This window comes from Caretta caretta, chromosome 7, assembly GCF_965140235.1.
Source record: "Caretta caretta isolate rCarCar2 chromosome 7, rCarCar1.hap1, whole genome shotgun sequence".
NCBI classification, from domain to species: domain Eukaryota; kingdom Metazoa; phylum Chordata; order Testudines; family Cheloniidae; genus Caretta; species Caretta caretta.
In genome coordinates this window covers 49,358,206-49,499,319 of record NC_134212.1, presented here as the reverse complement: position 1 = coordinate 49,499,319, position 141,114 = coordinate 49,358,206, and the positions used below count along the sequence as shown (strand labels likewise).

Below are 141,114 nucleotides of genomic sequence, written 5' to 3'. Positions count from 1 at the left end.
TCAGCTTTGCAAGGAGCCAGACACTGGTGGGCTGGAATTTAAAGGGGCAGGCACTCTCGCAGGGCGTAGGTTAACAAAGCAAGGTAGAAAAAAATATCCCATTAAGGACCTCATGCCAGTGACACATGGGGCTTGGAACTGGTGCTGAGCTACTCCTGGTCACTGCCCCCTCTTTAGAGGAGAGAAATTTGCCCTGTTTCCCTTTTCACCCTCTCTCTCTATCATGTGTGTTTTTCTTTCGCTATGAATAATGGCTAAGTTTATACTTGTTCTTGGATTAAATATTAAACTGATAAGACTTTTCAAGAGTTCTCCAGTGCTGAAAACGATCCAGAGGGTTGTTTGTTTTGTTTTTGTATCCCAACAGCTGGGCTGAGAGCCCATAAATAGCTCAAATGAGTCTCCACTAGAGCTAAATATTGACACAAGGCATCATCAATTGCATTCTTCATGGCCAGCCAGGAGAGAGATGGTGTCAGGACTGAATCCCCACTCTGGCACTTCGAGTGCAGAAGGTGGAGGCCTGCAAGGATTTTAAAAATTAATACTTGCCACTCCAGGCTTGTATTACACTCCCAAGGTTACTGCTTTTCTCTGACCTTGGCTTGGTAAATGCTGCCACCACCCAAATGCAAAAAACCCCTTTGACCACAGGAAGGAGCACTTGGGAATTCCTTCCAGTGGGGTACCCTCAAACCTTTCACCCCCTCCAGGGAAGAGCTGAGAAAGGAAACAAAGGAAATTAGCTGTTGCTACCAGCTAATCAAACAACATTCACAAACCTCTTAGGACACCTAAAATCCAATCCTGTTCTTAAAAAAGGTAAATTTTATTAGAAACAAAAAGGAAGAAAATACATCTGGAACATAGGTTTTTGCTAGATTTTAAAAGAGCAATTCCAAAAATCAAGTATGAATAATAGCTTTCTTGGGGTCCAACTTAAAAGTTACAAGCAAACGAAAGCACCTGGGGTTAGCACAGGGGAGATCCACAAGCCAAAATAAAGAAATAAACCTGATGGAGCCTAATTAAACATTCCCTATCTAATGATTTTTTCTAGGTATGGAAGATGAATTTTCATACCTGGTTTAAGCTTTACATAGCATTCCTGCTTATAGCATTGCTGTTCCCTGTCTGCTTCTCCGGAGAACAACAGAAAAAAGGGAAGTTTTTTTTTCCATTTTAAAAAGTTCTAGCCTTCCCATGGGCTCTTTTGGTCAGGTGCGCACTCCTTTTCTTTTACCTGTGGGCTTGTTAACCCTTTACAGGTAAAGGAAGCAGAGAACAGACACCAAGATTTTACAAAAAGAAAAGGAGTACCTGTGGCACCTTAGAGACTAACCAATTTATTTGAGCATAAGCTTTCGTGAGCTACAGCTCACTTCATCTAACTGGGTGGCTGAGTGTCCACAAAAAGGAGCTACCCCTACCCCCACTTCATTTATCACAGATGGAGTTACATTCTTTGGACTCTCCATCGCAGATGTTCTACTCTCCACCACCCCCATTGGCCACTTGGCCACTTTCCTTCCAGATTGGCCGAGACAAGCCCAAAATCCCAAGGTGAGCCAATGAAAAAGCTGTTTCCCTGGGGGGAAATTCTCCGGTGTTTTGCTTTTTTTTCTTTTGGCAAGGTGGAAACAAAACATTCAGATATTGGCTGGGAGATGCCTAACTGAGTCCACCGCTCCCCTTTCCCCACCCCACGACCACTGGGTGTAGAGTGCACCTCCGCCCCACCACGGGAAACTCCAGCAAGAGGGAGCCAGATGCTTGCAATTAGCCACCTTTCCTCCTGATGGCTGTTTCCCAGCCCTCCTGCTATGCCACTTTCCACAAACGGCTAGCGTGTGGCTCTGAAGTTCAGGTTCCTGGCTGGAGAGAGGAAGCAATGCAGAGGGGTTGCCCTCAGGGCCGTCCCTACCCTTACGCAAAGTACGCAGCTGCATAGGGCACCAGGAAATTTTGGGCACCACATTTCCTGGTGCCCAGCACAGCTGCTTGCTGCTCCAGCCCCTGCCCCGCCTCTTCGCCAGGGCCCCTGCCCCTGCTCCGCCCCAGCCCCGCCCCCACTCCGCCCCTTCCTCAAAGCCCCCAACCTGCTCTGCCCCTGCCCCGCCCTTTCCCACCCCTGCTCCGCCCCAGCCCCGCAGGACTGCAGCAGGGCCGGGACTTGCACTCACCAGAGGCGGGAAGTGCAGCAACCCGGCCCCAGCCATGCTGCCGGTGAGTGCTGGGGGGTGGTTCCCCCATGCCCCCCCCCAAGCTAGCCCTCCCCACGGAGGCCTGCCACCCCCTGCCCCGTGGAGGGGCTGCGTAGGGCCCCAGAATAGCTAGGGACAGCCCTGGTTGCCCTGCCATCACTCCGGAGAAGAAGAAGGCCCGCCAATGCTTGGGATTGCACCTAGGGTGACCAGATGAAACAGACAAAATATCAGGACACATGGGGGAAGCAAAAAAAAAAAAGCGTCCGGAGCGGAGTTGCTGAAGCAAAAAAAAAAAACCCACCAGAGCGGCCAAAGCCGCAATATCAGGAGACAAATGGCGTCCCGACCTTTCATCGGTTGGGACGCAGGACAAAGAACTAAAAATCGGGACGTCTGGTCACCTTAATTGCACCACTCCGCACTTGGTAATAGAAACCTCTGCTCAAACCTCTGGGAGAAGAACCTCCATAGCAAATGTATCCCACTGATCGGTGTATGTCATGTGTCCTGCACTGTGCCTGGGAGTCTCTTACAGCCCCACCTAAGGAGCCTTGACTCTAGCTGCAGCAGGTCAGGCTGTTAGCTCTGGCGGTCCCTGATTCAGTGCCTGGTGCGGAGGCCAAGATGGCAGCTGTTATGCAGCTACACCAGGCAGGAGAGATCCCTCAACAGAAGGAAATCCACCCCTGCCCTTAACAAGTGGAGGAACCAAATGAGAATAATATAGACGCTTGGAACCAGTGGCCATGAGCTCTTTGCCTGTAGCATAGCAAGGAGCAGAAGCATTGCATGCAGCAGTACAAGAATGTTAGGAGTTGGTACAGCCAGCCTGGGGAAATTAAGGAATTTAGGATTAAGGGACAATGGGAGGAAGTGAAAAAACCCATCTGGAGGCCATGGATGGGAGATGCTCTCCAGATGGAGGTCCTCCTACTAAGGCTACTTCAAGCAATGAGAGCTGGCCAGGAAGACTCGCAAGCATATTTAGGAAAGGCCTTCTGGCCTTGGAATGGTTTTATTAGCACAGTTAGCAAAACCACAACCATTCCAAGCCGGCAAAGTAGACAAAAACAATACAAAATGGTCCAGGGGTCTGGCATCTGAGTGCTTGTCTACGTAGTCACACCGTCTCCTGGAGACATCTAGAATTGATGAGCCCCCAGTGGGCCGATCTCTGGCATGCCAAGAAGATCCCAAAGGCATAAGCCGTAGTTAGCTCTCTGACTGGGACATGCGGCAGGCGTGAATATTCCGAAAGCTGTCTTGCCTCCTCTGTCCATATCTAAACTCCCTCACCCTAATACTTTTGGAGTGCTCTCTTCCTAAAGGTTAATACATCAATTACCTCAAGCTCATTATTTTATATGCCAGTAAGTGACCATAGCTGGTTGAACATCTGCTGATGTTCATATCCTAGAATATCCCAAACTAGCATAAACTGGAATTCTGGCCCATTGGCAGCTCAGGTGCACTTGGTTATTAAGCCATCTGTCTCGTGATATCTTATGCCCCACGATTACTCCTGGTTAGCTGCTTCTGCTGAGACTTCTGGGTGTTATGCTTCAACCTGGCTAGACTCTTGCCTGATGCCTGTCAGCTTCTTGCTCTTATGCCTTGCCGAGCAAACACCTACAGGCTGCAGATCGAAAAGTCAATGACAGTTTGTTTTGGATGGAACGTTTTGTCCAAACTGAAACATTTGTTTCGATCTCGAGCATTCAGTTTCAGGTTTGTTTTTAATAAAACTGCAGGACCAAACACAAAGTTGTCAAAACAGAAAGTTGGTTCAAACTGAAAACTTGAAACACTGTTTTTTTGGAGGACTTATTTTGTAATAGGTTTATTTCCCCCCCCCCACCGAAACAATTTGGTGAATTTGGTGAATTCACACCATGCTTTGGGCTCAACAAATGTTGCAGTTTTTTTGCTGGCAACAGTTTTGGATGAAAAATTTCCCCAGCTCTGGTCAGAATTGGAGTAGGTAGTGGGGAGTGGGCTGGAGTGCTCAGCTCTGTCAGAACAATGTTTGGGAAGAAAAGGGCTTTCCCTGCAACTCTCGTCATCATCCTCAAAGCACCCTCTTGCCTCTCCCTCTTTCCCCTCTCCGAGTCACTTGTTACCCTCTGTCCCCTACCCAGTCACCCCTCTGAACTTGTCTCCCCTGCCCCAAAATCTGAGCCCCCCATCTCCTCCTTTATTCTCCCCCTGTGCCCTGCCTTTCCTCCAATCTCTGCCCCACTTTGTCCCCAATTTCCGGCTCCTCCCATGTCTCCAGCATGACCCACCCCCTGCCCTTTTGCTGGGGACCCCCACCCCGCTCTGTCTGACTCAAAGGAGGCTGGGGGCTTGGCTGTGCAATGGTTCCCCAGAGAGTGGCTCCAGCAGGGGGTTCCATCGCCAGGTCAGACAGGGCCCCTTGTCCATGACCTTTCTTCAGCCCCCCTTGGTGCAGGGAAGAGGCTGCTCAGTGCCTGATGATGGGAGAGGAGGAGACGTGGGGGAAGGGCAGGCTGGGGGCAGCAGGGCAAGCACTGCGCCCCCGGCCGGCAGCTGCTCGGGGGAGGAAGGCGGGTTTGGAAGTCAACCTGTCTGTGCCCCAGCCACAGGCCCCTTTCCCCTCTGTTCCCAGCCTTCTCTCCGCAGGGCTCCCTGAGCTAGTGCTGGGCCTCAGCTCTGGAGAGCGCTGGTCCTTGGGGGACACTTCCACCACTGGCTGCTCCCGCTAGTCTGTGTGGCTATGGTGGGCTCTGCTGAGTTCAGCTGAAGGCCGCCCTGGGACCTGACGTCAGCAATGGGGCCAGGCAGAGGGTTCCCTAAGCAGGCTGGACTAGGGGGAACGTCCTGCCCGCTGGGTCCCCTGAGTCCACTCTCTATACGGGGCCTGGTGCCTTCCTTCCCCGGTGGGGAGGGGCCGGTGTCGCGCTGGGGTTCAGTTTCCCACACGGCAAACCCCATCAGGCAACGGTTACATGTGGGTACATTGCTGCTGGCTGGACAGCCTGGCCGGGAGAGCCACACTTCCCTGGTGGGTCACAAGTGAGTCCGTCAGCACAACCACAGAACACTCACTTCTTTTTTAAACTCAGACAGGTGTGAAAGGGGTAGGAAGGGACATTTTCTACTGAATTATTGGAATTGGGATGTTTTTTCATTTTCAAAACTTGTGAAAATTGGCTGGTTTTCTTGTGAAACACATGCTCCCTGGCCTGAGGCCAACTGCTCCTTTTTTTACCTTTTTTTTTTAGTCATAGAGGAGCCATTTTAAAACTTCAGACACCTTCTCATGCTGCCCAGGCAGGTGCCGTGGGTCCCCATAGCGCAGCTCAGTGCTCAGGGACGGCAGCCGCGCTAACTGGCCATTTGCACAGCTTTCTGGGATCTCTCCTGCCAGCAGTGGTGAGTGCAGGGGGAGGGGGCTCAGCACCAAGCTGGGGCCATGGCCTGGATGGAGGCAGCAAGCGCTCAGCACCGGGCTGGGGCCATGGCCTGGATGGGGACAGCGAGTGCTCAGAACCGGGCTGGGGCCATGGTTCAGCTCTGGGTACCTGGCTGGAGACCGGCGCCGCTGATCATAGAATCATAGAATATCAGGGTTGGAAGGGACCTCAGGAGGTCATCTAGTCCAACCCCCTGCTCAAAGCAGGACCAAACCCCAACTAAATCATCCCAGCCAGGGCTTTGTCAAGCCTGATCTTAAAAACTTCTAAGGAAGGAGATTCCACCACCTCCCTAGGTAACGCATTCCAGTGTTTCACCACCCTCCTAGTGAAAAAGTTTTTCCTAATATCCAACCTAAACCTCCCCCACTGCAACTTGAGACCATTACTCCTCCTCGTTCTGTCATCTGCTACCACTGAGAACAGTCTAGATCCATCCTCTTTGGAACCCCCTTTCAAGTAGTTGAAAGCAGCTATCAAATCATTCTTCTCTTCTGCAGACTAAACAATCCCAGTTCCCTCACCCTCTCCTCATAAGTCATGTGTTCCAGTCCCCTAATCATTTTTGTTGCCCTCCACTGGACGTTTTCCAGTTTTTCCACATCCTTCTTGTAGTGTGGGGCCCAAAACTGGACTCTGTACTCCAGATGAGGCCTCACCAATGTCTAATTGAGGGGAACGATCATGTCCCTTGATCTGCTGGTAATGCCCCTACTTATACATCCCAAAATGCCATTGGCCTTCTTGGCAACAAGGGCACACTGTTGACTCATATCCAGCTTCTCGTCCACTGTCACCCCTAGGTCCTTTTCTGCAGAACTGCTGCCGAGCCATTCGGTCCCTAGTCTGTAGTGGTGCATGGGATTCTTCCGTCCTAAGTGCAGGACTCTGCACTTCTCCTTGTTGAACCTCATCAGATTTCTTTTGGCCCAATCCTCTAATTTGTCTAGGGCCCTCTATTTCCTATCCCTACCCTTCAGCGTATCTACCTCTCCTCCCAGTTTAGTGTCATCTGCAAACTCGCTGAGGGTGCAATCCACACCATCTTCCAGATCATTCATTAAGATATTGAACAAAACTGGCCCGAGGACCGACCCTTGGGGCACTCCACTTGATACTGGCTGCCAACTAGACATGGTGCCATTGAGCACTACCCGTTGAGACCGACAGTCTAGCAACTTTCTATCCACCTTATAGACCATTCATCCAGCCCATACTTCTTTAACTTGCTGGCAAGAATACTGTGGGAGACCATGTCAAAAGCTTTGCTAAAATCAAGGAATAACACGTCCACTGCTTTCCCCTCATCCACAGGGCCAGTTATCTCGTCATAGAAGGCAATTAGATTAGTCAGGCATGACTTGCCCTTGGTGAATCCATGCTGACTGTTCCTGATCACTTTCTTCTCCTCTAAGTGCTTCAGAATTGATTCCTTGAGGACCGACCTGCTCCATGATTTTTCCAGGGACTGAGGTGAGGCTGGCTGGCCTGTAGTTCCCAGGATCCTCCTTCTTCCCTTCTTTAAAGTTGGGCACTACATTAGCCTTTCTCCATTTGTCCGGGACTTCCCCCGATCGCCATGAGTTTTCAAAGATAATGGCCAATGGCTCTGCAATCACAGCCGCCAACTCCTTTAGCACTCTTGGATGCAGCGCATCCGGCCCCATGGACTTGTGCTTGTCCAGTTTTTCTAAATAGTCCCGAACTACTTCTTTCTCCACAGAGGGCTGGTCACCTCCTCCCCATGCTGTGCTGCCCAGTGCAGCAGTCTGGGAGCTGACCTTGCTCGTGAAGATAGAGGCAAAAAAAAGCATTAAGTACATTAGCTTTTTCCACCTCTGTCTCTAGGTTGCCTCCCTCATTCAGTAAGGGGCCCACACTTCCCTTGACTTTCTTCTTGTTGCTAACATACCTGAAGAAACCCTTCTTGTTACTCTTAACACCTCTTGCTAGCTGCAACTCCAGGTGTGATTTGGCCTTCCTGATTTCACTCCTGCATGCCTGAGCAATATTTTTATACTCCTCCCTGGTCAGTTGTCCAATCTTCCACTTCTTGTAAGCTTCTTTTTTGTGTTTAAGATCAGCAAGGATTTCACTGTTAAGCCAAGCTGGTCGCCTGCCATATTTACTATTCTTTCTACACATCAGGACGGTTTGTCCCTGTAACCTCAATAAGAATTCTTTAAAATACAGCCAGCTCTCCTGGACTCCTTTCCCCCTCATGTCATTCTCTCAGGGGATCCTTCTCATCTGTTCCCTGAGGGAGTCAAAGTCTGCTTTTCTGAAGTCCAGGGATGTGCTGGGGGGTGCTGGAATGTGCTGTTCCCCCGTGTCGAGGAAGGGGCATAGTGGGGAACCTGCTGCCATGGGGCACACGGGGTCCCCCAGGCCCAGGGGAAGCTGCTCCACATTGCAATACTGTGAGCGACAGCCCTGGAAGTGCTGCCCTGTGGCTTTCCTGGAGCTCTGCTCCCAGCTCCTGCTACCCAAGCTACCCAGGCTAGGCTCCTGCTACTCAGGCTGGCTCGGCCCCACCGGGTGTCTGGGTGTCTTGTCTGTCAGGCCTAGGAGCTCAGTTAGGAGGCAGCTGATTAGTTATGGGACCTGACCCTGCTCCTTCTTAAAGGGCTAGTATCACCGATGCAGCCGAGGAGCAGGGACTGGGGGAGGATGGGCAAGAGCTGGAGGTTGGCGAGGGACCGGACAGGAGGAGCAATGCAGGGGCTGGGCTGGAGCTGGGGGCTCATAGCAGGTGAGGGGACAGGCCAGATCTGCGGGGATGGGGAGGGAGAAGAAGAGGACAGGAGAGGCTGGGGGGCAGGGACAGACAGGTCTGTGACCACTAAAGCACATTCCCCTCCAGAGCCTGTCTTTGCTCTAACCCCGTATAATGAGCCAGCATCCCACCCTGCATCGCCCAGCAGGGCCCAGGACAGACGGACACCGGGGAGATGCACAGACACATCGGCAGGTCCTGAGTTGTAACAGGTTCCAATAGAGGCTAGGAGAGGGAAGATGAAGAAGGTGGGAAATTGGGGGCAGAGGAGAAGGGATGAGGGAGTCCAACGGGAACAGGAAATCTCCTTTGCAGTTTGAAAGTCCCATTCCCTGGCAGCTGTGGGAAGGTTTTCCCAGCTCTCGGTAAGGCCGGGCGAGCCATGACCTTGTCACTGTGTCTGTGCAGAGCAGAGGACACAGCACAGTTAAACAACCTTCAGGGCCAGGGGGTGGGATGGGGCGGAAGGGATCGGGTTTGGTTAATAATCAGAGATTAATTCTAAAGGTTGAACAAAATTCTGCTGATGGCCCGCTGCCCCCTCCCCCAGCTCTGCTGGTGCCCCTCAGTCTTGACTCACAGCCCCCTGCTATCCCATCCCCACCAGCTCTGCTGATGCCCTCAGTCCTGGCCCGCAGCCCCCTGCTATCCCAGCCCTGGTGTCCCTCCTGCCCCGCTCTGCCGATGGCCCTCAATGCTGCCCTCTACCCCGCTGGCATTCCAGGCCTGGCATCCCACCTTTCAGAGACGGATAAAGGCCCAGTTACAAGCCATTGTCTAGACAGGGTAAACACAGCCAAAGGCTCTCAGGCAAAGGGCAGGCACGCGGCAAGAGGCGGCCAGGGGATAAAAAGCAGGAACGTTTCCAGCCCAGCGGGACACCAAAGGAAATTCCTGCAAACCAGCGGGGAACCCAAATCTTCTTATGCTGCTGCTCATAGGAGGCTCGTCCGGCACAGCCGTCGGGCAGACGCGTTCTCAGCAGAGCCGCGGGAGCCCAGCCAGATGCGATGCCCTCTTCTGAATGCTGAGTCAGCACCTCATGCTGCATGGGCAGGGTGGATCTGTTTGCTGCCACACCAAGCCATGGGGCCACACGCAGGTGGAGGGGCTGGGTGTGCCCACCCCTGGCGTGCCTGCTGGGCTTGAGTGGGACACACGTGATTCCAAGGCTTCTGCCCCGGGTGAATCCCCGCTGCTGAGAGGGCCTAGGAACCACAAGGAGAGTAAAGCATGGAGGCAGCAGCCCCTGTACAGGATCTGGCCACTAGAGGGGGATAGAGAACTGCACCGGGTTGGCCCGTGTGATCAGTTCCCCACTCCTCCAGGGAGTCTCTCATGCACAACAGCACAGATGGGGACTGAATTTCCTCAGTTTCTCCCTCCCCTTTCAAAGCAAAGCAGTCAGGCCTTTGGTTTTCTATACCCGGATCCCTCCCTCTAAATTCCCCTCACAGGTCACCTTGGGTGGAATGCGGCCTGAGTGGGATAAGCCCATTAGCTGGAGGTTTCTGTGATGAGCATCGACAGCAAGATAATTAACACTTGGAGCACATTGAAATAGCACATTAAGTTAGGCTCCCGCATTAGTCCCCCGCGGGGATGAATGGGGGTGGGGAATTTCACCGTCTCTGCATTGCTTGCTCTCAGCGTGCTGGCTCGGCAGCACCGCACAGCGCTGGGACTGCGTTATGGGGGTTTCTGCCGGAGCCAGAAATGTTCTGCTCCTGGAGCTCGGGCAGTGGGGAGAGCCAGCAGGGTAATGCACGGTGACTGAATTTCTACTGCCCCAGCTTGCTACCCACCTGGCTGGATGGGCAGGGAGCTGCCCCCCAGACCTCTCCTCGCTCTCCCCACTGCGTGTGCCTGAAAGGAAAAGGGAGGGCCGAAGGGCTGCCAGGTTGGAGACCAGACCAGAAATGCGCTCAAGGGCTTTGCTGAGATGAACTCCAGAGCCAGCCAGTCCAGTTGTTTCTCCATGTAGGGGCGTATGAAGTCCTCCTGCCAGTTCCAGTAGCCACAGAGCAGCTAGCGGTAGTGGGAGGCCCGGCAGAGCCCGGTCCATGGAGATTTGCACTCACAGCTCACTTGAGGCAAGGCCTTTCTGGGCAGCAGGGTCCAAATCCAAGGATCTGTCGAAGCTGAGTGGTGTAAGTGCTGCCTAGGAAAGGCTGAAGGAGGGCTGCGTGTCGGGAGTGAAAGGTATCAGCAGAGCTGTGTGCGGGGGGAGCCCAGGGCTGGGATAGTGGGGGGCTGCAGGTCAGGAGTGAGGGGCATCAGTAGAACTGGGTCAAGAAATGTACCCAGTCTTATCACCTGGCTTTCCGAGCACTAAATCCACATAAATAACCCCGCAAGCCCATCTCTGCATGCAATCAACCACACTGCTGCTCCGTGGCGCAGGAAGGGTTAATCCCGACGGCCCTGTGCTGCCAGAGTGGTCCCTAATTCCCAGAGACCGAGCAGTGACCTTGCCATCACCTCTGCGCTGACTGTGCCTAGCGCTCCTGGCTGGGCAGGGGAGCATGGCTGAGCACTGAGAGTGTCCAGGGAGGGGAAATGGGAGGAGACTTTCCGACTCCTACCGGAGCAGGCCAAGAGCGTGACACTGAGCACAGCCCCACCGCGGCATGCCAGCCCTGAGTTACAGCACTGCTGGTCTTGCAGGGGACAAGCAAGTCAGGCCAATGTCCCCCTGGTTTGCTGGTGCCTGGGGACGGGGCCAGCTCCATGCTCCTTGGCACTGGGCTTCCCCTGGGCACTGTGTCCAGATCGCCCCATGGCTGTGACTTCTGCACCCGCTCCAGGCCCTGTCTGCACGACAGCCCAGAACTGAGTTTAGAGCCAGAGACGCAGACGGCCCCAAGCCTGGCTCCGGCCTGTTGGGCCATTAGTGACTGTGGCAGCTAACAGGGCTTTGACCTGGCCAGAGGCCAGGCTGGGATGTAGAGGGACGGGTACCTGGCGGGGGGGGGGGGGGTCAGAGACTGGCCTGGGATTCAGGAGACAGGTTCAATTCCTAGATCTGCTGCTGAACCCCACCCCAGCCCTGTGATCATGGGCACGTCATTGAATGTCCCTGTTCCCCAGCTGGAAAACAGAGCCAGCCTGTCCCTCCCTCACCAGGGAGGGTGAGGGCTAATGTGGGGATCAGAAGCCATGGTGAGGGGCCCAGATGACACCCGAAAGCAGGTCATTGTACTGTAGACAGAACCTCCTAACTGTGTCTGCACCGTCAGTCTGCCTGCTCCCAAGCCACACAACCACAATGGAAAACAACATGGCACAGATGGACCCATCACCCCAGACACAGCACTGAGCCACATGAGTGAGGGACACTTTGTCACCACAACGTGAGTTGGAGTAAAAGAAATTTGATTGCAGAGCCATTGGTCATTGGCCATTATCTCTGAAAATTCATGGTGATCAGGAGAGGTCCCGGACGATTGGAAAAAGGCAAATATAGTGCCCATCTTTAAAAAAGGGAAAAAAGAGAAACCGGAGAACTACAGCCTCACTTCAGTCCCCAGCAAAATCATGGAGCAGGTCCTCTAGGAATCCATTTTGAAGCACTTGGAGGAGAGGAAGGTGATCAGAAACACGTCAACATGGATTCACCAAGAGCAAGTCATGCCTGACCAACCTGATTGCCTTCTGTGATGAGGCTCTGTGGATAAGGGGAAGGCGGTGGATGTGATATATCTTGACTTTAGCAAAGCTTTTGATATGGTATCCCACAGTATTCTTGCCAGCAAGTTAAAAAGGTATGGATTGGATGAATGGACTATAAGGTGGGTAGAAAGCTGGCTAGATTGTCAGGCTCAACAGGTAGTGATCAACGGCTTGATGTCTAGTTGGCAGCCGGTATCAAGCGGAGTGCCCCAGGGGTTGGTCCTGGGGCCGGTTTTGTTCAACATCTTTATTAATGATCTGGATGATGGAATTAATTGCACCCTCAGCAAATTCGCAGATGACACTAAACTGGGGGGAGAGGTAGATATGCTGGAGTGTAGGGATAGGGTCCAGAGTGACCTAGACAAATTGGAGATTGGGCCAAAAGAAATCTGATGAGGTTCAACAAGGATAAGTGAAGAGTCCTGCACTTAGGAAGGAAGAATCCCATGCACCGCTACAGGCTGGGGACCGACTGGGTCAGCATCAGTTCTGCAGAAAAGGACCTGGGGATTACAGTGGACAAGAAGCTGGACATGAGTCAGCAGTGTGCCCTTGTTGCCAAGAAGGCTAGATTTCAGTAAGGCGTTTGATACTGTGCCACATGGAGAATTATTAGTTAAATTGGAAAAGATGGGGATCAATATGAAAATTGAAAGGTGGATAAGGAATTGGTTAACAGGGAGACTACAGCGGGTCATACTGAAAGGTGAACTGTCAGGCTGGAGGGAGGTTACCAGTGGAGTTCCTCAGGGATTGGTTTTGGGACAAACCTTATTTAATCTTTTTATTACTGACCTCGGCACAAAAAGTGGGAGTGTGCTAATAAAGTTTGCGGATGATACAAAGCTGGAAGGTGTTGCCAATTTAGAGAGAGACCGGGATATCATACAGGAAGATCTGAATGACCTTCCAAATTGGAGTGATAGTAATAGGATGAAATTTAATAGTGAGAAGTGTAAGGTCATGCATTTAGGGATTAATAACAAGAATTTTAGTTATAAACTGGGGACGCATCAATTAGAAGTAACGGAGGAGGAGAAGGACCTTGGAGTATTGGTTGATCACAGGATGACTATGAGCTGCCAGTGTGATATGGCTGTGAAAAAAGCTAACGCGGTTTTCGGATGAATCAGGCAAGGTATTTCCAGTAGAGATAAGGAGGTGTTAGTACCATTATACAAGGCACTGGTGAGACCTCACCTGAAATACTGTGTGCAGTTCTGGTCTCCCATGTTTAAGAAGGATGAATTCAAACTGCAACAGGTACAGAGAAGGGCTACTAGGATGATCCGAGGAATGGAAAACCTGTCTTATGAAAGGAGACTCAGGGAGCTTGGCTTGTTTAGCCTAACCAAAAGAGGGTTGAGGGGAGATATGATTGCTCTCTATAAATATATCAGAGGGATAAATACCGAAATTATTTAAGCTCAGTACCAATGTGGACACAAGAACAAATGGATATAAACTGGGCATCGGGAAGTTTAGACTTAAAATTAGATTAAGGTTTCTAACCATCAAACGAGTGAAGTTCTGAAATAGCCTTCCAAGGGAAGCAGTGGAGGAAAAAGACCTATCTGGCTTTTAGATTAAACTCGATAAGTTTATGGAGGAGATGGTATGATGGGATATGATTTTGGCAATTAATTGATCTTTAAATATTCATGGTAAATAGGCCCAATGGCCTGTGATGGGATGTTAGATGGGGTGGAATCTGAGTTACTGCAGAGAATTCTTTCCTGGGTATCTGGCTGGTGAATCTTGCCCACATGCTCAGGGTTTAGCTGATCGCCATATTTGGGGTCGGGAAGGAATTTTCCTCCAGGGCAGACTGGAAGAGGCACTGGAGGTTTTTCACCTTCCTCTGTAGCATGGGGCACGGGTCACTTGCTGGAGGATTCTCTGCACCTTGAAGTCTTTAAACCATGATTTGAGGACTTCAATGGCTCAGATATATTTGGGAGGTTTATTGCAGGACTGGGTGGGTGAGATTCTGTGGCCTGCATTGTGAAGGAGGTCAGACTAGATGATCATAATGGTCCCTTCTGACCTTAATATCTATGAATCTATGAATCTATATTGGGCTGTATTAGTAGGAGCATTGCCAGCAGATCGAGGGAAGTGATCATTCCCCTCTATTCAGCATTGGTGAGGCCACACCTGGAGTATTGTGTCCAGTTTTGGTCCTCCCACTACAGAAGGGATGTGCACAAATTGGAGAGAGTCCAGCGGAGGGCAACGAAAATGATTGGGGGCTGGAGCACATGGCCTAAGAGGAGAGGCTGAGGGAACTGGAATTATTTAGTCTGCAGAAGAGAAGAGTGAGGGGGGATTTGATAGCAGCCTTCAACTACATGAAGGGGGGTTCCAAAGAGGATGGAGCTCAGCTGTTCTCAGTGGTGGCAGATGACAGAACAAGAAGCAATGGTCTCAAGTTGCAGTGGGAGAGGTCTCGGTTGGATATTAAGATACACTATTTCACTAGGAGGCTGGTGAAGCACTGGAATGGGTTACCTAGGGAGGTGGTGGAATCTCCATCCTTAGAGGTTTTTAAGGCCCAGCCTGACAAAGCCCTGGCTGGGGTGATTTAGTTGGTGTTGGTCCTGCTTTGAGCAGGGGATTGGAGTAGATGACCTCCTGAGGTCTCTTCCAACCCTAATATTCTATGATCCTATGAAAACAAAAAAAAAATTCTGGCAAACTAAGAATTCTTGGGGCTAGTTTCCATTTTGGTCAAAATTTTTGGCCAAAATCCAGCAACTCAAACACAGCTTCTGGGCAAAAACCTTCCCCTTGGGGAGTTTGAAAACCAAAACTCTTCCCCAAAAGTAAACGTTTATACAGAGCTATTGAATGAAAATGGTTTTCAAACCCAGATTTTTTTTTTTTTTTTGGTTAAAAAAAAAATAAAATGGAAAAATCCATAGGGAAAATTTCAAAAAGGAAACAAGATTTAAAAAGAAATGTACACGGAGAAATAATTGGCGTTTTCCAACTGGCCCCTGCCATCAGAACTGTGAGGGGGTAATAAGGTAGAAGGGTGGACTCAGGGCGAGTGTGCCCCCTTGTGTCTGGGTATGGCAGAGAAGCACGCCCTGCTGATGGAACTCCTGTCCCACAGTGCTCTGCCTCATCTGTAGGGCCCTACCAAATTCACGGCCAGGAAAAACTCATCACGGACTGTGAAATCTGGTCTCCCCCGGTGAAATCTGGTCTTTTGTGTGTTTTTACCCCATGCTATACAGCTTTCCTGGGGGAGAGCAGCATTTCGCACATTGGGGAGTTGCAGGCGGAGTTGCAAGGTTATTTTAGAGGAGTTGCAGTATTGCCACCCTTACTTCTGCCTTCAGAGCTGGGCAGGCAGAGAGAGGCGGCTCTTGGCCGAGCGCCCCGCTCCGAAGGCAGCGCCCCACCAGCAGTAGTGCAGGAGTAAGAGTGGCAATACCACACCATGCCACCCTTACTCATGCACTGCTGCTTTCAGGGACAGCTGGAGAGTGGTGGCTAGTGACTGAGGGCCAAGCAGTGCAGAAGTAAGGGGGGCAATACCATACCAGGCCACCCTTACTTCTGCGCTGCTGCTGGTGGTGGCTCTGCCTGCAGAGCTGGGCTCCTGGCCAGCCGCTGCCCTCTCCAGCTGCCCAGCTCTTTGAAGGCAGCGCCGCCAGCAGCACCACCAGCAGCAGCAGAGCAGAAGTAAGGGTAGCAGTACCGCAACCCGCCCCCCCCCACGCCCGCACACAATAACCTTGTGACATCCCACAACTCCTTTTCGGGTCAGGACCCCTACAATTCCAGCACCATCAAATTTCAGATTGAAATAGCTGAAATCATGAAATTTATGGTTTTTAAATTCCTATGACCGTGAAATTGACCAAAATGGACCATGAATTTGGTAGGGCCCTACTCATCTAACAGCTCAGCCCTCTGGCTGGGTGACGTTTTGGTCCCATCCCTTCCAGGGTACCAGAAAGGCCAACAAATAACAGTCCTTACATCAGGTCTGTGGTCCCACCGCATCCCCCCTTTGCTCAGGGCTTCCTGGTGTCCTTATCCCTTTCCCACGTCCCTTTATTTCCCCAGTGGCTAGCAGAAAAACCCAGTTGCAGCAGCTCTGTGAATAGTTCCCTTAATAAAGGCTTGGAGCCCGCTCCTGCCACTGTCCAACCCATGGGGCAAGAAACGAGTAGGGCAGGTAACAGCTGGGATGAGGGAGGGGCCCTGGCACCCACAGCACCGCAGACATGTGGGGTGAAAGCAGCGTTCCCTGGTGCCTGCTGGGCACGCTGGCCTCTGAGGCTGGGGAGGAGCAGCAGGAAATGGGTGCTTTGGAAAGCAGGAAGGTTTCTCTGGGAGCTGCTGGGACATTCGCCTGAAAGGACCCGGGTGCCCCCTGTTCCTCTCTCCCAGCCATGCTCCCCAGGGCTGTCTGGTGGGCACACTGTTCACCAGCCCATCAGGCAGGGAAGCCCCTCTCCTCTGCCCCCCATTTCACTCTGACCTAGTACAGGCCGCTCCCTGATCAGCTTCCCGGCTTCTAGGCTCCCTGGCTTAGTCCTGGCTCTGCCTGTGTGTGGCACAGGGAGCCCAGGCACCTCACTGGGGCTAAGGATTCCCCTGGGCTGCTAGCCTACCGGGTGAGGCATTTCACTGCTGAGCCATGGAACCTGTAATGTAGACAGGGATCAGGCCCTCACATCCTCTGCCCCTGCTCCACACCCCAGTCCTGTCCCCACATTGGCCCTGTGACTGGAGCAGCCTGTGGGGGAAGTCTTGAGTTCTCCCCAGGGCTCTCAGCCTGTGGGGTGAGACCAGGGCAGAGCAGCATAGGGCTGGATAGTGAGGGCAGGCTTTAGGCCTCCGAACAGCTGGCCCAGAGGCACCGGGGCTGAGCTATTTGCCTGGGGAGGGTCCAAGCGCTCTGGGCCCAATTCTCCAAGATCAGCCCACCCCCACTGCCCATCAAAGGCCAGTCCTCTGCGCACCCCAGATCCCAGGCATTCACACACACTGGCTCTTCATGACAACATTGGCCTGAGTGATTTTCCTGCAGCCACGGGGCACAGTGGGGCCAAGTCGCAGCTAGTGCCTGGCCCCCAGCCCCTGGCTTCTAGCCCATGCTTCCCTCCTCTAGCCCAGGGCTGCAGGACTCGCCAGTTCCCCTTTCGCTGGAGCAGGGCCATCCAGCCTGGCTGAGGGTGGTTGACAGGAGCCCTCTGGCTAATGGACATTGTGCTCTGCTGGTCCTTGGCTACCACGGTAACTCTCCAGCCCCCAGCACAGCCCACCTGGCAGGGCAGGGGCAGGGTAGGGTGACCTTACCTTACTTACCTTACCTTCCTTCAGCTAGGGGACCCCATGGCGTAACATAGAGCAGCCTGGCTGCGGCTCTCATGCTCACTGGCACCGGGATCAGCGCAGGCCTAGAGTAGAGGGTGCCGCAGGCACTCCCCAGCGCCCCTTTCTCTCCCGTCTGAGTGGATCTCGCTCACAGGGAAGACCCGGCACACTGACCCGGCCTGGGTGGCAAATTCACAACCCTGAGGAGCCATCCCAGAGCTCCCCCTGCAGGCAGGGCGTGCAGCCATCTCCCCATGGCCAACCAGGCTCTGCCCTCCCTCCCCCCACCGCGCCACTGCCAGTTCACATTCAGGTGACACACGCCCCTGCCCCCCATGCTCCTAGCCAGAGGCTGTGAGAGGGTGGGGCAAGGAATGGCTCACTGCTGGGGGGGCGGGGGGGGTTGGAGGGGGAGGGGGGGCAGGGAGGGCCTTGTGAGTTAGTTCTGCCTCCCCTCCCCTCCCCAATGCACTGCAACTGACCTGGCAATTTACAGGGCTGTTATCCAGGAATGCTCAGGAACAGGTAACTACTTAATGATTACATTAGATTAACCCTCTGAATCTTACCTGCCTTTGCAGGACTCTTTCCCGCAGGTGCTCTCAGCATCTTTGAGCCCCAGCGGGCCAGAGACAAAACAGCAGAGTTTAAAGCCGACCCGTCGGATTTAAGCCTGGTCTAAGCTATGAAATCCAAGGGCCTCTGCAATCATGCCAGCTGACTGGGATTTGCTTATTATTAGTCAGGACCCCCTTGCACTCGGTGCTGTATGGACACAGAGCTCTGCCCCGATGAGCTCACATCTGCCAATGAGACAGGAGACAACCAGGAGCCCAGCAAAGAGCCAGGGCGCCCCACACTGCTATTACAACCAGTGTGATGAGGGCCTGACACAGCTCACCAGCTGCCTAACCACTACCGAGTTCTTTGCAGCCCACAAGGCAGAGGCTGTGGGAGGGGGGTGTCAGGGGGGTTGGGAAGAGGACAATGAGGCAGCTGTTGGGGGGTTTACTGGGGGACTCCTCTGTGCACAGGCTGGTGTGGAAGAGCACACAAAGGGGCTGGTGGGGATGAAGAATGGGAATGTCATTGGAGTGGAGCTGCTGTTTGATCCCACAAGATGGTCCCATCTAGTCTTGGGATCTAGGAATCTCAATAGCTTATACTCCATCCCACGAACAGCCAACCGTCTGCAGCCACCACTGCACTGGGGATGAAAGGAAGGAGGCAGAAAGGGAGAGGTGGGTGTGCAGGGGGTTAGGAGAGGAAGTGTAGCCTTACGGTTACAGCACTAGGAGTCAGCAAATCCAACTTTGATTCCTGGCTCCACCACAGACAGCTTGGGCTGCTTTGGCCCACTCCCTGTGCCTCAGTTCCCCCCATGATGGGGGAGAATGATCCTTCTTTTCTTCCATCTTCTGGCTGCGGAAACCCTCTTCTCTTTGGGGAAGGGACTGCCTCTCACCGATCCTGCCCTGATCTTGATTGGCACAACAGTTATAATCCCACATATGTTCTTATACCATGCCTAGCACTGTGGCATCTGGGCACCAAAGAGAAGATAGGTAGATAGATAGATAGATAGATATTACAGTGGTAATATGAGGCTGGATCCAACATTAGCGAGGGTGAGTCACTCCAACAGCCGAAACCCAATGTGTAATAATCCTCGCAATCGGCGCGTATGTTTCGCAAGTTGACGCAGTATAAAACTATGTATAGATTTCAGGAGCCAGCAATGAGGTCGTCACTTCCTCTCCAGCTGTAATAATACCACAGCGGAAGACAGGGAGGGGGAGCGGCCCAGAGCCTGCAAAGGTATTTTCTGTGCAACCCCTTTGAATTGCACGAGAGAGAGATTGGAAGAGGCCGAGCAGAGGAGCTGGTTAATGATTTTTGGCTCTGGAGGGTAGGAGCTAAATGCTGGTTGATTTTACTTTAACCTTGAATAGCGGTGGGCAATTGATCGAGTGCCTCCATCTGGTTCCATTCTGGAGGCAGGCTGGGGCAGAGACATCCCAACTGGCTCACACCAAGAGATTCATGAAGTCCTGCTTCTCCTTCTAAACCCAGCTCCAGACTGGGATATTCCTACCAGACAGATGCAGCTGCCCATTTCCAGAGGGAAGGTCCTGACCCGGGACACCCTACCTATTCCTGAAAGGGTGCTACAAAGAATGGCTAAAGAAGCATTTGGGGTTAGGAGCATGGCACCAGATTTTGTCCCAGTGCTGGCTCCCCCGGACAAACACCTCCTCTGCCCCTCGTGCATTTCCTAGCATGAGCATGGAAGATCCTTTGGGGGAAAGCCCCAGAAACAGCTTCTTCACTCTTCCCGGGGAAGATCCCAGCAGCCCAGGTAACCCCATCCACACTGAAGGTCAGGCCTTAGGAACCATAGCTGAGACCTAGGAATAATAAGGCCTAGTGGAACAATCATCTGAGGAGGGAGACAAGAGAAGTTTCCATCAGAGACCTCAGGGGTGTTATAAAGATGCCAGGGACCAGTTAATCTCATTAGTGAATTAGGACAGGAAACAGTGGGTTTAAGCTACAGCAGGGGAAATGTAGGTTAAATAGGAGGATGATTTATAGCGATCTACACTTGGGAACAAACCATTCCAGTCGGATACCACCAAACCCTAGGCTAGCCGTGTGGCCGAAGCCCGAAGAGCAATCTGGCTAATAAGACCTGCCAGACAATTTGCCTTGTCTCAGCCCTCACGTTTAAACAAAGTTAGGGGTTCAGTGGGATGCCATTAATTCTGCAACCCACCCTAACACACTAAAGCAGTCTAAGAGCTGGGGAATGTAAGCTCTTTAGCTGCTGCAGGGAGTTACAGTGGTTTAAAGTTTAAGTCAGTTTAATGCCCTGTTGCAGTTCAAGAGTTTAAGCCACTCGGGATTTAAGGTGGTTTAAGGCGGTTCTTGACTTAACGTGGTTTAAAAGCTTATGGAGCAAAGCCATTTTAAGGAATTATGATCCATTAAGCCTTTCACGATCAATCGATTTGTAAAGATCCATTCAACAAAGCAGTGAATGGGGAGCCCTGAGATCTGGGTTTGAGTCTTGGCTCTGCTACTGATTTTCTGGCTAACCCTGTGCAAGTCACATTGACCACAGCGTGCCATAGTCTCCCCATCTAGACTGTGGCACTTGCCTATCACAGTACAGCTGCAGCATGGGATTGTGGATGATGGAATCATCTGAAATCACTGAAGGGAAGCGGGACAGAAGTGACTCAAGAGGGCATCATGGACTTCAAAGTAGGATCACTTAATCTTAAAGCCCACATACAATAAATCAGGTTGACTTACAAAGAGTTGAAATAGAAAAATTCAGGCAAGATTTGTACAGATCCTTCCTCCTTCTAAAGGTCAGCTGCCCAAGTCTAGAGCACTCTCACCTGTATCTCAGGCCAAGTTTGAGATCAAACCAGAATCAAGGTGTGACATATATTAACTTCCCCTCCGCATTGAATTTATAGTCCTTTGGCTCCTCCCAATTTTGATTTCAGCCAATCAGAGCTTCGCTGGAGGGAAGGGGGGGTTTCAGAAGTTCCCCTCCACTTTTTTTTTTAAATGTCATTTGGTGCATAGATTGTAAATCTCCTTGAGCCAAAGCTATTCGCCTGTCAGAAGGTGTACGCTACATGGGGTCGGCAGAACTCCGACAATCCTTTGTAGCCATAGCCTGCAAGCCAGAGTCCTGCACCACCACTGTCTAATCTGTAGAGTTTACAGACTCCGCAGTTCGTATGTGCAGGCTTTATAAACACTGCAACACCTACTGAGAGAGCAACAAACTCGGCATTCCGAAATGCAAATATTCATAACTCTCGAGTTAATGAGCCAGCCATCTGAAACCAATAAGAATCCTGTGCATTAACGTGCTGTTGAGAGCACATGAATTAAACAACATTTGGAATTTCAATACCAGGCTCCTCTGCGGGGGATGACGATCCTCTAAGGTTTGGTGTTTAGATAAGGTTTTCGGGGCTTTGGTTCAAAAGGGAAACATCTCTATGTAAAGTCTTGTATCTCAGGAAGCCCCTACATTTCACACAGCTTATTTTCACTCATGATTAGAAGATTACAGGTGTGGGAGTTAATTGGCACAACAATTAGAAATTTCAACTGATAAAAGGAAAGGGCTTTTTCACGCAACACAGTTAACCTGTGGGACTCCCAGCTACACGGTGTCATTGAGGTCTAGAGTTTAGCAGGACTCAAAAGAGGACTGGAAAAACAAAAGCTTCCAGAGTTGCAACAGTAAGGATTTAACACAAAACAAAATGTGCCTTTTAGATGGGCTTTCTATGACCGCATGCATGAGGGCCTAAGCCAATCATAGAATCATAGAATCATAGAATATCAGGGTTGGAAGGGACCTCAGGAGGTCATCTAGTCCAACCCCCTGCTCAAAGCAGGACCAATCCCCAATTAAATCATCCCAGCCAGGGCTTTGTCAAGCCTGACCTTAAAAACTTCTAAGGAAGGAGATTCTACCACCTCCCTAGGTAACACATTCCAGTGTTTCACCACCCTCCTAGTGAAAAAGTTTTTCCTAATATCCAACCTAAACCTCCCCCACTGCAACTTAAGACCATTACTCCTTGTCCTGTCCTCTTCTACCACTGAGAATAGTCTAGAACCATCTTCTCTGGAACCACCTCTCAGGTAGTTGAAAGCAGCTATCAAATCTCCCCTCAGTCTTCTCTTCTGCAGACTAAACAATCCCAGTTCCCTCAGCCTCTCCTCATAAGTCATGTGTTCCAGACCCCTAATCATTTTTGTTGCCCTTCGCTGGACTCTCTCCAATTTATCCACATCCTTCTTGTAGTGTGGGGCCCAAAACTGGACAAAGTACTCCAGATGAGGCCTCACCAATGTCGAATAGAGGGGGACGATCACGTCCCTTGATCTGCTCTCTATGCCCCTACTTATACATCCCAAAATGCCATTGGCCTTCTTGGCAACAAGGGCACACTGCTGACTCATATCCAGCTTCTCGTCCACTGTCACCCCTAGGTCCATCAATACAACTGTGATAATAGCCCTGCCCCACCTCATGGAGCTGTGAGGATAAATACAGTAAAGATTCAGAGAGGGTCAGCTGCTCTGGTTCTGGGGTCATGGAAGCACCAGACAGAGAGAGAACCTCTGACTAATGTGGGATAGGAGGAAAATTTCCCTAGGGTCAGGTTACTCCATAGCTGCCTCCTGCAGAGTTTCTTGCATCTGGCACTGGCTGTGGTCAGAGACAGAACGTCTAATGGGATGGATTTCAGGTCTGATCCAGTCTAGCAATTCCTATGTTCTTAATAAGAAAAGGAGTACTTGTGGCACCTTAGAGACTAACCAATTTATTTGAGCATGAGCTTTCGTGCCACAAGTACTCCTTTTCTTTTTGCGAATACAGACTAACACGGCTGTTACTCTGAAATATGTTCTTAATAATCAGTCTCCTGAATGGAACTATGACTACTGAGTGCATCTTCTCTACCATCCCCTGGATGACACTGGGCCAGGGATTGCCTTTGTCCTGTGTTTGTAAGGCACCTGGCATGCCGGGGTCCTGCTTAGGGACTGGGGCTCCTAGGAGCTGCAAGTGACCAGGGCAAAGGCGGTCTGGCCTAGTGGTTGTTGGCTGGAGCTGGGATCAAGAGGCAAAAGTCAGGGTCCGAGCCAGGTCAGGGTTGGAGACCAGAGATCAGAAAGAGTCCCAAGCTGGGTTGGACCAGAAAACAAGATGACACCTGGAGTTCACAGCAGTCCAGGACAATTTCCTGGCCCATTTTCCAGGGTTAAATAGTGAGCATTGGCCAATCAGAGGGCTGCAGGGTGCTGGTCCCGTTGGGCAGTACTTCTTGTGGTGCCTAATCTCCACAGTGCTGCTTGGAGGTGGCTCTGCCTGGCCTCCCAGTGGCGATGTGGCAGCCCCAGCTGTCCCAGGCTCCACAGCCCCACTTCTAGCTCTGCAGCTCCTCACAACAACACAGCTATTTCATGTCCATGGCATGGGGGCTGACTTTTAGTTTTCCCCAAGGGGTGCTCCACCCTGCTCTGCCCCAAGGCCCCGCTCCCACTCTGCCCCTTGCCCCGATGCCCGACCCTCGCTCTGCCCCCTCCCCCGAGGCCCTGCCCTGACTCTTCCCGCTACGCCCCCTCCCCGATGCCCTCACCCTCCACTGGCTGCTCTCCGCCCTTCCCCAAGCCGCCAAACAGCTGTGACTGGGGGGTGCTGGAGCACCCATGGAGTCGGCGCCTATGCAGCCCCAGGGCAGCATTCTAAGGCAGTACTGTCCCAGAGGTGACATAAAAGTTACCAGTCCTCCCCGAATCACACCAGCAGCTGATTCAATATGAAGACCCGGAACACCCGGTGAAGGCTGCCTTTTAGGGATGGCAAGATATATCATTTCCCTCTGCCACTGTTATCACGTAAGCTTCTCCGAGCCATGCACGTTCTGATCCTTCTCTTTCGTTTAATCAGCCAGACTGCAGATGCGCGTAGCTCAGCTCCCCTGGTTATAATCCTCACCTCTGTGCCGCGCTGCCTGTGAAACATGGGCCACAATTTCTACAAGGGCTAATTGGTATTCTCTCCAGCTTTTCCTTTTCTTTAGGAAAGTCACCTGCTGGGGACGTCCTGATGTGAGGGAGAAAGGTAAACAGGAGAGACGACTGGCTCTCTTTAGCTCATTGATCATTTCATATTCCTTGCTCATATCTCCTCCTAGGCCTAGCCTCTTTCATCTCTCCTTCTGCAGAATGTTTTCGTGTCACCGATCGTCTCTCTCACCCTATTACATATTTCTGCAGTCTCTTCTTTCGGGACAAAGTGAACGTACTAACAAAGGGGAAGATATATTGCTGATTTCGTGCATCGAGGTTACGGTATTTTCCAGATTGCCCTCTCTGTACAGCACAATTTGATCTGGTCCATGACTGAAGAGGACAGCTCTATGGAAAAACCAGCTGGTGTAGAAGCAGCCTGGTGATTCGGTAGGTGACACACTTCTCTGTGAAGATGTACACCCTGCACTCTGCGAGAGGGCATGGGCTAGCTTGCAGACAAAATGTAAGCCTAATACTCTGCCCCCCTCATGGTCATTAAAAGATTCAGTGGCAACATAATTAGCCCCAGTGTCCCGCTCCAATTCCAATGCAGGTAATTCCATTCTTCTACAACCTAACGTTCCTCCTGGAATTTCCACTTGAGAAGTTATTCTTCACTTAGTGATGCAGCAAGGGGCAGAGTGGTGGGGATGTTCTACCTTAGAGGTGGCTATGTTTTAGCCGGTGGATGGAATCAGTGTCAAGTGGTCTGAGCTCCTCCAGGATGAAGGGACTCTGTCTTGTGGGGCTTGCTGGAAAATGGGAAGTATTTGCTGGAGGAAATTCCAAATAAGTGAAAAAACTATTGTGTTTCCACTTCCTTTTGTAGAGACTTTCCAGGTGTGTGTGTGGGTTCTTTTGTCTGTAAAACCCCCTCATTTTGGCAAAAGAGACCCCTTTTTCACTGAAAAAAATTCAGCCCCCTGTAATAAAGGGATCCTGCAAAGTTCTGTGGCTAGCCATGTGCTCCATGCACGTAACAGGGTGAGTACAGAACTGCTGGACTCTTCTCTTTCATTGGCCTCTCCTCATTCCACTGACCTAGGCCAGTTACTCTCTCTGCATATGAAAAATTGCGGTCTCACCTAGGAGCCCCAGTCCCAGATCAGGACCCAATAGTGCCAGGTGATGTACAAAGAGAACAAAGAACCGGCAACCTATGTTCTGGCTTTCCTGCACTGGCGTTGGTTTGGTGCTTTGACCCGCATCACATACTCAGCTTTGCTTCCCATTTGTCCTATGAGCCTAAATTCCCCTTCCACAGGGACTAAGTGACTGTTGATGGTCTGTGACCACGAGATGAGGTCCCCCCACCACAAGCTCTGCTGTGGCCTGCGGTTCCATGGGGCCATGCTGGTATCAACCCATTCGTAAGGCGCTCATTTGCAATAGCCCCCTTGGTGCAGGGAGACCATCTCTGGTGCGCTGAGCAACCACAGCTCCAGCTGATGGCCCAGGGAGCCACAGATCAGAGCAGCGTTGTTTAAAAATGCGTTTCCTAGGAGACGGGGTGGTAGCTTCCTTCCTTCTTGTTTCGTTTCCCGTTGTGCTGGAGCCAAGCCATCTCCCTATTGCCCAGACCCTGTTCATGGGGGGTTCAGACTGAGCAATGCATCCAGTCAGCTGGAACCTATCCTGTGGGTATGAGCACCCCACACACAACTGCCCCCTGCTGGTGTGCCCCTCAGCTGGCAAGACCATCTCCAGGGGAAGAGAGGAGCTGTGACCGTGGTGAGCCAGATTATGAAATGAGTCTGGGTGAGTTTAAATTGTGATGACTAGCACCATCTCCCAGCACCCTTGATGTGCTACCCCAGCTGAGGTTCCTTTCCTTAGACTCACACCCACTTACCAGTATGTATACCCCTCCCTCCCAGTCCATATCACAGCCCAGGGTTTGGAGACAGCCACTACGCACCTACCCCCCATGCCATCAGGTCTCTGAACCTACTGGCTTGTTCTCCAGAACCTCAGCTTTCCTGTAGAATAAAAAGTCTTGTTTTTAGTTGTTCTGGCTGCAAAGAAAACATTAAAAATGAGACCCGGGCGTACTTGCTGCAGCAAGGGTCTGCAGAGCCCGGAACAGTCACTTGGAGAGATGTGAACTTCCTGGTCAGCAAGGACTGACCACCAGAGCTGATCATTTCAGTGCCCCATGGCTCACAGCAGAGAGGAGAGGGCAGGTCCCAGATCTGCGCCCTCCGAGAGACATCTCGTTTGCATGTGGGTGGTGTTTGGAAGATACTGTTTTCCTCCCTGAGCCCAGATTTTAAAATCCCCATGATCTACTGTGCGCAGCGTCTTATTGGGGCATCCCACATGGGCAGAGCTCACTGTGTGACTGGAGCTTGGAAGAGTCCCACGGCCTTTCAACCCTGGGCAGGCCTAATCATGTCTGAGCTTCAGCTCCGCTATGGTAGTTAACCAGCTCTACTGCTCACCTTCATATTGCAGGAGACTGGCAGCAACTCACCAGGGAGGGCTGCATCTGAGATTGGTCTCCAAATTCCTATTTTTCCTCTAAATGTAGGCAGCCGCTGGGTGGGAAATGTCACCCAGGGTTCATTTTCATGCCTTTGAATATCCTCCATCATTTTTGCTTGGGTTTTCTTCATAGACATTTTTCATAGGAAGGGTTTGAATTTGGGCTCGGGGTGAAATTTTTCCTCGGCAGCCCTACTTTTTATTTATCTCTCTTTTAAAACTTCACCTGTCTGCACAAAATGGAGCAGGGAGGCCAAGCCCAGCGAGATCTGATGCAAGACGGAGAGATTTGTTAAAGAAAACATTGGCTCTTGAGTCATTTTCAGCCACTGTTCATGTTCTGTGCACACAAACCTGGCTGATAGAAAACCAGGCACATAGAAAAATCTTCTCCATGAGGAGCTACAACTGCCGGTCAGGTTTTGTCAGGCAACATCCCATGGGTCACGTGCAGTTGCTGATACACAAGGACTCATGCATGGCTGCTGGCAGACAAAGCATTCTCTTTCAACCACTGCACGTCTAACCCCAGAAGTCCACCCTCATGAAAACACTGAGAAAAAGCCCAAAGAATTAATAGAGAACAATCTCTGTTGTAAAGTAGTCAGGATTAACACACGCACAGCACAGACCCACAAAAGCAAGGCAATGAAAAGTGAACTTACTCCCCTACACCTCCATCACAAACACACATTGCCACAGCTACTGGCAGCACCACTCATCACAACCTTAACTCTGCCCTGCTTCATCACAACCTTAACTCTGCCCTAGTAGACACACCAGCCTTCCATTGCCTCCTTGACTACCCTTCTGCACCCACCCCTTTACTAAGCCCTCTCTCACTACAGCAGCAAGCCGGGGGCTAACTCGCCAGCTCAGGGAGGGTCAACGTCACATCAGAGTCTGTGTCAGGGCCTTGCCTCATACGACACAATTTAGGGGTTAAACCAAATTCTTAGGCAAACTGCCAAAATAAAGCAGCTCCTCTGCCCCATCTGGCTACAGTTTCTGGAGGCTTTTCTCTCCACTCTTTCAGCCCTTTGCCCTAAACCCTCAGGGACACCCGCAGGAAACTTTCTACTCCTTGCACTTCCCAACTCCCCAGGCCCCATGTCAGGTGCCAGCTAAGAGCTGGATCCTTTCCCCTGATACAGGATCTGACCTGCTGTCTGCAGGCCACCTGAGAGGCTGATACATGAACTGGGTTCTTTCCCAGGATTCAGGCGCTCCCTGCAGCTCTCCAGCTCAGCTGAGCTCATGCTGATTCTTCTGGGAATCATCCAGCTCTCACCTGCTCCTTGGCCTCACTGGGAGCCAGCCTGCTAGTCACTGGTGGGGGCCAAGCTGGATTCCCATAAAGGGCCAGCCTAGTCTGTGGCCACAACCAACAACTGCACCAAACACCAGCCACAGCTAGCGAATTGGGCTCTTCTCTTGGTTACCATGGGGGACTGAATCACAGACATCTAGAGTGAATCACTAAAGCAGCACATCCCCTAGCCGACAGCTATACTAGACCCATGTCCTCTGTGGGTCCAGCACACTAACACACACCGAGCGCTGGGCCATGCATCGATTTGCTTTGGAAGCGTACCTTTGCTTGTTTGCTTTAGTTCTTTCCTGGGGAAATGACGGCCCAGGGTTGTCCTGCCCCCCAGGACAGCCGTTGCAAGTGATTTGGACATTGCCTTCACAACAGTGGTACCTCGCTCCCTGGATCATCTCAGGAATGAGCCACATGTTTGCAGCACAGACTCACCCAAAGCACAGGCCGGGAGAGAGCAGGGAAAAGACGCAACCAGACCTGAGCCTGGCTTTGGGATCATATGGGATAACTCCAAGGGGAATGTCTGTGACAACCCAGGCTTCCAGCTCTCCGCATTAATCACAAGAATCTCTTGTGTCTCATCCTGACTGCAGGTTGCTCAGTTTTACTGTGCAGAGAACAATCCTGGGCATTTGCAGAACACCTTTTGCCCCATATGATCCCCAGGTGCCCTGGTGGCCACACAAATCACCCAACCCACCACTGACATGCAGCCGCCTCTGGGGAGGAAGAGATCAGCAGCCACAGTTTGACACCTCATCGGAAAGACGTGGCTTCGAGTAGCGCAGAGTCTGCCAAAAAATGTGGATCAGCATCGGGCTTGCTCAGAGGAAAGAACACCACCTGCTGAATTTTGAGGCAGGGCAGGGCCCCGGAAATTTGCTGGAGATCCCTAGCACCGATTCCACTGATGCCTTGAAGCCTTGCCACTCCAAACAACTTCCCCAGCCCCACATTGGGGTTCACCCTGCATCTCCCTGGGAGCTTGCCTTCTGTCTTGTGTAGGTGACAACTCCGAACCTCCTCCCACAAAGGGTTAACCTGTCTTGTCTTGGGGAACTGATGCAAGGAAGGAGGGGGGTCGGGAGCTGAGATAATGACGGGAACACGCTTGGTGCTGCTGTCAGTTATGCCTGAGTTTTTCTTTGTTGTAGGATATTTGGCTGGCTGGATTCTGCAATATCACAAAGGCCCCTTCCTCCCCCCCCCTTCCCTCCCTCTCTCTCTCTCTCTCTCTCTCTCTCTGTCTCTGTCACTCACACTCCTCTTCCTCCTCTCTCTCTCCCCCACCCACCCCAGGGAGCCAGGAGGCTCCAGTGCAATAGGCTGCAGAACTAAGCCAGACAAAGGACTAGCTTTATTTATTTAGATTTCCTAGGTGACACCCCCCCCCCCGCCCTTTTCTGGGCACTCCCCCTAGAAAACAGGCACCAAAGAATGGGTGGGAAGTGAAGAAAGGTACCAAGGGTTTGTAAGGAGCCGCACTAGCCAACCCGGGCCCCAAGGCTGGAGCAGGGGAGCCGAGCAGGGCTGGGAGGGTGGAGGGAGTGAGGCTGGAGGTGAGCTGGGCAGGGCTGCGGGGGCATGTAAACTGATCCGGGGGTGGGGAGGAGACCAAACCAATCCCCTTCCAAGCATTCCTCTGCAATGCTCCCTGTGCCAAGCCCTCCTGAGGCTCTGGCACCAGCGACTTCAGCGGGGAGGGGCGGTACAGGTGGAAAGGGGTGGGAGTGGGGGTGAAAGAGAAGCCAATCAATCCAGCCCCTCGCCCCGGGCGGGGGAGGGCGGGGCTATGCAAATCGCAGGCAGCAGAAGCCAATGGGCTGCGGCGGGGCCGCGGGCTCAGTGCGAGTTGTGGAGCCGGGCGGGCCGGGGGGCGCACGGGGCCGGAGTCTGCCATCGCAGCGCGCAGTTCTGCTCGCCTCGCCAGCAGCCAGCGCTCTGCGCACCGAGCCGCCGGGGGGGGGAAGGCAGCGCAGCCCGGCCCGGCCCGGGGAGCCTATGGCTCGAGGGGCAGAGCCGGCTTGCCCCTGATCGCCGGCACCCCGCAGCGGGGCTTCTGGGGGCGCCCGGGGATGGCGCGGGGACTGTGCCGCCGGGCACCCTGCTGAGATGCGCTTGGGCTGGCGCTAGGGTCCCGCTCCCCTCCGGGCTGGGGCTGCGCCTGGATCGGTGCCGGCTCCACGCCCGCAGCTCGCCGCGGCTGGGAGCCCCGCGCGTCCTTGCTGCCCCGTCGGGGGGCTCGGGCCCCGGAGCGGTCCGAAGAGGTACGTATCCGGCGCGGAGCAGGGTGCGGGTATGGCTGCGTCGGGCGAGTGGGGACCCAGTCCCTGGGGCTCGGGCCCCTGCCCCGCGGGCCCCCCAACTTCGCCAAGGCTTTGGCGCCGGCTGTGGCTGCAGAACATCCTCCCCTGTTGCGAGGCGAGGGCCCGGGGAAGCCCGTTGGGCTGCACCTCCGGAGGGTCGGCAGGGATCAGGCCCTGGCAGGGACCTCCCGTCCCGATGGGGCTGAGGGGGGCTGGGAAGGCAGAGATCCAGGCGAGCGCTGCTCCCTACAAACTTCGGGCTGGTTTGAACTCCCCAGGACAGCGCAAGTCGTCTGGTCGTTCTGTCCTGCACCCGCGGGGGCAGAGGAGGGGAAAGGGGTCCTGACTTCCTAGGGGCTAGCAGGGCTCAGGGAAGCTCCAGCAGCCGAAAAAGCCGTGGGGGAAGCTAGACGTGCCGAGTCCGCCGGCTCCCCGGGGAAGCTCAGCGGCTCTGTGCGGCTGGCTAGAGGGAGCTGCCTTGGCCGGGGAGGGAGTCGAGTAGGACGGCAGATCCGCGTGGGAAAAGGAAAGGGATGGCGTGCCAGGGCTGGCCTGGCTCCCCGCAGCGCCCTGGTGGGGCAGGGCTCTGGATAGCCACCCACAGCCCCTGCAGCTCAGAAAAGTCTGTCTCCCTTTCCGAAGTCTCCTGCTGGTGCGAGGAAGGGGCTACCTCCAAACCCCAGGCTGGCTTGCACCTTTAGGGGGTTTGTTTCTCTGTCCCCTTCCCAGGCCGCTTTGCCCAGCCCCCTTGGCGCTGCCCCAGGGGGAGGTTCTGCTCTCAGCCACTCCAGGGCCTTTGCTTTGGGCCTGGAGTGACCCAGCACAGAGGTGGGCGAAACCCCTGGGTCTGAGCGATCTTGCGGGCTCTTTCACCTTTATCAGCTCTTGAATTCCCTGCATTTGTCGTCCATTCTCCCTTCTCTCCTCCCCCTGCTCCCTCCTCGCCCCCTTGTTTGAATTCTTCTCCCAAGTTCTGGGCCTAGGGGCAGCGGTGTGTTCCCTTCTCTGCCCTGCCCCTGGTGGGCGGTAGGGGAGGGTTAACCTGTCCCCCACCTCCATCATCTCTCTACAGCCTGCATTGTCAGACGGGGAGGAGAGGAGCTCTTCCAGGTTCTGCTGCCAGCCTCACTCCCACATCAGCCTGTTTGTTTTCCCTTTGGCTTTCATTTCCCCAATGAAAACACAACTGCTGGGTAATTAGTGGGAGACATTGCCATGCCTGGGGAGCTGCGGCCGCCCTGGCTAATTGAGTCAATTTGTTAGACAGGGCAAAAACCCCAACCCCTTGTTCTCCTTTGCTGCAGCTCAGATCTCTCAGTGCAGCTGGAGACGTCCCTGCCAACAGCTGGCACGGGTTGCTTGGGCTGGGGCCCTTGGGCCAGAGCATCAGGTGTCTGTGTGGACACTGTGGAGCCAAGCCCTGGAATGGGGGATGTCTCTTGTTTGGGTTAGTAACAGCTGCTGGCATTTATTTCAGCATCCCCCAATTCCTGTCCCCTTCCTTTCTTTGTGCAGCCTCAGTCGAAACCTGTTTTGCCTTCTCCCGTGCAGGGACCTCTCTCCTCGTCCATCTCTGGATGGCCTGTGGTCCAGTTGTCCCTGAGTTGTGGGGCTCATAGAGAATGGATGTTAGGTAGGGAGGCTCCTGAATCCATGGGAGAGATGGATCTGCCTGGGGGGAGGCGTGGAGCGAGGGGAGAGTCAGAGGGCTGAAAGATGGAAAGAAGGGACCCTGAGAGGAAAGAGGGACCTGCCAATGGGGAACGGAGGGGCACAGATATGCCAGGCCCTTGGCAGTCTCACCCTGGAGGAGCCAGTGTGCCCAGACCCAGAGCACCGGGAGACTGTTAATGAGCAGGGGGGAGGTAGGGAGGGCAGCTTGGCTGTGTCCTGCTGGAGGGCCAAGGGGTTGGCTGCGGTGACGACTCACATTTGGATGGGCAGAACACCAGGGCAGGGGATGGTGTATTGGGGAGAAAGCAGTGCTTGACCCTGGGGTATGCTGGATGCCCCAAGATGGCTGGTTTGGGAATGTGGCAGGAGTAGCCCTGGAGACGGGCAGAGTGCTCCCACGGGTCCGGGCTTGGGGACCTGCCTGGCTCACTGCCATGTCTGCTCATTGTTGGGCCCTGGCTCATCCTGGCAGGTTTTCAACACCAGTCCCCTCCGCCTCCCCTTCACTCTGCTTTCTCCCTCTGCAATGAGGGGGTGTGTCTCTCCTCCCCACCAGGCCGGGAGGGAGGCCGATCTCACCTTGGGGAAATAGTCAGGAGTCACATGGCAGCCCCAGCTCCTGCCAGTGCCACTGTGCAGGGCATGGAGTGCCGTGGACTCCCTGGGAGCATGGCTGTGGTGGGGAGTGGCAGAGGGTGGGGCAGTGGGGTCGCAGATCAGAGTGCTAGTGGGGAGCCTCCAACCGTCCCCCCGTTGTTCAGGCTCAGGGCGCTTCCTCTTCAGAAATACAGGCCCCCACACACTGCCAGCCCATGCTGTTAGGATGCTGGGGGCCATCAGCAGAGGGGGCCACATGCAGCTTGCCTGCTCTGTTCCTCTCCGCTGGGAGCAAAGGGTCCTGGGACAGCAAATGTCTCAGGTATAAGGGCACAGCATCAAACCCAGGACAAGTGCCTTAGTCAGGTGACCCCGCTGACCCACCCAACCTATGATGCCCACCTGGCCTGGTCTCCTAAGTGCCCCCAGGCTGTCAGCCCTTGGAAATGATCTAACGCAGTGGCAGCCCTTCTTCTACCTGACTGATCCAAGCTCCATGCACATGGGGCTAGAATGGTGCTGCTCTCCTGGGTGGGTGGGGGGGGGGGTACTAAGAGGATGTTTTGTTCTCCCAACCTTCTCCCAGCCCTGACCCACTGTCAGACTCCAAGACTCCCTCCCACCACAGGTCAGACAGCTGAAAAGAGAGAGGAATATCCCATAGCCTGACCCCAAGGACCAGAGCCACACCGAGAGACCTCTCTTGGGAGAGGACGGGGCGTGAGGAGGCAACGGAGGGTTAAATGTGGCTGTGGAGGAGTTATGTAGGGGGAAGTTATCTGTCCAGTCCGAGGGGCTGTGGCGTTTTGCTGATGTCATTGTGTGCGTGTCTTAGTTACGGAGTTCTTAAGAAGTCCCTTTTGACTCCTGAGCCTGCGGCTTTCTTTTTCTCCCGGAACACTTCCTGCTCTCGGAGCCCCTTTCTTGGACACACGCACACCAAGAGCCAGGCACGGCGCAGGCCAGCCGCTCCCACCCCCTCCGAATGGGCATTTCAGCAGCAGAGCTGAGATCTTTCCCTTTCCGCCCAATTGCCTCGGCTCCCAAACATTTTGGCTAATCTTTATTTGATTTATTTTGGGGATGGGGAAAATAGCTATGCTGTTTATAATGAAATAAAAACAATCTAGAATGCCCAGTCTCTGAATTTCGCCTTGCCTGCCCGTGCCAGGAGAGGAGGGTGGCTGATTCTTGTTGAGAAACAAATCTGTCCAGAGCAGTTGAGTTTCCACATTTGAGTGTGAGCGACATTGGAGAGAAGAATCGCAGCACTAAGATGCACTTGGAGATCGGTCTATTCCCCCTGCTCTCTCTGGACATTTGTTTTCCTCCCAGCTTTGGACCCTGTTTTCATTTCTCATTCCTTTTCCCAATCCCTCTTTCTTTCCTCCTCCTCCCCCTTCTTTCCATTCTCGTCTTTCTCCTCCTTTTCTCCTCTTCCCCCTTTTCCTTTGTTTGCCATTTCACTCCCTCTCTGACGCGCACACAGCTCCATCCAAATGAAATAGCAGGATCTGCCAGAACTATTTCCCAAAGCCGGCAGGGGGGTTTATTTAACTGCAGCCGACTGTAGCTTTTATATCGCAGGGTAATTTGGTTTTTAGACGTCCCGGCTCCAAAACACATGGCATTGTGCTAAGTGCAGAATCTCAGCCGGGAGACGCTGACATGGAAATGAGCGAGAGTACAATAGACTCCAGAGAGAGCTGTGTGTGCGGGAGAGGGGAAACAGATCGATGAGACAAATATTTACGAACTCCAAAGGCAATAGCAATGCAGTAGTGACTGGGAGCGGGGAGCTGCAATTCCTGTGATGGTGGGGCCCACAGTTGAAAGAAGCTCTGTACTCCCAGGGGCTCAGCCTGTACCGCTAACATCCTTCCAGCCATTCGTCTGACTAATTTGTGGGATTTTCCTATCAAATCCCCAAAGTTAGTTTCCACCATTTAGACAGTCTCCTCCTGTCAGCTCCCTGTAGTTTGCTCCTTGGGCACAGGGGGCAGCACTGAAGGCCCCTCTGTTCCCCGCTGCTCCAGAAGCAGTGTCAGGGCATGTTCTGCCCCTCTCAGCCAGCTCACCTGCCATCTCCCTGCCCTGCTACCCTCAGCACCTGCCCCAGACATCAGGGCCTCAGACGAATAGTGCAATGGCCACATCCTAGGGCTTGAACCTCCAGAGCGCAATGTGGGACCTGCTGCAGAGCCAGAGCTCCTGAGCAGGGCTGTGCCAGCCTCTGGACTGGCAGAAAGGGGGACCTGTGGCTGCCCAGTGGGGGACGAGCACCAGCTCATGTGATTTCCCCCCTCCCCGGCCCAGGAGGGTTTCGTGCAGGCACATGTGATGATTTGTGGTACTCTGCCTCCCCCATGCACACTTGCTGGCCTCATCCATCTGGCTCAGCTGGGCTGATTGACCAACAAATACCCCAGTGGAGACAAGGCCCTTGGGCAAATGTCTGAGACCCCCCCCATCTCTCCACCCATACCCCTGTCAACGGTGCTTTGCCACCATCTATTTCCTTGGTGCGACATGTGGCCTTGGGATCTGTGGTGGGAAGGAGATGGCTGGATCTATCTCTGAGCCAGGAAGAATTAATAACCTGGTGCCTGCAGAGCACAGAGCTGTGAAACGAACCCGCTTTCCCTCCCCCTTGGCAAAGCAGATATACCCAGACACCGGCAGTGTCGCCACCTCCTCTGCATTTACGGCAAATGTCCTGGAATTTGGGGTCCGTAAAGCCCCAGCGCCTGGATTCATGTGAGCATTTGAGAGCCTCCCTCTTAAATTGGGAAGAAGGAAGTTTCTGGCCCTGCTGGTTGCAGAGAAAAGTTGGAAAACATGACCTGCGGGTGACCGTAACAGCTCAGAAATCAGAAGGCAAAGGGGAAGAACCTCGTTTTCTTATTGGCTTAAATCTCATGAGATTTAAGCCAATATCTCCTGATTGGTTGGGGCCTGACTCCTGACTGAGCACGGGGTCTTGGCCAGACTGCAATGAGGAGCCTGCCAAGTGATCAGTCAGTTCCAAACTAGTCCTCTCAGGCCTACTGTGGATGCGCCAGCTGGAGGATTTGGGGGCGGGCCAATGCGCTCACTCTCGGGGCAGCTCTGATCCAACCCAACTCGTTCAGTGCCCACAGGCTGTTCCTTTTCGTTGTTGCTTATCCCAGATGAGACCAGATCCACCCTGCTTGTCCAGGGCACCTTGCCAAGCACCTCTCCCACCAGCTGACCCCGTTCAGCAGGGATCCATCCACAAGACGTTGGATCCAGCTGGTCCTTGAAGGGGCAGTGGGTCTCGGCCCAGTTGTGCCATTATGCCCCCCCGGGGGTGAAGGGGAGATGAAGATGGTCATGTGACCCGGTCATGTGACCCAGTCAGACCCCCTGGACTAGATGCGGGACTGGGCTGGCTACTGGGGAGATGGAGAGCAAGAGGGGAGAATGGGAAGAAGGCCGGAGGGCAGCTGCTGAAGAAAGGGCAGGAGGCAGCCCAAAGGGTTGAGGGTAGAGATGGAGGGGAGCCTGGCAAGACTCTGTGTTTTGCGTTTGGTTTTGGACTCACACCCTGGAAGAGGTGGGCTTAGCTGAAGGCCTGAGTCACTAAGGGGAAACTGAAGCAGCGATGTTTCAGGAACCTCCCCTCCCCCTGGCATGAGGGGTGCTCTGGAGGCAGTGTCCCTGTTAGAGAGCCCCTCCCATCTCCTTCCAGACACTTGCTGAAGCAGGGAGGCCTAATGGGTAGGGCACTAGCATAGGACTTGGGAGACCTGGGTTCAAATCCCTGCACTGTGGCAGACTCCCTGTGTGACCATGGGTGAGTCACCTGGTCTCTCTGTACCTCGGTTCCCCACCTGCCCAATGGGGGTAACAGCTTGGTCCCTGAGGGGTGTGTGAGAAGAAATACACTACAGAAGGGGAAACTGAGGCAAAGCATGACCCACCCAGCAGGTGCATGGCAGAGCCAGGACTAGAGTTCTGATTGCCCAGCCTGTGCTCTGCTCACCGGACTGCACTGCCTCCTTTCTAGCAGATGGGTTGCCATGTTCAGGGGCCGTGAGTGAGGGTTGGGGTATGGCCCACGTTTACAGGTCGAACTAGAAGGGGAAGACTGAGCACGGGCTGTGAGTACTGCACTGGGGAGGTCTCTGGTAGCAGGCAGCTCTCCTCGAGCACAGGTAGCCAGCGCTGGCAGGTGACGTTCGACCAATTCCCAGTGGCAGTAAGTGGCATTGCTGACAGTGAGGATAATTAGCCAGTGGACTGAGGAGTGTGGGGGAGTCTCCCTCATTGCTGGCTCAGCACAGGGCTAACGGGGGAGGAGCCCTGGTCGGTCACTAGGGTCCCATCTGGATTTAAAATGCTCTCCCTGCCGCATTAAGATAGATCAGCTTCAATTCCCGGCACACCCCCTGGGAGCTACGTCCCTTGTGAGCCTGGTGGTTCGTGCATGGCCCCCAGCTCTCCCCTTCGTGGTGTTGCCGGATCCCCACAGTGCCCAGCCAACCTGGCACATACAGATCTTTTTTTTTTCTCCAAAGTGCCTTTTGTCTCTTTTTGTTCTGTAAATAATGAAGCCCAGATTTCCCCTCCGCTCCCTGGGTCCTGCGCTTCTTTGCTCGGTGGGGGGCGTGAAGGGGAGGGAACAGTCATGATCTGGGCCAGCAGCTGGTAGCTGGAGGGTCAGCCAGGTCCTTCCATGACTGCCGTGGGGTCGGGCCAGGAGGGGGCTGTTCAGTCCTGAACCAGCCGCTTGGATTACTGCCCCTCAGTCAAACCCCATTTGCTTTGGCAAATGAGGCCAGCCTGTGAACTGGTTATTACGGCAGTGCTGGGGACGCTGGCTTGCTTGGCAGAGTCCACTGTCCTGCGGGGACTGGGGACCCCTTCCTGAAAAGCGTCTGGTCATGGGGCGAGCGTTTGGACCTGCCCCATCACCTGCCTCCCCTTAGTTCCACGTTCAATGAGCGGCGGGTGAAGAGTTTGCAAACAAAAATAGTTTGCACCCCTCCCACCAGATGGCTAGGGACAGACTGGTCAGAGAAGAGCTGGGTTTGAAGGCCGCTTTTATAAACGGGGACCTGGCAAAATGACGGGAAAGATACGAAGGAGCCAGCTGCCTGGGCTCCTCTGTATGGGCCAGACAGCAAGAGATGTGGAAAGGAATGACCAACCATCCTGTCTGGTCTGCTCAAGCCCTCATGGGGGGCTGCCCCACCTCCCCAAAAGCTGTCTCCCCAGCTTCTAGCCCTTCCCCCGAACACTGGTGCAAGGGGAAGGGAAGCTGAGCTGTGGTTAACCCCTTGTTCACCAGGTAGTGCCCCCTTCGTCTAACAGGTCAGCCCAGATCAGTGCACCCTGGGAGCTGGGCAGGGGCTGGGGAATTACTCCAGTGGTGGCCCTAAGACTTGGGGCCCCATCTCCCCACTGCAGGGTCTGAGGAACAGTCAATAGGGCTTGTGCCGACCGTCAGACCCCTTATGGACTCCTAGACTGGCTCCCTTCCCCCCCACCCCCACCCCCAGTTCTCGTCCATCTTCTGATGCGAGGGGGACTACGTGGGAAGGAGCCTGGGAGGTATGTGTGAGCTGGGTGTGGCCCTGGCAGTGGTCTGGGGTCTGTCTGTGGATGGTGCTCCCCACAGGAGAGGCGGATGGGGTGAGAACCACGTCCCCTCAGTGGGCGGGCTGCTCCGTTCTCCGCCCCCCAAGTAACGCTGCTTTCTCCTGCCCGCTAGGCTTCCCAAGGACTCTGCCTGGACTTAGATCCACCCCACCATGCCCCTCCTTGGCGTCGTCCTCTGGGTCACCCTGCTGACGCTGGGCTGGCGGGTGGCCCACGCCAAGGACTACGTCTTTGCCACCCCGAGGGTGCAGCTCTCCCTCAAAGGTAAGACACTGTCTCCTTCCTTCTCGAACCTAAAGCTGGGGGTCCTGTGTCTTGTGCTTTGGGGTCGCTGTAGCAGCTGGGTCCAGAGTCCATTCCAGGGGCATGGGAATCCAGGTCTGGTTCTTCCCCTCCCAGGGGCTACACCAGAGTCCATTCCAGGGGCTCAGCAATCCAGGTCTGGTCCTTCCCCTCTTTAACCTCCGGGCCATTAGCACATCCATCAATCCCTTCTGTGTCCACTCTCTTTCTGAGCCAACATGTGCCCTTGGGGCACAGGAAAATCCTGGCCAGGAGCATTGGATCTTGCTGGAATGGATTCTAGTCAGTTCCTCTGGTGCCAATCAGATCCGCTTGGTGCTGTGGGCGGTGTGGGGGAATTGCATTGTGGCACAGGGAACTTTCCCACCATTCCTCAAGTCGAGCGTTGTGACTGTTGGACCAGACAGCAGGTGGAAATGCGGTGAGCCCAGGCTGGTCCTGGCACCTAGGATCTGGTGATGCCCAAGAGTGGGCTCCCTCGGAAAGGGGGAGGGGTGACGCCGTTCTTCTGGCTAGTCCCCCCTCTGCCCATGCGGTGGGGCAAGGCTGTTGGACTCCTCCGTGCCAGGCGGCTAGGGTTTGGAGCACGCAGCTAGTGGCATCTGTGGGCCGCAGCTGAGATAGTCCTAGAGGGGAGCCCTGTGTCCAGTCCCACAGCACCCTGTGGAAGGGAGCACAGGCCTGGTTCCCAGCTGACGTAGTTGAAAGGTGAACTGGCAGGACGTGCCGGCTGCTGTCACAACACAGGGTGTGCAGTGAGCACTTCTGCTCCCCTGCCCTTCCTTCCCATCCCTGCAACACAGAACGGCTTGGGCCTTGGGGGAGCCGGCAGGGTGGATTTATCTGCAAGCCCCAGCCAGGGCGAATGCAGAAAGCACGAGTGAAGGATCGGAGCTGGCAAAGGAGGGGGCAGGTGCAGAGCCCTGGAGCAGGGCTCGCTAGCCTGTTGGAAATTAAGCCACCTGCTGGTGTTGGTGCCTGTATGGGCTGGGACCTGCTCTCCCCCATCACCCCCGGGTCCATTTGTGGGATCTGCTCACTGGCTCTGCACTTGCTCAGATACCTGGACGCTTTCCAGATGTACATTGCCTTTTGCGATCGCCCCAGGGGTGTTGGACCCCAGGCCAGGAGGCCTGCTGCCAGGGTGGGGGTTGAGCTGGAAAGAGGAGGGATGTGAGTGGATGCAACAAGTTTCGGCAGGGTCAGGATTTGCACAAGCAATTTGTGATCATCGTGGGCGCCTCTGACCAGTCGCTGGGTGAACACTGCATGGCGCCTGTGTCCTGGGTGTCTTTGTCACTTGCCAGCTGGGGAGAATCCGCAGGCTGGCAACATGGCCTAACGGGCAGGACACCACACTGGAACTCATTGAGACCTGGCTTCTGTTCCCACCTCTGCAACCTTTGCCGAGTCCCTGCCCGTTCTGTGCCTCAGTTTCCCCTCTTGCTCCTCAGCTCTTGAGACTGTGAGGTCTTCAGGGCAGAGTGTCTCTCACTGTGTTAGACAGGGCGTGGCCCAACAGGACTCCGACTTGGGTTGGTGCTGCTAGGTGCTACTGTAGACGATAGGATGCAACCCAGGGAGAGTCCCATGCCTCTTCAGCCCCTGCCTCTTCTCTCCTCTGGAGGGGTTTGCCCTTTGGGCTCCTCCCATCCTGGTACTGGAAGCCACTTAGGACTCAGCTGGGCCTGAGCAGAGTGGGTAGGTGCTGTGTGGACAAGAAGCAGGTGGATGGCTGGGGCAGGAGTCCTGGAGGGTTGTGGGAAGGCTTTGAGGGTTTGCAGCCTTCAACAGTTGTGCCATGGCGCTAGCCTGCATCCACACTAGAGGGAGCAGGAGGGACGGTTGCTGTACCCCGGTCATGCCAGCGCAGTCCTGGGATTGCCGCCACTCCGCCCGTGTGGGGTTTGTGCATGTGGACAGGGTTGGAGTTAATGGGAACACTCAAGTGATAACTCGCGTTCACTCGCTCGTGGAGGCCAGCCCACAGCCCCATTGCAAACGAGGTCCCGTAATGATGCCCGCATGCCCCTGCATGCCTGCTGGCTCAGCCAGGCCCTTCGCCACTTGGTACCACTGGGCAGGTGTGCAAATCTGTGCAAATGGCTGCGATCCGTACAGCCGTGGCTCCTCGTTGCCCCCACCCTGTGCTGCTAGGGCCTAGAGCTTTGTTTCCTGCCTGGGCCGTTAGCCAAGGAAGCAGGACACTGCATGCCCCCGTTTGTGGTACTGCTGTTGTGCTAGCATGGTGCAGACAGGGTAAGAGCCCCCCTCGCCAGGCCTGGGTGGCACCGGTGTCCCTGTTTTGCTGATTTTGGTGTCCAACGGGGCGTGTGCCGGCCCTCAGTGAATTTCATTTCACGCTGTATGTACCTGATCCTGCGTTGCCCTGCTGACTCTAGCGGTGTTCCTGCTGGCTTATGCTGGGGTACCCGAGTGCAGAGCCCAGCCCTTTATTTCTCAGGAAAACGTGAATGGAAACATTAATTCAGATGGTCTCAGGGTGGGGGTGGGGCGCTGTCAGGTGGGCTGGAAAGTGGGTCGACCACCGTCCCAGACCAGCCCCGTGTTGTCTGGGAGATGAGTGGCCATGGCGATGGGCTTAGCCTGGCCTCGAATAACATCTCTGCTAATGGTCTGGGAGTGACCCACACGCCCATCAAGGCGAGCTGGGAGGAGGCGAGGAGAATGAAACCACACAAAGGCGCACGGCAGGGTTAGGCGTGCGGGCAGAAAATGGAGGCTGATTTCAAGGGGAGCGTGGCGGTGGGGCCGCCTGGGGAGCTGGGAAAGGAGCCGAGTCTTGGGACAGATCTAGCCGGCAAAATGAGAAGTTCAGCTCCACAGACTCTTTGCAAAAGGCCACTGCTCTCTGCCGTGCGTAAACCGCGGGGGAGGAGTTATTTCACACGGTACTTGTGGGTATAACTTGGAGGACGCTCAGGGGAGCTGGGCTGGGGACAGTCCAGCCCTTGGGACTTCGAGTGTGTTTTGTGCACAGGCTGGGAAGTGGACTCAGCTACTAAGGTTTTTGCAGGCCTGTGGTTCTGTGATACGCTGCAACAGGGCTGCATCGCAATGTGCGGTGTTCCCAGCTGGTCTGGGCTCCAGCATGGAGCGAGAGCCAAGTCGGAGTAAAATTCAGGCTTTAGTCCTTCCTTCCACCTACGCTGCCCACTCCCGGCAAGCCCTCACTGAATGGAGAGGCCTCGCTGCCCCGCTAGGTAATCACCCAACAGCGCCCCCTATTGGGAAGCTGGCCATCACAACACCCAGGTGTCTGTGCTGAGCGAAGGATGCAACGTTGCAGGATTGAGAAATGGGAGGTGGGGGAAATTGCAGCCACCTGCTTCTCACTTCGGAGACTAGACCAGGCAGCATGTAACCGCACGGGGCATGCCGGGGGCAGCAGCTCTAGCACAGTCCGGACAAGCATTGTTAAGCGTGGTGTGCGGCGGGAGTGTCCACATGCAGTCGCTTCCATGGGAGCTGGGCGTTGCTTGTACGTCTCTGGTATAACGGCCAGATCGGGCAGTTGTCAGGTGGGATTCCCTTGACTTAGGAGCCCAAATCCTGTCACCTGAGGGATTTAGGAGCACAGGTCTTATTGACTTTCACTTTCCTCTGGAAATCCCACCGGTTTGGGACTCAGGGTGGTGTTTCCAATTTTCACTCCTCTACTTGCCTCTGCTGCCCCCATCAGCCGCTCCGCCTCCAGGCGGTACCCGCTGGGGATCTGTCTGGCTGCGCTGGCTGACAGCTGCGCACCTGCCTCTGCAGCCATTGGAGAGCTGTTAATGAGGGGCACTGAGGGAATTGCTGCTTCCTTTTATCCCCTCCCCGAAAGCCACCCACCCTAGGTGCTGGTGGGCACAGATGTGATGGGCAAGGAGGGTGCAGTTTACACGTCGTTGAACTGGAGTAATTTTTGGAGCGTCTTTTTGCCTTACTCCGAATGAGCAGGTCACCTGCCCCCTGTCCATTAGGGGTTCTCTCTGCCCTGCTGCTGCGCTCTTTCAGTGTCTCCAGTCAATGAGAATTAACCTCTCGCCTTCCTTAAGAGCCAGCTGGGATGCTGGAGCTGTAAACTGAGCTGGCTTTAATCGGCTTTTACGAGTCGATAATTTCTCTGTGTGTCTCTCTGCACTGAGGCTGCAGGGCGAGTTGGGGAGGGCGGCTGCAGGGAGACCTGCTAAGCAGCTCAGGCCCTCATAGCCAGCTCTGTGCATGAAAACAACTCCAGGGCTGGGGGAAAGGTGAGGGATTCACTGGGCCAGCTCTCTCCTCCCCCTTGGCCCAAATCCCACCGCGGATTAGCCGGCAGGAACAGGCCCTACCTCCACAGGCAGGAAAGGAAAGCAAGTGAGCAAAGATAAGCCCTGTTGGGGTCGTGCAGATGGCGCAGGCCCAGCAGGCAGTGAAATGGGAGCCTGGACTGCGCCTCTGCCGAGCTGTCAGGGCTAATGGCATGCCAGCTTTGTGGGACAGGGATCCAGCCCTGCTTTTATGTCACCAATGGAATGAGTTTGGCGGTTTCAGCCATGGGCCCATTAGGGGGAACTGGTCATGCGATGAAAGCCGTTGTCCAATATGGCACAAGTTGTTGGGTTTTGTTCAAGAGAAAATTATTGGAATTGAGGCAGCACTGCAGGTCAGGAGCGAGGGGCACCAGCAGAGCTGTGGGGGGAGTCCAGGACTGGGATAGCAGGAACTGTGGGTTGGGACTGAGGGGCACTGGCAGAGCTGTGGGGGGGAGCCCAGGACTGGGATAGCAGAGGCTGTGGGACGGGAGTGAGGGGCACTGGCAGAGCTGTGGGAGGAGCCCAGGGCTGGGCTAGTGGGGGAGTGTTAAAGGTTCAGGAAGATGCCCAGAGCTGGGGGAGGGGGACTCAGTTCTGTGGGGTGGCTGCAGGTGGGAACTGAAGGGCACCTGTCAAAGGGGTGTCTGGGTGTTCAGCAGGACTGCAGGTGCCAGGAATGCCAGGAGCCTCAGACAGCTGGACTGGCCAAGCCCTGCGGGGGTCCCAGATCTGGCTACTAACTCTGTGCCCAGCCAGCCAGGTCCATCCCTTGTGCTGCCCAGTCTGGCAGGGCAGAACAGTGCTCTCCAAGGCCAGGGGGTGTCCAACTGGGAGAGCAGCGGAGGGTGGGTGGGAGCTAAGCTGTGATGGGAGGGGGCTGGTGGATCAGGTTTGGGAGGCTTGGTCACCCCACAATGACCTGGAGAAAGGGGCTTGCTTGGGGTGGGGTGGAGCAGGGGCCATGGCAGCACCCGGTGGCTCCGACGGTAGCAGAAAGAAAAGCATTTTGCCCCCAGAGCAGATAAGGGGAGGTCAGGAGGAGAGGTGAGGATGGTCACCTGCTGGGCCTCTCCCATGGGCCTGCAGTTTGATTCCATGTTTAAAATCCCCAGGCCCAGCTCCCCACCCGGCTGCAGACCACGGTGGCAGCCAGTTACCCTGTTGGGATCTGCCTGTAGAAGGAGGCTGATAGACAGCCCAGGGCAGTTGGCACCTGGTTTTCATCCCTAGATTCCACAGCTGGAAGGGACCACTGGGATCTGACCCCCTGTCTATCCAGTCTTGCTTTAAAAATGGGCAGGGACAGTGTGAATTTGTTGAGATTCAACTTGCCGACATTGGGTTGTGTTAGACCTTCCTCTGCTAGTCTGAATAGCCCATTGTTAAATACTTGTTCTCCACATAGATACTTATAGGCTGTGATCAGGTCACCCCTTAACCTTCTCTTTGTTACACTAAATAGATTGAGTCTCTCACTATCAGGCAGGATTTCTAATCCTTTCATCATCCTCGCAGCTCTTCTCTGGATACACTCCTATTTATCAACGTCCTTCTTGAACTGTGGGCACCAGAACTGGATGCTGGATTCCAGCAGCAGCTGCACCAGTGCCAAATACAGATGTAAAATCACCTCTCTGCTCCTACTAGGGATTCCCCTGTTTATACACCCCAGGATCGCATTAGCTCTTTTGACCACAGCACCACACTGGGAGCTCACATTCAGCTGATTATCCACCACAACCCCCCAAACATCTTTCAGAGTTGCTGCGTCCCAGGGCAGAGCCCGCAGCCTGTAGGTACAGCCTGCGTTCTTTGTTCCTCAAGGTTTACATATCCATTCAGTTTGTCTGGAGAATCTCCTGTGACCAGGCAATTATCATCTATGTCCTCTTAGTCCAGCCAGTTAATCTGGGACAGCCTCCTTTTACCTTTCGTATTACCTGGCATTACAGGGCCAAGATCTGGTCTCACGTGTGCGTGCCCCTGGTATAAACCAGGACTGAAAGCCATTGAAATCCAGGGACCCACTCAGGTGTATGCAAGGTTCAGGCCCACGGAGGCAGAATGTCCTTTACTCCGGTGTTGATCCAGAGCAGCTGTCTGATGCATTATGCACACACAGGAGGTGGGACTGCCTGGAGAGAGCATGCGGATGAGTGTGTTGTCAGGTCTGGATGGATGGATGCTCTCCTGTGCAGGAGGCAGACAGAGAGCCAGGAAACTCTGGGTCTGAGCCAACCCCTTTGGCAGGTGGAGACTCACAGGAGAGATTCCCACCGAAGGGGAGAGAGACCACAGGCTTATGACCTGCACAAAGGGACCAGTGACGCTGGGGGTGGCGGAGGTCCCCAGGGCGAGGCTGCCAAAGCCACAGCTCTGGAGTTGCCCGTGCACCAAATGGCTGGTGCTGTGCCAGACGCCCAGAGGGAGGCACCGGCCCTGCTGTGCCGCAACAGCCAAGGGAAAGCCGAGGGTCTGGATCCAGGCGAGGGTTTGGCTGAAACCCTGGTGATGGGAATTGCTGCCTCGGCTCTAGCTTCAGGGGCTCCCCACTGAGCTCTCTCATTGGACACGTGCACTCTCAGTCTGGCTGCAGCGAGTCCTGCTCTTACTCGGGAGGGTGCCAGTCAGGCCCCAGTGCTGGCCAAGGGGCGGCTGTCACCCCTGCGCTGAGACCTACTGGCCCACACTCTAGAGTCAAGGTGCAGTTTTGCTTTCCACGACTGCTCAGTTTTGCTCCTAAATTCCCCAAGGAGTCTCTCGGCCGGGCATGTTTGGCTTGTAGCCAGTGGGCTTTGTTCACAGCAAACTCGGGGTGATCCGTGCGAGCCCCTTTAGAGATGTGGGATATAGGAGAACAGGTGAAGTGGCCTGAATTGAACTTGGCTCTGAGCTGCCTGGCTTTGCATTGCTAGGATCTTCTCCTCTGCAATGTCCTTGGCAGGATTTCACCCCTGGGGTCTCTGATGGGGACTTTCAACCTGATCTCCAGCTTGACAACAGTTTTTGCTGGGTCACTGACGTGCCTGGGCCGGAGTGTGCTTCACCCCTTTGCTTCAGAGCAGTTAGTTACTTCCAGTGTACCTGAGACCAGAACCAGACCCATAGCACCCATTGTGATCCTTACCCTCCCAAGCCTTCCCATCAGCGCTGGGGGGCGCCTCCATCTCATCTCGGGCCTGCTTTGGGGCAGCACAGGCGGTGGCGTGGGCCAGCTGCCCAAGTCCTACCTAGGCTCTCAGGTGGGGCTGTGCCAGGCAGCTGGCCGATGCTGTCTGTGCCGCTGTTAAAGCACTGGCTCCGAGCAAAGCATAGACGGCCCGTGTGTGTGGACGTGGCCCAGGTGGGGGGGATGAGCAGCGATGGAAAACAGCCCTGATCCAGAATGCTGCTGTTGGAGGAAAAGGGCTAGGCCACGGGGAGGGTCTGTGCCTCCTGCTGTGCTGACAGGAAGGCTAGGTTCTGATGGGAACCCCCCAGGGGCAAGGCCGATTTCCCAGCCTCCTCTGTGTTGGGCAAAACCAGGGCGGATATTTTTAATCAGCTTCTTGTTACCCAGATTCCATTTCCTAGCCTGCTGTTGTCCCTTCTCTCCCGCCACCATGCGCGGGAGGCTGGCTTAGGGCCCCAGGAGCATTTGCAGGCCGCTCCATGCACTCTCCTCGCTCCTTTAAACTGGGGCTTTCCCAGCAGTTACGGGGAGTTAGGGAGCCGGAGAATTAGGAGGTGACTCCCGCTGAGTTTCATTCCCTTAGGTCCCTGGGGAATCCCAGCCTGAGATCTGTGCATCTCACCTGTTGACTGAACTTAGCAGCAGCCCCCAGGGCTACTGTCAGATAAAAGGAAACACTTGTTTTTACACAGCATGCCGTTAGCTCTTGGAACTCCTTGCCACAGGAAGTGGTTGAGGCCATGCTTGAAAGAGGGGCTGGCCATTGATATGGATCACAAGACTGTCTCGAGTTAGAATAGTTACTGCTGACAAGTTCTGGCAGGGGCCTTGAACCTCCAGCTGCGGGACTAAAGCTGATCGCTTGCCGTTAGAGAGCTCACGGGGGGAGGTTATCTCACATCTGCTACTTCTGACACCACCTTTGGCAGCATGCCGCAGCCAGAGATGGGGTCTGGGCTGGATGGAGCTTGGTTCTCATCCAGCCTGGCAGTGCCCGTATTCTTACGAGGCCATGGGGCTCCGTGGCACCTGCTGCTGGAATCCGGGTGAATTCTCTGGTCTGGGTTATGCAGACCAGCCATCAGAATGGCTCTGTCTGGCCTTACGATCCAGGAATCTCTCTCCTCTCTGAACCTCCCTCTTTCCTGTATTGCACTTGCTCCCCCGCCGACCAGGCTCACAGTGGCTGCATTGCAAGCGGCTCTGGAGGAATTCTGCCCATCCGTACTGCATGACCTCATGGGAGGCACGGGGGCCAGCAGGGAGCTGGGCCCAGCAATATCTAAGCCACAGAGATAAGTGCTGGTAAGAATCAATTGTCGTCTTAGTGGAAACCAGCCGCTACGCTAAGTGGGAATTCGTTTACTTCCCAGTGAGAGAGACAAGGTGGGGGAGGTGATAGCTTTCACTGGGCCGACTTCCGTTGGCAGAAGGGACAAGTTCTGAGCCATACAGAGCTCTGCCTCCAGTCCGGGACAGCACTGCAGCTAAATGCCAGGTGGAACCGATTAGGAAGCGTAAGGAGTTGACACATGTTGCAAGGAAGTGGGCAGTCACAGCACACAGGAGGGATAGGGGGTATGTCATAGTGACGCATAGAACCAGCATTGTAACTGAGGCCTGGTCTGTGCTACAAAGCAAAGGCGACCCCTCCTGCTAGCGTAGGGTGCAGTGGTGCCACTGAGTCCAGGATTTCAGTGTCTTGCTGAGGGAGGAACAGGAGCCCCTTTTTGGAAGGGGCTGGGTCAGTTTCCCGAAGGAGCGGGGCTGAGAGCCCGGGCTGGAGTGATGGCTTTGGGAGAAGTGTTCGACCGGGGCTGAGGGGGAGGTTTTGTCATTTTTTGGGGCCAGCTCATTTGGCAGCATGGGGATGGGCCGCTTTCACCCTGCTGCTGGTGGGGAATTGGGTGCCCTGGATGGGGTCCATCGCCTGTTGTGATAAGTGTGGGTAGAGCTTCCAGGGTCAATTGTGCCCCCCTCTGGCCCGGTGCTTACGCTGAGCCCTAGTGGTATTGTAGGGCCACCAGGGCAGAGCAGCGATGGGCAGTGGGCATTGGACCGTTGGCCTCAAGGCCTGCAGCTCTGGTTTGGCCCCGCAGCTAGCAGAGGGCTGGCTTTGGATGAAGGACAGTTCCGTGGTGGGCTTAGCTTGGCTTCTCATGCAGAGCGGTCTGTACCCCCATCCCTCCTCCCTCGCTGGCAGGATGGCCTGGCCAGGGAGACCATATACCTCTTGCGTCCATCACGCCGTGGCAGCCTACCTGGCCTTGGGTGTTTGTAGAGACTCCTGGCCCCAGGTCTGTGTATGTAGCACCCTGGACCGTGAGGAGAACAAAGGCGATAAACGTCTCCATGGATTGCAAGGCCCAAAGGGACCTTTGTGACCCTCTGGGAGCCACGTGAGTAGCCGCGGGGCAGGATGCGACGTCTCGGCTGTGCCTCCATTAGGGGAATTCCCCCTTGGCTGGACCCTGGGCTCCTGGGGACCCTTTATGCCACTGGCTCTGGTACTTTGACCTGACATAAAGTAGCTAGAGTGGGGGTGAGGATCCCACCCTAGGTTTCTGTTCTCAGCTCTGCCACTGGCCAAGTCACTTCCCGTGCCTCAGTTTCCCCTCCCAGCACTTGTCTGTGTGATCGATTTTGTTTGGAAGCTCTTCAGGGCCAGAGCGGCTCTTGCTGTGTGACTGTACAGCACCTAGTGCTGTGGGGCTGTGATCTCCGTGAACCACCTGCCAGGGACACCTTTGCCTGCTTTACACACAACACGTTGACCTAGCCATTAGCAGAATGGAGCTGCGTCAAGGAGCAGGGAATTTGGGACTGTGTGTGGAAGGAGATTCCTTAAGCCACAGCTGGAGCTACATTGCTAGGGATTGCCTGGGGACTGCATAGTCAAATAAACATGGCAGGGCCTGGGGAATCTCGGGGGGCGGGGATCGCTGGCCAAGGTCTGGAGAGAGACCGGAGCGTCAAGGCCTGCCGACTTAGAGTATCTAGTCACACCTGGGGAGCTGCACGCCACTGCAGGGCGTTGGAGAACAGCAGCCCGCGCACCCAGAACACAGTGAGCCGTGGCCTGCTCTCAGCCACAGCCATGACCCTCCTGCAGTCAAAGGAACCTCAAGGACTGCTTCAGTGTTTTTAAATGCCTGTACCGTTACAGGGGCTGGACAGCTGGCGCTTGTTCCACGGAGGACGGACTCCAGGACCGGCTAGGAATTGTGACTGGTTTTACGCTGTTTGTGTGCATAAGAATGCAGCTCCCCCAGGTCCTTGCTGATGGACGGCATCCAGGCCTGGTCTCCCTCCCATGTGACTCCTCAACACTCACAAGGGATTTCCCGTGGCCATGTCCAGTTCTGGGCTGGGAACAAAGAACTGTCGGCCTACAGGGACATTTGCTCCAGAAGCACCTGAGAACAGGTTGCTGAGGAAAAGCCCTGTACAGCTTACCAGGGCTCCTTTCTGAACATGCCTGTAAGACATAACAACAAATGACCTTATCTTGAAATCAGAGGTGAATTTGAGCGCTGGAGAAAAGATCAACAGCCCTGGAGACTAAGACCTGTCCAGCACAGGCTGTGCCAACCAATGTCCTTTAATCCTAACCTCGAGGGACCCCTGCTAGAGTTCAGGGGATGATACTCCAAGGGTCTGTCCTGCCACCCGCCCCAGGGGTTGGGCCAGGGGTGCAGCCTGCTCACCTGGCCTGTAACGAGCCCAGCCAGCCACTCATCACTGACCTGGCTTGGACTGAAATTGGTGATCTGGAGCTGAAAGACTCTGTAATCTTGTTGCCAGTCTGCTAAATGCCTGACTAAAGTCAAGATATAGTAAGTCCCCTCTCCTCCCTTTGTCTACTAAGCCTGTTATCCTATCAACGTAATAAATAAAGTTAGTTTGGCTTAGTTTGTTTCTGAGTAACTCCTGTTGCTTACCACTCATGGCTTGCATTGCTCTATGTGCTTGCTTCCAAAGGGACAACTTTGGTCACTACCTCAGCCCTTCCTAAAGCAGTCGACTTCCTTTGAGGGTTCTTGTTTCTCCTCTTGTCTTCCCCTCGCTGCTGTCTTTAACTCTTTCCATTCCTTTGGATCAGCTGTGCCCAGGAGTTCTCTAAAACTATCCCTGATGCTTTAAACTATTGTAGAGGATGCAAGAAGGAAAGTCCCAGAATGGAAGCTGGCTTGAAAGTGTTCAGGTTCGCCCTGCATTCAGCGTATCTGTAGCCATGTCGGTCCCAGGATATTAGAGGCAGGTTAGCCAAGTATTCTCGTAAGTGTTGACTAATGGGGGCCATTGGAACTCCCTGCTCCCGGAAATGCCTGTTGTGAACGCCATTCATCGTACCAACCTGCTTCTCTTTAAATCCACTGCCTCTTTGCAAGGGCTGGCTGCATGTCATGGCAAAAGTCTGAATTTTAGCTTAAAAAAGAATCCTGGCACACAACAGCTGATATTACTAAGTTTGTTTTCCATTGGAACTAGCTGTCACGCAAAGTGTAAAAGCACCGCACCACAATCCTCATGCTGCTGACTAGATCTACAAATCTTCTAAAACATGTGCTGGTGTGTCTTGTTTGGATAAAGCATGTTCTACGTTCTGAAATTATATGCTTGAAAAACCAAAGTTTCTCTTCCAAACCCCACTAGGTTGGACATGGACAGAGCCAGATGTGTAAACCAGTTTGTGGAGTGTTGCTCAGTCGCACGCTGACTGGGATGACAGACGAATTTTTTTTTTTTTTAAATATGGGTTTTACCCCAAAATGATGCGGACAAACAGGCTTACTCGTAACTCCTCACCAGGGCCTGATCCTGATACCCTTTCTCCAGTGAATTTGCTCCATCAATGAGACTTCTCACAGACTAATCAAAGTATGGAAATGTACCACAATCTTTTCCTAATACGTTTATGGGTTGTTTCTTTGGACTTTTAGGCACGTTGCATGGCTGATCAGTTAGGTCACATGCACGTTTCCTCTCCCTAATTGGACAAGGGGAACCGTTTTAAAGGGAGACCGTTTTAATTAGGAAAAACTTTTTCACTAGGAGGGTGGTGAAACACTGGAATGCGTTACCTAGGGAGGTGGTAGAATCTCCTTCCTTAGAAGTTTTTAAGGTCAGGCTTGACAAAGCCCTGGCTGGGATGATTTAGTTGGGGACTGGTCCTGCTTTGAGCAGGGGGTTGGACTAGATGACCTTCTGGGGTCCCTTCCAACCCTGATATTCTATGATTCTATAGAGAAATAGGCTATAGCATGCTTTGGGGATGAATTAGCGCTTGGGCCTAACATTGTGCAGCTTGCTGGAGGGGTAGCTGGATTCACCAAGGCCAGGGGGTGTGCCTAAATCCTGGGGAGACTAACAAGCAGTGATGAGCTGGAGCCGGTTCGCACTGGTTCGCGCGAACTGGTTGTTAAATTTTGAAGCAGTTTTAGAACCGGTTGTTAACCCTCTTCCCTGCAGGGGGTGCTGAGGCTTTGATGGGCTCCTGCTCGGAAGTGATGTAATTCCTTCTCCAGCCGCCGGGGGCGCTGCACTGCAGGAGCCATGTGGGCTGCCGCCTGGCCCTGGGCCCAAGCCCTGTTGCTGCTGCTGCTCCCCTGGCCCTGGGGCTCCCGCTGCTGCCTGGTGGGTCCCCGGCTGCTCTGCCGGGCCTGGGCTGCGTCCTGCTGCTTGGGCTGCTCCGAGCCGCTCTCCCCGTGAGCACCCACCACCCTGCCCGCAGCCACCCCCTGCCTCCAGCCACCCCCGCGCGCCCTGCCCGCAGCCAGCCCCTGCCTCCAGCCACCCCCTGCCCTGCCTCCAGCCACCCGTCTCCAGCCACCCCCGCACCCCCTGCCTCCAGCCAGCCCCTGCCTCATCCCCTGCCCTGCCTGCAGCCAGCCCCTGTCTCCATCCAGCCCCACACCCTCCTGTCTCCAGACAGCCCCACACCCCATGCCCTGCCCGCAGCCAGCCCTGCACCCTTTGCCTCCAGCTAGCCCTGCCCCATGCCCTGTCTGCAGCTGGCCCCGCGTTCCCTGGTGCCCTGCAGTTCCTAGGGCAGTAACCCTGCACACCTGCTTCAATGAGGGGGGCAGGGAGCAGCTGGGACCCACACATGTGCACACCCTAGGGTGACCAGACAGCAAGTGTGAAAAATCTGGACGGGGGTAGGGGGGGTAATAGGAGCCTATATAAGAAAAAGACCCCAAAATCGGGACTGTCCCTATAAAATCGGGACATCTGGTCACCCTAGCACAACCCCAGGGAGGGGTGGGGACCCACACATGGGAAACGGAGCTCATTTCTAGTTCAGGCCCATCTTTTTTAAAAAAGAACTTTAGCCCGGGTTAACATACATCCGTATTTTCCCGGACAGGTCAGGCTTTTTGGTTCTTAAATCGCCGTCCGGGAAAAAAAATTCCTCCCAGGAAAAGTATGGTAACCCTGTTGGTACAAAAAATACATACTGGGGCACATCCCTTAAATCAGAACTTTTTATAGGGAACTGATGGTTAAGATTTTGGCAGCTCATCACTGCTAACAAGTAAACCTGGCCTCCAGAGTTAGCCCTTTTATTCACCACAGTAAAGCCCCAGTCGTTTTACTGTTTGGGCCTTGTTTCTTCTAGAGCCCATCAATCGATACAGTCTGAATGGGTGTCTAGGGTTGAGGAGTGTTTCCTCCGGGTGCACATGTTTCTCCATCTCTTGCGCTCTTTAAATCAAGCATGGGTCTTTCTAAAAGCTCCGTGCCAGCTCGGCCACCCGTTACGGTGCTCGACACACGAATCGCTAGGGGTGCAAGGTCGGACTTGATGATCCCAATGGGCCCTTCTGGGCTTGGAACCTGTGGGTGGAATCTGGCCCTGGGAGAAGGTGATGGGAGTTTTGCTGCGGGGGCCAGGATTTTGACTCACATAGCTTTGAAAAATGAATATTCGTGGCAGCAGCCTTTCAAAACCAAACCAAATTGGGCAGTGAAGTAGCTTGTAAATGTTTAATCAGAGCGTATCTGTTCAAATAAGTAACCACAAGGGCGGCCTGTGGCCAAAGTCCATTAGTGCTACTTCAGCAACGCTGGCTGACGGCATGGTCTGCGCGGCTGACTCCTAGCCAGTTTGTTCGGTTTGGCCATGAGGGCAGGCACTCAGACCTCTGTTAGTCCTGGTGATGTGAGTCTAGGTGCCATTTGTGCATGCACTGCAGATGTTAACCTGCGGAACGCCCTGCCGTAGGATAGCTGTTGAGGGAAATAGCTTGGGGGGGGTCGGGGGAGGATTTGAGATTTATATGCGTTAGCAGTTGCAGTGCCTGGCGCTGTTAGGAGCAGGAGGGTGGGTCTCTTCCAGGCCTGCAGGTTCTGTGTCCTGCACAGAGCTATGCAATTCTCTGAGGAGAAGCTGCGCTATCCCACCTCTGGAAACGCCACTTGAGGCCTCACCCTCATCATGGAGGGCTGTCCCCTTACCACCCCCTCTGTTCCCCCTTGCCTCTTGAGTGCTTCCCCGACATACCAGCTGCTCTGCCCCACCAGCAGGAGTGTTCTTGGGAACTGCAGCTAGAGGCCAGCTGGAGTCTAGGGACGGGCCCGGCGGCGAAATGCTCCCGCCAGCCCCAGCTCCACGGATGAGAAGTGGTGGGCTGCATGGCCACGGTGGGGAAAATTCCTCCTGCTGCCATGGCTGTTCTCTGCATTTACAGCAGTGCCGGGGGAGCAGAATTTGGCCCTTGAGCAGCTGAGGTGCCAACCCACTGGCCAGTGGAGTACAGAGTTAAATAACAAGTAGCCCAGGCCTTGCCTCCTAGGATCCCAGCCAAATCCCACGGCAGGACCAGCTTTCTCCTGTCATAGGATATCAGGGTTGGAAGGAACCTCAGGAGGTCATCTAGTCCAACCCCCTGCTCAAAGCAGGACCTATCCCCAGTTTTTACCCCAGATCCCTAAATGGCCCCCTCAAGCATTGAACTCACAACCCTGGGTTTAGGAGGCCAATGCTCAAACCATTGAGCTATCCCTCCCCCCCATCCCGATGGCTGAAGGGCTGTGAGGATGCTGCCACTCTCTGAGCACCTGGCCTCTTCCCTGCGAGAGGGGAGAGGCAAACCTGGGGCGGGGAGGGGGCTGGGTCACTGGGAACCAGTGGAAAATGCTCCCTGTGAAGGAGTGATTTATTGATCTCAATTAGCCGTGGAGAGTTTGTTTCCGTTAGGCAGGATAATGGGGTTGAGCCTGGGGGTGGGGTGCTCTGCCCAAGCTACCGTGTGTTGCTACCGGGGCTCAGCTGGCTTCAAGAAGAGCACGCCCCGCACACACACCCCCTGTGAAAACTCACCCGGGTTCCCAAAGTGCTTTCCAAGCAGCGAGATCCAGACGCCTCATGCGGGAGCAGAGGGCCCCGCGAGCGCTGCTCCCCTGGCCTTGTTATTCCTCATGCCCTCCTCTTTTACTCTCCATGCCTGTCTTCCTTCCTTCCTTTCCATCCAGCAACCTGAGTGCCTTCCTTGCTTGGACAGTGGGCAGCTACCCTTCTTCTCCAGCCGCAGGGTGGATGGCTTCTCGGCTTGCTGTTGGCGGTGGGGGGGCAGACTGGCGCCCCACAGCTGTGTCTAACCCCTTCCGAGATGGCCGCTCCCAAGGCCTCTGCCTCCTGCCCCCATGAGGCTGGAGGGGCCCTGACCCCAGCCTCGCTGCTTCTGGAATGTCACCGTCATTCACAGACACATGGTCTTCCAGGTGCTATGTGCCAGTCCCACAAGGGGCTTTACAGTTGAGGTCTCCCCCAGTATTCGGTAGGAAGGGGAGCGTCACGGGACCTGCTTGTGGGGCCCTGTATTTTCATTCTGGGTAGCTGAGGCAGTCGAGAGCGCCCCCTCCTGGCAGCTCTGCTCTTTCCCCTCCCTGCCCGTCTCCAGTCCTGATTCCCCCCTGGAGGCACTGTGCGAGTTTTGAGGCAGGTGTTAGGTGATCATGCAGGGCAGAGCAGCCCTCTGGGAGGCCGGAGCCACTCGCAATCAAAGCAGGCGGGCACCAGTAGCACAAATGCTCAGCAGAGCCACAAAGAAGCCAGTCGTTTCATCTCCAAGGCATCGTCAGCGTTCCTCCGTTCCCTCCCACCTGTGAAGTGGTTAAATAGGAAAAACGCTTGGCTCAGGGCCATGGAGACGCTCGCATTACATGTAATTAGCTTAATTACATCATAAATAACCCATCAAGGGGGAGCGACGCTCAAACAAATCAGCAGTGCCACGGTTAGAATGCAGTCCGCGCTGCTTTCTGATCAGTTCAATGGCAACAAACCATTTCAGGGCACGAGGGGACGACACCATGGCAGTGGCCTCCACCTCGCCAGCAGCCCAGCAAACTCCTGGAGCCACTGTCCGACCTGGGGAGCTCTGATGTCAAGGATCCAAAGGGATTTAGGTGCCTAAAGCAACTGCTAGGCACCTGTGAAGCGCCTAACCAGGGTAGGCACCTAACTCCAAGTGGAGTCAGTGAGAATTAGGCACTTTTTGGAAATCCTGCAGGCTGTGTATCTGTGTCTTTAGGCCCCTAAATACCTTTGTCAGTCTGGCCCTGGGCCCCAGTGGAAGGCTGGAGGCTTGGGCTCTGTTCCTGAGCTGCTGGGTGATGTGCCTCAGTTTCTGCAGATGTACAATAGAGAAAACTCTTGTTACCCTCATACCTTTGGGCACACAGCACATTACAAGAGGGTAAGGCCCAGACCCACAATGTAATTATCAATGTTCCTAACTTCCATTGTGTCTAACTCTTTATTATTAGGCATGCCCCTAGCTCAGTGACATGACCCCCTTTAAAAGCAGCTCAGACAGTGCGATGACAATTTTCTGAACTGTGCCCCAGAGGCATGGCCGGGTGCTGCTGGGCCGCTGGGCTCCCCTGCCGTCACGCACACACAGCAGCTGAAAATGGCTCAGGGCAGTGTGGAGAGGGCTGCAGTGGGTTTGCTGGGGCCCCTTCCCCTCCCACGAGCTGAGGCCAGCGCCCCTGGGGTAAAGCAAACACAGAGTGTGAGTGTGATCAGAGGCTCAGACAAACTGGCCATCCTCAAGCAGTTGGGAACCATTTGGAGCTGTGTAAAGAAACCCAGCCGCACGCCCTCAGCGTCGCCGGCCCAAACAGTCCCCAACTCCAGGGCTGGGCCCCCCCGACTTGGCACGCCATAAAAGGGAGTATGGGTGGGATTGTTGTTCTCCTCCTAGGGGTGCTGGCACCTTTCCAGCTTTGCGATGCAGCCCCAAGAGCTAGATATGGTGGTGGTTAAATTGAAGCTGCAGGTCTGTCATCACCTGCCTCCCAGAGCTGTGGCTTGAATAGTGTAAGATGCGGAGTCCAGTTGCGGTTGGTTGCAGCCCCATGTGCCCATTGCCCAGCAAGCTGTGCTGCTGATCTGATGCTCTGGCTCGTGGCAAAGCATTGAGTCAGCAGGAAAAGATGACGGGCTCTGAAGCAGGGCAGGGGGGGCCTCCCCGGAAAGGCCACGCCCGGGTGCATTCCAGGCCCGCCTCTCCCACCTTACTGCCTTGGTTCAGCACCGCAGAGTCAGCGTGGGGCAGGCTGGCTGTCAGCTACCCAGTCAGCCCTGAAAGCTCCATGCCCCCTGTGACAGGGATGGGGGAAGGGGGCGGGGGGAATGGACCTTTTATCCCAGGGGGCCCACAGGGGGCGGCATGTTTACTGAGAGGGGTTGGATGTTCAGCCATGTGTGAATTCCCTCTGCACCTGTGTTTGTGCTCCACGTCCCAGGAGAACCCCACGCTGGCTCTGCTTCCCGTGGATTGGCCTTCCTGTGGCCGCTCGCCTCATCCAGCGAGAGGCAGGATGGGCACATGACTAAGTCACAAGGGCTGGGTTCTGATGCTACACTGCCTCGGTTATGTCCCCTCCCTGGGCCTCAGTTTCCCCATTTGTTGAATGCTGACTGCACAGCAGGGAACCTGCATCCTGTGAGGCGCCAGGTCTGGCAGCAGGTGGCTGAGGGATGATGCCTGTAAATAACTAAGCCCAGGGATGGCTGCACGGCCGTGTTAGCCCCAGGTTACGGGTCTGGTGTCCAGCTGGCAGGCTGTCCTGGGATGTATTTAATGGCTGAGCCCAGTGTTTCCCAGCTGTAGGGGTTGGACTGGAGCAGGGCAGGGGAAGGTTGCTGCATGGCTGAGCAGCGTGTCTCTTTCCCAGAGCTGGCAGCTGTGGGTGTGGCTCTCCTTGCAGCACCAAGGGGCAGGAGATGTTAGCAGAGGGCCTGTGTTGCTGTGTTATGGACTGTGGGTCAGAGAGCATGTGCCCCCCACTGTGCTGAGTAGTGGGGCTGTGGCTGGGCACAGGTGGTAAGCCTGGTTCCAGCAATGGCGCTATGCCTGCAGCAGCTGGGAGTCCTGTGTCTCTGGTGCCCTCTAGGGATGAGCAGGCCATTCCCTCTCTCAGAGGCTCCCTACAGGTTCTTGCCATTGTCCCACTCTGTGCAAAGGGTTCAGAGTGCACTTCCTCCTCCCCTCGAGCCCCACAGCTTCCCAGCTGGAGGGGGCATCATGGCTGCGAAGGTGCCCTGGGGGCTTAAACCAGGCCTCAAAATCCACCGCAGGAGCCTTGTCTCTGAGCATCCTGAGTCTGGGCATGGAGGGGGAGTTAATGTGTGTCTGGCTACAGCTTCTACCCCATACCCAGTGCCGTCCCTGGGACTGTGGGTGGCTGGGAGGACAGTATGTGATTCTGTTCATGTCTGGGGGCACTGCAATACCAGTGTCACATCCCATAGGGGTGCTATTACGTGGGGCAGGAGTGACAGCTGTAATCTTGGCTGACGCTCTGGGGAATTGAATCAGGGCTAAGAGCCTGAGCTGCTACCATTTGAGCTACAGAGCCAACTTCCCTCCCTTGCCCAGGGTTGTAACACTCCTAACCTCTGTGGCTCGGGCCCTGAGGGGGCCCATCCTGCCCTGGCCAGCGGGGTGCACACTCGCTCCGCACCCTGCTGTTGTGCAGAGGGGTACAGATTGGAGCCCATGCTGTGTGCCCACATGCAGGCTAGGAGCCGGAGGCTTTTCTGAGAAGCCAGCTGGGGCCAGGGGGATGGACGGCTGCGTGGGAACAGGGAGCAGACGCTGGCAGCAGGAACTGGGCTTTGCAGCCCGGGCCTTCAGCTGTCCTGTTCCTGCTTCCAAACCCTCCCCAGCTCAGCTGGGTGCCCTCCCCGCCCATCTCCCAGGCTGCCGGAGAGCCAGCCGGGTTCATTAGAAAGCACCCGCTCAGCTGAAATCTCAGCTTGGTTTGCTGCAGGGACGGATGGTCCCCGTGTTTGTTTCCCAGCTGTGCATCTGAGCGATTATTGGGCAGATCCCGTCTCTGAGGGGAGGAGGTGGGGCAGGCCTGGGGAGTCCCTCATTCCAAGCAGGATTTCAACCCCCTTTCAGTGATCTCTGAGAGCTGGGTGTTCCCTGCTGGTGCCCACCCACCCCCTATCAGGGCTGCCTGGTGCCCGCCCCCCACCCCCATGCCCTCCCTTCTCCAGGGATGTTTTCTGTGGGAGCCATGTGCCATGCCTCTGGCTGCCCACAACCACTGAGTGAGAGCCGGGGGCCTGGGGAGGGTTAATATATGGAGCTCCCTGCCCTTGGGGCCAGTTCCACCCACGCCCAGCTCCCACTAAGAGTACCGAGTTCTGCCCCGGGCTACGAACCGGAGCTGAATCAAACCTGCCATGCAGGAAATGGGCCTGTGCAATTCCCAGTGCAGGTGCAGACAAGCTCGCCTGAGTGAGACAGCCCTAGGTTAGCGCTAATGCCGGGGCCAGAACCTCTCTGCTGAGGACGTAACCTCCCTGCCAAGCCGCAGCCAAGATCTCCCAGGCTACGGCCTCCCCTCCAAGGACATGGTTACCAATGAATGCCCTGCACTCTAGGAATCTGGCCCAATGCAGATCCGAGGCTTGATTCTTAGATACACCTCGGCCCCTCTGGGTGTAAATGACACTGCCTGAGTGGTGCCTGAGACTCACACGGCATCCTGGCCCAGACCCTGCACCGCCCAGCTCGGGATATTTTGCCATCAACCTTTGCAGAGGCAGGATCAGCCCTTTCTGTGAGCGCTTTCCCACTCTGTCTGTGCAGGCTTGTGCTCTTCCCTGCTTTCCCCTTCTCTTTCCTCTCCTCCCCTCTGTCTGGCTCCTTTCCCATCCCTCGCTCCTTGCCTGCCTCCTAGCTCTTTTCTTCACTCCTTTGTCTCTTTCCCCCACCCATCTCCTCTCACCTCCACACATTGCTCTGCTCCCTTCGCTTGGAAGCAGATTGCTCTTTGCCTTTTCCCAGCTGTGACTTCCCCTTTCTCACTCTGCCTTCCTTGTGTGTGGGTGCACACGAGTGTGTGTGTGGTTGTGGGCCTGTGAATGTGTGTGCACGTATGCATGTGTCTGCGTACGTGTGTGTGCGTGTGTGTGTGTGCACGCGAATCCTGCTGAGAGACACATGCAAGGTGTGAATGATCCCTGCGTACCAGCAGTCATTATGGTGTGTGCCTTATAGCTAGGGAAATACGGTATCGTCTACTCTGTTGGCATTTAAATTAAATTCAGTCACCCAGATTAAAATAAAGCAAAGCCCCCTCCCGAAAGGCAGCACCGTCCCTGCAGCCGGGAACACTGGGAAGTAGTTATTGAATATAAACATGCCGTGTAATTTACATGTTAATTACGTTGAATGCACTACAAGGCCGTAATTAGAAACTAATTGGGTGAGAGCGCATGTAATTGGTTTTGCGGGCGCAGCGGATGGGTTAATGGTGCACCTGGGGAAAGAGCTGCCTCACACCCCAACCGGAATTAACCCTTGATGCCCGCCATGCCAGCTCCCAGTAGGGGCCCTGTGTAGGTACCAAGGGAGGCGGGCAGCCGGTGGAAAAGCCTCATGGGGGAGTGGGAGCGGGTAGAACTGCCCTGGGCAGTCAGTGATTCTGGGTTCCCTGGGAGCATGGTTCTTTGTCCACAAACCAATCCTGGCCTCTGCCATCATATCTATAAACAGACCCTGGAAACACATTCCAGCCTGTGGGGCATTCGCCTGCTGGGTCGGTAGCGTTTCTCTCTTCCTGTTTGGTGATTGGTCACTATTATCCCGATCCTGGATTCGATGCTTGAAAGTTTGAAAATGGGAGAGTATCCAGTGGCACCCTTCCAGTGTGAATTTTTGGGATCCCTCACATTCACAAAACCTTTGGAGTCATTAGGCAGGTTGGTGGCTAACCAAGCACTGGAATACGCAAGATCAAGGAACCACACAGCCCGTGGCTAACGGTGAAGCAAAACCACCTTGGCTATCCATGAAACCACATGCCAATTGCTTTCTTGCACGTCTGGCCTGCCTCGGGGCTGGGTTCTTCTCTCTCCACCTGGACAGGGTTTTTGTATGTAATTAGAGACCCAGATCCTCAGTGGAGGGCATCCTCCTGATTTATACCAGCTGAGGATCTGGCCTCCAATGCGAGTAAGATGCTTGGGAGGTATTAAAAAAGGGGGCAGGGATAGAAAATAACACAGAACATGCTATTGATAGGGCCAGAAGATTGAGGCTCAAGGACTTGGAGCAGTTGTGAGTGGGCCATGCAAACTCCAGGAAATGCCTGTTTTCAGGTGGAAAATGACCATCTGCGCATAGGCGTCCACTTTCATAGAATCATAGAATCATAGAATATCAGGGTTGGAAGGGACCCCAGAAGGTCATCTAGTCCAACCCCCTGCTCGAAGCAGGACCAATTCCCAGTTAAATCATCCCAGCCAGGGCTTTGTCAAGCCTGACCTTAAAAACCTCTAAGGAAGGAGATTCTACCACCTCCCTAGGTAACGCATTCCAGTGTTTCACCACCCTCTTAGTGAAAAAGTTTTTCCTAATATCCAATCTAAACCTCCCCAACTGCAACTTGAGACCATTACTCCTCGTTCTGTCATCTGCTACCATTGAGAACAGTCTAGAGCCATCCTCTTTGGAACCCCCTTTCAGGTAGTTGAAAGCAGCTATCAAATCCCCCCTCATTCTTCTCTTCTGCAGGCTAAACAATCCCAGCTCCCTCAGCCTCTCCTCATAAGTCATGTGTTCCAGACCCCTAATAATTTTTGTTGCCCTTCGCTGGACTCTCTCCAATTTATCCACATCCTTCTTGTAGTGTGGGGCCCAAAACTGGACACAGTACTCCAGATGAGGCCTCACCAATGTCGAATAGAGGGGAACGATCACGTCCCTCGATCTGCTCGCTATGCCCCTACTTATACATCCCAAAATGCCATTGGCCTTCTTGGCAACAAGGGCACACTGCTGACTCATATCCAGCTTCTCGTCCACTGTCACCCCTAGGTCCTTTTCCGCAGAACTGCTGCCTAGCCATTCGGTAGCCTTTCTGACCATCCTACCCACCGTGGCATCATCTCAAACATGGCTGGAAAGTGAGGGGCAGGGGGGGAATCCAGTCTGGGTCAGCTGTCCGCAGGAAGGAAACTGGCTTGATTGGAATGCACCAGAGAATGACAGTGGAGATGGCTGTGGGTATGAGGAAGCTTCTCTCTGCCAAAAACTGGCAAGAACTGCTTTGCCCAGCCAGGAGAAGACTTAGACAGGACAGGACTGAGGGTGGAGTGAAAACTGATGGGCAAGTTCTTTCTTTGCTGCCCCACAGTGGGGAGTGGCTGGATGAAGTGACGAGGCTGGAAATGTAGAACAAGTCCAGGGGAATTCTGCTTGATGGAACATCTCATCAGCCGGCACGATTCACTGCCGGGAGGGCACATTGAGTCCCGGGGGCTGGGAGATTGATTCTTTAAAGGTCTGGATAATTTCACGATCACCAGCGTCATTTGTAGCTGTTCAAGAGATGATGACTCGGGTAATTAAAGCTAATGCCTGAGGGTGGAAAATGTTCTCCTGGATTTCCCCACTGCCCATGTTCAGCATGGCACACAAGCTGCATCCTGGGCAGGGTGAGGTGGGTACCAGGTATTGGCTCCTACCAGGCTCTGGATTGGCTAGACCAGGGGTCTGATCTAGTGTATGAGGCAGGATACCGGACAAAGGGTCTGCTGCAGGGGAAGGACACAGGCTTGGATGGGTCACTGCATTGTCTGGTGGAACTGGAGGCAGGATCGTGGATTAGATGGGCCAATGGTCTGATCCAGTCAGGGAACTTCTGTGTCCACATGCCATGGGATGTTGGTTTGGTGGGATGGGAGAGAATGGATCTTGTACCAAGGAGGAAGAAATTGCTGAGGCTGGAAGGCTGTGATCTGTGGCTGCAACAAAACCAGGCTGGAACGCCCTTCACAGCACAGCCAAAGAAGCAAAGCAGTGTGGCCAATGCCAAGAGTTCAAAACCCCTGAGCCAGCCCCCTCTCCCCCACCCTGCACAAAAAAATCCTGAGATTATCTTTAAAATCCTGAGATTGTTTTAAAAAACAATGTTGGGGGGTTCTTATTTCTTGCTGGTTTCTGAGAATTAGGGGCTCATGTTTTCATGCCGCAACCAGAAGGGCTAGAAACTTCCTGGGGTTTTTTGCCCCTGAAAGTGGTCATTCCCCCATAATGATGGGACTCCAGGAGCTGGAGCCTTCTCAGCCCCAGATATTGCGAGAGGGGAAAGAAAATCCCAACACTGCTTGACATTTGGGATGTCCTGTTGTTTGAGTGGGGGAAGCGGGGCTTTAATAGCAAGCACCCCAACACGGAGGCCCCCTACATCAGAGGCCACTCTCACAAGTTGGGGTGGCACTGTTTGCTGCTTGACCTCTGGGAGGGTGTCTGCCCAGCAGCTTGACAGCGCCCATTGTCCCCCATACGCTCTTCCCGTCCGCGAGGAGCCTGGCCCAGGACTCCGCGCCGCTGGCTAATTGGCTAGCCGGGCAGAAGACGTTTGGGAGTTCCGGGATTTTCCTCTGGTGGCAGCCAATTAAAAGGGGATTAGGCTGCTGGCCAGCCGTGGAAATGGGCTGCTTTGTTGGTCTCCCTTGGTGCAAGGCAGGGCTCTGGGATGCAAGAGAAGATATGTTGTCAGGAAAGCGACTCCACTAATTAGCTGTTTTCTTTGGCATGCCTGTGTTTCGTTTGGTTACATGGGTGCTGGGGAGACCCCAGCAACGCTGCCTCCGTCCTGTGGCCAGGGCTGCGGCATTTCCCAAGCTCTGGGAGCGGAACCACACCAGGGACGCCGACTTTCCCAGGCTGGGAAAATGCTGTCTCTGCTTGGGAGCGCATCCGGAGAGACAGGACAATGGCTCAGCAAACTCTGCTCTCAGCCGTGCCCTGTCAAACCCCTGGGGCAAGGGAGTTACGCTGGATTTATGCACCCACTGAATTTGGCCCACAATGTCTCAAAATCCTTGTATGATCTTAAAATCCAAGGTCCAGCTCCTCAGCTGGTGTAAATTGGCACAGCTCCATTGGCTACAATAGAGTGACACTGACTTACCCCAGTGGGGGGCCTGGCCCCACTGACTCCAATGGGGGTGCTGGTGATTCCCCGCAGTGTGGGAGCTGGCCCTACCATGGGACGTTGGGTTGCAGAGCCAGAGGCAGGTGCTTTGCTGGGGTGGAGAAGGGCAGGACTAAGATGGGCTGGCAGGACTCTGGCTCTGTGACACAGGTCGAAGGGCTGCCAGGCTCAGTGCCTGGGGGCTGCTTGTGCCCAGCCGGGCGTTCAGTGCCTGGCCGCCCTGGGGGGCTGGGCCTGGCCACTGTGCATATGGGAAATGGCATGTGCTGAAAACTAAACATGGAGCATTCCATAGCGAGGGGCAAGAGAGGCCTCCTCTGCCAGAGCAGCCTGAGCCCAGACACACCCCAGGGCCTCACATACACCCCCACAGCCTACCCCCTGAGCCCAGACACATGCCAGGGGCCTCCATACCTCCTAGCCAGCCCCCCAAGCCCAGACACACCTTGCCCCCCAAAGCCTGTCCCCTGAGCCCAGACTCACTCAGGGCCCCCCATGTCCCCTCAGGACTCTCACAGCCTGCCCCGCCCAAGCTTGGACACACCCGGGGGCCCCACATGTCCCCTCAGGAGTCACACAGCCTCCCCCCCAGAGCACAGCCACCCCCTTGAACTCCCTCACATCCCCCAGAACTCATACAGCCTGCCCCCCAGAGCCCAGATATACCCTGGGCACTCCCCACATACCCCCAGGACACTCCCAGCCTGCCCCGCCGCAGAGCCCAGATATGCCTTGGGGAACCCCCCATCACACACTTATTATCTGCACCGCTTCCTCAGCGCACCCCAGATGGGCATCCCTGTGACCCACACACACAGCCTGATAGGTCAGATCCCAGACCCCCGCATGTATTCCTGGGGCGCCTTAGCCACTCACACTGTAGACCAGACCCACACTCCAAGCACCCACCCAGCTTCGCAGCCCGGTGGCGAGAGGGTGGGTCTGTCTGGCAGGTCGGGGGGCACGGGGTTTCCCTGCCTGTGGGATGGCATTTCAAGGCAATGATTTAGCGAGGCACAGGGCAGCAGTACCCCCCCGCACACACACCTTGAAGAAGCAGCGTCCTGGCTCGGGGTGTTGCCACGGGATCTGGGTCAGGTCATATTCCACCCTCCCTTTATTTCCCACTCATCTGCCCCATGCTGAGTCTGCCTTCTAGAGCTGAGTGCCCAGGAAGCTCTCAGAGCGGCATCTAGCTCCTGCTCCCCTCAGGCTCAGCACTCCAACCAGAGCCCTGGACCAGGCCTGGCCGAGCTACTGGGATCCATACAGGCCCTGGGATCGCAGAGTAGAATCGCCCTGCCCGGCCACCAGTGCCACACTCCCTCTCCCAGCACCTTGCTACAAACCCAACTCTGGACTGGGTCTTGAACCTCCAACCTTCCCAGTGAGCCGCAGACTGGTGTGCCTGGCAAAACACTGCCTTGTGAGTATGGGGCACTGCTGGAAGGAGGCCCAGCCCCTGGTATGAGCCCACTCTTGGGGAGCCCATTAGATTCCCAGAGTCTAAGGCTGGAAGGATGTGACCGTGTAGCCTGACCTAGCTAACCAGGCCAGAGAACGCCCCCACAATCATTCCTGGAGCAGATCTGTTAGCCAGCCAGCCAGTCTGGATTTAAACAGTGCCAGTGATGGAGAACCCACCGTGCCCCTTGTGGTCCCAGTGGTTAGTTACCCTCCCTGCTAAAAATATATACCTCATTCCCAGTGTGAATGTGTCTAGCTTCAACTTCCAGCCATGGATTGTGTTAGACTTTCCTCCACTCAGTTAAATATCTGTTCCCCACGTAGGTTCTTATAGACTGGGCTCAAGTCACCCCTACGCCTTCTCTTTGTTAACCTAAATAGATCAAGCTCCTTGAGACTACCACTATAAGGAGGTTTTCTAATCTTTTCATCATCCTTGCGGCTCTTCTCTGAAGCCCCTCCATTTCATCACCATCCTTCTTGAACTGGGAGCACCAGAACTGGACCCAGGGTTCCAGCAGCGGTTACATCAGGCCAAAATAGAGGTAAAATCACCTCCCTGCTCCTACTGGAGAGTCCCCTGTTTATGCATCTGAGCATGGCACTGGAAGCTCCTGTTTAGCCGATTAGCCCCCCCACCCCACTCCAGATCTTTTTCAGACACCGTGAGGGAGGGGAATTGGTCTGTCCCCCTGGTGGGAGCCGCTCAGGCATGGCCTGACCTGAGTGTGTTTAAAATCTGTGACGAGCTGCTGAGATCTCTGCTGTGGGTGACCCAGGCCCTGAGCCCCCCTTCCCATAGAGCTATCTGAAAGGCAGGGATTAAGCAGCAAGGGGCCCGCCCACCTTAGTTGCGCTTGTCAGCAGGTTCCTGGGGATTTAGGGTTGGGGGGGTCAGAGGTCAGTGCGTGGGCGCGGCTGGCTGTCCATCACCTTTACAGAGCTCAGATCAGTGATTGCTGAGCTGTCACCGGGCGTCAAGCGAGCAGACAGGGGAGTGACAAGTGTCCATCAGGACCACGGCCCCCTTTGTGGGCACTTTAACTGAATGGGTGTGTCCGCCCACTGCTGAGCACTCAGCCGTGGGGCTGTTTTGTCTTGGTAGCCAACGTTTGACTGGTGGGGCGGGAGGGTGAATGGAGAGCTTAGCTTCTGAATGGGCTGAGCAGTGGGGTCTGGAGCCCCACAGAGCCCTTTGTACCCAGCCTGTCCCATTCTGTTTGCAGGGATACACTGAACAGAACCCAGGAAAGCCCTTAGAGACAAACCTCTGATTCACAGCAGGGTCCAGGGAGAGCGGGCGGCTAGGTCGGATGATTCCCAGCTCCCAGCATGGACCTTCTCTGGGAGAGTCCAGCACAGATCCCAACAGGGATGGGGCGCCCATGGCTCTGCGATGCATTCAAGATCCATAGGAGAGGGGAGGCTGCTTCCCCTTCGGAGCAGGGTAAACCAGAGAGTTTGCTGGGTGTGGGGACCAGGGGGAGCCCAGCCTCATAGAACAACTTAGAGAGATGGGAGGAGAGATGTAATCTATCTATCTGGTGCAGCGTGGCCCCTGGGGAGCTTTTGGGTCCGGAGGGGGATCCCGTGTGATCAGCCAGCTCTGGGTGGGTGTCAGGGCGATGTCAGGCACATCCCCGGGGAGTTCCGTTTGACCCTGAGGCCTCAGCACTGGCACTAGAGAGCAAATGGGTCATGGCGAAAACAGTGACCCCTTGCCCCGCCAGCAGAGACCGCTGTCTGCACCCCACGCTCGGGGGCATGGCCTTTGCAGCGCTGGGGCCAGCAAAAGGGGTTGGGGATGCTGATTGGCTAGAAGGTGTTGATGGCTGGACAATGCTGATTGGCTGCAGGCCTCTCATGGATAAAGAGCACTGGTTGGCTGGTCCAGGAGCACTGGTCGGTGGGAACATGCTGAGCAGTCAGAGTGTGTCGACCAGCCAGGTGCCAACAGGTGGCGCCATTACACATCATCCACCAGTTCTTTCTCCTAGCGTGCGAGCAAGTTTTGACGCTTGGGAAGACAGTCTGCCTTGTGATTAGTTTGGGATTACGCCAGGTTTTGTGTAGAGGCATCTTTGGGGAACTGTATAAGCAGCAGAAGAGTTTGCTCCGAATAGGCAATTCTTGAGGCAGAGTCACTGGTTGGAAGCCAGGAATTTGGGTTGAGCTGATATCCCTGAGACAGCATTGCACTGGCTGCTGTTTGACTACTGCTGTTCCACACCTGGTGTATCTGTAAATAAAACCTCTTACATTTAGCATTCACCCAGACTAATCATTAACTTCTCCTCCACTGGGAAGACAACTTGCAGGGCCCTGCTCAGCAGAGAGGCAACAGAACAGGATGTCAGCTGGTGTCAGGAGAAGGGGCAACACTTGCATGATCAGATCATCAACTTACAGTAGATATTGTACCTGTGAGTTGTAGCAAGGGGCTGACTTTGGGGACACCTCCAGTGGAGGTGGTAGGTGATCGATGGACTCCTTGAAAAGCATTGAGCTGTGGCTACTTTCCCTGTTTAAGTCCCCTGCCTTGCTTGAAGGACTCTGCTTGCACAGTGTTTCTTTTTATCCTGTGGCTGATGATTGGTGGATTGATGGTTTTAATGATGTCGTAAGCTTTTCCATTGATCCCATTCTGTAGCAATTTAAGGAACCTTCTAAAAGTCTATAAAAGCAGACAAGTATCTCCCACCGCCTGGTTTGTTTGTCTCTTGTTTGTTAATGAACATCTATGTGGTCAGAGATGTGCGTAGTGGTTTGTTTGTCTCAGTGGAATCCAATTTACCTTCCCGGTATAATGGTATTACCTATCGGGTATTATGTGTGTCTTTTTTTGAGGATTCTGCAGAACAGTTTGCTGACATTAACACAGATACCTCTGCCTGTGTTTGGGGTGAAAACATATCAGTTTGGGTGGACTGGGGTAATGTGGCCACCTGACAGCATCTCTAGGAAGTCTCAAAATTGAAGAGTTGGTGAACTTTAACAAGGCTTCCTGCTGTGTTTTAGCACCTCGCTTGATCTATTGCAGAGGTGGGCAAACTATGGCCTGCAGGCCACATCCGAGCTGCGGGACCATCCTGCCCTGCCCTTGAGCTCCCAGCCCCTCCCCTGCTCTCCCCCCTCCCCCACAGCTATGCCGCCGCGCGGGCAGAGCTCTAGGTAGCGGGGCTGCGTGCTCCTGTCCTGCTGCTCTGAGCAGCATCGTAAGGGGGCCGGGGCCAAGGGGTTGGATAAGGGGCAGGGGATCCCAGGGGGCAGTCAGGGGATGGGGAGCAGGGGGCAGTTGGATGGGGTGGAGGTTCTGGGCCGGCAGTCAGCGGACGGGGAACAGCAGGGGTTAGATAAGCGTGGGGTCCTGGGGGGCCTGTCAGGGGGCGGGGGTGTGGATAGGCCATCAGGGGACAGGGAGCGGGGGGGTGGATAGGGAGTGGGGTCCTGGGGCGCAGTTAGGGGCAGGTGGTCCCAGGATGGGTCGTTTAGGGGACAAGGGGACAAGGAGCAGGGGAGTTGGATGGGTCAGAGGTTCTGAGGGGGGCAGTCAGGGGACGGGAAGTGGGAGGGGTCAAATAGGGGGCGGGGGCCAAGCTGTTTCGGGAGGCACAGCCTTCCCTACCTGGCCCTCCATACAGTTTTGCAACCCCAATGTGGCCCTCGGGCCAAAAAGTTTGCCCACCCCTGGTCTATTGTCTGGGCCATAAAACTCCCTGAAGCGGGATATCTGGTGGTAGTATGGGCATTTTCAGGTGTAACTGGCTCTTCCGCGATGCCGTTTTGTTCTCTAATACGTTGTTGGGGTTGGATTGACTAGAGAGTGGCCCCATTCTCTCTAGGTTTCACCGGGCTGGGATCAGATACCTTTCCCTGGGTTTAGCTTCTTCTCAGCTTGGCTGGCAGAAGAAGTTGCACCTTCGGTTTGTGCTAACTTTCCTTTCCCGGGCTCTGTCTGATTCCTGTTGATTTGGGGCACTGCAGGGAGCACAGATAAGTCAGCCTCAAGTGGCTCTCGGAGGTTTCAGCTGGAGAGCTCCTACAGTTTCTCCCATGATTTTTGGCTGTTTGTATAAACCATTTCCCTTCTTTCTTTGCCAGTCGCAGGGCTTGTTCTCTGGCTGTGCGGTTGGGGGCTGCTTTGCCCTGTGCAGATCTACCCACAGCACTGCTGTGATCTTGGCCAAGTCCTTTCACCTCTCCATTTCCCCTCCCCCCATTTGTTTCTTTTGATTGTAAACTCATTGGGATGGAGGCTGTTACTATGTGTCTGTGCAGCACCAGCACAAGGAGGCCCTGACCTCGCTCCGGTCCTCTCGGTTCTAGTGCAATACAAATATTAAGGAAGTAGGTAGCTCAGGCATGCCGCGGGGCACCAGCCAGCACAGGCGCAGCACCGCCAAAATGTCCGGCGGACCGCATCTGTGCAGACACGGCACGTGATCCAGCTCCGCACCCACGTGGCGATGCCACACCAGGCCAGCAGCAGCGTGGGGCCCGGCTCCAGCCCGCCCCGCACGATGCGCAGTGGCAGCGGCTCCCCGCCCCAGCGACCCACCCATTGACTGTTCTGCCCTGGGGCCCGGAATTGCTGTCAGTGAGCCTGAGGTAGCTAGAGCCAATGTATTTACTTACTTAGTGGCTAGGCTGGTATCACTAACCAGCTGGCATTAGGGCTTATTCAGCAGCCTAGCAATTTGCTCTTTTGATGATGGTCATTTTCACAGCACCTCGGTCACTTTTCTTGGAGTCCCGACCCCAGGCGAGTTCTTTGGACAGAGGTTTTATGGGGCCTGCTCCCAGCTTGAAAGGTATTTCAGACTATGGGTTTCCACTTGAATTAATTAGCTATAACTGTTCAGAAACGGTACCGGCATGCTGTATTATTACGCTGCTTCCATTCTGAAGCGCTGCTCTCACCCCCGGCTGCACATTGTCCTAAATAACCTCTGGCATTCTGGGCAGACTTCCCATGGTGCAGCGCTCTATGGCTCCGGGGATTTCTCTGGCGGTGCATTGTGGGATGCCACTGGCATACGTGGGTGGTGACGGGCTGCTGTGTCCGGTGGCATCTGTCTCACTGTCAGTAGGGCTTGGTGCCCCACAGCACATTTTTTCCGGGGAGATGTAAAGTGAGACTCTCATTGGAGGATGGGGCGGATGCAGTGCGAGTAGGTTGGCCCTGGGCTCCATGCAGCTGCTGCAGTCCATTCAACCTGAGAAGGAACCCAGGTATCCCTGGAGCAGCTGCTCGCTCCTTCTCTCCATGTTGCCCCCCACAGACATCATATTCTCAGCCCGGAGCTAGTCAATGTCTTTATCAGTGATCTAGAAGATTATATAAAATCATTGCAGGTGAATCAAACATTGGTGGAGCAGTAAATAGTGACGGGGGGCAACAGGTCAGCTAGACAGAGCGAGCCAGGTCGCTTGGTCAGGTGGACTCAGTCGAACAACAGGGTTTTGAGTGTGTCAAGTGCAATCCCATCCATCTAGGACCAAATAGTGCAGGTTGCCCTTACAAGATGGGGGACTGTGCTCTGGAACACAGTGACATTGCAAAGGACTTAGGGGGCATGCTCAGGAAACAATTGAACACGAGCTCCCAGTGGGATGCTGTAGCTAAGAGGCAAACACAGTCCTTGGCTGTATAAGTCACAGAACATCAAGCAGAAGTTGAGAGGTGGTGTTACCTCTGTACATAGCATTAGTGGGTACTGTGTCTAGGTTATACACTTGGAAAAGGACATTGAAGAATTGGGGATGGGTCAGAGAAGAGTCACGAGAATGACTGAAGGGTTGGGAAACCTGCCTAAGAGTGAGACACTTAAAGAGCTCAAGCTGGGTAGTTTATCCAAGAAGTGACTTGAGCATGGTGTACAAAAACCTACATGATATTAGATGGTGCCATAATCTAGTAGGCAAAGGCATAACAGGATCCAAGGTCTGGCAACTGAAGCGAGACAACTTCAGATTAGAAATAAGGCACCCATGTGCAACAGTGGAGGTAATTATCCCTGGGAATGCTAGAGCCAGGGGCATGGTGGGTTCTCCCTCTGAATCTTTAAATCAACCCTGGTGGTCTCTTTAAAACCCATGTTCTAGCTCAAGCTGTTGTTAGAAGCTGGAGGAAGGGATCCCTGAGTGAGACCCTCTGGGTTGGGTTGGGTTGGGCAGGTCAGGCTGGATGATCAGAAAGGTCCCTTCTGGCTGTACAATCTGTGAATCCTGCTACTTCAGTGCAACTGCACAGGAAGACTACTTTCTTTCTTTCTTTCTTTCTTTCTTTCTTTCTTTCTCCCCATCCACCCCCTCTATCTGTCTGTCTGTCTATCTCCTGCCCGGTGCAGTCTCTTTGCTGTCACATTGTATCTGTTTACACAGAGCGCTCCCTGGAGGTTGCAGTCTCTGGAGAAGAGAGTCATTTTGCTGTAACTGTTCTGCACCCAGCCCCATGACTCCCCTTCCCTCCCCGCACAGAGCTGAGCCCGCCTGAGCCTCCTGGGCAGGTTTGGATGTCCTCCGTCTTCCCCTCGCAACCTACTCCACACCAGGGGAAGGATTTTCACAAGGGCTAACTGCCACCAAGAACAAGGGACACTCCTCCCCTCTCCCACCCCATTGAAAACAATGGAGACCCCCACCTTCTCCCTCCCAACAAGAGCAACGGACACTCCCCCTTCCCAACGAGAACAATGGAGTCCCCACCACCACATTGAGAACAGTGGAGACCCCCCTCAGGTGTAATGGGAGCTGCTCAGTGCTGAGCTCATGAGAATTGGACCCGGTGTGAGGTGGGCAGCTTGGCATGGGATGGGCTGGCACTTCACAGCCAGTCTGTGGCTGGGTTATCAGTGGGGAGGATGGACCCACCTAGTAAGTTCAGAGCCAGGTATTCGGGGTGGGGGGCACTGAGGAAGGAGGAGTCCCTACCCTGCTCCCTGGGAGGGTGCTGGCAAAGGAGGGGGTCCATGCCCTTGGAAGGAGCAGTGGCTGCTGTCATGGGCCAGCCCCACTGCAAGGGGGTGGCAGGACAGAGGCTGCTGTGCCTCTCTGGCCTGGCGGAGGTAGCTGATGGAGGTTGCTTTCCTTGGTAGAAAGGCTCTGCAGGGCTCCCAGCTGAAAGATGTTGGCACACCAACCGCAGGGGCCGCACTGCTCATGTGGCGACCCCTGGCCCTAGGCGGTGGGACTGCGCTGGCTCCATTGGCACAGGCTGGTGCAGGGCGAGCCCCTTGGGGCAGCAAGCTAGACGCAAGGTGGCTCAGTGGGATTTGGATCAGAGTGGAAATATAGACGGAGGAGCCGGGCATGCGATCAGATGCAGAATACATGGCCAGTGCGTTTACTGATTTGTCCAAAGTGGTGCTGCACCCCACACCACTCCAACCTCTCTCTCCCTTCGCCCCACTGCCAGCCCCCTGGCAGGACACTGTTCCGGCCCCACAGATGCTGGTTCCAGGGTGAGCTTTTTGGCTCAGCCAGCTGCTCGGGGGATGAGCCCAGAGATGAGTATGGGGCATGGCTCCCCCTTCCCAGGGCAGCGCAGGGCAGGACTGTCTGAGGCTGGGGGAAGGCAGGGGGACCAAACGCGCAGAGAAGGAGGTTGTTCATGGGAGGGGGGCCATGAGAGAACTGAGGCGATTGGAGCAGTTCGTGGCAGGGTAAGGGGTTCAAATCCAGCCCCAGAGCAGAAGCAACCAGCAGCCTGTGAGCTCAGGTCCATACCCAGGTGGACAGCCATCCACTGGCACCCAGCGCCCATTCGCTGGTGGGCTCAGCTGCTTGGGCAAGTGGCGTAGGTTCCTCTCTGTCTGTGGGGAGAAACATGCTACGCTGGTGCCTATGCTGTGACTGCCCGGAGCATCTTTCATGGAGTCTGCACAGCCGCGGCTGGGCGAGCATGCTGGGAAGCAGGGCTGGACATACACTGGCCTGTCTCTCGGACAGGGGGCTAGTGGAACGCCCAGCCCTAGAGAGAGAGTGGGGCTGCTTCCCAGCCCCCGCTTGTGGCCCCGGTGGGTGTGCTGCACAGGCGGGAGAGCATTCCCAGCCCAGGCACAGGCTGTGACGTGTTTGGGAAGGGCAAGGAGCCCTCAGCCAGGCAGCGCTGGGTGACATCAGTTTCATTGGTACCCAGCCCCCCGCACACTGCGCCCCCAGCACATCGGAGACATGGCCCTTGGCTGGCATCTAGCAAGTGGACTCCTAGCGCTTCCATCTCCGCTCCCACGCTGGCATACAGAGCCACTGCCACCCTGGTGCACAGTGACTCCATGGCTGGCAACACCCAGCCTGCCTGACCACCACCCTCCTCCCCCCGATTTACCCCAGCCTGCTGGTCCTCAGAACCTGCATACAGCCCTCCCCCAATCTACCCCAGCCTGCCTGACCTCATACCCCCCCGTATACCCCTCCCCAATCTACCCCAGCCTGCCTGACCTCAAAGCCCCCATAGAGCCCTCAGCCAATCTACCCCAGCCTGCCTGACCTCAAAGCTCCCATACAGCCCTCCCCTGAGCTACCCCAGCTACCCTGACCTCAGACCCCCCATACACCCTGTCATGGAGTGTGGGGGAGTCAGGGCCCTGCACCCCCCACTTCCTGCAGTTCACTGTGACTCTCAGCCAGCTAGTAAAACAGAAGGTTTATTAGATGATAGGAACAAAGTCTAAAACAGAGCTTGTAGGTACATCAACCTGCATTAACACCACGCCCAGCCCCATGTCTGAGGTGTCGGTGAACACCATAAAGGGCTTGTCAAAGTCTGAGTTTATCAGAACTGGGTCACTGATCAGAGCCTCATTCAGCACACAGAGAGCCTTCTGGCACTGCTCAGTCCAGACCACCTTGTCTGGCTTACCCTTCTTGCATAGCTCAGTGATGGAGGCGGCTATAGAGCTAAAGTGTGGCACAAATCTTCGATAATACCCCGCCATCCCAATAAAGGCCTGGACCTGCTTTTTGGTTTGGGGAGTGGGCCAGTCCCTGATCGCCTCCACTTTGGTTGGTTCTGGCTTTAGGCAGCCGCTCCCCACCCAGTGGCCCAGGTAAGATACTTCAGCCATCCCCACCTTGCACTTCTCAGCTTTTATGGTCAGCCCAGCCTCCTGGAGTCGGTCGAGCACTTTTTTAACCTGGGACACATGGTCCTCCCAGGTCTGGCTAAAGACACAGATGTCATCAATGTACGCCACGGCAAAACTCTCCATTCCCCTCAGTAGCTGATCCACCAAGTGCGGGAAGGTAGCAGGTGCCCCCTTGAGGCCGAAAGGCAGGACCAGGAACTCATAGAGCCCCAGAGGGGTGATAAAGGCAGGTTTCAGCCTGGCATCTGCATCCAGCGGCACTTGCCAGTAGCCCTTTGTAAGATCCATAGTGGTAAGGTAGCGAGCTCCTCCCAGCTTGTCTAGGAGCTCGTCAGTCCTGGGCATGGGGTAGGCATCAGACACAGTGATGGCATTAAGCTTCCGATAGTCTACACAGAACCGGATCGACCCATCCTTTTTGGGGACCAACACCACAGGAGAGGCCCAAGGGCTGGAAGATGGCTGGATCACCCCCAAAGCCAGCTTGTCACTGACCTCTCTTTCCAGGTCCTGAGCAGTTTCCCCTGTGACTTGGAAGAGGGACCATCTTATAGGAGGATGTGATCCTGTCTCCACCCGGTGGACAGTCAGATTAGTGAGTCCAGGCTGGCTGGAAAGCAGCCGTCGGTACAAATGCAGCACCCCTCTGATCTCAGCTTGCTGGGCTGGTGTTAGCTGATCAGAGAGGGGAATTGTTTCCAGGGAGGAGCCAGCCCCTGTCTCAGGGACTAGATCTACTAAAGGGTCATCTCCCTGCTCCTCTCAATGCCTACACATGGCCAACACCACATTCCCCCTGTCATAATCTTGCTTTATCATATTAACATGGTACACCCAGTGTCGGCGTGTCCATTTAAACAGTTCCACCACATAATTTACCTCATTTAGTTGCTTGACAACCTTGAAAGGACCTTCCCAGGTGGATTGTAGTTTGTTTTTTCTCATGGGGATGAGAACCATCACCTGGTCCCCGGTGGTGTAGGCGCGGGCCCACGCTGTGCGGTCATACCAGACCTTCTGCTTCTTTTGGGCTCTGGCCAGATTCTCCTTGGCCAAGCCCAGGAGCTCAGCAAGTCTTTCTCGGAAGGTGAAGACATATTCCACTGCTGATTCTCCATCGGGAGTGGCCTTCCCCTCCCATTCGTCTCTCATCAGGTCCAGGGGCCCCCTTATCCTTCTTCCATATAACAGTTCAAAAGGCGAAAACCGGGTAGACTCCTTGGGCACTTCCCTGTACGCGAACAGCAGATGAGGTTAATACTTGTCCCAATCCTGCAGATGCTGGTTCATAAAGGTTTTCAGCATCATCTTTAGGGTTCCATTGAACCTCTCCACCAGCCCACTGGACTGGGGGTGATATGCTGAGGTCCAGATATGCTGGACCCCACATTTCTCCCACAAGCACCGAAGCAGGGCTGACATGAAGTTGGATCCCTAGTCTGTCAAGACTTCCTTGGGGAACCCCACTCGGCTGAAAATGGTCAGCAGCACATCTGCCACTGTGTCTGCTTCGATAGAAGACAAGGCCACTGCCTAGGGGTAACAGGTAGTGAAATCTACCGCCACCAGAATGTATTTCTTCCCCGACCTGGTCATGTTGCTGAGAGGCCCCACTATGTCCACAGCCACCTTCTGAAAAGGCTCCTCTATGATGGGCAAATGTCTCAAAGCCGCTTTCCCCTTGTCCCAGCCTTCCTCACCCTCTGACAGGGGTCACAGGATCTTCAATACTGTTGGACAGTATTAAAGACTCCAGGCCAGTAAACATTCTGTAGCAGCCTCTGCCTGGTATGCCAGATTCCCTGGTGTCCTGAGAGAGAGATGTCATGGGCCAGATACAGTAGCTTGAGGCAGTACTTCTGGGGGACCACCAGCTGTCTGTGGATTCCCCATGACTCCACTTCCCCTCGAGGAGCCCATTCTCGGTACAGGAATCCCTTCTCCCACAGGAACCTCTCCTGGCAGCCTTTTCCCATGGTCTGTGCTGCACTGAGGCCAGCCAGGTCCTTAGCTTCTTCAAGGAGGGATCTTTCTGCAACTTGGCTGGAACTCAGTGGTTGGGGAAGGGATGGGGGCCTGCTCCCTCTCGCTGGCTGGGTCTGAAGCCGCAGCCCCTCTGAGCCTTGTCCTTGGGCACTCCCTCCCCACGAGGGTAAGGTCTTGTGCCTCCGGAGTGGTACTCTCCCCGATGTCAGGGCATAGTGCCCCTCGCCGGCTCTGGCTACGGGTCACAAGTAGGGCATTCTGGGGGTTGCCTGGCCAATCCTCTAGGTCACTCCCCATCAACACTTCAGTGGGTAAATGATGGTGCACCCCCATGTCCTTGGGGCCCTCCTTGGCCCCCCATTTCAGATGTACCCTCGCCATGGGCACCTGGAATGGGGTCCCGCTCATGCCCATCAGGGTCAAGTAGGTATCAGGCACCACCCGATCTGGGGCCACCACCTCAGGCCGGGCCAGCGTCACCTTGTCCCAGTATCCATTGACCTTCCTCCCATCCACCTCCAGGGGAACAAGGCAGTCTCTCTACAGGGACAGCCCTGCGCCCACCCGTTAAACTGAGAACCTTGAGTCCAGAGCATCAAGCCCCGCAGAGGTGCTGGTCTGGGAAACTCCTCCCTCCTGAGCAGTTGGTAAGCTGCCAGTCCCTCCTGCCTGGGAAGCCTGCCCCTCCTCCGGCTGGGTCCCTACCCAGTTAACCCTGTGAGAGTTTGATTTGCTCAGTTTGTCCTTGAGCATGGGGCAATGGGTCTGTTTGTGGCCTCTCTGCCCAAAATAATAACAATTCACATTCCGTTGGTCGCCTCAAGCTGGTCGGTTGGTCCTGGTGCCGGTTGTTCCCCTGGAGAGGGGGCTCTCCACATTCCCCCTTTTGGGGATCCCAGGGTGACTCTCTCTCTGCACCTTGGTGGGCTTATTCTTCTGGGACTCCTCTGTTCCATCCCCTGACTGGTTGTCCACAAATTCGTCAGCCAGCTGCCCTGCGCTCTGCAGGTCCTCTGGCTTTTTGTCCACCAACCATATCCTCAAGTTGGATGGGCAATGTTCATACAGGTGCTCCAGTACAACCAGTTTAACCATGTCCTCCTTAGTCTGGACCCCATCTGCCCACTTGACATATCCCTCCATTCAGAGGATCAGTTCCAGATATGTGTCCTCAGGGGTTTTACGCTGACTTCAGAACTTTTTCCAGTATGCCTCGGGAGTCATCCCAAACTTGCATAACAGGGTCTTTTTGAACAGTTCATAGTCCCCTGCCTCCACCCCTTCCATTCGGCTGTACATTCCTATGGCTTTGGGGTCCAGTAAGGGGGTGAGAAACCGGAGCCTGTCTGCAGGGTCAACTCTGTGCAGCCCGCAGGTCTTCTCAAAGGCCATCAGGCATTCATCTATGTCCTCCCCTTCCTTAAACTGGGACAGGATGTGCTTATCAAAGTTCCATGTAGTCCTGGGTCTACCCAACTCACCGCAGCAGGGATCAGCTCCTCCAACTGATCCTCCTCCTCCAGCTGGGCAATCAGCTGTGCTTTGGTGGCCTTCCCTCTGCGAAGCCCCCTCTCCTTGCACAGCTCTACAAGGTCCCTCTTGAGGAGATGGTTATAGATCTCCCCGCTGTTCCCAAGGTGTTGTGGACTCGCAGGCCTGTGTGCTCTCAGCTCCCCACGGTTTCCAGGAAGAACCCCTACTGTGCCAGCCCTTCTCTATGACAGCACCTCTCTCCCAGGGTCAAGCCGCAGACTCCTCTGCCCCTGGAACTGCTCACTGCAGTCCCCAGGGGGACCCTATTACTGCAACAATCCTTCTCGCTGGTCCCACACTCCCAGGGATTACATGTAGCTCCTCCATCTCCTGAAACTGCTCCACTCTGAGCCTTCAGCACTCCTGGTTCTCGTTAATCCCCCTTCGTTTTACTGCTCCCCAGTCATTTACTTCAGGAAGCGCCATCCATGCAGTGCAGTACATCCCACCGCTGCCAGCAGTTGTCACAGAGTGTGGGGGAGTCAGGGCCCTGCACCCTCCACTTCCTGCAATTCACTGTGACTCTCAGCCAGCCAGTAAAACAGAAGGTTTATTAGACGACAGGAACACAGTCTAAAACAGAGCTTGTAGGTACAGAAAACAGGACCCTTCAGTCAGGTCCCTCTTGGGGGGTCGGGAGCCCAGATCCAGGTTCTGGGCCTCCCCCCCGTCTCCCCAGCCAGCTCCAAACTGAAACCTCTTCCTACTGCCTCACCCAGCCACACCCCCGGCCCATCCTCCAGCCTTTGTCCAGTTTCCTGGGCAGGTGGTGTCACCTGGCCCCAACCCCATCCTGGGCTCAGGTTACGAAGGTCAAGTATCATCCCTCAGTGAAGTCCCACCCTTATTTCCCATCACCATCTAGTATTGGTGCAGTACCCCAGGGAAACGGAGGCACACCCCGCGTTAGCAGAAGACAGTAAACTAGTAAAACTCCCAAGCAACATTACCAGGTTAATACTCCCTACTCCATCACACACCCCTCCCCAATCTACCCCAGCCTGTCTGACCACCACCCTCCTCCCCCTGATCTACCCCAGCCTGGATGACCTCACACACACCCTGTACACCCCTTCCCCTGATCTACCCCAGCCTGCCTGTCCTCAGACCCCCTTACCTGCTCACCACGGCCCCTTCTGTCCTCACCCCACCTGTCTCTGCCCACACACCCCTTCATCCACTTGTTCTCTTCTCCAATCCCAGCCTCCCTGGCCCTCTCCCACCTCGCAGAGGGTAACTGTGCCCTGCCCCCCCGGGAGTTGCTGAGTTGCCCCTCACTGGCTCTCGACCCTTGGCTCCAGATGCTGGTTGTGATGCCAGGGATGGTGCTGTCACATGGACAGGCCGTGCATCGGAGGGCACCCATGGACAAGCAGCAGCAGCAGTGCCTGGCTGCAGAACTATGGGGGAGCGGGCGGCCTACTGGGTCCTGGCATGTTCTGCATCTGCAGGCATGGCAAGAGGTGCCAGCGGGCAGAGCTGAGCAGTGGCAGCAGAGACCAGGTTGGCTCAGGGATGGCTGGTCAGTCTAGGCTCTGGGGTGGCCCTGGAGGTTGTGTCCTCACAGCACCATGCTCTTATCCCCATTGCATCAAGGGAAACGGAGGCCCAGCGAGACTGAGGGTCCATCTGCACTGCAACTGGGAGCCGTGACTGCAGCCTACGTAGCCATGCCTGAGCGAGCTCACATGACAACAGCAGCGAAGGCATGGCAGCACTGGCTAGCCTCCCTCACCCAGGGCCCTGGGCACACACACCAGGGGCCCCCCGCCCAGCTGCAACGGCTTCACTGCTATTGTTACTCAAGAGAGCTTTGATCTCACTAGAGCAGGGCTTGGTTGGGTGTGTCTACCCGGGCTGCAGCCAAACGTCCAGGGCACAGTGCAGGCAGACCTTCAGTCTCACAGGGCCTCAGTTTCCCTCTGAGTTCAAGGATGGGTATTAGCCTGGACTAGCCCATGGCCCTTCAGGAGGCTTCATGCAGCTCCCACAGCTTGGATGGAGGCTCCGCCAGCTACCTGTCTAGCCTCCCCTGAGCATCAGAAGCATCTGCCCTATGCTGTGGCATGGTACCCACAAGCACAGAGAGGATGCAGCCGAGCTGCTGACACTCGTCATCCTCTGGGCAGGGCAGTGGGTTGGGGAAAGCAGGGAAGCCCGTGAGTCCATGAAAAGCCGTGGGGGTGTTTGCACCATAGTGCTGTGTGGCTACGCGGTCTTGTGATGCAGTGCCAGGGCGTCTCTTTGTGGCTCCCTGCTAGGGACCCAGGGTTTGCAGTCTCCTGGCTGGACTCCCCCGGTACTGGGATTTGCTGGCTGGTGTGGATGCAAATCTGCAGGGCCAGGTTCAGTGCTCTGGAGTTTACCCACTAGCCAGCATCTTCTCTCTGAAAAGCAAAGCAGTGTGAGAAGCTGCGGCAGAGCCCATCCCGGTCCCTCCTGCCAGCCTCTCTCCTGGCCCAAGGCTGCAGGAAATGCTCAGCTGGCAGCGTCCCCGAGACTGGGAGCACCGTGTTCGCTCACCGCGGGGCCAGGAGGCTAAATTTAGCTCTTGAGGAGAGACCTTGGGCAGGGTGGCCCCGGTTCCCTTTCCTGCCCTGCAGGACGTGGGAGAGAGTGGCCCAGCCATGCCTGGAACAAGAGGGGATTTCGGCCTCATCTGTCCTGGAGCAACCCTACCTCTGCTGGCCTGAGCCAGGGGACGCCCCTCGGCTGCCATCTTGTTTTGCAGGGATGCGATGGGCCTGGCCGGGCCAACAACATTTCCTCCTTTACCAGGCTCGGTGGCCACGGACGGGCATTTCCATCCCGGGTGGAGAGAGCAGCCCAGTTTGCATCTGGTGTGCTGTGGTACACAGCGGGCAGGACATTCCACACAGCGCTGTTTTGGCACCCAGAGCAGGTCTGTGTTCCGGGGCCATTCAGGGGCCCCTGAGTCGGGGTAGGGGTCCCGGCGCTGGGGGAGCCAGAGTCCGCGGGGGGAGGACTGAGCCCCCACTTTTACAGCCCTGGTGCCTCATGGCAGTCCATAGGTGGGTGTCTGTGCCCACATGAAACCAGCCCCAGAGTGCCCCTGCCAGAGGGGTATGGCCCAGCCTTCATCGGGCTGCTGGATGCCCGTCTGCACAAGCGAGGCTACGGAGGAGAAACGCTCCCTGACAGTTCAGTTGGGTGCGTGCTGCCCCCTGTCACCCACTGGCATCGGGGCTGGTGGTGTCCTACAGATGAGCTGTTTGACTTGGGGTATGGGTCTGAGTGTGTGTAGCCCCCAGCTCCTTGGGCCGTCCCAGAGCACCACTCAGGGGTGAGAGATCCCCAACAGGCAGGACTGGCACACACATAGCTGGCCCCGCCCCGCCAGCCCCACACACAGAGGGCACACTGTGGACAGAGAGGATCACCCTGGGGGAGAGGAGGGGCAGATGCAAACTCTGATGTTCCTCACACTTCTGCTGCCAAAGGCGAAATGCCAGGGAGCCAGGCCCAGGCCAAAGATTTTAAAATGCCTCTGGTTGGAGTCCAGACTCCAGGCCTTGGGATAGAGGGACCCTGTCCTCTGGTGGCCCCTCCTGCTGGATCCCCCTCTCCAGGCAGTGGGGAACAGCACCTTCCAGAGCCCGAGCACAGCTGCCTTGGGCCCCCTGCTTTTCCCTGCCCTCCCAGGGAGGATCCCGTGAGCTCCAAAACAATGTCAACAAACCTGCCACCCACAAACAATCCATCACCCCAGGGCTGCAGCTTATTGAAAACAGATCCGACAGCCATAAACAATCCAGGCCCCGGCCCTGTCTTTGCTGTGCTTTTGTTTGCTGTCACAGGTTGGGTTTCCTTGGCCAGCTGTATTGAATAAACCCAACTCGAGTTCATCAATTATCCAGACATGCATCTGCGGGTCCCCCGGGGAGCATACCAGCCCCACGAGCCGGCCTGCCAGAGGTCAGGAAAGGCACTCGTCCGCCTGAGCCCTTGGGAAAGCAAACAGGGAAGCCAACCGTCACGGCCAAAGGAGGCTGGTGAGCTCACATCCTGTGCCCGTGTTTCCTGCAGCGGAGGTGACCGTGGCACGGCCCAGAGAGGAAACGGCTGATGACTGCCCGAATCACAAAGGGAAGCGGCCAGCTGCTCCCCTGACTGTTCCTACCCATTTTCCAGCTCGCAGTGACTCACTTGGGCATGCATGTCAGCCAAAGAGGCAAAAATCTGCCACTCCCTGCTTTGGGCGGACTATGGTCCCTGGGCTCCACATCACCCACCCGATCCTGCCTGCCCTTTGCTGGAGGAAGAAGGGATGAGTCATTGGGAAGACGATGGACATGCTGCCAGCTGCTGTGTCTCCCTGGGCTGCACTCGGATGCTGAGCAGTGTCCAGGCTGGGCTGGGAGACGCCCAAGGAGACCCAGGGGCTTCAGGAAGTGGTGTTGGCAGTTCAGTTGGGTGCGTGCTGCCCCCTGCCACCCACTGGCATCGGGGCTGATGGTGTCTTACAGATGAGCCGTTTGACTTGGGGCAGGGGTCTGAGTGTGTGTAGCCCCCAGCTCCTTGGGCTGTTAGGCACTCCGGGAGTAGGCACAAGAAATAATGATTGTTAATTACAAACCGCCTGGCACTTTTCAGCAGTGCCACTGGCTTTCCTGGTAACCACACTCTGACTCCCGAAATTTCCCCCACGATTGCAGCTACATTCGATCCTCTCCCTGCCTTTATGTCCCAAAACGGGTTGCTGGGATACGTGTGTACCCCTTTGAGTCCAAACCAGACTGGACCGTGCGCGGTCACACCCTCAGAACCTGCTTGGCACCCCCTCGGCATACCCCCGTTGTCTCCCTCAGCGTCGGGTCCACTGGAGCACCAGGTGGGGGTTCTTTTACGCCCCTCCCGTGGCAGCATTAGCTCCTGGCCCCACATGCCTAGCTTTAAGGGCAGGGAACTGGACATTGAGAGCTGTAGATTTCCTTCCCAGACTCCACAAAGGCTGAGCTCAGTGGGGAGTGCCTAGAGCAGGTTGCTGCCCCAGCACAGTGCAGCCAGAGAGCAAGGAGGGTAGAATTTGGGCCCCAGGGAGGGCTGGGTAGGCTGGTCAGAGGGGCAGGAGAGCTGCCTTGGCCTCCCGCCAAGGGGAGACCTCAACCCCTCATAGTGGTGCGGGTCTTTGGGAACCTCCGCCTGGAGGCCTCGGGGGGAGCCATTTTGAACCCTGGCACTTGGGTATGGACACGGTCTTCTGGCCATGGGGTGCAGGACCCTGGGGGAGCTGTCACTGTTGGCTCCCTCAGTCATCTCCTCCTCATCTCCTGCCCCTGTCCTGTGGGGGAGGTCACAGGAACTGGGGGGAGTCTCTGGATTCAGAACCTCTTCCTCTCCTGGCAGCAGGAAGAGCAACAGGAGCAGGTCTGAGAAGGCGGTGAGGGGCTCTCCAGGGGATTGGTGGAGAGACCAGCAGTAGCTGGAGCATCAGTGGGGATTTAGTGGGTGGTTATGAGTGGGTCAGGCTTGGCCGGCCGAGCAGGTACATCCCCGAGCTGCTCCACGCCAACCCTGACTGCCAGCCTCAGTCGGGGCACCACCAGCTGGACCTACCGCTGGCCCCAGCCACCTGTAATTGGCTCCCAGCAGGACACTGGAGGGGCTGCAGCCCCGCAGCCCTTCCCCAGGCCCCAGGGAAAACTGCCTTTTGGCTCTGTGGTTGGCGCAAATCCCATGGGCATCTGGAGAGGGGGTGCGCAGGCTGACAGCCCAGGGAGCAGGCCCTGTGTCAGGATGGCATGTTTGTGGGGGCTGAGGGACGTCCGGTGATTCTGTGCGACCTTGGAGGGGTCACCTGAAGCGGCTGGGGTGCAGCTTCCTCCAGACAGGGCTGATAGTCCTGCGCTGCCCCGCCCCGGGGTGTGTGGGGAAAGGGCCTGGCATCACAGTCCCTATGCTGGCTCTGAGGCTCTTGCCTTGGGATCAACAGGCAGCGGGTTTCTATCCCAGTCCCGGGTGGGGACACCATGCCCGGGGCTGGCCCTGCGGGATAGCATGTGGCCAGCTAAGGGGCAGCACTAACCCCAGGCTCCTGGCCAAGGCGCCCCCAGTGGAAGGTCACAGGCTGTGTGTGGGGCGCTGTGAATGCAGACGGCATTGCAGGCTAGCCCAGGAAACCAGACTCCAGCCCGAGCATGAGCAGCGCCGGCACCTGTGTGGGTCAAACAAGCCTGTTCGCGAGGTGTGCTGTGAGTTCTGAGCCCAGCCTAGTCCTCAGCCTGGCACCCCACTGCGGCGTGGGCCCAGTGATGCTGGGTCCGCAGGGGAGAGGCTAAGGAACCTGGGTGCAGTGGGGGGTCACTGGCAGGTCAGCGCCTGTCCCAGGGCAGGGAGGGAGCGAGGGGGGCTGGGCCGGGACAATAGCTTTGGTGGCAGGCGGTTCTCTGCCGGTGTGCAGAACTCTGGCCATCCCGCTTGGCTGAGTGGGCCAGGGACTGGCAGAGCCAGCGGGTCAGGCTCACAGGCCCCATGGCTTGTGTTGGCAGCAACGCACTGGGTGCGCAAGTGCCTTGCAGTGAATCCCCCTGCGATTTGTCCCATTTCTGTTTGGTTTTGTTGTCGAAAGCTTGGAAAGTTGCTGTCTGTTGAATGAACGTAATGATGCAATAATTTCAGCCAGCTCTGGTGTGTGGGTAGGTCCCTGATCGAGGTCGTGGAAAGGGAAGCAGAGAGGGAGGAAGAGCAGGTGCTCAGAGGTGAGGACAGGTCTCCACAAACCACACTAGCGAGGGGCATTTTGCACCCCTCTGACATTGGTGTGGGAAAATTTGCAAGTGCTCACAGAAAAAGGGTCACAAATACTCTTGCGTCTCCCCCATCGGCCAGGAGCCCCGGATCCCGCCCTGTGAGCCAGCACAGATCCATCCCACCCACACGTGGATTATCCCCAGGACCCCGCCATGGGTCTGCCAGCCCGCTGAGAGCCGAAAGCACTGGCTAGCCTGGAAGGCTTGGCGCGGCTTCTGTCTCTGCCTGTTGCTAACCACAGACATGATTGCAGGTGGGACATCTCCACACATTCCTCACCCAGGTCTCCAGAGCTGCCCTGCTCCCTAGGGCGAGCTGTGCCCCTCGTCTGCTGACACAGCACCGTCCTGCCTGCCTGTGCCCAGTTCACACGCATCACCCAGCTGGGACACCCAAGTTAATGAAAACCTGCCGCAGCCTTTGCCTAGGCCATTAGCACAGTGATAGGGGTGGCCCCCCATGCCTGTTACTTTCACGATGGCTTTGCTAATTTAAAGGGACAGTGCCCCTCATTTGAGCTGTCAGCCCTGGTGCCTGGGGAGAGTATCGCCAGGGCTACCCGGATGAGGTGGAACAGGCTAATTCACTCTAATTGGTTCTCGTCTAGAGCTAAGAGGTGGTTGCAGGGCGGGTGCCCCGGCCTCACGGAGTCAAATGGACACTTGAGTATTTCCTTGTAGCTTTGATTATTGTTTATGTGCAAGCTGATTGCACCAGTCTGGTCTCGGTCCAGGACCCCACTGTGCCAGGCGCTGGACAGACACAGAGCAGAGCAGTCCCTGCCCTGGGGCGGGGGGGGGGGTTAAATCACCTCTTGGAAGGTCCTTTTCTGTTTGACTCACAAACATACACAGTCTCTGTTCCTGCAAACACAAAACCACACATTTTCCCTACACACGCACACTCTGTTCCTACATACACAAACACACACACACTGTTCCTGCACACACACAAACACACTGTTCCTATGCGCGCACACACACACATTGTTCTTACACACACACACACACACACCCCCACTGTTTCTATGCGTCTCAAGCTTTGGTGTCAACCATCTACTGGGAGAAGGATGTCAGCCCGGCTTCCCCTCAGCCCTTCCCCAGGCTGCCCCAGTGTGAGAATCGCCCTTTGCAGACCCAGTGGGAGTTTTGCCCTGTGCCAGAAATGCTGCGGAAAGAGTTAATTGGTAAGCTACGCCCTGTTGCCTGTACTGTCTGAGGCCCAGGGGAGCAGTTCCCAACCTGGCCTGGGGGGCACCACCGAGGTATGGTAGCTGGGAGAGCGGAGCTAGCTGCAGAGAGCACAACAGGCTGGACTCAGCAAAGCTGCTCGTTCTTCACCTTAGTACCCAGTCCCACGGTCAGACCATCCAAGGCATTCTGGTGCCTAGCTGCCCTAGGAATCAGCTCCTTTGCAGACCTGGCCTTAGTACGTTCAGTGGCCCCAGAAGGAGCTGGGTGGCAGCATGGGTCAGGTCCTGCTGTGCCCTGTGTGGCAGAGAAGGGCCAGGGCCAGGCTGCAGAGGGGAAAAGCAGAATTCGTTTTATGGCTGCGGGACACAGACAGACCCTGTGGTTCCCTCTGGTTTTTCAGCTCGCAGACTGGGGGCCCAGGGCTCCCCATGGACTAGCCTGGACTTGGCAGTCACGGAAGGGACAGTGCACTAGGACAGGGCAGAGGGCATGCCTTCTGGGAGCCAAGGGTGGCGGTGAGCGACTGATTGAGGAGTCACTCACTTCCCCTAACCACTGTCATTTGTGAGCACACCGGAGAATTGCTTTGCTTCCTTTCCTGCGGCTGGGGGAAGAGCAAAATAGACACATCCCTGGGCTGGTTTGACTTCCCATATGCGTGAGTGTATATGTGTGCATGTCTGCACATGTGCACATCTTTGAGTGCATTTGTATTTGTGAGTGTTCACGTATGTGCATGCGTGTGCACAGTGACCCTGCTCTCAAACACTGTACCACAAGAGCAGGTTTCAGACACTCCCTAGGGCAGAAGATCTCGAAACAGAGGGTGTCTGGTCTGTTATGCCCAGCTACGGAGCTGGGCCCCACATCCCGTCTCAGGGGACGGCTAAGCTGAGAGTGTCTTTTATAGGCTGACTTTTCTAGAGTCTTGTACAGTCTGTGTTGTCTGGGCTGTGGAAGGGTGCAGGGTGCTGGGGCTGGCAGAGAGAGGGAGATGGAGGGATGGTACCAGAAAATATGTCCCAACTCCTACGACATTAGTGCACTGTGCTTTTAAGAGATCTGGAGGTGGTGCATGCATGTACACATACACACACACGCACGCACTGGGAACACACGCACACAGAGGGTGGGAACGCACATACACATGCACCCACACTAAGGCTGGGAACACACACGCGCACACACACAGAGAGTGGGAACGCTCATGCGCGTGCGCACTGAGACTGGAAACATGCTTGTGCACATGCGCACACGCACACAGAGGGTGGGAACGTGTGCACACACGCACGCACACCGAGGCTGGGAACACACAAGCACCCACATGTGGGCACACAGGCTGGGCGGGTGAGAGGCTGCCTGGAAGTGGGGTGTGGGCAGAGTGGCTCCGAGAGGCTGCAATGTGCTTTGAACCATCCTGGTCTCCAGGCCCAGGGATGTTAGTTGTGCTGAAGGCTCTGCTCTGCCTTGCCGCCCAGCCCCAGTGGGTCTCTGGATCCTCATGGGATGTCGCTGCTCAGGGCCCCCTTCCAATCCTGTGCCATGCACCTAGTCTGCACCGAATTCTGGGGAGCGGCTCTGACAGGTGGTGCCGTGCCAGGCTCTGGATATCCCAGGCCCGCCATGAAGCTGCGAGCCGTGGGGCTGTGGCGGAGGGCACTGCTTGGACAATGGGGAACGCAGACAGGGCTGGGAGCAGGGGGCGCTGCAGGAGCGTGCTGGGGCAGCCGGGCCCCGTTCGCCTGTGGGGTAGCAGCAGCTGGGGAGGATGTTGGAGCAGCAAGCGCCATGCAACATAAACAGAGCTGGCCAAGGCCACCGGCCCCCCTTCCCGCGTCTCCTACTTGGGCGATCGCTCAGCCCAGCTGGGAACCAGATGTGGGAGCCACCCACCAGCTCCCCTGCCAGATGTTTGTTTGGGAAGAGTGAGGGCAAAGGCATCTGCTCCCAGCAAGGGACGTGCTGGGATATCGCAGCGGGCAGGGTGCCAGGCCCCTGCCATAGCCCCCTGCCATGCCCCCCCCACACCCATCCCACCAGGCATGGCCTGCTGTGGCAGCTGGGCAGGCAGCTCCCTGCAGCTCCCAGGTAGTGCACGAGGGCACCAGGGTCAGTGTGGGGGCCCCTCCGGAGAGCTGGGGTCATAGCACAGGGCTCCCAAGGTGCAGCTAGGCCTGGGGGCTGGGGCTGGGGCTGGGCCTGGAACAGAGATGAACTGGGAGTCTGGTGGGGAGAGCCCCCGATACAGATTTGTTGCTCTCCTTAGGTTCTGCTACCCACCCCAACTCCCCCAGTCCCCTACCCCTCCCAACTCCCCTCAGCCCCCCTGCCCCTCCCAACTCCCCCTCCCAATGCCCCCACCCCTACCTACTGCCCCCAGCCCCACTGCCCCCTCCCAACTCCCCCCAGCTCTCCCTTCCCCATCCCAACTCCCTCCTGCCCCCACCCCTTCCAACTCCCCCAGCTCCCCGGCCCTTCCCAACTCCCCCCTTCCCCCTCCCAACTTCCCCCAGCCCCCCTGCCCCTTCCCAACTCCCCTCTGCCCCCTCCCTATTCACCACAGCTCCCCAACTCTCCCACCCAAGTCCTCCACCCCCTCCCAACTCCTCCTGCCCCCTTTGCCCCCCCCCACATTAGACAGGGCAGGGATCTATTCCCCCCACCACCACCATTACATGTCTGCCATTCCCAGGGACTCATGCCACTGACTTCCCCCTCCAGCCCCCGAAACCTTTGCCACCCCACCAGACCCTCCCCAAATTTCTCCCCCCTTCCCCCCTCCCCGGTCTGTGTCTAACATCCATTGGCACAGGCCCACCCTGGATTTCCCGAGGGGTCTGGGGTGAATGGCCTTAGGGCTGGTCCGGAGCCCGTTGCCCTCCTACATCCCCCTTGTGCCCTTTCACAGCTCAGCCTGTGTAGCTATATAGGTATAGTCAGTGCATTCATCAACCACTTAAGGATCTCCTGCCCCGCTCCCCACAGCGCCCCCTGCTGAGAGAGGCTGGGGCCGGCGTAGCTAGGAGTTGCCCCCACAACCAGTGCTCCTGTACTACTCCCCACAGCGCCCTCTGCTGGGAGAGGCTGGGACCAGAGTAGAGAAGATATCTGTCAAAAGAGTTTCCCTTTCTGGAGAGGCTTCGGAGGCATCCCTTGCACGTGGACATCCTTGGATGATCTTGAAAGGATTTGTTATTTCAGCCGTATCTGGCAGAGCTGGGATTGCAGCGACGCGGAGGAGAAATCCAAAGGGCGCAGCTGGTCGTAGGCCTGCGACTGTGCTCCTGGATTCAGTGTTTGCAGGGAAGAGGGGACCTGGCTGGGAGGCAGGGGATCGAATCAAAACTCTTGGGATGCCTTTCCCACTTGTGTGAGGCCAGTGCAGGGACCTGGGGGATTTCAGTGAGTGACGCAAAGAGCTGGCTGGGATGGGAGCCGAGCGGGTGCCTGGCAGTGCCGTACGCCATCCCAGAACAGTCCCAGGAGCTGGGTTACTAAGACCTTGCAGAAGATGCACTCTGGTCAGTGCATAAAGGGAACCGAGGTCCAGACCCTGTGCGAGCCCCATGCTATTTTGGGATATGGGCGGAGCCGGGTTTGTGGTGGGGCGTCAGGGCTGGGACTTGGCAGAACCAAGCAGTGACAGAGCAGAACGAAGCACAAGTGTCCCTGTGACACAGGTTGGGTGTCCAACACTGACTCTGCCCTTCATGCCATGGGCACTGCCAGGGTATGGCTGTGTGGGACCTTGCATGCCCAAATCCTGGCTGGGACTGGAGGGGCACTGCCAGAAGGAATTAGAGTAGCCAGGAGCTCCCCCACAGCCAGGGCTCCTGCCCCCTCCCCATAGCACCCCCTGCTGGGCGAGGCTGGGGCTGGAGGGAGGGAGCTCACTCCATTCGCATCTTGGTTAGTGTTGATGAGGCACTGCTGGGAGGAATCCCCCATCTCCTGTGGAGTGTCAGGTGCCCTTGGTGAGTGGAAGCATACGCCTTGTACTGATGAGCCAGCTGCAGTCTGCTCATGCTGCCCGGCTCCTGATGGGCATCCTGGGACATGTTCTGAGAGGTGGCATCACTCTGTGCCCCCAGCCAACGATCCAGGTGGCATCATTTCAGTGCCTGTCTAAGCACACCTCGCATGCAGGTCTTTCCTAGCCCGGTGCTGTTGCTTTTGGCCCATGGATGTAATCTGGCCTGGGACTCTGCCATTCCCAGCTGCTCCCTCCTGGGTGTGCCATGGCAGGAAGGGTGGGCTGGCTGGCTGGAAGGGAAAGAAGATAGGAAAGTCTGAGGGATGGACAAGAGGATGAACGGGCCTGTGGACAGACAGCTAGCTGACCGACTGACTGGATGGATGGACGGAGGGATGGATGGAGGGACAGACGGATGGAGGGAGGGATGGACAGATGGACAGAAGGAGGGATGGACAGAGGGACAGATAATGTAACCAGACTGAGTCCTGCTGTAGCGCCAGTGACACTGTGTGCTTACAAAAACCTGGCTCTTGCCCAAAGCATCTGTAGCACTCCTGACTTCCATCTGTCTGCCTCATTTAGCACGTGAATATTCATGACCCTCATTATACTCTCAGTCGTTTCTCCCACACTCAGGCTAAAAATAATTTCCCAAGGGGGAATATTTCCTTCCTAGAATATACAGCGCCTGCGCCCCTGGTTCACCGGTTCACAACATTGCATGCGGGGCCCATTAGACGCCAAGAGAAGCTCCCAGAATGAGAGACCACCTACCCCATGGGGACATTACAGACCTACCCAGGTCGGCTCTTTGTCCTTTCAACCACTCACTCTCTTCTCATCCTTCTGGGCTTTCCTTCGCCTGGACCGGTTCCAGGTCCCCCCCGCAGAGCTCAGTGCCAGGTGGATCAAGAGAGTTCGTCAGTTTCAAGAGCCTGTGATTTCAGTGTGTTGGTGCTGATCAGCGATAAAAGGGCGTGAGGGTCATTGCTGGGTCCCTCGGGGAAACCATCTCCAGAGAGAGAGGGAAAGAAAGAAAAAGAAAGAACAAATGAACTAGCAAGCAGCATTCAGCCTAAATGGCCAAGGGTTGGAGCCATCTCTGGTGTCACTCCATTGAGGACAGGAGATCTCAGGTGTGGCCTGGCTTTGGGAAGAGCTCTCTGCCTATGAGGCACCTGAGTAAGGGCCAGATTTCCTCACACACTCCACACCTAGTAGCTCCTGCCAAGGCACCTCAGGGCAGGTTCTCAGGGTGCACCCAGCATGCTGAGCTCTCGGTCAGATCTGGTCAGATCTGGTCCCTCTGTGCAGTTTGGACCCAGTACCTCCTTCCGGGTCACTGCATTCCTGGCATTCGTCCTAGAAGGCCCTGCTCAGGTGGGGGGGAAGTACAGAGGTGTGCACCTGGGAAGCTTCTGAACTATGAGGAGGAAGTGAGAATGGCAGGATGGATGGGGTTTGCCAGCTCAGGCATTGGAGCAATTCTTGGCATGCAGCTTGTGGGACGACTGTGGGGGGCTCTTCCCAGGGACCCTCCATCCTGAGTGCAGTCAGCCAGCACCCAGGGAGGGGGTCTCCCAGGCACTGATCGGCTGGGAAGGTAGCATCACTGCTGCATTTAGAATTGCCCATCCCCAGCAGCCAGCCGGGTAGGACTGGCACTCGTGCATGGTGCTCAGCCCCTGGAGCGAGGAGTCCAGCTTAGTCCTGGCCAGCACCCATTGGCATGGAGCCATGGTTGCTGGCCCAGCAGGCCTGGGGGGTTGATCTGCTGGCTGACGTATGAGTACACCTTGGCAAGATGCCTGGGGTATGGCCCACTAAGCGTTGTGTGGGTGGCATTGCTGGGGGATGGAGCTCTAGGAGGAGTGCCGTGACGGTCAGGAGGCAGAGGAGTGCAAATCCCCTGTTAATATCTGTGCTGGCTCAATACGGGGAAGGGCAGCGCGTGGTGGCCATGTGGGAGCTGGTGCCAGCAGGGCTTGGGGGTGACACGTGGCTCCAGGGTGCAGGCGTCATTAAAGAGCCCATCAAGCCACACCCCATAGGGGGTTTAATGCCTCTGTGGGGAAGGAGGGGGCGGGGGGCTCGGTGCTGCTCGTCCAGGGTAAGCGGAGGTGGCTGCCTTGGTGTGAGGGTTTGCAGCCCTGGTGCCCACATGGAGCAGGCAGGTGGGTGCTCTGGTGTCTGGGCAGTGGGTGTAACCCTGGTGCCAGGCTCTGGGGCTTGTTTCCCTTGCAGGGTAGTTGGGGCAGCTCCTGGCAGAATGCAGAGTCCTGCTGCAGCCAATGGTGCACCTGGGCCTGCCTGGCACGGGAGCCCAGCTGGAGGGGGCCTTGGGTCTGGTCTGACCTGGAAAGTGGGCACAGATCTGCCCTTTGGGGGAATCCTGCACCAGTAGACTGGGCAGGAGCTAGCTGATTCCCTTGCATCCAGCGAGGCAGGTGTTGGGCAACCCTCCCACCCCCCACAGCACGAGCAGCTTGGCTATTAACATGGCAAAAATAGCTGTGTCCTTTGCAGTGCTAGGGCATGGGGGAGGGAGGTGTTCAGCGGCAAACCAGGGGCTCCCAACAGTCCCCACTCCTGCACTCCCTGGGGGACACCTGCTGCAGACAGTGTCCTGAGCTGTGGTTCTTCAATGAGTTTTTGCTGTGCCATCCAGCCCTGCCCCCTTGTGCCACCCAGCCCTATGCCACCCAGCCCTGCCCCTTCGTGCCACCCAGGCCTATGCCACCCAGCCCTGCCTCACTGTGTCACCCAGGCTCTGCCATCACTGGTGGATGGATGGATGGGTGGGTGTGTATGTACAGGGAGGGAGGGATGGATGGATGCATGCATGAGAGGTGGGTGGATGGATGATAATATTCTACATTTCCACGGGGCTGACCACAGTACTTGACTGCTTTGCTTTCTGGCATGAGGGGCCGGAGCCTTATTCTGAGCCCAGGGCCTCACTGTGCCGGGCGCTACACGTACACATGGCGAGAGAGTCCCTACCCCCATGGGCTGCCAGTCTTAAATACTCACAGGCTGGGAGGCGGCACAGAGGGGGAAGGCAATTGCTGACGGTGCCAGGCACAGTTGGGCATAGACCCTGATTCTCGGTCCGCTCTGCCTTACGACCCAGCTCCCCAGGGGGCACAGAATCCGCTTTCCCTGCATCCCCCCTTCACTGACTGGCAGCTGTGGGCACAAATGCCCGTTGCATGCCCACTTCCTGGCACAGCTCAGCCAGCCTGTCGTGATGGGATCTCCAGTATGACTGGACTCCCAAAGTGATGACGCGACCTGGGCTGGATGGACCTTTGGTCTGACCCAGTATGGTCATTCTTATGACCTGGGTGTCTATAAGCATGACCGAAAGGGCTGTGATCTCTTGATGTGAAAGGCGCCATCAGCGTGTCCAGTGTTAGCCTTCAGGAGAGCGAACAGAGGTGGGGGAAGGGGGGATGGAGGTGCAAAGAGGGATGGGACAGGGAAGGGGTGGGGGTGTCCAGATCTGTCCTCTAGGATGGTGGCCAGCCTGAGTTTAAGGATGGTCGGACTGAGGAGCGTGTTAAACACAGGCCACATGATGCCATGGCCTAGGTCATTGTAATCCCCTGCCAACCCCATCCCTGCCCAGCCCATGGGTACCTGGGCCTGGGTCATTGTAATCCCCTGCCAGCCCCGTCCCTGCCAGACGCAGGGGTACCCAGGCCTGGGTCATTGTTATCCCCTGCCAGCCCTGTCCCAATGATATCTGGGCTTGGGTCATTGTAACCCACTGCCAGCCCTCTCCTTGCCTGACCTAGGGGTGCCCGGGCCTGAGTAGAAGGGCTGCTTCATGCCCCTGGGTTGATTGGTGGAAGATCAGTCCAGGCGTGAGGAGGGAATGCTGGAGGGTCCTGGCGTGTGGGTCAGGTGCTCACAGCCTGGCAGGGCCCTGGCCTGTGGGTCAGGCGCTCAGAGGCATGTAGATATTAATATTGTCCATAGTATAGAAATCTTGGCATTTAGCCATGAAAGCAATATGGTAGTGTGCCTCAGTCTTCCTTTTTATACAGCACATTATGTTTGGAATGTCTTTTCCCCTGTGAAAAGTTCCAGTATTGTTTACAGGCACTAACTGTGCAACATCCATATAACAAGGCCTTTTAACATAAAGTGTGTTCTCATGTAATCCTTTTAACATGTTCAAGGGTTTTTCCAAAAGATTAGGCACATTGTACATTTTTACAATTCTTGGTAACAGCAACACATTCGTTACAAAAATCACCATTCGCAATAACAACAAATTCATTGCAAGTGTCCATCTACAATTATGTTTGTCATGCCACACCTTTGGCTCAATACCATTGGTGTTTTGGCATTTTTGGGTTAGCCTTTGGCTTTCCTTTGCAAAATTAAGGTCTCTTTTTCCTCCATGTCCTGAAGGATTAAACCCTGATTTTTCTTGCTGAACAGAATTCACTGGCTGATTGGGTGTGCTCTCTGTGCTACCAGCTATTAGCAAGTCTTTCCTCCAGTCAGTCAAGTAATTTGCAACAACACAAACACTAGCTTTTAAATTCTCAGCCATTACCAATTTTAAGGCTGGACTCTGTCTGAAAGAGATACCATCCATTTTTACCAGCAAGTTAGACTCAAAGTTTTGTGGTCCTACCATTACCAACCTCTGCTTCCACAACATGGAATCAGATGTTAAGTCCACTGAGAGACTACAAGTCATATCCAAAGTGTCTAGAGATGAGAGTATACCTGCCCTCCCCTGCATCCTCCAGAGATGAACTGCACAGCTGTCCTGCTCTGCAGACTCAGCTACCCAGTCTTCCCTCTGAACCCGAGACACAGACTGTTCACTTATAGAATCAGCATGGAGACATTCCTCTCTCAGCAACCTTGACTCCCCAACAAGCTGGCCACTTGGTTATAGGGCTGTTTAAATTCCTTAACAGTTTTACTCCATCTGAGACCTTCTTAAAGCTATCCACACTGGATCTTTCAAAAGGAAAGTCAGTGGATCCATTCACAACAGAAAATGTCTGGCTGTTAGGAACTGAAACTTCCACACTCTTCAGCTACAGCAAACTGCTTGCACACATTACCATGAGGTTTCCTTTCCATAGGAGCTTCTCTAAGCAGCAGTTCACCCCTCACAGAAATTCTGCCCTTACCCTCTTCACCTAGGGCTTGCTCTAAAGCCGTGGTTCCCAAACTGGGGTCCGTGAACCCCTGGGGGTTCATGAAATGTCACGGGGTTCTCGGGAAAAAAATTCACTAATGGCTGTCCCTAGGAACCCCTGGACTTCCAAAAGCTAAGCAGATCAAAGCAAGCATATCTATCACACAGAGGAGATTTAAAGTTCAAGACTCCTTATAAGAAATGGAAAGGGAGGTGGATATCTTTTGCTGTTTTTAAAATTAAATGGGCAGATAGTATTGTTTTTAAAATTATTATGAAGAATAAGTTTAAGCTTTGTTGTAACGTGTGTTGTGTGCCTGGCCTGCTCAAGACCTGAATGCTTGTGTCGGAGGAACTCTTTGAGTTGGCTTCTTAAATACCTTCATGCTGTTTCACATCTGATGCTCCTTGATGAAACATAGGAGCCTTGTCTTATAACTGGCTTATTCAAAGTGATACAAGCTACAAAAGTGAGATCTTGGAAGAGTGTTGCTGTTTTCATAATGTAATAAAAATACGGTAATGATAAATCATAATTAATAATAAATAGTGTGTAATAAGCATGTCATAAAAACAAATTTTATATTTCCAAGATCACTGCTTTTATAATTTATACTCAGGTAAAGGAGAAAATCCCTGGAAATATTCATTTTTAGGAGGGGGTTTGCAAGCCTTGACATTTTAGTGAAAGGGGTTCGCAGGTTGTTAAAGTTTGGGAACCACTGCTCTAAAGGAACACGTTCCTGAGCAACAACAGACTCTTTCTGGATCTTACACCCAGGATCACCTCTGGCTCATCAGACGGATTTCTACACAATTCCCTTTCAGGCAAACTGCTAGATTTCATAGTTAAAGGTCAGAAGCATTCTCCTTCCCTTTGCCACACACAAGCTCAGGAATTTTTTCCTTCTTGTTACAAGTTTTCAAACTGTCAGTGTGTAACACAATTAAATCACCTTTATGCTCTCCTTGTGCCCTGGCTAGGATATCACCCTGATTAGACAAGTTGCTACAACCTTTTTCAGCCACACATTAAGCAACAGGCAAAATACAAGCACCAGAATTGTCTGGTCTCTGGGATTTTGCTAAAACACTACTGGCTTGTCTACACTTACATTTTATAGCGCTCTAACTTGCTGGCTCGGGTGTGAAAAATCACCCGCATGAGCGCAGCAAGTCTGAGCACTTTAAAGCGCTAATATAGACAGGCTCCGAGCGCTGGGAGCCAATTCCCTCGTGGATATGGATTACCAGGAGCGCAGGAGCATTCCCGCAGCAGCGCTTTTAAGTTTCCAGTGTATACATACCCTAACTGGATGCAACCTAGTTACAGTGCCATTCTCCCTAGCAGACACAAACTTAGGACCATTCCCTTCCTGGGCTTTAGTTGAATTCAGAACCAACTCTGAGACAACTGCAGTATTCTCAACCATCACAGGTTGAAAGGCACCTTCTGTCGGCTTCACAGACAAAGAACTGGAGACACATTCTCCTTCACCAGACACACAGCTTGGGATCTTATTTTCCTTGTCCCAGCACACAGGGCTGTTCACAGACAACTGCTTGGAGATCGGGGTAGCTCCCTCCATAGACAAGTCATTACCCCCAACAGACACAGGCACGTTTCCTTCACTGTCAATTCTCCACACAGGTACCAGGTAAGGTATAGGGACACTCGTCTTCATTAGATCAAGCACAGAAAGATCTCCTTGATCAGGAAAATGTTTCTTGGGAACCCCTCGCCCGGCACATTGCCACTCCCAACACATAAACTGCTGCTCTTCTCACTACCCTCAGCTACTTCTAACAAATCAGTTACCTTTTTCAGGTTCACTTTTACAAGCTGTACTTGCCAATAATTCATCACCCATCAAAAATCTACCCTTTCCTTCCTCAGTTAGGGCTTTAACCTGACCATCCACTTTAATCTGCTCCTGAGAAACATTTTCCTGATCAAGGAGATCTTTCTGTGCTTGATAATTCCAGATTCACTTCTGAGACATTAGACAGACATTCAGAAACTTCATTCACACACAAACTGCTCTTTTCCTCAGACAAACATTTGGCAAAACCCTCCCTGGGCAAATCATTGCCCATAATAGACACAGGTTTAACATCATTCCTTTCCTGTGACCGGCTACCTGGACTGAACAAAGCTTTAACATCTTCCCCAATCAAAAGATCCTTAGGCAATAACTTCCTTACCTCAGCTATAACTTATTGGTTAGTCTCTAAGGTGCCACAAGTACTCCTTTTCTTCATGCTTAGTACCATTCAATTCAAGGTGGATTCTGGCTAAAGGCACTCTTACAGTAAACTCATTCACACTTTGATTTGGTAAGTAATCTTCCTCTTTGACAAGATCTGCTTTAACAAGGGTGATGTTAGAAGCCCTAATTTGCCCTAAACAGCTTTTTCCATTGACTTTTACACTCTCTATGAATTTTTCATTTCCACCGCCATACATAGCACAGGCACAATTTATGGGGTCTCTACTGAACTTACAGTAACAGCCTTTACATAAAAGGTGTCAGGGTTACACCCAGACAACTGCTCAGAGTTATACAACATACCAACATTGTTAGAAACTGGACAGATTCTGTCCCCAACTTTGCTATTGAGAGAAGCTGGCTTTCCATGATGATACAGTTCCTGTTGTTCCTTTATTCTCTTTAGTTGGAGCTTAAGTCTTTCCACTTTTGCCTTAGCTTCTAGTTCCTGCTATTGAATTTCTGCCAGTCTTTGTTCATGCTCAAGTTGCCGTTTACTTGCTGCCTTTTGCATTCTAATTGCCTCTGCAGCTTCTGTAGCATCAGGTAAGGGCTGTGCTCCTGCCTCCTGATCACTGGCCATTAACAGATCTCTCAGTCCTTGATTTGTAGCTTTCTTTTTAAAGCTTATCCCCTTTTCTGAACACAAATCTTCCAGGGCTTTTTTGTCAAGACCCTCATATGCTCTGTGCTCACGCATTGCAACTGCTCTTTAACCAACCAAACTCTCAATACCAAAATTCAAATGTGGATAGCGTGGGGTTCTGACCCAAAGCTTAATGGACCTGGTTCTCTGGATCCTAGCATGACTATGCCACTGTAACAGTGCTGGTTCTGGTGGGACCCAACTGAGAGTGTCAATTCAGGACAAATTGCTTAAAGCGGGGCAATAACAGCCCAAGGCTGGGGTTTTTCCACCTCTAAGGCAAACCAAACGAGCCAGAAAGAGAGGGCTTTGGTTTTACCCGACTGGTTAACCACAAGTCACACAAGCAATTTCCTTAGACACTCCAGTTTCCCAGTATCACCACCAGTGCCACTCGTTATGGGGGCAAATGGTTATGAAAACCAATACCCCAGTAAAAGAAAAAAGGTTCTCTCGATCCCAAAGGACCAAGCCCCAGACCCAGGTCAATATACAAATCAGATCTTACCCACAAATCATGCTGTTGCCAATCCTTTAGAATCTAAACGCTAAAGGTTTATTCATAAAAGGAAAAAGATATTGATGAGAGCAAGAATTGGTTAAGTGGAATCAATTACATGCAGTAACGGCAAAGTTCTTGGTTCAGGCTTGTAGTACTGATGGAATAAACTGCAGGTTCAAATCAAGTCTCTGGATTACATCCACAGCTGGGATGGGTCATTCAGTCCTTGGTTTAGAGCTTCAGTTTTTAGCAAAGTCCCTCCAGAGGCAAGAAGCAGGATTGAAGACAAGATAGAGATGAGGCAGCTGCCTTTTATAGTCTCTTCCAGGTGTAAAAACACCTCTTTGTTCTTACTGTGGAAAATTACCACAAAATGCAGTTTGGAGTCTCATGGGCAAGTCACATGTCCATTCATGATTTAGTTCTTTACAGGTGGCAGCTATTGCCTACATGCTATCTTGAACGTCCCCAGGAAGACTTCTTATGTGGATTGGAGTCTACCAAGGTCTATTGTCAGTTAAGTGTTTCTTGGTTGGGCACTTAACTTGCAAATTCCTTTCTCAAGAAGCTGTCCAAATGCTTTGGCTTGGCTACACTTGCAAGTTAGAGCACATTAAAGCAGCCCCGGGAGCCCTAGCTCCTGTGGTGTCCACACTTGCAAGGCAGGTAGAGCACCTGGACTCTGCAGCTGGAGCACTCCTGGTAATCCACCTCCACGAGAAGCATAAAGCTTGCTGCACCCCGGCTGAAATGCCCGGGTGTCAGTGTGGAGGACGTGTTGCATTACTGCACTGTGATTGGCCTCTGGAAATGTCCCATAATCCCCTGAAGTCAAGTGGCCACTCTTCTCATTGTTTTGAAATCGGCTGTAGGAATGCAGATATCCCCTTTCAAAGCTCCGTTTCTGACAGCCAGAATGCTTATCTGCCCCAGGACAAAGCAAACCATTAGTATGGAATGCTGCTGTTGTGAGTGTGTGTGAGAGAGGGGGAGGAGACGGGAGGGGGGTCTGCTGCTGTCTGAATTTACCAGGCAGCATGCTGACATGCTCTCAGCCCCCCAAAACACACTGTCTCTCCCCCCACATACACACAACACACTCCCTGTCACACTCCACCAGCCCACATTTGAAAAGCACCCATTACAGCCACTTGGACACTGGGATAGCTACCACAATGCACTGCTCTTTGTGGCGTTGCAAGAGCTGCTAATTTGGCCACACCAGTGTGCTTGCAGCTGACAGTGTAAACACATGGCAGCATTTTCCCTGCTGCAGTCTCCGAAGGCTGGTTTAACTCCCAGCGCTCTTCACCCAAGTGTAGCCAAGCAAGGCTACTTCAGAATTATAACACATTGAGATACAAGTACATAGCCAATATTCATAACTTCAGGTACAAAAATGATGCATGCATACAGATAGCATAATCATAATCAGCAAACCATAATCTTTCCATAGATACCTTACACGACAACCTTTGTACAATATTTGCTGCAAATATATTACCGTGGTTGCAACAATGATTTATATTGTCCCAGGTTATGTCAGTAATGTCACAGGCTGGCAGAGCCCTGGCATGTGAGTTGGGTGCTCAGAGCCTGGCAGGGGAGACCCTGGCACATGTGCCACAGTCCTATTGCACCCCAAAGCTGTGGGGGTTTGAACCTTGCAGCTGCTGAGGCTGTGGTGGACATCGTGGCCCTGTGTTGCAGGCTGGCTGATTCCAAGCTGTGGGGTCATTGCTCTCTTGGGTCCTGCTGCACGCAGAGCCCTGCCAGGAGGAGCCTGACCCCCCTGTCTGTGTTTGCCCGCAGAGCTGAAGGCCACTGGCACCGCTCACTTCTTCAACTTCCTGCTCAACTCCACGGACTACCGCATCCTGCTGAAGGACGAGGACCATGACCGCATGTACGTGGGCAGCAAGGACTACATCCTCTCGCTGGACCTGCACGACATCAACCGGGAGCCCCTCATTGTAAGAGCCCGTCTGACCTGCCTCCGCCTGGGGGGCCCGCTAGGGATGCAGGGCTGGAGAAGTGGGGCAGGAGGGGGAAGAATGCTAGGCCCCTGGGCTGGAGTGAAATGAGTTGGTAGCCACCATCCATCCCCTGCTTTGCCTGGCTCCACCTTGTATTGAGTCATTGCCGGGGGGAGACCAGGGCCCCAGGACGTGAGACCCTTGCTGGGGATTGTCCAGTTCTAGTTTGCACTTCCCCCAGGACCTTGGCAGGCTGGGAAGCTGAGAGCCAGTCAGGGCCCTTTGCTGACCGATTTAGGAAGCTCCAGCTGTTTAATTGATCCCAGAGAAGGTTGATCCTGGGTGATGGGAGCCCGAGCGGGGAGGACAGATCCGGTAGCAGAGGGTCTTGGGCCTAGCAGACAAAGGCAGAACCCGCCCAATGGCTGGGAGTTGAAGCCAGAGAAACACATGCTAGGAATAGGTACAAATTTCTCTAGGTTGGGGTTCAAAGCTGGCCCATGCCAGTGGTGACCGTCTCAATCCTACGGCCCTTCCTGGCTCTTTGGGGACAGGGAAATGGGCTCCTGTCTCAGTCTGGGTCTCCCTAAAGCCCCCTGACCCAGTGCTTTCTGGTGTCTCAGCAGAGAAGCTGAGGGTTAAATGGAGACTTGCCCCATGGGCTGGCTCTGCAGGAGCTCTCTGAAGATTCCCTGTTGGCGCTAGCGAGAGTGGAAGCACTGGAGCAGACGGGGCTCCGGTGCCTGTGTTTCTGCACTGGCTAATCCTTCTCTGAGAGCAGATGAGCCACCCAGTAAAAACATCAGCCTCCATAGGCAGCCTGAGTACTCCAGTGCGGCGGTGGGACATGGGCAGGAAAACCTCCAAACTGAGGAGGCCCCCATGGGGATGCTCTCACTGGCTGCCAGCCAGACGCCTCTGACCAGCACCAGCGTCACCCCCAGCACGCCCACGCACAGCCATTAGGGTTGCCAACTTTCTAATTGCACAAAACCGAACACCCTTGCCCCTGCCCCTGCCCCTTCCCCAAGGCCTTCTCTGAGGCCCTGCCCCCACTCATTCCAGCCCCCTTCTTCCCCCCCATCGCTCGCTCTCCTCCATCCTCACTCACTTTCACTGAGCCGAGGCAGGGTACGGGAGGGGGCTCAGGGCTGGGGGAGGGGGTGTGGGCTCTGGGAGGGAGTTTGGGTGTGAGAGAGAGTTCCAACCTGGGGCAGGAGGTTGGGGTGCAGGTGGGGGTATGGAGTCTGGGAGGAAGTTTGGGTGTGGGAAGGGGTTCTGACCAGGTGCAGTGATTGGGGTGCAGAACGGGGATCACTCCGTCTGGGCAGCGCTTACCTCAGGCAGCTGCCGGTCGGTGGCACAGCGGGACTAAAGCAGGCTCCCTACCTGCCTGCCCGCCCTGGCTCCGTGCGACTGCCAGCATGTCCGGATGCCTGGCAGAGGCATGGCCCGGCAGCTCTGCGTGGTGCACGCTCCCCAGGCCCCTGCAGCTCCCATTGGCTGTGGTTCCCGGCCAATGGGAGCTGTGGAACCAGTGTTGGAGACAGGGGCAGAACTTGGAGCTTCCCTGATCGCTCCTGCACCTAGGGGCCACAGGTACATGGCGACCGCTGCTGGGAGACACGCAGAGCCAGGGTAGGTGGGGAGCCTGCCTTAGATCTGCGGCACCGCTGACTGGACTTTTAATGGCCCAGTCAGCGGTGCTGACCGCAGCCATCAGGGTCCCTTTACAACCAGGCGTTCTGGTCGAAAACCGGATGCCTGGCAACCCTAATGGCCGTGTGGTGATGGAGCTGTGGGGGAGGGGAGCATGAGCTTGCCCAGACCCTGCCTCCTCTCTTCTTAGCTCTTACTACTGCATGTGGGATGTCACGTGGCAAAGCCACCCCCAGAGCATTCCCAGGTCTCTCACAGGTGCCCTGCTGGCCCATCAGACTGGGCTCAGCTGGGCCCTCTCTGGAGGAGCTTTCCCCAGCCCATGGCTCCTGGGGCCTGCCCAATGGGGAGCCATAAAGCAGCAGCAGCAGATCGTGGGTCCATGCCTGAGGCTGGACAGGGGCTAAAGGGCAGGATAAGCTGAGCGGGAAGGGTGCCAGCCCCGCTTGGGCCCTTTATCTGCCCCTGAGCCGCCTCCCCCATCTGGCGCCTGAGCTGCCGGGGAGGAGACCAGGAGCAGATTTACCATGAAACAAACCATGCAGTGGCATGGGGCCCCCAACAACAGGGGGTTCCCCAAAATGCAGGACAAATATCTGACAATCTGCCCCCGAGTCTCAGCCAGCAGCTCAGCAGAGCTCAGGCAGGCAGGCTGCTTGCATGCCATGGCCAGTGGCCCCACGCCACTCCCAAAAGTGGCCAGCTGCTGGCATGGCTCTGCACGCCCCTGGTGGGGGGAGACAGCGCACGGAGCCCCATTGCTCCTCTCCTCCCAAGGGACACAGAGACGTGCCAGCAGTAGTGCAGCAGGGCTAAGGTGGGCTCCCTGCTCACTCTGCCTCCCTCCCTCCATGCCGCTTTGCTCCTGGAAGCAGCTGGCATGTCCCTGTGGCCCCTGTGTTGCCCCCACCCTGAGCACCGACTCTGCAGCTCCTACTGGCTGCAGTTCCCAGCCAATGGGAGCTATGGAGGCGGTGCCTGCCGGCAGTTGAATGCGGAGACCCCCTGGCCTACCACCCCCACTGCCTAGGAGCCACTGCCAGAGGGGGGGGGGGGTGTGCCGGTCACTTTGGGAGCCAGGCCACCCAAGGTATGCGCCCACCCCCGTCTCCCTCCTGCATCCAATCCCCCTGCCCCAGCCCAGAGCCCGCACCCTGCACCCAAACTTCCTCCCAGAGCCTGCACCTCTACCCCTCCTCCTACACCCCAACTCCCTGCACCCCCAGCACCCAAACTTCCTCCAAGAGCCCACCCCCCGCACCTCCTCCTGCACCCCAACCCCCTGCCCCAATCAAGGTACCTCACTTTATTTTCATTTACTTCCCATTACTTAGAGGAGAAGGAGGAATGAAAACCCGGGGGTGGTGGGAAGATAAGAGAGAATGTTCTTTTTCTTGGCTGGGTTCCAAGTGGAGGGGGGGCAAAAATGAAGCTGCGCACAGTGCCCCACTAGCTTTAAATCCGCCACTGTAGGAGATGCCTTCTCCGTGGGCCGAAGTGGAGCCACCCCTGGGGAGAAGGGAATTCAACCTCCCCGTCTGTCAGTCCAAGGCAGCTTCTCCCGGCCCCCGGAGCACGGTGAGATGCAGGGCCCTGGTTCAATCCCCGTGTGCTGGCCAAGCTGTTGGCTGTTCCTGCCAGGAAGCCAGTAGCAGACCCTGGCGTGGAGCTTTCTGAGGGGCCCAGGCCTCGGCTGCGTGGGTTCAGCCAGATCTAAATTTAGCCCCGGTGGAAAACCCCAGGTGACAATCGAGCGCCTGTTGTTTTGTCAGATTCACTGGCCCGCGTCCCAGCAGCGGATCGAAGAATGCATCTTGTCGGGGAAGAACAACAATGTGAGTCCTTCTGGGGGCGTGTGCCTGGGGGCTGGGCAAAGGCACTTGTGGTCATGGAGAGCCGGCCTGAGCACTCCTTCAGGGGTTGGCTCTTTGAGATCCACACTCCCCGGGTCAGCTGACAGACTACGGGCTCTAATGACAACAGGGAATCTCCACCCCGGTGCCTTGCATCCCAGCCGTGTGATACTGGCACGGCCGTTGGCTCACCAGGGGAACGTATGTGTGACCTTCCCCGACGCGTTGCTATGGTAACCAATCGACCATGGGGAGAGGATCCAGGTTGCCCTGGCCTGGTGATCGTCCCGTCATTCAACCCACGGGAGGGTCTGAGTTCATCCTTGCTGTGCTGCGAGGCTAAGTGATCGCGGCAGGACACTGAGAGCTGGGGACGTCCTCCCGTTCCAATGGACATCGCAGGGCCCGAACTGGAGAGGATGTGGGCGTGGGGGGCAGAGGCACCTCCCAGAAATCTTGCCTATGGGACGCACCTGTGGAGCCATTCCCCCTGCAGCTGCTGCCCCCAGCACCTCGCCCCCTCAGCCCATGCTAGGCTCAGGCCCCACCTGCCAGCCTGGCCCACCCAGGTACAGCGTCACTCCCCGTCCCTAAGAGTGGAAGTGGGGCACCTGGGGGGAATGCCTGGTGCAGGAGCCAACCCCATGGCAGCGGCGATAAGCAGCACTGGCTGCCCCCTGCCCAAGCAGGTTTGGCCCTGTGGCCCCTCTGTCAGGGGTATAGGGCCAGGAGGGGGCGGGGGGCAGCCAGCACTGCTGCTCCTCACCATGCCCGGCGGTACACACCGTACGGTCATTGCTGCTTGGGGCACAGCCAGGCTTAGGCTGGGTTCCTGCTGGTACCAGCCAGGCTCCACCTGAAATCCCCAGTCCACATGTCCCACAGTTCCCATCTGGCCATCGAGCAACTGTGCCTGGTTCTGAGGAAGCGAGGGGTTGGCGGTCACTGAGATGCCTCCACCGGAGCCAAGCCCCACATGCCTGGCAGCCGCCTGACCCCCAGTCCTTCTCTCCACTGGTCGCTCAGCTGCTGTCGGTCCTGTCCTGTTCCCCCGATGACGAACGTGCCTGAGTCCCCACTCGGCCCCCCAGTTTGCCATGGCTCCTTCGCCGGCTTCCCGTGCTGCACTCCCAGGCTCCCCTCCCCCGATGCGGAGGAAACAGGAGCTGCAAACAGGATGCCTGGCCCTGACCCTGGGTCGTTAACTAATAAGCCGGGCCCAGCAGGACACCCAGTTATAATTGCTGTACTGCTGCCTCTCACCCGTTGGTAATACAGCCTGACTGGCCCCGGAACGCGGCCCCAACAAGAACAGTCCAGCATCCCCTGCCTGCCCCCTTGGAGCAGAAAGGGGTCGGGCACCCACTGGCCTCCTGCACCCTGGGGCAGAGGAGGTGAGGTGCCCGCTGGCCTGTGCCCCAGAGCAGAGGGGTTGGGGTGCCCGGAGCAGGGCAGGAAGCGCTGGCTTGGGGGGAGCTCATGGCTACGCCAGCCCCATCCGCTCCCAATGGGACTCCATGTGGGGAGAAAGTTCCTTCACTGAGTCCTCGGGGCTGGATCAGCTACAGGCCACGCAGCGGGGGTCAGTCCTGGCCGTACCTACTGACCCCCACCATCCCTGGGCTATTTGAATCCCTGTGCTCTGAGGAGCTCCAGGCTTGGGATCAGGCTACACCACCCCTCTGGCACCAGGACACCCTCCTGGCTACATGCCAGTCTCCAGCAGCCCTGACACCTGAGGCCTGAGCATGCACCATGCAAGCAGAACTGGGGTGGGCATAGGGGTGCCGAGGATCCTGCGCATGCTGCCCCAAGCCCCCATAACCCCTCTCATTCTCCTCCTGCTTCACAGGGCGAATGTGGCAACTTCATCCGCCTGATCCAGCCCTGGAACCGGACCCACCTGTACGTCTGTGGCACTGGTGCCTACAACCCCGTCTGCACCTTCGTCAACAGGGGGCGCAAAGCACAGGTGAGGCGTCGGAGGGCCATTGCTCAGCCACACACCCCCAGCCGGAGTGGTGGCATCCTCTCTGCCCTAGGGAGCTGGCCTAGGCATGGCATGTCCTGGCAGGGCTCCCTGGGTGGTGCAATATTTGCTCCAAGAGGCCATCACCCTGGCTCAGCCTGTGGCTTGCAGCCGCTCTCAACCCAATGGACCCTGCTGGAGGCCCATAAGAGGCCTGGCTAAGGTCTCCAGCACAAGGCCAGGCAGCTGCTCCTCTCAGTCTGGAACCTGGGGCCATTATAGCCAGCTCAAAAGGGGGCACTCATGGAATAGAGCAGCTGTCTGGCCATCCCGGTGTCTCTGAACTGTGTGTGGGGTTCGCTTTATGGATTTCCTTGCCAGGGGGCAGTTTTCAGCTACTGGGCTGTGAATCCCCTTTGGACAGGATCCTCGGGCAGGGAAGGGCTCCATCTGGAAAGCAGCTGGGGAGCCCCTGCACTGCGCTGAGATATGCCAAGCCCCTGGCTCTTGCTGAAGATCTGCCGGGAGCTTTGCACACTCCTTGAGGTGGGAGAATCTCTGCTTTGGGCCTGGCTGCCTGCAGAGTCGTTGGCGCTGCTCGGTGGCCTAGCTTGGGGTAGCGAGTGATCCCATTGAGGGCTGGAACGTCTCTCTCCCGTTGGAGGCTGATGAGTTTTGGCAGCATGGGGCACATGGGAAATGCAGAAATTTTTACATGGCAGGTGCTCAGGTAGCTATGGGGAGGGAGGGGTAAATGAGGTTTGGTATGTTTAACTTCAGTTTACACTAGTGAATTCTTTGTATCTGTATCTAAGATGGGCTCATGCCCCCAGAGTCAAGAATGGGGACACATATTAAACAGTGAAAAATGAAGTCATCAGGTGCTGCTCCTCAGCTCGGCTCCACCAGGGCTCTGCTAGCGCTCAGCTCTAGGTTATTCTATCATGTGCATACAGTGAGGTGTGGAACAGGGAATCTCTGTTTTTGCGTCGCAGCTGGTTGGGGTTGCCAGCGTCCTGTGTTACTGGAGAGCTGATCCCACCCACAGGTCAGCACCTCGGTCCCATTACTAAGCCTGCCTGTGTCTGCGAATGGCTTCATTAATACTGCTGCCCCTCTGCCCCTGCAGAGCTCTCTGCAGAGAGCCCTCTGCAGAGCTCGGGGCCTGCAGGCCAGCCTGCCAGTGGAGGAGAAAGCAGAGTATCCACCGGGCCTGGAACTGAGGTGGGCCCAAACCGCCCTTCATCCGAGAATCTCGCCCATGCACCAATGCTCAGTTCTTCAGCAGCAACTCGCCCTCCGGACTTGACTCTAGTTAGAGTGGATGGGGCGGCGAGCAAACTGCCCTGCTGCTTGCCACAGCTCCCTCCTACAGAACGTGCATCACAGCACCCAGCCGCCCCGGCATTTCTTCCAGCTGGCCAACTTGTAAGTCTGGGGAACAGCGTCACCCAATGAGGCCCTCTGTGTCGTGGACTGTGCCTGGCTAACACCTGCCTTGTTCTAATTGTGTGATTTGGGTTCATCACTCACAGCCAAACAGGCATGCATTTTTGCGCACTCTGTGCAAGAAATGGACGCACATCTTCCTGGCTTTCTATTGGCTGCTTGTCCTAGAGGATGGGGGCTGGGACAGAGGGGCTCCCCCACATCCATTCCAATCCAGCTGTGATCCCTGACAAGCAGAGGCTGTTCTGTCCCCTCCTTAAGGCTGTTTGGGGGCTCATGGGGATCTCAGTGCATTTCTTCTGGGGCTGCATCCCCTAATCGCCGTGAGCATCAGGGGCCCTAATTGACCTCGGGCCCTTGCTGTCAGTCTCCTCCGAGAGGCGGGAGGGGGTCACCCCCCAGCTGGGGGGGGAATCTAGTCCCACTCTTGCCCATATAGTGGGAGTGGGCTTTTCTTTTGGAAAGGCTCCGCCCACCACCTCCCAGGATTCAAATAGGCTATGGCTGTCACTGGAGGGGGAGGGGCCTGTTGTTTGCCATGGGCTCTGCCCACCGGTCCTGGAGGGGTGGTACCTCCTAGCACCGCAGTCCATTGGAGAAAAGCCAGATGGTGAAGCTGTGCATAAAGTGAGTAGAGAGGGAGGAGCTGGCCCCCCACAGCAGCTTTGTGGGATTGGGGTAATCCCGGAGTTCCTCATTATCCTCATGCTTCAGGGCAAGAGCTGGGGTCAGGAAGGGATTTCCCAGCCGTGTTATGGAACTGTGGGCTCCACACTATTCCCGGCTGAGAATATAAACTTAAGTTTGGGGTTGTTGTTGTTTTTTTTTAATTTAAAGTTGATACACCATGACTAGTGAACCATGTGCCTTGAGCCCATCAGCCAGGGTGGCACCTCCTGTATAGCACCCATGGGCACCGCTGGGCAAGCCTTATTGAGTGTGGGGTAAGGACTGGGAAGCATTGAGGCTCCTCAAACCGCAGGCCGCATCAGGGCATTTGCCACTGTCCTGGCCTCTCAGCAGCCTGGGGTTCTCAGTCTGGGTGTCATGAGGATGCGGCAGGCAGAGCAAAGGGCACGGTTATGAGTACTGTGTGGCAGGCCTGAGCCAGGCATTTGGTCACACACAGTCCCAGAGCGGGGCCAGGACCCAGCCCTGCTGGAGCCAGGATTCCCTGATGTTTAACCAAGGGTCTTGGTCCCTTCCTCTGTCCCCGGGCGGGGGGAGGGGGCTTGTCACAATGTTCCACATCTGCTGTCAGTGTCAGTACGGGGCAGGAGGAGGCCCATCCAGTGTGTGCCACACACATACATGTGCCACGCATGCTGGCACACACCATGCCCACACATGCCATCACAAGCATGCCACCACACTAGCACACGGTGGGCACAATTGCATGCGGCACACACAAGAGCCTGGGCATGCTCACAATGTCCTGGGCTCAAGAGCGCTGGCTCTGCCCACGGGGGCGCTCTAGGAACAGGGGCAGGCGTGCTGACTGGGGGCAGGGGGAGTTTCTAGCCCTTCCAGGTGGGCATGACCCCCTCCTGCTGCCCTAGTGACCATCCCCGCCCACCCCCTGGGTGGCCTCTGTCCCCGCCAGCTCTAACTCTCTGCACTGCTCCTTCTCCTCAGGCCTTTGCGCTGACCCAAAGTGTCCAGCCGGGAGGACGGGGAAGCCGAGCCGCCGACTCCTCCCACAGCCCGACACCAGCAGAACGCAAGGTGGGACTCGCGCTCAGATCCCCCCCAAGGGCAGGAGCCGGCTCCCTTCCCAGGGCATGCCTGGGCTTCCTAACCCTCCTCCCCCATGGCATGCACCTAACCGCTAACCCCCAGCTGGGCACGTCCCTTGCAATGGCTAAGCTGTCTGTGCCACCGCCTGGCACAGGGTAGCTGGTCCTCGCATCTCCTCTCGGACTAACACCTTTTTCCCCCAGGCCTTGCTCCAGACGCTGCGGGGAGGAGGGACACTGTCAGGGGCCCTGTGCCAGGAACGGAGCCACGGGCTCTTGATTCCTTTCAGAACACTGGCCGCTTGCAGGGGTGGGGGAACGGTGGACCTACGAAAACACTCCCCCAGCTGGCTCTTTAAGCACAGCAGTGCCCACCACCCGGGCAGGAAAGTTGACAACACTCCAGCTGGAGACGGATCGTGTTGTTTAATTGGGAACGGGCCAGATCAGGCGAGGGAATGGGATGCACAGCTCTGAGGCCCTGCCCCTGACAGTATCTCTTCGACGAGATCATCTTCCCACCGGGCTAGCGGCCAGGTTGGCTCACTGCATGGAGATAGGGTTAGCCCAGGTTCACGTCGCTGATGCCATAAGCAGCTCAGGGTGCCGGGAGGAATCAGGAGCTCATGGTCTCAGGGGGAAGTTCAGCTTCTTCCAAGATTTGATTTTCCCTGTGCCATGAGCGACACACTCAAGACTCCTGTTCGAGGGCATCTGCTCTGCCCTCCTGACTCCAGCTGCCTCCAGAGCATGTTCCAGGAGCTCAGAAACCCAGGTCTGGTCCTTACGTCCCCCCACAGGAGCAGCCAGCAGAGGGCTCTGCCAGTCCATGGGCACGTCCCATGCCCCAGCACCTTCTCCACGGGACAGTTTGCTTTGGGGAGGTTATTCGCTGAGAGCCTAGAGACCAAAGCCCCCCACAGAGCTGGTGGGCAGGGCCCAGCGAGATCCAGCAGTGCCCCTTACACACACATGCTCCTCCTGGGCTCAGAGCACCCCAACTGCCCACGCTCAGCTACCGTCTCTCGGCTGTGACCCAATGCCAAGGGTTGTGGATGCCTGTCCCTGTGCAGGTTTCAGACCGGCCACCTCCCCCACCCGCCAGAGGGGTCCAAAGCATGGGGGGCATAGAAAGCTGCCTGGCAGGAGGCACCATCTGCCACCCAGCAAGGGGCCGAGACACTGACATGGGGACTGTTCCCTAAAGCAGCCGTGGGGCGGGGGGGGGGGTGTCATACAGACCTGGGCACCCGCCTCCCACGGCAGCCCTCTGGGGTGGGGCCTGGTGTCCTGCTCTCCTTCTGCCATCCCAGGGCAGGGTGGGGGTGGCAGCTCCCCCATTCCTGGGTCTTCTTAGCCCCTCTCTCCCCCCCCCCATGAGTATCTCCTCCCCCAGCCTGGCTGCAGTCCAGCTCTCCTCCCTGGCTTCCATGTGGGAGCTGGCTCCTCATGTGATTGTGCAAGGCCCCCCATGGCACATGGTTCTCCTCCAGGCACCTGCCTGCTGCAGCTCCAGTCCCTCAGCATCGCTGCACCCCACCAGAGAGGAGCTGTGTATCCCCATCAGGACAACAGCATGCTCCCTGCTGGGCCAGGGGCAGCCTGGGCTGGGCTCGGGGCAGGAGCCCCCGTGACAGGCAGACAGCAGTCCCTGGGAGGTGCCCCCTCTGCGCCAGCCCCTCTCGGGCCAGAAAGGAAGAACTCCCTTTGATGTCTCACTACACGCCCGCTGCTGTGCCTGGGTCACCGTCATCAGAGAATGGAGGAAAAGCCTCAGTGCCCTTCCCCTGGGCTGAGAGGCGAATGTCTCGGGGGGGGGGGGGTGTCACCAGGGCCCTCCTGGACAGGACCCCCCCAGCAAGAGGATGAGGAGTTGCAAGGCAGAGAGAGAACATCATAAGGAAGAAACAGGAGCCTCTGGTCAAGCTCTACTCAGCACGGAACTGGGGCAGGGGGCCACTGAGCTTGCTGGATGCCATATCTGTGCCCCTGAGCTCTTGGGCAGCCCGGAGCTTTAATCTATGCCAGTTTGTAGCAGCCCCAGCGCGCCCACGACTAAGCCAGGAGAACCCTCTCCAGTGGGAGAACCCAGGCCTGCCTGGCCACGAGCAGAGAGACTATCGTTGGGCTGGCCCCTGGATATCTTACGTTACCACATTCCCCACTAGCACCTGGTGAAGCCTGCAAACCAGCGTTTGCTGATGGGCCTTGGGATTCCAAATGGCTCAATTCTCGTAAGATTTCAGGAGGGGCGGTTCTCAAAGTGCCAGTACCTGGAGTCAGGGGTTTATGGGAGGAACTCAGCTTGCATCTTTGGGCAATTTTCTAGCCCTCACTGATGTGCTTGGAAGCATGGAGGCCAAAGGCTCCAAGCCCAGAAGGCAATGAGTTTGAAGCTGGGATTTTTTTTTTTTTTTAACTGCTGGTTATTCATGAGTAGGTTTTACTTGGTTTGAATATTCGGGGGATGGTGCCCTTTATCATGCTCTTCATCACGCAGTCTCCCGCTTAAAAAGTTTAAGTCGTCCAATCAGGGAGCAGAAAAAATATCATGCGGCTTAGGGGACCAATCACGCACTTGAGAAACAGTGGTGGTGAAGTTTTCTGAAGCCATTGTCTGAAAGTGTCTGGCCCAAATGACTGGTCTCACCATTGCAAATAGGCACTCAATTTGGGAAGATCAAAGTCTGCTTCAGAAGGAAAAAGGGTTTAAATTTGCTGGATGAATTATCCACAATAAATGAGTTGCCCAGCGCTGGGTCAGTCTCCAGTAACCTTTAGTGCAGCTCACCTGCACCACTGAATTGCAGCTGCCGTTCATGCTAGGAGAAAGTGCCATAGTGCTGCATTTGCAGATGGGGAGCCATGTGTTTGTATTCAGTGCGGGTGTGGCGATAGCTGTTGGATTGGGATGGTTGGATATACACCAGGGTGGGGGTCATACATACCCAGTTTTACCTCAGTCACATTGATGTGCATGCTCCCAGTGAAGCTAGTCGTTTGCATTACCCATTGTCGCTGCGCTAAATGCTCTTTTTCATCCCATCCATTCATCCCAACTAGGGCTGGATTAAGACCTTTAAAGGCCCTAAGCACTGCAAAGATTATGGTGCCCCCCATATGTAATTCAAAATAAAAACAATACTATACCGTAAAATAAAATTTTATTTTTCAAAATGACACAAAAAACTTACATGTTTGCTGAAATTAAAATAGCTTCTTTCTAGATTTTCTGATTGCAAAATTCTGGATAAGTTCATCGAAGCTGACTCGACGAAGCATGTCCGCTTCCATACACAATAGGGAAAATGAATCATGTCTGTCCTGACACATTGTTGTTCTCTGAAGGTTTTTTATTCTTTTCAGCTGAGAAAAAGAGCGTTCTGCGGAGCAGTTAGTAATCATCAATGTTAGAAAAATACGTAGTGCGATCTCTACATTTGGAAATACACATTGTATTCCGTCTTTCAATATTGTGTCATGAAGATCAATGTGACTGAATTTCATTTTTCCTGTTTCATTAAACTTTGCGCACATATAACAGTGGAACTGCTGTACTTTTCCACAGAGATTCATGTTCAAGTCAACAGGGTATGAGTCAACTAGCTTTTGGGAACCTTGTGAATATTGTTCATCAGATAAGTCCATATCATTTAGAAAAGAAAATCTACTTGATACTTCTTTGTACACGTCACCTCTCCTCTTCATATGAGCTTCAAGTGTATCAATTATAGCGTAGTAAGTAGATACGCGAAATTTGTCTCTAGGATTCAATGCTGTTTCTGTTGCACTGGTATCATTTGCTTGTTTTTTCCTGATTTGCTCGTGGGACTGAGCTTCTTTGTAGTTAGTATCAGGCAAGATATCTTTTGATATGCCTTCAAATCTTTCGAAATCATTCCTCAACGTGTGTACGTGGTCTGCTAATGATTGACAGAGGTCTGCACATGTTTTCAAATCCAATTCTTTTTCTTGGAGAGCTTGACTTGTGTAGTAAAAGTGTTGTAAAATTCATTCCACATGGTCAACATGAATACAAACTCTAGTTCTTGCATCTTGTTTGCAATGTTTTTTGCCTCTCTTATAGTTTCTCCCTTTTGTGATTGGTCCTCAGCTATACTTTCTAATGCATCCACAATCTTTGAGTAGGACTCCAGAATTGCACTTGTTGCCACTGCATGTGCTTCCCAGCGAGTATTAGAAAGAGATTTCAACACACGATCATTGCCCAAATATGTTTTAAGAACTGCCCATCGGTGTGTTGAGGCAGAGAAAAATGTATAAAGTAACTGGACTGTTGAGAAAAAACTTACTGCCACTGGACAACAATCATCAGCACCAGGGCCAGCAAGACTGAGAGAGTGTGTAGCACATGGTATGAATATGGCATATTTGTTCTGTTCCAAAAGCTTCTTCTGCATTCCTTGATAACGCCCTGACATGCTGGCAGCGTTGTCGTAAGATTGACCTCTGCACTTTGAGAAATCTCTTTTGCAAACTTGGCACAGATAATGCAGTATTTGATTTGCCATTTCTTCACCAGTGTGGCTTTTCAGATTGAGGAATGTTATAAATCGTTGAACTGGTTTTCCATCTGTGGGAGACACATATCTTAGTACAATACTCCATTGATCAATATGTGAAAGATCAGGTGTAGAGTCGATAGATAAACTGAAGTACCCAGCAGTACTTATTTCATCCACAATAGCTGAACACACTTTGTCACGCATTAGACCAATGAGTTCATCACATATTGTCTTAGATAAGTATGATGGGTTACCTTTGCCAGCATTCCCATCTTTTGAGATATGGCTGCTAAAAATGGGTCAAACTGAGCCACAAGCTCCAACAATCCCAAGAAATTTCCATTCTGAAATGATCCAAATGTCCAAATGTCCCATTAGTAGGACGCCCCCCTGGTTTAGGTGGGGATAAGTAGTAAAAAGAGAACAGAAAAATGGCGGGAAGAGTGTTTAGTGGAGTGTAAGGAAGTCTAACAAAGTTCTGATTTTTCCCATGATGACTACTTTGATGCTTTTTTTGAAATATCAAATATCAATTTTTTTTAATCTCATTTTTTTTATGCCCCCTGCTTTGCTGGGGCCCTAATCACATGCTTAGTCTGCCTATTGGGTAATCCAGCCCTGAAAATGCCCCTATATGACTCCATGTTATAACAGCACCTCCTGCCCTGACTCAGCCCATTCCACGGAAAGGACTTGACATGAGCAAGTCCTCAGGTAAAAGAGGGGTCAAGGGAGGGAGATTAATTCTGTCTGATCCAATCCATCTTGAAGACAACTTCAGCACAGCTCAGCAGAGCTCGTTTGTGTGACTCTCTGAGACAGGGATGAGCTCAGCAGTTAGCTATCTGAATCCTGTGTCTTTCACTGCCAGCCCTTCAAATCCAGCCACTTCCAAAACAGTTACCATGCTCTGAAGCCCATAACCGACCCTCCTTTTCATCCCCTTGTTAGACAAGTATTCGCGGAACATTCCAACAATCAACAGCAATTATGTTACCAACAGCTTAGATGCAAGCGGAACATCTGGACTAGATACGGTTGAAATGTTCCAATGGAAAGTTTTTCTATTAAAAAGTAGGATTTTTTCATAAATGCCCCTTTTTTCTTTTGGTCACACACCTCATCACCAGTGTTATTTTTGGTTTCCAGCAAATATTTTTTTATCAGAAAGGTGATCAAAGTGTCAATTGCATTTTTTGTTGCCCAACTTTCAGGCAATGAAAAATTGCAATGACCGTTTGGATAAGGATTTCAATTAAAAAAAAAACAATTGTATAACAATTTGCAAAGAAAGAAAAAAATGGGTCAATTTCAAACCATTCAAAATGAAAACAACTTCAGCGGTTTTCACTCCACTGGTTTTTCAACAGCTTTAAGCAGGACTGGCTCTTGGATTTCAGACAAAAAGTCAGAAGACACCTTGTCAGGTTCTAGGAATGGGTGCATGACTTTTCCTCGAAACACCGAGACTGATACCCATGGCTCTCTACTCACAAGTGCTGGAGTGGCACGAAAGCAGCTGGCTTAGGGCAGTTGGGCTGGTATGACTTTTCATTCAAGGATGGTTTGTACCATGCTGCCATACAAAATATCACTAGCCAGGGATGAGATACCTTGGACTGCCCAGATACACGGGAACATGGGCATTGCCAGGCTGGATCAGAGCCAAGGTCCATCCAGCCCAGTGTCCCATCTCTGATTGACACTGGCACCAGCTGCTGCAGGGGAAGGTGTAAAAGCCCTGCAGCGGTCGAAGTCGGGTAATCTTCTCCCCACATAGGTCTCTAGTAGCCAGCAACTGGCTCATGCCCTATGTACAAGATGGAATATCCCTACCAAAAGTTATTGTGGGCATAAGGTGGCAATAGCATTGCTAGGGCGGACAAACAAGGCAAGCCCATTGCTGGTATAGGGCTAATACAAGGTGCTATAGCAGATCGCACGGTGGTAGGCTGGCTGCCATGGAGATTGCCTGGGAACTTGGAGCGAGTTCAAAGGGCCGCCACCCATTTGAAATCTAGCCCATTTCAATCATGAGTGAAATGTCTCTCCCGGCCCTGCCCCTGTCAGTTCTGTGGTATTACACTCACACTTCCTTCTCTGTGATGCTTTTCTCTGCCCTCACGGTTTGGGGACCCACTCAGACTGCAGGAGAAGCTGGCTAATGTCTGGGCTGAATGGAGGATGTCACCCTGGTGTAGCGACCCCTGCTGTACACAAGGGAAACGACAGCTGGCACAGAAGCAGCCAACCCAAATGGCAAGCAGGGGTGGGCTCAATCCGTGCAAATAGCTATTTAGCCCTGCGTACACTAGGAGTTGCACTGGTTCAGCTACAGTGGTGGCTGGCTGGACTCAGGGGAAATCGCTAGTACAGACCAGACGTAATTATATATGGGCCCCATTCAGCAAAGCACTTAAGCACATGCTTGAACTTTATGGTTAAAAGTTAATACTGCTGCCAACTCTCACGGTTTGATTGTGAGTCCGGCAGTTTCTGGAGTATTTGTTTAAAGCTCCGGCTGGTGGCATCAAGAGATCACAGGAGAGTCTCGGCTTTCATTCAAAGTCAAAGGCAGTTTCTAGCCCTCCTGGTTGCAAAGGAAAGCTTGAAAACATGACATATGTGTGCCCCAAAAGCTTGGAAACTAAAAATCTAAGAAAAACAATCCCACAATTATTATTAGGTTGGTTTTTTTTCAAATCTCATGGTTTTTAAGACAATCTCATGATTTTGGCAGGCCAGATTAAGGATTGTTCTGCATTTAAAGTTGGCAACACTTGAGTTCAGCAAAGCACTTAAGCATGTGTTTAACAGGGATGGTTTGCTGACTTGGGACCTACTTTATGGGGAAACCAGGGACTATTTCCCAAGTAAGGTCAAATGTACAAAGTAAATAAATTGCCATGCTACCTGGAATGCCATCCTAAGGGGCGGTACTTCCTGGATTGCACTACTGGTGCGTGGAACTTCCTGGAAGGAAATCACCCAGTACTGGTGGTATGATGTAGTGTGAGGGTAGGACATGTAGCCTGATCTCACCATTTGATCTTCTAACACCCATTTACATAGAGACACTTGCCGTCCCACTTCCTGTGCTTCCTACTCAATGGAGTTTAATTAGCAGACAATAATCGTGGTATCGCATGCAAAGGATGAAGGTGGATGGGAACCTGGGAGGCAGTGACCATGATATGATTGAGTTCAGGATCCTGACACAAGGAAGAAAGGAGAGCAGCAGAATACGGACCCCGGACTTCAGAAAAGCAGACTTTGACTCCCTCAGGGAACTGATGGGCAGGATCCCCTGGGAGAATAACATGAGGGGGAAAGGAGTCCAGGAGAACTGGCCGTATTTTAAAGAATCCTTTTTGTGGTTGCAGGAACAAACCATCCCAATGTGTAGAAAGAATAGTAAATATGGCAGGTGACCAGCTTGACTTAACAGTGAAATCCTTGCTGATCTTAAACACAAAAAAGAAGCTTACAAGAAGTGGAAGATTGGACAAATGACCAGGGATGAGTATAAAAATATTGCTCAGGCATGCAGGAGTGAAATCAGGAAGGCCAAATCACACTTGGAGTTGCAGCTAGCAAGAGATGTTAAGAGTAACAAGAAGGGTTTCTTCAGGTATGTTAGCAACAAGAAGGAAGTCAAGGGAAGTATGGGCCCCTTACTGAATGAGGGAGGCAACCTAGTGACAGAGGAGGTGGAAAAAGCTAATGTACTCAATGCTTTTTTTGCCTGTCTTTACGAGCAAGGTCAGCTCCCAGACTACTGCACTGGGCAACACAGCATGGGGAGGAGGTGACCAGCCCTCTGTGAAGAAAGAAGTGGTTTGGGACTATTTAGAAAAGCTGGACGAGCACAAGTCCATGGGGCTGGATGCACTGCATCCGAGAGTGCTAAAGGAGTTGGCGGATGTGATTGCAGAGCCATTAACCCTTATCTTTGAAAACTCATGGTAATTGTGGGAGGTCCCGGATGACTGGAAAAAGGCTAATGTAGTGCCCATCTTTAAAAAAGGGAAGGAGGAGGATTCGGGGAACAACAGGACAGTCAGCCTCACCTCAGCTCCATGAAAAATCATGGAGCAGGGCCTCCGAGATAACTGGCTCTGTGGATGAGGGGAAAGCAGTGGACGTGTTGGATCTAGAATGTTCTCAGTGGTAGCTGATGACAGAACAAGGAGTAATGGTCTCAAGTTACAGTGGGGGAGGTTTAGGTTGGATATTAGGAAAAACTTTTTCACTAGGAGGGTGGTGAAACACTGGAATGCGTTACCTAGGGAGGTGGTGGAATCTCCTTCCTTACAAGTTTTTAAGGTCAGGCTTGACAAAGCCCTGGCTGGGATGATTGAGTTGGGGATTGGTCCTGCTTTGAGCAGGGGGTTGGACTAGATGACCTCCTGAGGTCCCTTCAAACCCTGATATTCTATGATTCTATGGCTGTGGAGACTTTAAACTCATTGCTGCTTGTATTGGAAGGTCATTTCCTTAGCAGCCACTCAGACGGGCCCTAGCTGTGGTTGCTTCTGTTTTTGTTCTAACCCAGGCTGCCATCAAAAGGCTTGTGACTGATGACCAGCAGCATTCCTGCAAAGCAGTCACTCTGTAGCTGTAATAAAATGCTGGGGCACTGACTGTCTCTGCTCTCACACGCTAAGCAGGGCCAGGCCTGGTTGATATTTGGATGGCAGATTGCCCATTAAAAATGAATGATTAGGCCCTTTTAACTTTGGGTCAGCGCCCCCAGCGTGGCTGAGGTGCCGTTGCTTAGGCGAGATGACAGAGTTGTCAGCTTGTGGCTCTTACTACTGTAATAACCCTGCATGCAATGCTACTCTGCGTGGAAAGCCAGGACAAAGGTGTGGCCAGACGGGGGCCGCACTACCACAGATGCCCAGCCACTGACTCCAGCGAGATTAATGGTAGAGACAGAAGGACAGGTGCTGTGACGGGGCGATCGCTGAGCAACCTGGGGCTTGTGCCGTTGAGAGCTTTGTCTAGGCTCAGCTGGGAAGGGAACTGGGCACTCGCAGCAGCACTGGAGTAACAGCCCCTCACCGTTCCACCGTACCAACACATTGTGTTTCAGCTGGTGCTCCCAGGTTGCCTCCGGGATGCGCCCCAGCTGGAGTTTGGTGCCATGACAAAATTCCCCAGAGGAGAAGTGATAACCGCCGTGTCCCACTCAGATTCCTCCTTGGCAATGGGTAATTCCTTTCTGCCTCTTAACTTTGCCTCTGCAGTTCCAGTGGACCCAGCATTCTCCTTCATTGCCTACCATTCGGTATGTGCAGCATGACTGTGGGCTGCTAACAGCTGCCATGCTCCCCAGAGGGGGCTGCATTTCGCTTCTGGGTAAGGTGAGGCTTGTGAGCGCTGTGGAGTTATGAAAGCGCTTTGGGTTCCTCTGTCCTATGGAAATGGAAGGGGCGGGTGTAATGGGCTCCCTCCTATCTCTGTTCCAGGATTATATCTTCTACCTGGAGCCGGAGAAGCTGGAATCAGGGAAAGGGAAGTGTTCCTATGACCCCAAGGTGGACAGCGTCTCAGCCTTGATAAGTGAGTCCTTCTCTCTTGCGACTGCAGCACTGCAAGGTGGCCAAGGGGACCAGAGCTGCTCTGGCTGGGCCCTGCGGTGCTCCAGAGGGACACCCAGCTGGTTCTTGGCACTGATTCCAGGAACATAGATGGTCCTAGACCAAGAGGGGCAAAGGGGTATAGTTGTGTCAGCCATTGCCAAGGCACAAGACCAGGAAAGGGCCAGAGCAGCAAAGGGGAAATGCAGACAGGGCTGTTGCCTAGTCTCCATACGGGGAGATGTCTGCAGGGGTGAAGGTGGAGTAGCCAAGGCCCGGGGGGCACCAGAGCCCAAAGATCTAAGCTCGGCTGCTCGCCAGAACCACCTCAGCCAGGGCAGGAAGGTACCTGAGCCCTCCACCAAGGGACCAGGAGACTGGGAAGGTGCCCAGGCATGTCAGAACCCAGTTGTGGCCTTTAATTCATAAGCTCCGGCCCGGAGCCAGGAGGGACCTGGCTGGTTGGCTCACAGGGAATGCAGCCGCTGCAGATAACGTGTCAGTCTTGTTGAGCTACTCTGTCCTCCCTGCTGCCACCAGTTGAACCCTGGGTCACACTCTCCAGTGGTGCCACGCGACCACTCTCGCTGCCCAGGGAACCTCCAGGGGAACTCAACAGCCACAGAATGCCTGCTGCCTGCTCTGGTCTCGGCTGCTGGCGAGCCCTGCCTTGTGCAGACACCGCTGCACTGCAACCCATTCGAACTTGCCACTCCAGCGAGAAGCAGCCACTTGCAGGTTACGGGGAGCTGAAACCAGGAAGTGCATGGGCTGGGGTCCAGGTTGAGGAGGAAGCTCCAGAACTCCTGTCCAGGCTTTGCCTGGGACAAGCCAGAGAGCAGAGCCCTGGGGAGCCGGCTGTTCTCTTCCCGGCCCCGGCACACACGGTTCCCCTTGCATGAACCTGGCATGGCACTCACCTGAAACAGATGCTGCTGGCCTAACACAAGGCTCCACCATGACTCCCCATTGCTCAAGGCTGGGGAAGTCTCTCCCCACGAGCTCCCATTTTGTGCCTCCCCTAGGCTGTCCCCCACCCCCTTGAACTAGCCAGCGCCACAACTGCGTAGGGGTGGCTCACAGACCCCTGCTCTCCCTCCCAGCCGCATCAGAGCAGAGCAGTGGGCCGGGGAGGGACCTGCACCAATCTGAGTTGAGTGCCAGGGCTGGTTGCATGCCATGGAAATATTAGGTGGTTTGAGACCAACGTTAAAATGAGAGGCGATGAGAAGCTGTTTAGGACTCCAGGGCAGGTGGCTGCTGGGGGGCTGCTCCCTCCTCCCCAGAGACATTAGCCTGGCGGTGTTCTGCAGCTCTGCTGAAGGTGGCTGCCCCCAAGAAAGCCAAGCAGGGATCTGAGTCCAGGGCCCAGCGGCTGTGGGGCCAGCAAACCCAGTCCGGGTGTGTGGGAGGGAAGGCAGCAGGTCAAGACACATGCAGATGGGGCACTTTGGCCCAATGTGAGGACTTGGAGGGCTGTGGCATGGCAAGAGGCCCCCGGATGCCACGGTGTTGGGTGTGGGACGAACCTAGGTAGAACAGTGTGGAAATGGGGTAGGAGAGGCTCCGAAAGCCACCGACAGATGATGGAAAAATCCCCAGGGCATCTCTTTCCTCAACAAGGTCAGATCCAACCCCGGCGTAGGAATGGCCACAGTGAGTCAGCTCCATGTGCTAGGAGCATCTCCACCCCAACTTCCTGTCCTATTTCTGTCCCTATTCTCCCCATTCACTTCCCATTTCCTATTCCCCTCCCCCCCCCAGCTGATCAGGCGCAGCCCCGGGCACTGCTGGCGCCCTCCTGAAAGGTGCCAGGCCACAGCGCATGGCAGCCCTGGTGTCCATGGTGCTTTGCCCCTGGGGTGGCGAGGGGCAGGGATGGCTGGGATGGGGTTTCAAAGGGCGGGAGACCGAATCGGAGCAGTGAAATAATGCGGGTCGGTATCGATGTCCTGCCGTCCCCAGGCCTGGGCAACAGCTGTGCCGGGCTCCCCCAGGAGCACTAGCCAAAGCTCTCACTTACTGCTAATCCCCCCCCTCCCCCCGCCCCTAGGCCTTGCAGGGCCTCGGCTGCCTTTGATCCTCTCCAGGCACAGGTATTGCCTTACACGCCAGCCCCAGCACTGCTTCGTTCATTGGGGAGCAGCTGTGAAGCAGGGGGATGGCAGCCAGACCTGGGACTGTGCCCCCGCCACAGTGCCAACCGGGCACCATGTGGGAGATGGAGACCTGTCTAGGAGCTGACAAGGAGCTGGGGTCCCTCTCCCCAGAGGGGAGATGGAGTGCTCTCAGGGCTGCCCCAGGCTCTCTCCCCTGGGCTTTCTCCCCACACCCAGGGGCCCCGCGCCAGCCCATACACTCTAGGCTGAAAGGGCATTGCTCCTGGACAGCCTTTGAGACAGCTCATGAGTGGCACAAGTTGGTGACCCTGGTGTTGCAGGAGCAGCAGGTTGTGACTCCCTGTCTTTGTCCCATGGCGTGTGCCGCTCGCAGTGGACGTGGGCAGCGAGGACCTGCCAGCTCCTGGGGTGTTGTGGGCACCAGTCGTCTCCTCACTGGCTCCCATGGTGGTGTCCTGCATTCCACCCCCCGCCCCAGGATGTCCTGGCGGAGAGAGGGCATCAGCCAGCCCCCCATGCCAATCAGCACCACCACCGCCCGCAAGCTCCCCCTTTGGGCAGGGCTTGGGGGCAGGACAAAGGGTCTACATGAAGAGGGGCTGGGGGGTCCTCAGGTCCCACACGCTCCCCCTTCAGGAGCTGCTCCCCCACACACACCAGTCTCTGCTGACCTCTGCCTCCCACTTACAGATGAGGAGCTATATGCTGGCGTCTACATTGACTTCATGGGCACGGACGCAGCCATCTTCCGCACCATGGGCAAGCAGACGGCCATGAGGACTGACCAGTACAACTCCCGCTGGCTGAACGGTGAGTCTGGGGGAGCTGCGGGTGGGGACGGGCCGGCATTGTGCGTCTCCAGGACATGGGATGCTGCCCAGGGGCCTCGCGGTCTGTATAAAGCCCAGTGCCTGGCTGCCCTCTGGCCTGCCATTCCTGGAGCTTCTCTGGGGCTCATATAGCATGAGCACTGCATCCAGGATGGGGCCCACATCCCACAAGTGCCCTGGAGATCCCCACCCCCTGCAGCGTTTCAGGAGAATCTCCATGGCTTAGCCCCGGTGGAAGGCAATCGTGGCCTCGTGCCAGCTTGGCAAGGCTGTGCCAGGTACATGGTGTAACGATGCTGGCTTTGGTGGGACACGACTGAGATTACCAATGCAGGACAAATTGCTTAGAGCAGGGCAGTCACAGCCCCAGGCTGGTGGTTCTCCACCTCTAAGGGAAACCAAACCAGCCAGCCAGAGAGGACTTTGGTGTCACCCCACTGGCTAACCATAAGTCTCATAAACAATTTCCTTAGACACTACAGTTTCCCAGTATCACCACCAGTGCCACTTCTTATAGGGATGAATGGTGATGAAAACCAATACCCCAGTAAAAGAAAAAAGGTTCTCCTGATCCCAAAGGACCAAGCCCCAGACCCAGGTCAATATACCAGTCAGATCTTAGCCACAAATCACGCTGTTGCCAATCCTTTAGAATCTAAATTCTAAAGGTTTCTTCATAAACGAAAAAATATATAGATGACAGCTAGAATTGGTTGAATGGAATCAATTACATACAGTAATGGCAAAGTTCTTGGTTCAGGCTTGTAGCAGTGATGGAATAAACTGCAGGTTCAAATCAAGTTTCTGGAGTACATCCACAGCTGGGGTGGGTCATTCAGTCCTTTGTTCAGAGCTTGTTCAGAGCAAGGTTCCTCCAGAAGTAATAAGCAGGATTAAAGACAAAATGGAGGGATTTCCAGGGCCTTTTATATACTCTGCCCTGTGGAAGGACACCCCTTTGTTCTTACTGTGGAAAATCACAGCAGCAAGATGGAATTTGGAGTCACATGGGCAAGTCACATGTCCATGCATAACTCCGTTCTTTACAGGCTGATGCCGTTGTTTACATGTTAGTTTGAACATTCCCCAGAAAGCTCAGATGTGGATTGGTGTCTCCCAAAGTCCATTGTCAGTTAAGTGTTTCTTGATTGGGTACTTACTGAGAATAGTCCTTTCTCAAGAAGCTGACCAAGTGCTTCACTGAGGCTACTTAGAATTAAAACACATTGAGATACAAGTACATAGCCAATATTCATAACTTCAACTACAAAAATGATACACACATACAGATAGCATAATCATAACCAACAAATCATAACCTATTAATAGACACCTCACATGACAACCTCTGTACAATATTTGCTGCAAATATATAACAGTGGTTGCAACAATGATCTATACGGTTACAGTTTATGTCAATAACGTCACGCATGGGGCAGCCTCGGGGTGCAGTTTTCCCTTTGCCCGTGGTATGCCAGGCAGAGCTGGTGAAGTCACAGCCCTGGGGGCTCAGGGCAGGAGCGGGCGAGGTGCGTTTTAACCAGGGTGAAGTGAACGACAAACTTTCCTCGACTTCACTCCAAGCCCCCAACTTCCCTTCACCCCCCCTCAGCTTTGTGCCTTCTCCCATGCTGCCCCTGTGCTGGGAGCCATCACTCTCTTCCTTCACAGCCTGGCGCCAGGGCATTTCCACCCCTCTGAGCTGCTTCCAGGGCCCCCTGAAGCCTGAGGCCTGCACATCTGCCCCCTTCTGATTGCTGCTGGCAGTTCTGCCTCTGCCAGCAGAGCCCGCGACAGTGGGCTCCTGCCGCCAACCCACTCACGGCTGGGGGCATTCATAGGCAGCAATCCCCACTCTGGGTGTGTGTCCAGCAGTAAGAGATCTTTCTGCAAAGACCCATCAGTGCATGCTTGGCCCACTCCATCTTCAGCGGGCACCGCAAAGGTGGTGCCTGCCTGCCTCCTTGCCAGTTTCTCAGGCACTCCCACCATGGCAAACCGCTGTGAGGGCCCCAGCAGGAATGCCGAGCCTCCTGGTTCTGGTCACAGCGGGTCTAGACATCCCAAAGGCCTCCCACGCAGCGACCTGCTGTGGAGCTGCGGCGATGCTGGTGCCGGGGGGCAGTTCTAAGGCTGGGCCCGTCTCCTTCCCTCAGCAGTTGTGTAGAACATGAATGAGCACAATCACTGGTCCACTGGGAGCAGAGAGAGATTCCACTGCTGCTCCCCTCTGTGCCAGCCAGAACCAGGCTCTAAGTCCTTGGGTGCCCTGCTTGGGAAGCTTGTGAGCACTGGAAATACCAGAAGAGCAAATGGGATGGCCACCATCTTGGCCTGGGGACCTCCAGAGCTCAAACCAGGAGGTGCTAAAGCTTGAGCTAGAGCCCAGGCTGGGGCTGTGAAAGCCTCACCTCCTGTGGCCCATGCAACCCAGGAGGAAAACAAATCGGAAGGTTGATATCGTCCCAGGACACAGAGCAAAGCAATTGGCGTCTGGCTGCATTCTCCCCTCAGAGGCATTGTCCTCATTGAGCAGGAGAACCTGTCAGACTGGGAAGTGGTACAGACAGGACATGGCTGCCTAAGACCAGCCGTTGCCTAGGACGGGGGTCAAAGTTTCATCCATGACATAGAAGTGCCCTGCTGAAGGAGGTTCTTACTGAAGGACCAGGCTAGTGCTGGAGCTGAGGAGGAACTCTGAAGCATCCCTGACCTGTTTTGCCAGGGCAGCCCTTCCCTGGTATAGTGATCTGAAAGTGTGAGACCTGCCCCAGGTGCATGACCTGAGACACTTGCAGATGTGCACCCAGACTCACCAAAATTCAGGCCAGTCAACCCAGTAGCTGCCAAGCCCTCATGGCTCCATCCCTGGAAAGTGGACAACCAATCAGCAGCACTATGTCCTCAGCCACCTTCAGACCTGGTAAAACCCAGAAGAAGTGGTGGCCATTTCATCAGGCAAGGACAAGAATTCCCTCCCAGCATGTGAACCTCAACGAAAGGGTCTTACCAAAGGAACAGGGAGTCCCTTGAAGACCCATGTGGGGTCTGGGGGAAGTGCCCACACAAACTCAAGTATTGCAGAGCCAAGTCCTGGAATAGAAACAGCAAAGGACAGAGAACAAATAAAACTGAAAGATAGATAGATAGATAGATAGATAGATAGGGTGTGGGAATCGATAGATAAATAGATCTGTATGGGAATGGATGGGTGAGGATGGAGGGATATGTGGGTCTGGATCGATGGAAGGGTCTGTATAGAGCAGGGGTGGGCAAACTTTTTGGCCTGAGGGCCACATTGGGTTTCCAAAATTGTATGGAGGGACGGTTAGAGGAGGCTGTGTCTTCCCAACCAGCCAGACGTGGCCAGGCCCCAGCCTCCTATCCGACCCCCCACACCCCTGCTTCTCGCCCCCTGACGGCTCCCCTGGGACTTCTATCCCATCCACCACCCCCTGCTCCCTGTCCCCTGACCACCCCCGGATCCCTCACCCCTGACTGCCCCCTGCCGCCCCATCCAACCCCCCCATTCCTGACTTGCCCCCCGGAACCCCTGCCCCATCCAACCACCCCTTCTCCTTGTCCCCTGACTGCCCCCAGAACCCCTGCCCCTGACTGCCCCCCACCACCCCATCCAACCCTCCCTCTCCTTCCTGACTGCCCCCCCAGGACCCCTGTCCCATCCAACCCCCCTGTTCCCCGCCCTCTGACCGCCCCGTCCCCTATCCACACCCCCACCCCCTGACCACCCCCCCCCCAACTTCCCTGCCCTCTATCCAAACCCCTCTGCTCCCTGCCCTCTTACCACGCTGCCTGGAGCACCAGTGGCTGGTGGGGCTGCAGCCGTGCCGGCCAGAGCACCAGGTCAGGACGCGGCTTTGCAACTGCACTGCGCACGCTGAGGCTGTGGGGGAGGGGGAACAGCAGGGGAGGGGCTGGGGGCAAGCCGGGGAGGGGCTCAGGGACCGGGCAGGAGGGTCCTGCGGGTTGGATGTGGCCCACTGGCCTTTGTTTGCCCACCTCTGGTATAGAGGGATAGATGGTTCTGCATGGGAATAGTTGGATGGGTCTGAATGGGAATGGGGTGTCAACCCCATCATCTGCAATAACCAATCCAGAACATTTCTCTCCTGCTCTCCCTCCCTTCTCTGCTGCAGCAGAGGGAGATCCCTGGTGGAAAGTATGCCTGGCCTTCTCCCAGTAGCACCTGCAACTGTGACAAAGCAGCAGTGACAGCTGAGTAAACTGAAGTTGGAGCGATCATATTATACCTCTGGGCACAGTAGCTGCAATTGAGAAGGCAGAGCTGTCACCATGGGCTTGGAGGCATATTGATTGATGATGGACAGAGATTCTAGCAGGAACAGCACAGACTTCCAGCTGCCAAACAGTTTCCATTCAAACTTCCTGCTTCCAGTTGCTCGAAAATTGCTGGAGCTTCGGGGCTGAAATTTCCCAAGCGTGGGCTCCTTCGTGTGAATTGATATCCAAACGTTTGAGCAAAACACTGTCAAGCCATTTTGGAGTCCAAGGAGAGTTGGGAGCCGAGGGGGGATACACTTTTCTCATTATTAAGAAAAAAAATCATCGGACTTTTGTACAGCACCTTGAGCACTGGCACAAGTGGGGGTAGGCCACTGACGTATGGTATGAGACATGCCAGTGAGAATGCATGGGCATCAGTCTGCATTATGGCCTCAGTGAAACATGCATGCCAGATGGTTAACCATGGTCACCCTAACCACAGTCAATGCTCCTGTCAGAGTCAGTGGCAAAAGTCCCCCTGGCTTCCATGGGATTGGTCACAGGATATGTTGTTGCTGCAGTTAGCCTGGGGGCTTGGCAGCTAGGTCTGAGCAGCCAGGTTAGCTTCGTCTGGGTCTGAGCGTCCCCACTGCAAGGCCCAAGCTGTGCTATGGTGTCTTCACTCACCTGTGTGCCTGCAGCAAATCCCACAGTTATTTGTGCTGTGGAGTCCTTCCTGGTCATTTGCAGGAGAACTTGTCTATCCTTTGGGAGGACTTGTGGGAAGGCCCTGGAGGCTTCTGGCTAGGAGTGCATTCCCCCAAAAGACAGGGAGTTCTCTAGATAACTAGTTCCACTTTATGGGCTTTATTGCTAGCTAAAAACTTAGGATATTACATTAAAAACTGTTAAGAGAAAACTCAGGTTGCCTTGCTGAGCATTCCAAAGCCACAGAACCTTAACTGCCCTGTGTGTGGGTATTGCCATAGGGTGTTTCTTGACAAATTCACATGTTGTTTTGCCAGCCGGGGGGGCAGCGGTGCCACGTACTGGCCTCTCAGTAGATTGCAGGGCAGGCTCACAGCGCTGGCATTTCTGGTTGCAGACCCGGCGTTTGTTCACGCCCAGCTCATCCCGGACAGCGCCGAAAGGAATGACGACAAGCTTTACTTCTTCTTCCGGGAGAAATCAGCTGATGCCCCACAAAGCCCTGCTGTCTACTCCCGCATCGGGCGCATCTGCTTGGTATGTACCTGGCTCCCCACGGCGCCTCCTGCTGGGAATGGCTGGGAGCTCCCCCCACAGACAGAGTTCCTGCTCCATTCTCTACAGTGCCCCCAGCTGGGCCTGGAATACCAGCAGTGTCCCCCACAGATTGAGCTCCTGCAGGGAAAAGATGGGATTTGAATAGAGTAGCTGGGGACCAGCAGTGTCCCCACACAGCCAGCGCTCCTGCCCCCTCCCCACAGTGCCCCCTGCTGGGAGAGGCTGGGGATGGAATACGGGGTTGCCCCCCACAGCAAGCATCCCCTGTCCCACTCCCCACAGCGTCCACTCCTGGGAGAGGCTCGGGCTGGAGCAGCTGGGAGCTCCCCCACAACCAATGCCCCCTGTCCCACTCCCCACAGCACCCCCTGCTGGGGGAAGCTGGGGCTGGAGTAGTTGGGGAACCCCCAACAGCCAGCACTCTTGCCCCTCCCCACAGCGCCCCCTGCTGGGAAGCCCAAGCTAGGAGGACGAGCCTAGCTCACATTCTGGTTCCCCGGGTGCCTGAGGATGGTATTTTCCCCCCTGGTTTAGAATGACGACGGAGGTCACTGCTGCCTTGTCAATAAATGGAGCACGTTCCTGAAAGCCCGGCTCATCTGCTCCGTTCCAGGGCCTGACGGGATCGAAACGCACTTCGATGAGCTCCGTAAGGGCCGGTGGGCAGGGGGCACGCCGGGCAACGAGGTGTCTGGGTGGGGCAGCGGCTGACCACAGACCCCAGAGGTGGTAGCAGACAGAACCTCTGTGCTGCCCGAGTAGTCACTGCAGGCATCTAGGTTCCCAGCGCCTCCTGGGGAGCTCACAGGGGCCTTCCTACCCAGCCAGGAGCCTCTCTGGAGGCTCCCAGCGAAGTCGCTCTCGGCAGAGGCTGGGAGGCAGTGCAGTCCCCAGCAGCTTGTCAGTGCCTGCCGTGGCACGTGATGGATGGGCTGCACCCGGGAGCAGGATGCGCCATCCCATTGCCAGCTGGTTCCCTGCGCTTTGCTTGCCTAGATCAGAGGCTCCCCTGGTTCCTGAGGGGCACTGTCCCCAGCCTGCATCTTTCCCACTGGTGCACGCCCTGCAGCCAAAGCATCCCCTATGCGACAGTGCCCTGGGCGAAGCCAGATGTTCCCCCCACAGCCAGCACTCCTGCCCTGGTCCCCACAGCAGCCTCTCCCCTGATGGGAGAGACTGGAGTAGCTGGGAGCCCCCCGACAGGCAGCGCTTCTGCCACGCTCCCTGCAACGCCCCCTGTTCTCTCTCCATCTGCCCTGTGTCCCCCAGTCCCTGCAGAGTTCTGGGGCATCTCCCCAGCTGTTGATGCTTTCTCTTCTCCCCTCAGAGGACGTGTTCATCCAGCAGACCCAGGACGTGAAGAACCCCATCATCTACGCCGTGTTCGCTGCCTCTGGGTGAGCCCACTGGGAGGGGGTTGGGGATGGGTCTCCGTGGGGACCAAGCTGGGTGCAGCCCCTGCTGAGTGAGTGCATCCCCATGGGAGCGGAGGGGGGAGCACTGCAGCAGGCCCTGAAGCCCAAGGATGACATGCAGGGGTTTCTAGGGGGAGGGGAGTAGATATCGGAGGTATCACACTCGGGGGCAAACCCTCCTGGTGCAGGGCACGCTGGTCAGGCTTGTCCCACCACAGGCAGAGGGTTCTGGTTCAGGCCTGTCCTAGCACAAGCAGAGAGGGTTCGGGGTCAGCCCTGTTCCAGCACGGGGCAAAGAGGTTTCTGAGTCAGTCCTGGCACGTGCAGAGAGGGTTTGGGGTCAGGCCCATGCCAGCACTGGCAGAGAGGGTTCTGGCTCAGGCCTGTCCCAGCGTGGGCAGAAAGGGTTCAGAGTCAGGCCCGTCCCATCGCTGGCAGGGAGGATTCAGGGTCAGGTCCCCCCAGGTGAGAGCAGTGCCCCGTTGGGCCCTGTTCCCCACTCCCCCTGGCAACCCCCACCTCCCTACCAGCATGGCCTCCCGTTGCACCATCTTAGCTCAGGCAGGAGGGGCTCCATGGCCTGAGACTCCCTCTTTTCTGCCTGCACCAGGCCCAGGAGTGGGGATCCCTCTCGGCTTCCCTCCCCAACCTTGGGAACCCCGCAGGGCCGGGTGCTGGCCTGGGCAACGTTGGGCTCTGTCCCATCTTGGCATGGGCCTGGGGCTGGCACTCCCTATCTAGCCACATGCTCCCCGGGGCTTCGTGGGCGCAAAGGGGTCTCTTTCCTCCCACAGAAGCCTACCCCACCCATCCAGCTGATCACTGAAGGGGGGCAGGGGTGTCGGGGGGGTCTTGCACTACCCCAGAGGAGGGGATCCCAGCCCGACTGGGGATTCACCCAATGTCACCCAGAGCCCCGGAAAGGATCACTCCCACCCTCGGCAGGGAGGCATGCACTAGTTCACAGATGGGGAAACTGAGGTACAGAGAGGCTAGCGACTGGCTCAGGGTCACACTGCAGTCCTGCGGCAGAGCCTGGCATGTAACCCAGGAATCATGGCGCCCAGGCTGGTGCAGTAAGCATGCGGGCAGCCTTGCGGTGTGCCAGCTGGCGTCACTGAGTCAGTCCTAGCTGGAGAGGTCATGCCAGGCAGCCACTGAGGACCTTGATCCCTCCGGATCTGCCTCTGCAGAGATCCAGGATCACAGGCATCTGGGTGGCGCTGTTTGCTGGACATGTCCGGGCATCGCTGTGCCATCACCTTCACAGCCAGTGGTGCCCGGACACCCCCATGCCAGGCTAGGATCCTGGCACCCTGGGAACAGGTCCCTCACATACGTTTGGGATGAGCGTTTCTGGATCCCACATGAGCAGAGCTCGAGGTGCTGTCCCAGTCCAACTGGGCAGGGTCCCTGCCAGGCAGGGCAGGGCGGGGCATGGGTTCAGGGTGGGTCTGACAGAGGTGCCCCCTGGGGATAACGTGATGCTCCCCCGCACCTCAGGTCCGTGTTCAAAGGCTCCGCCGTGTGCGTGTACTCCATGGCTGACATACGCATGGTCTTCAATGGGCCCTTCGCCCACAAGGAGGGACCCAACTACCAGTGGATGCCATACACAGGCAAGATGCCCTATCCGCGCCCAGGCACCGTAAGTACAATCGGGGCCTCCTGCCAGAGCACCCAGCCAGGGCAGGCAGTAGGAGAGCGGGGATCCTCTGGGGATGGCTGCAGTGATGGGCACCGGAGGTGTGGGGCCAGGGGCACAATCACAGAGTGCCCGCCAGTTTGTGTGTGTCTGGGCATGGACCGCCCCTGTGCAGAGACTCTGATGCTTCCTCACCAGGAGTTCTGGGACCTGCCTCACTAAAGGGCCTAGAGCGACTCCCCCTGGTGTCTCCCAGGAGAGCCAGGGGGTGGCAGACAGGCTGTGGCCATGAAGGGATGCACCTTGCCAGGGCTGGGGGGCTGGGCAGGGGGATGAGGGAAGGGCCACGAGATAGTGCACTCAGTGCCAAGGGAGTGGGGCTGGCACTGCCCAGCCCTGTGGGGAGGTGGCTGGCTCCAGGCCTGGCCATGGCCTGTAGAGCCTTTCACCACTGCCTGGGCTCCACCTAGCCTAGCCTGGCTTGGGATCAGCCCCCTGTCAGCTTAGCGCTGGGTGGGCTGGGGTCCCCTGCCGGGACCCCCCCACTCTGAACACCCTCAAGCCCCTCTTCCCAGCAGAGAGGCCAGAGACTGAGAGGGGCCCAGGGAATTGGGCAAAGGGCACTTTGGCCCTGTGGCTGCCTGGCCACCTGCTGCGAGGAGAGGGCATCCATGTGTGGGGTGCTCAGCCCAGTGCTGGCCCCATGCTGGCCTTGTGCCAGGGCTCTGCCAGCCCCTGCACCAATGGCACGCAGCCTGCTCTGCCAGGGCAGAGGCTCCCCCTGTACCACAACCTCCGGCCTGGGCAGAGGAAGGGGCAGGGCACAGGGGCAGCACGGTGGGGAACGAAGGAGTCAGAGGCTCCCCACAAAGGGGGCACACATGAGATGGTTGCTTTGGGTCGGGGTCTCATGGCACCTGATGCTGGCTGCAGGATGGGTGCGCCAATGCCTTCAGGAAGGGAGAGGTGGGCAGAACAATGCCCAGGGGCATGAGCTGTCATGCAGGATGGGTGGGGTGGGGGCCATGCCCTGGGGGCATAGGGGGGCCGTGCCATGTGGTGGGGTGGGGGGGCTGTGCATAGGGAGGCAGGCCATGCTTTGGGGTGGGGGGCTGTGCATTGGGAGGCAGGCCATGCTTTGGGGTGGGGGGGCTGTGCATCGGGAGGCGGGCCTTGCGGTGCGGCGGAGGGACCATGCCTCAAGGGACTGGGCGGAGGCGGTGTCATGGGGTGGGGCGGGGGGAAGCAGGGCCATGGGGTGGGGCTTGGGGAAGCCAGGCCACTGGGTGTGGGGAGCGGGGGACAGGTCGTGGGGTGGGGAGCAGGGGGAGGCCGGGCCGTGGTTGAGAGGAGGGAGGTCAGCCTGCCCGCTCTGTGTTTCAGTGCCCAGGAGGCACCTTCACCCCTTCCATGAAGTCAACCAAGGATTACCCAGACGAGGTGATCAACTTCATGCGCACGCACCCGCTGATGTACCATGCCGTGTACCCCGTGCACCGCCAGCCGCTGGTCGTGCGCAGCAACGTGCACTACAAGTTCACCACCGTGGCCGTGGACCAGGTGGACGCAGCCGACGGGCGCTATGAGGTGCTTTTCCTGGGCACAGGTACCCGCAGACGTGCGCTGGAGACACACACATCATGGACCCACACAAGCCATGTGGGAGGGCACACTGCCTGGCACTGGGCATGGCAGGGAGCTTAGTCCTGCTCTGGGCCGACTTGCCAGGTCAGCGTTGCCAGGGCTGCCCTGCCGCGCTCTCCCCGTCAGACGTGCCTGGCCACTGCGAGAGCTGACGATCAGCTCGTTGACAGAGGAGCCTGGCAGAGAATTCCATCTGGAGTCCCCCCACCCAGGGGCTGCCCCAGAGCCTGTTCCGGGGGTGCAGCAATCCAGGCCAGGCTGTGTATTCAGGATGAATGGAGTGGGTGCCCAATGGTGACTCCAGCCTGGCACAGAGCCGGGGAGGGTGTGGGGATCTGGAGGTGAGTGTTCGGCCCCCCCAGGCTCCTGGTGTGAACAATGCCCAGGGGCATGAGCTGTCCTGCAGGATGCATGGGGAACGTGGTGCCCTCAGCAGGGACTCAGCCACCAGAACTGGGCCGCACCAAGCAGGGCTGTAGGTGGGGCAGGGTCTGCACTAGCTGTTGGTTCCTCATCCCTCATGGAGGGATTGCGCCAGGCTGACGCCCTGGGCAGATCCCAGCCCACCCTGTACTGGGCAGCTTGGCGCTTGCTGGACCACGTGGGTCTGGGTCATCTGGGGCCGTGGGGGCAGGGTCTGTGCCAGGCCCCCAGGGAGCCAGCCTAGGAGGCAGGGGGCTTGTTTAACTGGGGGGCTCGTGACAGAGCAGCCAGCGCTGCCTCGGCCCCTCTCAGGGAGCCGTGCCCTTGGCTGCCAGCCGACCTGGGGAGCCCAGCCGGCGCCACCACACAGGTGGCAGGGAATGCTAACGACCCAGAAAGATCCCATTTGCTAACGAATGCGCTGCCTCCTGGCCAGCTGTTCACTCAGCCGCCCCTGCACACGGCAGCCTGGCCAAATCCTCCCAACACCTGTCCCGCCCATCAGGGAATTTCCTCCCTGCCCCAGCATCAGTGTAACGAATCGCCAGAGCTCAGCTGTTCCTTCCCCCAGGGGTAGGGGCTGCAGCAGCCTGTGGGATGGCGTGGGGGGTTCGGGCTGGTTCCCGGATGGAGACGACTGCGCCAACGGCACTTGATGGTAGTGAGGCGCTCCCACACCAGTGCCCCTGCCCTGCCAAGGGTGGGGTGCCCAGCAGGATGTGGGGGAGGGGACAGGGCTTCCCCATCGCTGCCTGAGCCAGCTCTCCCCAGGCCCAGGATCAGAGTCCCAGACCAGCATCAGAGTCCCAGACCAGCCTCGCTCTGCGTTGCGCAGCTATGTTCTGTTCATCCGCCGCTGCACTGCCCCCCAGAGGCAACTGGTTTGAGTGACGGGAGTTGGCCTGTCCCACCCCCAGTCAGTGGCATGTGCTGTGAAGTGCTGGGCGGCCCGCGGGTGAGGGGCCAGCCGGTGCCATGTGCGTGTGTTCGTTGGAGCAGCATGTTCTGCAGCGCCCCATGTGCACGGGGCCCATCGCGGGGGCCCACACCGAAATCAGAGCAGACGCCGGCAGCTGTGTGAGTTCCTCCTGCTGGTGCTGCCTGCAGGGCCCCCCGCCTCTCCCTGGCACTCCAGCGGAGGCTTCGCCTCAGAAATCCCCAGCCAGGCGCAGCGGCTGCTGGAGAGATCCAAGCACCTGAGGCGGCACTGGGCAGCTGGATCCCCCTGAGGAAGATGAAGCCGTGACTCTGGGGTTCAGTCCAGGCCCCGGAGTCCTGTGCTGGCTAAAAGCCTCGTGCTGATCCAGCCTCAGCTGTTTATAAAGCTGTGATGGCGGGGTGGCCTCTCCCTTCCCACGCCATCCCCATCGGCATGGTCCCGCGCCCCAGGCTGTGGCAGGGCAGAAGGGTCCATCCCGCATGGCACTGAGTGCTGGCTGTGCCTTGCAGATCGCGGCACAGTCCAAAAGGTGATCGTCCTCCCCAAGGACGACTTGGAGACCGAGGAGCTGATGCTGGAGGAGGTGGAAGTGTTCAAGGTAACGTCTCCTGGTTCTGCGTGCATTGCACTCTCAGGCCTTGCTGTGTCCCCCCCGCCCCCCTGCCATGGCCTGGGACAGTTCTCCCTCCCTCACCCCCAGCATCAGGGAACCTCCCTTTCTCCTGGGCAATGTAGCGGCAATGTGCAGCAGGCTGCCACTGCAGCTTCATCTGCGGCTTCCCAGCAGGCACCTGGGCCCTGATCCAGCACTTGCTGGTGTCAGTAGGGGGTGTCACGGGGCCCCGTCGGCTGCTATGAGGTGCCCAGTCCCATGGGCTCTGACCTCCGGCATGGTCAGTGGCAGGAGGTGAGCACGCCATTCGGCGGGCTCCACAGAAAGTATGAGAGCCCTGCTACTGCAGCTTGCTGAGGGAGCGCTCCAGTAGATCATGTGCCAGCAGCCTGTTCCCGGCACTAAGGGGCCGGGGTTGGAGCCCTGGCTCCCTGGGGCATGTGTGACTGCTCCAGGGAGAGGGTTTGGTGCCAATGAATTTGTTTCTGACTCTGTCTCAGCCCTTTGCTCCCTGTGATCAGGAGCAGCTCCGAGGGGGCTGAGTGACCCAGACTAACCGCCGTGCTCTCATTCCAGGTTCCAGCCCCCATCAAGACCATGACCATCTCCTCCAAGAGGGTAAGCCGGTGGTGCGCTGCAGGGAATGGGGTCCTCACGGGTGTCGCCCACCTGGTGCAGATGCCAGCCCAGCCACGGCACTCCCGCCTGCTGAGGAGGGATGGAGATTCCACGTGTTCCTAGCTGGACAGGGACTCTCCGAGCGTCCCCAGGGGCTTCCACCTTCATTCGCGTAGCGCGGCCCGTGGGCTCAGACGGGCTCTGTCGTTAACTCGCAGGGGCGGGCGTGGAAAGGGTCACTCAGAGATCTGAATGCCCAGCCCCGCTTGCGGAAGCACCAGGGGGCCGGCTCGGCGGGCGATGCGCAGGGCGTACCAGAAACCCGCTTGCTCTGCCTCAGCCAGCCCCGGGGAGAGGGGATCTGCTGGGAGGGTGCAGTTCCCGGCCATTTCCGGACAAGCACCGCGCTCTCAGAGAGGCAGCCCCTCCTCGTTCCCAGCTGGTGGGTTTGGCACCTGGGACAGTGCAGGGTCTGCCGCAAGGGGGCATCTCACCACGTCCCCTTTGCCCCCCACAGCAACAGCTGTACGTGGCCTCGGCCATAGGCGTGACCCACCTGGCTCTGCACCGCTGCGACGTGTACGGGGAGGCCTGTGCCGACTGCTGCCTGGCCAGGGACCCCTACTGCGCGTGGGACGGCAAGGCCTGCTCCCGCTACTCAGCATCCTCCAAGAGGTAGGGGCCAGCCGCACTGCAGGGGCGGTTGTACCAGGGCCCAGCACAGGGCCAAGCAGTGCTAGAGGGAGGGGCTTTTATACGGGTGGACCCTGAGCCCTGCATGGGTTCTCGTACTCACTGGCTGGGTTTGCCAACAGGGCGCTGGGAGACAGCTTGGGGGGGCAGGGGACTCTGTATCTTCGATGAGAGGCAGGATTGGGGCTTAGCCCCAATCCCCGCGGTACGTGGAGGGGGGTGACCGAGCCCCGCACACTGCAGCCGGCTGGGGACACCCTGAGACTGTGAGCAATTTTCCATCTGTGCCTTCTCCCCCTCCCACAGGCGGAGCAGGCGCCAGGATGTCCGACACGGCAACCCCATCCGCCAGTGCCGGGGCTACAACTCCAATGGTGAGTAGGGCCAGCTGGCCACCCTGCCCCTCCTCACACACACGGCGGGTACGTCTGGGACACGAGGGATGGAGAAAGACGGCGAGATGTGGAATATGTAGATTAGATGTCCTCTCCTAACTCTCTGGGTTGGGTCGGGTTCGCAGCATTGTGCTTATTCCATTGTCCGACCCCCCGTCTCCTCTGCCCCACTCCAGCCAACAAGAACACGGTGGAGGCTGTCCAGTACGGGGTGGAGGGCAGCACAGCCTTCCTGGAGTGCCAGCCCCGCTCCCCGCAGGCCACCGTCAAGTGGCTGCTCCAGAAGGACAACAGTGACCGGCGGAAAGAGGTAGGAGTGTGCGGCGCTGGGGGGTGCCTGGAGGGAAAGGCCCTGCAGCCCACTGCCTGCTGTCTGGGGCGGGGGGCCAGGCTGGCATAGCGGGGGGCTGCAGGTTGGGACTGAGGCAGTGGGGGAGGCTTGCATGGAGCCTGTCTCTAATCTCCCCTCCCGCCCTCTGATGACCCCTGCCATGCCCGACTGTATCTCGCCCGTTCTAATGCTCTGGCCCTTGGCCTCTCTCCCGTCCAGCTGCGCACAGAGGGCCGGGTGCTGCGGACGGAGCAGGGGCTGCTCCTACGCTCCCTGCAGCTCTCAGACAGCGGTCTCTACTCCTGCACGGCCACTGAGAACAACTTCAAGCACACGGTGGCCAAGGTGCAGCTGCACGTGCTGAGCAGCGAGACGGTGCACAGCGTGCTCTTCCAGTCGGAGGCGCCCGCCCTGCAGGCCGACAGCGACGTCTCCACCTCTGCGCTGGGCATGCGGGCTGGCCTCCCTGGTGCCCCCGGGCCCCATTACCAGGACCTGGTGCAGCTCCTCACCCAGCCTGAAATGGGACTCATCAACCAGTACTGCCAGGGCTACTGGCGGCATGCAGCCTCCAGCCACAAGGAGGCGCTGGCCAGCCTCAAAGCCAAGGAGCTGCAGGAAGAAAAGAAGCCTCGAAACCGCCGGAATCACCAGCCAGACGTGGACCAGCTCACATGAAACTGCCACCAGGGACTTTGTAATAACAGTGCTATATTCCCCCCCCCTTTTAATATTAAAAATATCTATAAATATATATATAAATATATATATATACACACACACTCCCCCACTCCCTTTCAAGACAGTATTTATTTGTAGGTTGTACATAGTCCATGGGAGATGCAGTCCCACCCTATTGCCCCATGGCCTTTGGGCAAGATAGCCAGGTTCCCAGAGGCACCCTGGCCAGCAGCTTGTCCTTTTCTCTTCCTAATGTCTACGGTACTGTAAAATAAAAGGCAGGAACCAAGTATGGGGGTGGGGCTATGGTAAGATCCCCTCCCCCAGTCCCTCATCAAACCAGAAGCTCTTGATGCTAACGTAGGTATGAGCCAGCGCAGGACCCTCTGCCCACTCTCTTGATCCCAAGCCAGAGTGCTGGCACCTGGAGGGGCCACTCTCTCTCTCTAGCTGGGAGGGGGTGTCTCTGAGCTGGGGTGCCATTGGCAGAGCTGCCATGTTCCCTCTCCCCCTGACATGGGACCCGTTGGGGAGCCTGGGTTTGGTCTGTTTCCCACCAGTGCCCTGGGCATTGATGTGTGGTGGGCCCGAGCTGGGGGGGTGTCTGACTTAGGAATGGGAAGTCCATGCTGGGGGTGGAACTTCTTGGCCACTGACAATATCCTTCCCCTATTGGCACTGGACTAGGAAGGGACTGGCAGGGATAGAGGGAAGTGGTCCCCTCAAGGGGACTGGGTCCCCAGGAGCCTGGCACCCATCGTGCATGCACGCCCAGTTGCACGTCACTCCTGGGTGCCTCTTGAATTCCCAGGGAAGCACCATCGTTGGGCTAAACCCCATGGGGGTCGAGGGCACAAGGCCAGGCTTTTCCACCCACTGCTGGCCACACGTCACTCCTGCAAGGGGTATGCTGGGAATGATATCACAGGCTCCGCCTGGGCTGATTGGTGGATGATGTGATGCCCTCAAGGAGGTGGAGCTACAGTGGTATAAAAAGCTGGCTCTGCAGCCGGATTAAATCAGGGATTCAGGAAGCAGGAGGGGTGAGGATGTCAGCTGCAGCTGTGCTCCTCTGGTGCCAGCTGCACCTAGCAAGCATGCCCCTTCCCGGGCTCTGCTGCGGTGGCACCTTGGAGGGTACTAGGGAGACTGGGCATAGGGGCCAAAGCTGCTCTCTGGTGGAATGGATGGGGCAGACACTCCTCCTCCCTCCCCCTCGCCCCCCCCCCACCCTCGGAGGTGGGAAGAATTCCTTTTGGCAGGTGGGGTGAAGTGAGGAAAGGACAGAGCAAGTAGGGGGATGGAGCGAGGCAAGGCGGGGAGCAGGCAAGGTGGGGAGCAGAGGCAGGCAATGGGTACCTGGACAGCCGGGTCCCCCCCCACTGAGTGACCTTGGGCAAGTCACTCCCCTATCTGTGCCTCAGTTTCCCCATCTGATTACTTCTCATTATTTATTTAGCCATGGCCCCACTGCCACTGGACCTGGCAACACCAGCCTCTCTGCTGTGCGGCTTCATGATGGGGGGGGGGGCGCAGGGGGAGAGAGAAGGGTCAGTATTGAGTTGTGAGGCATTGTGGGTAGTGAAGTCCTGGGGCGCCCGGTTGCTACCCTGGCCCATGTGTGGGAGCTGAGTAGTGGGTCTTCTGGCAGCTACACTGATTGGGAGCTAGAGCAGAGTGTATGTGGGGAGGGGGCCAGTGGGATGGGGGGGTGAAAAAAGGGGTTGTGGGAAGGGGCTGACTGGCTGACAGCGCTGCCTGCATTCAATCCCTAGGCCTAGTGGCCACAGCCACACTCACCCTGGCAGACCCCAGAGTGCTTTGCAAACTGGACTGACAGGGGCACTTCACCCACTGCTAAAATGCAGCTACCTCTGGGGAGGGGCAGGTTACAACAGAGCCTCTGCCCCACAGCTTAAGTCAGGACTCCAAAACTGACCCGGGAGCTGGGGGAGGAGGCAAATTGGGCTCTAGGTGCCTGGGGCAGGCATTGGCTGCTGCTGCTGCCATGGGAGTTTTAAGGCCTGTGCTCAAAGCACCTGCCCAAAAGGGCTGTTAATTGGTGGGGAGAGACCGAGCCTGGGGTTTAACCTGGCTCCCTTGCTCCCAGCCTGTGCTGCCCGGGGTCACCACTAGGGGCCAACCTCAGCCCTGGGTTCAGCAGGGGGCCCAGCTCCTGGGCTCACAGAGCCACTGGCATGTTGCCCACACCACCCCAATAGTTCAGGCCAAGTCCGTGGCTGGTGCAAAGTAGCGTGGCGTCATGGCCTGCCGTGGGTATTGGTGGGGCTTCGCCCATTCCCACCAGCTGAGGATCCGGCCCTGGCCCCTCCGGAGTCAGGTGCCCATCCTCCCACTAGCGTGGCATGGTCCTCTTGCACATGGGCACTCCATGGCCACTAGTGGCTGTAGCGCTGCCCGCTGGGGAAATCCAGGCAGGCTGGAGCAGTGGAGCCAAGCAGGGCAGGAAACGCTACCCAGACAGCACACAGGGAGGTTACTCAGGCTCAGGGCAAGGGGGCTGGCCCAAGGGTTGGGGACACAAAGAGGACTGGGTACCAGTCTGGGAGAAGGCACCATTAGCCACCAGGGTCACTGCCCCATCCGAGCCACGATGTGAGGCTGCACACTAAGGAAGCCAGGGCAGTACTCACTGCACTAAGTGCTGATTCTCCCTGGACAGGGGAAGACTATAGCACGGACATCAGCTCTCCCCAAGCAACTCCTGGCTTTCTGGGGCTGGAACCAGCTGCCTTAGGTGGCAAGTATATGGGGCTATAGAAATTAGTGGCTAGCCCCATGGAGGTCTGTAATGAAAGCTAGGCAATACTATGGATAACGACCCATGATTTCAGATGAGAGAAGAACATGTGACAGGGTCATCATGCTGGGACACACTTCACCCTGCAATTCCACCACAGTCAGAGTGCCTGGGGGCTGTGCCCATCTCTATTCACATGACAGGCATCCGAGAGTCATCCATTGGTTTTCCTCTGAGATAACAATGCCAGGTTCCTTACCCACACACACCCCTCATAGGGCTCAGCTCCCCCCAGCTGAGGGAGGGTGAGGGAGCAAAGCATCCTGGGGTCAGCTATGCAAATTCCAAAGCAGGAAGTCAGGCCCTGAGAGCCCGCTCCCAGCTAGTTGAGACTCAAAAGGGTACACCATGGGCCATAGGGACAGCCAGGGAGAACTCACCCTTACCAGGCCAAGCCAGTGAGGCAGGAATTGTGCCCTTTGCTTCCCAATGCTGCTAATGCCCAGTGTTAACCACTTCCAAGCAGGCCACTCATGAGATTGAGTAGCCCACAGCTCATGTGGTGTGTACTGACAGTTACCCGCTAGGGCCATGCCCCCCGTCCCCCACCCCATGGGACAGCTGCCTGTGCCGGTTCAGACCAAGCGCATCTGCTCTCTGGTGTAAATAGTTGTAAATGGCAAATGTAACGGAAGCGGAGCAGGCAGCAAGGCTGAGCTCCAAGGCACATCACACCTGTACTGTGAACTTCCTGTGGCTGGGAACGAACTAATAAACAACGGCTTTGTTTATGGAGACGCTGCCTCTTCCTTGAACCTTCTCTCAGCCATGTTCTGTCTAGAAAGGCCTTGAGCTAGTGGGAGTTCTCTAGTGATCAGAGCAACCCATTGTCCAGCTGTGCCAGTGCACATGTAAGCCACCGGCGCGCTGTGTTATGAGTCCCCCTCTAGTGGCTGCTCCCCTAGGAGGATAAGAGCCTACTACTGCTACTAATGCATGGAGTTGCTCCTTTAGCTAACATAATAGCAACCCAGGCTTTTAGTGCTCACAGTTCGGGGTTTGATGTCCAGCAATGATTCTTAGCGGCCGAGGCGGGGTGGGTATATGTGGCCATGTGCCGTGCAGCCAGACACCACAGTCCTCAGCTAAGCACGTGTGTGGCATCAAGTGTAGCACTCAGGCGAGCCCGCTCCGAGCTCAGCAACCTAGAGGAGACAATTCACCACTCAGCCACTAGAGGGTGACAAACCCTGGAGCAGAGCCCATCCAATCCAGTAGAGGGCAGCAGCGGGTGTAATACACCTCAGACCCCAAGTCTAAACAGCTGGTTAGCACATATTTGTGCAGTGACACTGTGGGCAAACGCCAGCGAGAGGACTTCCTCCCCCCGCCCAACTGCGCTACATCAGACGGTGACACCCCAAGAGAGCAGCACAACCTGTCAGTAGTGGGCAGGGAGGCTTGGGAACTCAGAGCTGCTCCCAAGGCAAAGGGCTGGGCCAGCACCACACAGGTGGGCTTTTTCTGCATGCAAAAGAATTGCTTGGAAAAAAGCAGCTGCAAACAAAGCAAAACACTGCAAAACTCACAGCAGTTTCCTTTGTGAAAAGAATTCAAAATGAAAAATGTCAGACTTTGGGGGGACAGTCACTTTTGATTCATTGGGGACCGTTCACGGTTTGGTGCATATGAAATGCTCACACCATGGGCTGGGGCAGATGAGAAAATCAAAAACTCTGTCATTCCATTGAGGTGGGGAAAGCCCTTTTTGCTTCTCTCGCCCCACTTGTCTAGGCAGATGGGGGGGTCACCCAAATGCAA

At 55.6% G+C, this 141,114-nt stretch overlaps 1 protein-coding gene across 2 annotated transcripts; it reads left to right on the top strand.

Annotated features, from left to right (window-relative positions):
- Positions 1–29,712: 29,712 nt before the first annotated feature.
- On the top strand, positions 29,713–140,088 carry SEMA3F (semaphorin 3F). Of its 2 annotated transcripts, XM_048857823.2 has the most exons (19): positions 29,713–30,131; positions 38,179–38,330; positions 99,733–99,893; positions 103,328–103,390; positions 105,261–105,380; positions 108,462–108,551; positions 118,563–118,656; positions 121,484–121,603; positions 126,974–127,113; positions 127,669–127,783; positions 128,462–128,531; positions 130,053–130,197; positions 131,578–131,800; positions 133,711–133,799; positions 134,391–134,432; positions 134,950–135,107; positions 135,432–135,499; positions 135,697–135,830; positions 136,071–140,088. In XM_048857823.2, the coding sequence occupies exons 2-19, from the start codon at positions 38,219–38,221 to the stop codon at positions 136,527–136,529; spliced, it is 2,403 nt and encodes an 800-aa protein (XP_048713780.2). In that variant the 5' UTR covers positions 29,713–30,131; positions 38,179–38,218; the 3' UTR covers positions 136,530–140,088. The 2 variants fall into 2 exon arrangements, with proteins under 2 accessions (XP_048713780.2, XP_048713781.2); XM_048857824.2 differs by lacking the exon at positions 108,462–108,551 and having other exon boundaries at positions 29,714–30,131.
- The last annotated feature ends 1,026 nt before the right edge of the window (positions 140,089–141,114 follow it).

What these genes read in the sequence shown, in the direction of transcription:
- SEMA3F (XM_048857823.2), top strand. Translation starts at nt 38,219, where the DNA reads ATGCCCCTCCTTGGCGTCGTCCTCTGGGTCACCCTGCTGACGCTGGGC. An exon ending in TCAACCGGGAGCCCCTCATT is followed by an intron (nt 99,894 to 103,327) that starts GTAAGAGCCCGT and finishes TTGTTTTGTCAG; the next exon opens with ATTCACTGGCCCGCGTCCCA. An exon ending in TACTCAGCATCCTCCAAGAG is followed by an intron (nt 135,108 to 135,431) that starts GTAGGGGCCAGC and finishes CCCCTCCCACAG; the next exon opens with GCGGAGCAGGCGCCAGGATG.